This window comes from Erpetoichthys calabaricus, chromosome 7 (assembly GCF_900747795.2).
Source record: "Erpetoichthys calabaricus chromosome 7, fErpCal1.3, whole genome shotgun sequence".
Lineage (NCBI taxonomy): Eukaryota > Metazoa > Chordata > Cladistia > Polypteriformes > Polypteridae > Erpetoichthys > Erpetoichthys calabaricus.
Window position 1 is genome coordinate 156,488,925 of NC_041400.2, and position 144,179 is coordinate 156,633,103.

The 144,179-nt window shown below is 37.4% G+C and overlaps 1 protein-coding gene across 1 annotated transcript; it reads right to left on the bottom strand.

The window, feature by feature from the left end:
- Nucleotides 1–6,538: 6,538 nt before the first annotated feature.
- prkg2 (protein kinase cGMP-dependent 2) lies at nucleotides 6,539–89,070 on the bottom strand. The gene is made up of 19 exons (XM_028806012.2): nucleotides 88,872–89,070; nucleotides 74,655–75,194; nucleotides 64,290–64,456; nucleotides 59,627–59,740; nucleotides 57,176–57,281; nucleotides 56,100–56,163; nucleotides 46,197–46,274; nucleotides 37,999–38,093; nucleotides 33,550–33,618; nucleotides 32,741–32,839; nucleotides 30,436–30,586; nucleotides 29,920–30,056; nucleotides 22,201–22,290; nucleotides 14,497–14,638; nucleotides 13,819–13,982; nucleotides 13,377–13,499; nucleotides 11,891–11,953; nucleotides 7,159–7,225; nucleotides 6,539–6,925 (listed from the first exon to the last, which is right to left on the bottom strand). Exons 2-19 carry the CDS (start codon nucleotides 75,179–75,181, stop codon nucleotides 6,830–6,832), a joined length of 2,352 nt encoding a protein of 783 aa, XP_028661845.1. The 5' UTR covers nucleotides 75,182–75,194; nucleotides 88,872–89,070; the 3' UTR covers nucleotides 6,539–6,829.
- Nucleotides 89,071–144,179: the final 55,109 nt, after the last annotated feature.

Sequence of the window (144,179 nt, forward strand, 5' to 3'; positions counted from 1 at the left end):
AACAGAGTCACTTGTTGTATGCAAATGCTCATTTAGACAAGCCAGAATCATTTTGAAACAAAGTGCTTTGGACTGATGAGACAAAAATTGAGTTATTTGGTCATAACAAACAGCTCTTTGCATAGCGGAAGAAATACACCTCATTCCAAGAAAAACACCTGCCACCTACTGTCAAATTTGGTGGAGGATCCATCATGCTGTGGGGCTGCGTGGCTAGTTCAGGGACTGGGGCCCTTGTTAAAGTCGAGGGTCGGATGAATTCAACCCAATATCAACAACTTCTTCAGGAGAAATTGTTCAAGCATCAGTCACAAAGTTGAAGTTACGCAGGTGTTGGATATTCCAACAAGACAATGACCCTAAACACAGTTCAAAATCTACAGAGGCATTCATGCAGAGGGAGAAGTACAATGTTGTGGAATGGCCGTCACAGTCCCCTGACTTAAATATCATCAAAAATCTATGGAATTATTTGAAGCAGGCTGTCCATGCTCAGCAGCCATCAAATTTAACTGAACTGGAGAGATTTTGTATGGAGGAATGGTCAAAAATACCTCCATCCAGAATCCAGACACTCATCAAAGGCTATAGGAGGCGTCTAGAGGCTGTTATATTTCCAAAAGGAGGCTCAACTAAGTATTGATGTAATATCTCTGTTGGGGTGCCCAAATTTATGCACCTGTCTAATTTTGTTATGATGCATATTGCATATTTTCTGTTAATCCAATAAACTTAATGTCACTGCTGAAATACTACTGTTTCCATAAGGCATGTCATATATTAAAAGGAAGTTGCTACTTTGAAAGATCAGCCAATGATAAACAAAAATCCACAGAATTAAGAGGGGTTCCCAAACTTTTTCATATGACTGTATAGAAATAATATGTAAAATAAAATAAAACCAAATACTGCTTTGTCCACTAAACATGTTTACTCGGTAAATGTCAGTTTAATTTCTGGAGCTATAATCAGTGACAACTTCAAATTATAAACATTTCGGAACTGCTTTCAAAAACCTTATCTAACATAGATGATTAAAGCACTTTCACAACTAATATATCATAAGCATTCAGGTGATAAATTCTTCATATTATATCAAACTGCAGATTTCTCATTTATTTCTTTGCTTTAGAAATGCATTTTCTCCCATTGGGTGGCCTACAAGTTAGTGCTGTTGACTCCCTGGTCAAGAGGTTTGGGTCTGTTATCCAGGTGTCTGCTTTTAGAGGGCGTCTTCTCCTCTTGTTTAACACCCTATGGATTTCCAGGTACTTCTGTTTTTTTTGTACATCTAAATGGCTTCTATATTAGTTCAGGTTGATTGTGGATTATAAATTGCACTCCTATGGATATTTGTGCACCTAGTGATGGACTGGCACCCTGTCCCCAGTTGGTTCCTACCCTTTTCCCAGAACCCCTCGTGACCCTGAAATGGATTAAGTGTTTTTGAGAATGTGATGTTCTTATATGTGTTATTCTTCCTGTATTATTTTTCTAAATGTTTTATTTCCCTACTCTGTTATTATTTCATTTCATTTTAAGTGTTTTTTCATTGTACACACTACCAGAAATAAAGACTGGGTGATCATTTTTTGTAATATTAATTTAAACAATATCTTATTTTTTTATGTTAAAATATAATTAAAGTTAACTTTAATGTCATATGTTTACAGCAATGCAATTCTGCAACCCAGACAAAACTGTCATCCAAATTTCGGTTTGTAAAATAAAAACTATAAGTGGCATTAACTCGGCTAACTTGTTCTGATAAAATGTAATGAGCATCTACAGTACTTTGATGTATAATATTTGCTAACGTAATTTATTACGTGAGGTTTTTTTTTTCTTAAACGAGCAGGCTAAATATATATTACAGAACTCTACTGCTGAAAAATGGTTTACAGAATTATATTTGAAATGTTCTCGTATACTTCCCCACGGTTATGTCAAATGGAAAGGATTTGTTTTTTCTTAACCCATTACTTCAGAGTGTGCCCACCAGATGGCAGAGACACACCACATTTACTAGCGAATGTTTTAGCACATTTCTCAAATAATTTTCCCAGCGAAAATTAACATAGACAAAACAAATTTAAATGAATCGAGAGAAATAACCCTCCTAAAGTAATATCTACTTCAATTTGCGAATTCATTACTATACTATAAAGGCTAAAGGTAAAATATTTGTTACCTACGATAAATCTTAGATATGAAAAAGTGAATTTTACAGATGCTGGAGATGGTTGCCTTGCTGGACGAGATTTGTCGATGGGATCACCACCATCGTGCCAGCACTGCTCCTGTATTGGGCGCAGCAATCCGCGATGGTGTTGCAGAGGATTTGCTGTGTCACTGGGCTGCCCTAATGGTCATAGGGAGGACCAAATAAGATTCAGTCTAATGTAGCAGTGTACCCGGCCAGAAGCAAAAGTCATCTCAGGGACTGCACACTTTCTTCAAAATAAGAAATGATCGAGAGTCGCTTCACACTTTAATTAGTCGCTGCGGTATTAATACGGTAAATATTTAGAAGACAATAATATGTTAGGCTCTGAAGTTGTTTAAATAAACGTTTTAAATGTTTCTTGCTTTGTTTTGAATTGATTAGTTTTTATCTTTCACCCATTTTATGTAGCGTGGTTAACCACGTGACTTATGCTCGACGTCGCTATGGTTTCCACGGACGCTTTCGAGCTGGGGCACGCACGTGCGTCTCGTTTATTTAGTTAATTGTTGGTTATGTTAAGAACTGCCTTTAGGAAATATATGACGTAAAACTACTATATAAGTAGTTTAGAACAAGGTTTGTGGTTTCTGATTTTTATTTATAGTTTAGCATATTTATGACCCTAATCAGCTTAAGATTAGTGCTTTTGTTAATGACTGCAAACGACGAAAAGTTGATTTTTTTGATCAAGGTATTCGCCGGACAGAGAAACAAGGTTCAAATGGACGTCACAACTTTTTTTTTATTATTACAATATCAGTCGTATGCAGCGTTCACGTGTAATCGAAGGTTGAGGAACTTTAACTTGTGTCATTTCACCTTCTCACTTCAGTGGGTTCACATGAATTTCCTTTTTAACATTGATATCCACATATAAAAGACGCATTCGCTTCACCAGGTACATCTCAGGGCCGCTACCTCGGAGATGTTCGTCACCGAGGTAAAGTTAGCTTTACGTTTGACATGAAGCCTCAAAGTCCGAATGTCATGTGAACTTTACGTCGGTGATGTCGGCTTCTCATTTTAAAAGCATGTCCGGTGCATCAGTTTTACCTCTTTAAATGGAAGGCGATGAGAATACCTGCAGTCAAGGCAGGAAAGGAGAGCTCTTATTATGTGTTTTAATTTTATTAGCAAGCACATCAGCCTAATGTTAACAAACTAATGTTAAACGTACAGAGAAAGAGTATAAGAAAAGTGAATGCTCAAGTCAAGTGTATTCGTGCAGTGCACCGTTACTGGTGAATTATATTTGATGTTTCAAGTTTTTTGGGCACAGCAATTAGCTGATGAGATTTTGATCACTTTTTTGCAAATACAAGGCATTCTGCATCTCATCTCATTTTCTAAAACCGCTTTTCCTGGTCAGGGTCATGGTGGCACCAGCACCACTATCACTTTTTTGCAAATACAAGGCATTCAGCACCTCATCCCATTTTCTAAAACCACTTTTCCTGGTCAGGGGCATGGTGGCACCAGCACCACTACAGCCCAGACTTTGCTGTCGGCATTAATCACGTTAACTTTAGTAAGATATCGCTATTGATGCTATTCCAAGTATTTGGCTGTATTTATTGTAAGTTTCCTCTAAAGGAATTTGAAAGTGTGCTGCAGTTCAACGCAACTCCTACCTTCCCCATGATATGCAAGATAAACAAAGGAAGATGCCCCTCTTTCTACTGTAGCTGCTCATATCGCTTGGATACACTCAGACCTTTGACCAGCCTGTCCTCCTTTCACCTTCTACAAGTACTGTAGCCATGCCAGTGGTTAGTTAAGCCTCCCAAGGGTATAGAGACTACATATACTGTACCTTCATTTCTGAAAGTGCATTACTATCACACTGATCTAATACATGAGCTTTCAGTAAAAGATTAAAGATTGAATTTATGAGGAGGTCTTCTTTAACACTGTGATATTTTATTGCTTAGGTATATACCACATTTTTATTTATTTATTGCATATAGAGCATGTAGAAGATGTGTCTTAGTTACTTTGTATTAGTCCATTGAAATTGTGATGTATTTGATTTAGGCTTAGTTAGCCATCCTGAATGATTAACCAGCAGTGCGTAATAAACTAGCACACCTCAATATACAGCACGGATATTGAAATCCATTTGAATTGTCGAGAAAACTTAAAAGAAAATAACAATAATAATACAAAGCTAGTGGTAGGGATTGGAATGAATGAAAGAACAAATAAATAAAAATTGCTTGAAATCAGAACACCACTGGCCATCTGCAAAACCGAGAACTTTCATTGTACTGTACTGTCTGTTGTCATTGAATTTGGATTATTTTCCACATGGAAGAAGTAGAATATTAGTTCAAGCAACATGTATTTTATTTATTTATTGACCCACCCCAAACTTTGCATTATTATGTTTACTATGTATTTGATCTCTCTGTTATGTATACTGAAGAGGTTTCATATTATTTATTTATATTATTTTTTTTAGATATTGGAGAAAACCGCACATATTAGACATACTGTATGTTATTTATTTATTGTGGCTCATGCTGTCACTGCTCTCTGCAACTATTGAGGGGGAAAAAACGTTTTGCAAATAATAGACCACATAAATTAGAAAATAGGTTTAGCCAATGCTGACACTTTTAAGAAAGTTATAACAAAACAAATTTTGTGAAAACCGATTGAGAAATGATAAAGTTGCAATTGACTTGAATAAAAGAATTCCACGGGTATCTTTAATTGCTCTAATATGGTGGGTGTATAAAAGTACTGTCACAAATAGGAACAGTGGTCAGTGCTGCAACTTTGTGTGTTGTTTTGTTACTTAGTCTTGAAAAAAAAACATTCTTGGAAGTAAAGAGCAGACTAAATGTATTAAATATGTTTGCTTAAATTTGCTCAAAGCAATGTAGTGACAAAAACTGCATTTCTGGTTTGACCGGGTTTTTTTTATTTTACATACAAAATTAAATCATAGCTTATGGTAAAAATAAAAAAAGGAGTAACCAATTTTAGTTGTTGGCATTGCAGCACAGTTAAGACATTATTTTTGGCTAAGTTCATTTTGCTGTATGTATAGTAGTTCTCTGTGATTGCATTTTTTGAAAAGACCATATTTTTAAAACATTGATTCATCTAGGACAGCATTGTGATCAACTGGGTTGTGGACAATTTTCAGAAACTGAAATAATAAAGGCTTGATCTTCACTAGAAGACATGTTAGTGCACCTGTTTATGAACATTTGAGAGAAATGCTGCACATTCAGACAAAACATTTTACAAAAGGGCAGAGTGTAGCATGACTAATAGGCCCTCTGTATTACTCATCACGAATCAAGAGATTGCCATCTTCCTCAAAGTTTGGTTAAGGAATATGATCTGTTCAACTGCTTAACCTTGAGGCCATGGTAGAGCTCAAAGCAAATTCTGCAAATATGACATGAATGGTCACGTTTTATATGGATGTTTAATGGAGTAACCGCTCCTTGCCTGCTGTGAAGCACTCAACTGAGTGTTGCAGCCATTGTTAAGAGATCTATTGCCTCTCACTCTTTACAACATTTCCCTTTTTAATATGCATAATTCAAACCTAATGAAAAGCAAATGGAGCCAGCATTACTCAAATCATTAAAAGTAATGCATTTTGCTTGACAGACAATAATGAAAGAGTTTGGCAATGAAGGCACAAAAGCAATATTCTCCATTTTCATCATGCAGCAAAGCCTGGTGAATTTTCTCTCTTAGGCCGCCTTATAACTAAGGTCTCATTACCCTGGGGTCTTTTTTAAATTATTGTGCAGGTTCTTTAATTTGTAGCCAGAATACCAGAAACTCGCATTGCTAAAATGTTCTTACAAAATAAGTTTTACACTTGTTATGGCTGCCTCACAATATAAATGGAATAAGCTCATGAGTATACTTCTACTGTAATTGATTTTCAACAGTCATTCTTCTGATTTTTATTAAAAAATACAAAAAGAAAGAATTTGCTATATGCTAAAGGAGTCTGAGAAGTCTTGCTTTGAAGGTTTCAAGTTGCATTATGTTACATCTCTATAAAAAATGTTTATTTTGGCTTTAATGTTGGGACCCTATTATTGTTTTCATAGTATTACGTAAATAAAATGTGGTCTGATTGATTGAATAAATACATGCGTGATTTCCAGATAAAGGTACTAATATAAAAAAATAGCCCTATTTATCTGTCCACCAATCCACCCATCGATTGCCTCAGCCTGCTTCATTTAGTTTAGCGAATCTCTGGATGGGGTGCCCATAAGACATATTGTAGGTATTCATTCAATGTTCATCTTAAAATACACTCACTCTTCACTGTATAAATAAAATAATTTTAATATACTACAGTATATTCAGACCTGCTTCAAGAAGAATGCACAATTGTAAAGCAATTTAGTAAAAAAACAAAACATTTGGCCTTAAATACTTGAAAACGTTAACTTCTGATCTAAAGTTCACAAAGGTACATGCTGCATATTTTCAGATGGACTACATTAATGCTCATGACTTAGCGTCCGCCACAGTATCAGTGTTAAACACTACTCAAAATATTTGGTGTCCTTTACACAGACTCCGCCATCACGTTGTCTTGATTGTTGAAATGTTCTCTCAGAAATCATTATCCCAGCCCGAAAGCTCATCTGGTGGTATATCCTCATCTGGTGGATAGTTATCAAAGTAGCTGTGATCAGTTGGTCCTTGAAGCTGCAAAAGAAAGATTCGGTGTGACTGAATTACTTTGCTGGACATTTCTTGGCTGTAAATGTTAGATCACATGATTACTTCTACTCTTGATTTGTATCTTACTTAATCAAATACAAATTGTTTGCTCAGTTCCCATCTACTGTGCTGTAGATCTATAAAAATTATTTTGTTGGGGCATGGTTAAGTTAATTCAATAATTTATATATCCAGTTAGTGGAGGCAAAAAATCTTACCTCTCTCTTGAGTGGTGACAGGAGATTCCTGGCTTTTAGGCCCTCCCAGTTAAAACCATTAAACCACCTGCAGAGAGTAAGTTACAATCAAAGCAATAATATAAAAGCAGTTTATTCTGATTGGTAATGTATGAAATTATCTTGCATGAAACAAATTACTTATTATAAACTGAGACGTGAGAATCTTAATAAAAATACAAAATCCAATACAGAAATCACTTGGTGTTTATAATATAAACTAATTGAGTCATGGTATGTTAATTGTTTTCATTTTATCATGTGTTACTATTATATTTTTGTACTAAAAGTTAATTTATAAGGAGGTCTCATGGTGCAATATTTAGTGCATATGTCTCACATCTTCAAGAATCCAGTCTTGATTCCTGTTTCAGTCATTGTTATTTGTTTGTTTTCTTCACGTGCATTTTGTCTAAAAAGTATTGTATTGGGTTTGCTGGTAATTCTAAACTGGCCAGATTTCGGTGAATGTTGCTATATTCATGTCATTATGCTCTGTAATGGCTTAATTTAGGACAGGTTTCTGCATTGAAGCCATTATGCATGGTATAGTCTCCAGGTTTATGAACTGAATTAAATGGATGCCTATATTTTGTGTGTTGAATAAGTAGTTTGCACTTAAATTAAACCCACTACAGGCACCTAGGTTGAGATTAAATTAAAGCAACAAGTGCTTTCTGTCAGCATTTGACTCTAATACAAAGGTGTGGTATAAAAGAACCAATAATCACTTATTAAGACAAATACAATAAATTGTGACTTCTACTCAAAAATATTTAAAACTGGTATTAATACAGTTCTATTGGATACAATTTATAGTTACCTAATAGTAATGGTCCTGTTATTGTAAAGAGCTGGGGAAACCTTGCTACATAGAAATATTTGAGAATATGGTGGCGCAGTGGTAGCACTGCTGCTTCGTAGTTAGGGGACCTGGGTTCGCTTCCTGGGTCCTCCCTGCGTGGAGTTTGCATGTTCTCCCCTTGTTTGCGTGGGTTTCCTCCCACAGTCCAAACACATTGCATTGGCGATACTAAATTTCCCCTAGTGTGTATGTCTGTGTGTGTGTGTGCCCTGCAGTGGGCTGGCACCCTGCCTGGGATTTGTTTCTTGCATTGCACCGTGTTGGCTGGGATTGTCTCCAGCAGACCCCCGTGACCCTGTAGTTAGGATATAGTGGGTTGGATAATGGATGGATGGATATAATTCTTTTATCAACTGTAGTTAATAAAAGCCACAGGGGTTGCACAAACCAGTGTGTTTCTTCGTGCCGGTACCAAGCCCGGATAAATGGGTAGGGTTACGTCAGGAAGGGCATCGGTGTAAAATTTTGCCAGATCATTATGCTGACAACAATGAATATTTCCATACCGGATCAGTCAAGGCACAATTCAAATGTTAAACACTATAATGTGTACTTGTATATAATAATAATAATACATTTTATTTATTTGTAGGTGCCTTTCTAAACACTCAAGGACACCGAACAATAGACAAAACACAGATTTTAAACAATGAGTAAAATACAAAAGTTAAAATCAGACAGAGCAATTGTAATCAAAGAGAAAAAGCAGTCTTAAACAAATGAGTTTTAAATTTTAGATTTGAAAAGTGAAAATGATTCAATATTTCTAAGCTCAGGTGGTAGTGAGTTCCAAAGCTGGGCAGCAGAGCAACTGAATGCTCTGCTCCACATAGTGGTAAGACGGACGAAGGGGACAGTCAAGTGGATGGAGGAAGAGGATCTAAGGGAACGGAAGGTAATGGCAACATGGAGGAGGTCAGACAGATATGGAGGGGCAAGGTTGTGGACAGCCTTAAAAGTTAGTAGGAGAATTTTGAATTGAATTCAGAACTGAACTGGAAGCCAATGAAGCTGCTGCAAAACGAGAGTGATATGGTGAATAAAGGGAGTTCTAATAATGATGCAGGCAGCTGAGTTCTGGACCAGTTGAAGCTTATAAAGAGATTTGCGAGAAAAACCAAAGAAAAGGGAATTGCAATAATCCAGACGAGAAGTGACAAGGCTATGAACAAGGATAGCAGTGATGTGGGGAGTGAGGGAGGGGCGAATACGATTAATGTTATGCAAGTGGAAATATGCAGACTGGAAGATGTTATTGATGTGGGACTGAAAGGATAAAGTGCTGTCAAGGATGACACCCAGACTCTTAACCTATGGGGAAGGGGAGACAGAGGAATTATCAATAACAAATTAAAAATGATCAGTTTTGGATAATGTTGATTTTGTACCAATGAGGAGAACCTCAGTTTTGTCACTATTTAATTTAAGAAAATTTGAAGAAAACCAGGATTTGATTTCTGCTATGCAATCAGTGAGGAGGGTGGAAAGGAAGCAGTAGGTTTGCTAGTGAGATAGAGCTGGGTGTCATCAGCATAACCGTGGAAGCTAATGTTATATTTATGAAAGATATTGCCAAGGGGAAGGAGGTAAATAATGAAAAGGAGGGGCCCCAGGAGAGAGCCCTGGGGCATACCTGAAGTAACAGCAGTGGGTTGGGACGTGAAAGTTTTAAGCTGAACAAATAGTGTGGCCTGAGAGGTAGGATCTGAACCAATCTAGTGGAGTGTGGGTAATGCCAACCGAAGATAATCTATTGAGTGTGACAAATACAGTAGTGTCAAAGGCTGCACTTAGATCAAGGAGGATGAGAATAGTAATTAAACAAGATAAACTTAAAATATATACTAGAAAACACTCGGACCTCCAGTCCTCAAATTAAGGTTGTCCACACGCTTCTTACAAAACACAACACCCCAGGTCACTCTGGTGAGGATGCTGCCACCATTTTTGTGTGCCCTAATGGTGTATATGACTTGTGTTTGCAATGAAAACAATTGATCAGCGTGTGCAATGTGCTTCATTGTCGGCAGATGTCACTGTAGTTCATTTCCTGTCAGTCACCGTATGTGGCTGTGCCACTCTTGCTGTGAGAAGTTCAAAGCACAATTACATGGCTGAGGTAGATCATACCCCCAATTTGTGTGTTGTGTTACATGTACTGTACCATCATGAGTTTTTTACAGTTTTCTCTCTTTTAAAGTATTTTAATTTATTCTGCAATATGAAGAGCATTTTGAACTTTAAAAACTGTTGCTCCATTTTAGGGCCTAGTCAGGCTAAAGCCTACTGTTAGTAGATTGGAATAACCAGGACTGGGTGAGCCTCTTCAGGGCTGGCTAGTGAAGGTCTTGATCTGCTTTGAGACTATTTTTGGAAACCTCATCTCCCTTATTCATCATGCTTTTGTCTCTTTCTCACATCACACCATTACTGCTGAAAATATTACTTTATGAAAGAACAAAATTGTAGATGTCTGTCAAGTGAAAAAAGTGTGAGCTCCAGGATCACTTTTTTGAAAGTCTGAATGAACTGCACAAAATATTTGTGGCAAACAAAGGGCAGGAGCATGTCCCAGCAACAGTGTGCACCAGACTGGAAACAGTTTTGAATATAATCTTTGTCCATCACCAACATGAGCTTATACTCTGCAAACAGCACTACACAAATATAAATTGAACTGAACAGAATTTTTATATGCAAATGCCACATGTCCACATTGCTGTATCTGAAATGAAGTTTATGTATGAAAATCAAATAAAGCCCTGGCATTATGGGATATTATCATCCATTATGACTGTACTCTAGCAAGACCAGTGAGGCAGGTCTTTAAGTAAGTCTGTCTGTCTGTCTATGTCTAATTACACATACACACACAAAGACACATCCCCAAAGTCTTACTCTATAGCATTTGGTTTTATTGATCCTAAAACATTAATTATAGCAAATCGTTTTTTAACCAATAATTCCATTCTTGTGCTTCTCTAAATATTTTTTTTAATTCATTATAAGCAACCATTTATTGTGGCTAATCCACATGGCATTACAAACGTGGAAACTCCACTAATGTTTCAAGCAATATGATTGTGAAACAATGAAGTGTAATTCTCCTAAATCAGAATGCACTGGTGCTGATTTGTTCGTTAATCAGGTCTGCTTCCTAAACAAGAATTTGTGGAAGGAATATGTTTGCCTTATGTACAATTCCCTATGGAATGTTCTGTGTCTTTCAGACCACAATAAATTAATTTAATGTTCTTACACTGCTTGTGTGGAGAGTGGTGGCAGAGTTCAAGTTCATTACAAACCCATTTGCTGGGATGAATCATAAAGTTAAACCAATTCCCTGGATACTGTATTGCCATAGAAGGAAGCACAACATGAAGGATAATGAAACCATGGACACACTGATTGCAAAGCAAGACTGCAGCAGTGTTTAGGAAGCAGAGAACAAGTATGCAGTGCTTTGTAATTAACTAAAAACGGAAACTGCACAGTTTAAATTAGCTAGTTAAATTTATCCATTCATCCAACCATTCATCCTTTTTCTGACGTACATAATCCATGTCAGATATGTGGAGGATGGCGCCTACCCCAGCAAAATAAAGTTTAAGGCAGTAACCAAGCCTAGACTCATATCTGATGCCATCAAATCAATAATATTTTATTTTTTAGTATACTAATATCTTATGACTTACTATCCTTATGTTTTCCCCATTTCAATGATAATACAGTACATAAGTGAGTTTTATATAAAAGTGAATAGGACTGAAATATTCTTAAAAATAGATTTGAAAAGTATTGCTAAAATATAAAGCAGTTCTCTTTTTACATACTAAAAGTATAACTCACCGGTGCTTTTTAATATCATTTATACCATTCTTTAGATTTCCTAAGCGCTCTGTAGAATTCTGCCTGTAACACATAAGAAACACCAAATATCTAAGAATAAAAACGTATTTAAGTAATACAGTGACCAGTATAGAAGAAAAAAAGTGTAATAAATATGAAATTACACATAAGTAAGGGAGTTTAAAACATTGTTACAATACATATTTCTGTATTTGAGGCATGTAAATCTAAACAATATGTAACATAAGTCTATCTATCTGATTAATTTTTGCCAGTTTAAAACATGGCATAATCTATAGAAGATTATTAAGAAAGATTATGCACACAATGACAGACCGCTAGCTAGATGTTGTATGTTCCGACACAGGATATTAGCTTTGACTAATCCCCAACCTCAGCTTCAGTTTCTTTGCTTTTTGACCAGTTTACTGCTTGTCCCCCCTAACTTTTTTTGAACATGTTTAAAAATGTGTAATGTACAGAGTAATAGGTATGATATTTGACTTTGTGTAATAAAAAAGTAGGATAATTTTATGCAAAATAGACATTTCCTTCTATTGTCTAACCTGTTTCTCCAGTTAAGAGTCAAATGAATGGATTGCATAAGTTTTTGTTTTTCTCCAAAAAGGGCTATTTGGAAATCACTTTATAACTAGATCACATAAATATGTTATCTGTTTTGTCCAGTTTATTGAAAACCACATACTTGGTAGACATTTAGGAAGAGAATCATTTCCTTCTTCATACGACTGCTGCTATTGCAAATGTTGTTTGCCTATTTCACTAAATAGTTCCTGTCATATAAATCCATCCAATCAGTTCTGTAAGGACTCTTTAAGGCTCTTGCCACTTTTGTTAACATTTGTTAACATTCACTATTAGCTTCAGCCCACTACATGAGAATACTAATGCCCACCCCATAAACATATCCAAGCTTGGTAATCCCTAAAGCAAATGTGATCTCCTTGCAACTGATGTACCATCCAATCAGAACCTTTAGAAGTTGGCTGAAACTTGCTTCTTGGTTAGTAGTTCAGTAAGTGATCTCTGGAATGATTACTTGAAGAAAAAAATATCATTTTAGAAAGTGAAGGAAGAAATTGCTAGTTTGAGTGATTTCAAATAATCAAAGACATGCAAGTTAGGATAACTGGTGGGTAAGTAAGAGAGACCAAGCGAGAGAGAGAGAGAGAGAGAGAGAGTGTGTGTGTGTGTGTGTGTGTGTGTGTGTGTGTGTGTGTGTGCACACTGTAATAGCCTGGCACCCTTGTCCAGGACTGTTTCCTGACTTGCACACAGCACTCCTAAGGAAGGTTCTTGCCCCTTGGGACCCTGAATTGAATTAAGCAGGACCGAAAACTTGTGCTATATTTTTAAATGCTAAAGTAAATGTATTACTTCAGGTACAGAAATTCCAGTAAAGAAGACATATTCTATAATACGTATGTATTACTACTGGGAATTTTAGTGGCTGTATTTTTCTTACTTGCACAGCCGACGAATCAAGTCCTCTGGTCGTCGTGTTATTCTCTTTGGAAAATCCATTTTCTCTATGCCTTTCAGAATTAGATTGTAGATCATCATTTGATCAACTCCTGAAAAGGGTGGGCTGAAAAATATAAGTACTGTAATGCAATTGGCAAAATGAACATGAAGGACCAGAAGCAAATTTCTAACTAAGTGCTGTTCCCTTCTTCAATGGCATAATTGCATAAACTGACAAAATCTATTCTTTTGGTATTCAAATGACCTTTACAAAGGGGATACAAATTGCATTTTTACCCGTAATTAAAATAACATCTCTAAATGTATCAACAGCATTTACGTTATGAAATACTTTTGCTTCATTAAATCAAAGAAAGATAAATTTAATGTAATGTTGCTTGACTTACATTCAGACTTCTAAAAATAAAGAAAGCCAAACTTACTTGCCAGTCAAAAGCTCAAACACCAGAATTCCAAGGGACCAGAAGTCCACACTAAAATCATGGCCTTTGTTAAGAATGATCTCCGGGGCCACATATTCAGGTGTTCCACAGAAGGTCCATGTCTTCTGTCCCCAGTCTATTTTTTTGGCAAAACCAAAATCTACCTGGAGACATTTAATTTGAAGAGCTATTGCGATATTACTTAAGGAAAGCACATAAATTGGACTTTGTCTGACATTAAATTCTATTCAAGGTAGCATTTTAACTGAAGATAAATATAAAATTAAGATATAAGGCAGCACTTCAGCCAGCCACTTCAGACCACTGATCAATGTAGCACTGAGAAGTAATGAGTTTGACTCAATTTTTAGTTAACTCAGGCCAATATCTTTTGATAGTCAATGAAAATGAAATGCTGAGTGACTTTAATGGCAAAGTGAAATCATAAAATCACAAAACATGCAAAACTGTTTTTGAAAACTGTTAAGAAGTTGTCATTTTCTATCTAGTTTAGTCCTGGTTACAGGGGTGCAAGGTGAACAAGTGCAATATTAAATATTGCTTAATAATAATTAGACAAAAGATAATTTTTAAAATTTATTTATGCCATTTTACTAAGAAGTAGTATCTAATCTCACAAGCATGTGCATACACACTTGTAGAAACAAAATAAAGTACCAGTTTAATATATCCAACAGAGTCCAGCATAAGGTTTTCTGGTTTCAGATCTCGGTAGACAACTCCAGTCTGGTGTAAATAGTCAAACGCTTCGGTGACACAAGTGACACAAAACTTTGCTGTCTGCTCATCAAAGCTGCCTCTACAAAATACAAACAGTGTCTCCAATGTAAAGCAATTTCAAAATACCTTAAAATGGTGAGCTGTTAGAATATTCAGAAAGCAAGTCAACTATGTTTCAACTTTTTGGAAAATGATCAGATTCCAGGGGTAAGTTCAGCTGGAAATTAGTACAATGTTGTACATTGTAAGAGTTGAGTCTACTTAGAAAAAAAAAACTTAAAACAATAAGAACCCTGTGAACAAAGAACCCGGAAAGTTGTCATTAACACAAGACGCATCCTGCTGTATGTGCAACACTATGAAAAACATATGGGTAATTAAAAGTAACATTTTTTGCTAATGTCTCACTTTTTGCTTAAAATGTGCAATAAAATTGACTGATAGTTAAAATACTTTCCACCATGAATGCATTGAAAATGCACCTATATGCTGAAAAGTTTCAAATATTGTTATATCTATGTATGTGTGTGTGTAGAAGCCTATAGGGGCCCATGGTCACCACCGGGGGGTGCCCCAATGCCTGTGGAGCCCTGGCCCTCAGCACTTCCGCCACACCCGGAAGTGCTTGGGGGAAGAAGACCAGGGACACCCGGAGCACTTCCGGGTGCGCAGCTGGTACTTCCGCCACACTTGGGAGTACTGGTGGAAGCTAATTGGGAGGCACCTGGAGCACGTCCGGGTGTGTATAAAAGGGGCCGCCTCCCTCCATTCGATGGCTGGAGTTGGGTGGAAGTGGACGGAGCTCAGAGGAGAGGAGAGGAGAGGAGTGGAGGCGGTCAGAAGACAGAGAAAGGCATTGTGAAGAGGCCTGGACTTTGGGGGAGTATTGGGTTGTGTGTGTGCACTGTAAATAGTAAATTATGATTAAACGTGTGTTGGTTGGTGAACCATCGGTGTCTGCCTGTCTGTTTCCGGGTCATGTTCCACAATATATATGTGTGTGTGTGTGTGTGTGTGTATATATACCGCACGTCCCTGAGATAGATATATATAGATCTATATATCTATCTTGGGGATGTGCGGTCAGGGGAGGCAGTCATCATGAAAAGTAAAAAACAACACTAATAATGATAATATAAAATACATTTGTCCACTGGTCTGTGCTATAAATTTGTTTTCTGTGTGATTCCAATAATTTTGATCATTTTTATAGTTAAAATTGCTAAATAATCATAATCTGCACATTTCTTGTTCAAATACATGGGAAAAACGCGAGGTGCGACAGTGACTAGCAGAGCCTCACCTCAGACTGCACTTTCCTTCACTCACTGGGCTGATGCCTGCAATTGGCACGTGCCTGTTGCTGTCTTTCTGTATGTCGCCAATATAATATTTGCATACACGTTTATTATACACCCTGACTTTCCACAGTCTGGCTAATATCTTTAATGAATGTGTTTGACATATTTAGTTTTGCTGATTGGACATGAAACAACAGTGAAAAGACACAAGGTGAAGCAGACAGTACTGTACCGTACTGAAGGAGGCAGATATGAGCCAACAGGTGCTCGTTGCTGCTGTTCTTCTTTGCGATAATCTCTATTGAGGCAGAGAGACTTTTAAAACTAAAGAAAATAGAGGACTTCTACAAGAAAGTGACGGAGATTTTCGTGGGAAGGATGGGTGCATGGACTTCATTTACAAATAAAGGTAAGACCATAAACGGTTTTCAGTTTTATAAAAAATCAGGTTAGACTAAGAAAAAAACAATACAATATTTAAAAACATAAATTTGACCTTAAATAAAATATTCTTTGGTTTTTCTTATCATCCTTTTGTTGAACAGTCTGTATTAAAATTGATTCAAAGCATCAGAATTAAAAGCTTTTAAAACAACTAAATATTTCAATTGAAGTCAAAATTGAAATCTTATTTTATTTTATTTTTTTGTACACCACTCTGTACTTTCATTTGTATTGTATGAGTATGTGTTATGGTGTATAAAATCTGTACATTTTGGTTTCCATTATATTTTGTTCGAGACAAGATAACAGATGAAATAAGACAGATCAAAGCAGGTTTTGTCACACCTCACTTTCAAACAGCTGTTTCCTACATTGAAAGGAAGACATTCTGGGGCTCAATTATTTTACAACCCGGGAAAGGATGCTCTGCTGACACCCCAGGCTATTGATTACTTTATGGATGGACATCTGGGATTTATGGCCTGGGAAAGGGAAACAGGCAATATCAAAGAACTTTATTATCTGGGAAAGAGTTTGAGCAAAATTCATCAATCACATTGACAGCCAGCCAATCAGGTTCATGTGTTGTGTAACCAAGGCATGATATTTCATAATAAATATGCCTTGGTTTGGAGAAGAAGGAAGAAGAAGGAGCAGGAGGGAGGAGGAGAAGAAGAAGAGGAACAGACGAAGACGACATTGGTCGTCAGAAAGGCATCATGAACATCCATTGCTAAATCAAACGCCTCCCTGGGACATTCATCCTTGTCATTTCAACTTTTTCGTAAGCTTTTCCTAAAGACTATATATATTCAGACTTTCCTATCAGTACTTATTTTCTATTCTTTGTTCCAGTGATATTATTATTATTCTCTTATTATTCTTGTAATAAATACCATGCTGCTTTTAACTTTCTATGCTTTGTTTTAATGTCTAGAGTGATTGAATTAATAAGTTAGATTTCTTTGAGCACCTGGGGTAGCCAGATTTTTGCCATTATTTCTGTGCTGCGAGGTTTATAAGGCTGAGAGTGAGGCGCCACTCAATAGTTAGGGACAGTATGAGAAGAAGGTATTCTTGGCTGATAAATGGCCTATAGTCAAGGATACTGAGTCTTTGTATGTTTTAATATTTTCTTGGAGACCAAAAGTAACATTTAGGTCTGAGGTCTATTTAAAACATCATATGTTGTCCGTGCCGATAATAAGTAAGTCTCTTGAAGTGCTGAGTGACAGGCTGATGTGTGGTATAAAGTGCAAAGGGTTAATCAGCGTGTGTGTGTCATTCATAGGGCACTGTTGTGGTTAGGGTCTGTGTGTGTGTTTATCTATGTGTGTGTGTGTTCATTTTAAAGTGCAACAGTAGACCAACCCGATAACGAACCTGATGAGAACATTTACCCTTGAGAAAACAGGTAAAGGGTAAGTAGAGGGAAATACTACGATAATACAAAGTATGAATTGTGAAATTGCAACAGCAAATTTAGAACGCATGGAGGGTGCAGAACAAATGTGCTCTCTCTGATCTCTCTCGCCACTACAAAAGTTTTGTTCTTTCTTAGCCAAATATGTACCTTGCCTATATGTGTGTGTGTGTGTAAAGAATGCTGATGAGATATGAAACATAACCAATAGTCAGTGTGCATGCTGCCAAATGAATAGTGAATAAGCTACACTTTTTGGGTTCATATATTTTTATATCTGAAGAGTGCCTCACCAGCCATGAACCTCACCTCAGGTCACCGAGATATATGTGTGTGTGTGTGTATTATATATATATATATATATATATATATATACCGTCTTTTTCCGAAAATAAGACACTGTCTTACTTTCTTTTTTGGTCCAAAATACGCACTAGGGCTTATTTTCGGGGGAGGACAAAAATAAAAGTATATTTATATATTTTTATTTAATATTTATTTATTTTACACAGAATACAGAAATTAAAATTGATTCAATTACAGTCATGTCATCTTCTTCTGGAACATCGTCATAAATCAAGATTTACACCCCTGGAGTCTTCCACAATTCCCTTTTTGTACTCGACGGAATAGCTCTTTCGTTTTGTACTCATTTTAACTGCGGTTAAAAATTATTCACTTTATAAAAAATAAAATTACGTATGAGGAAATAATCAGACTTACAAGACTGAAATGAACAAACATTGTATCTGCACTGTCGCTCAATGTAGACTGCTGCCTTAACGAACAATTATTTATAGTGTGCGCCAACGATGCGTTCCGTCGCATTCCGCATATGCATGCCCCCCTCCACCCCCTCCCCACCTCATTCGACCATACTCTGCAATACGCGCAACGCAGTACAACACAGCAGAGCAGAGCGGACACAATATTTACGGTATGTATTCATGCTGCCTTATGTTGTATTTTTAAGATAAATTCCAAGAATTAATTTGAAACGAACTGTAGAGGTAAACAATGAATTTCTCGGAATATTTTATTTCAAACATTTCTCTGAAATACGAGTATTAGGGAAGCTAAACATACTTAATAAATCAACAGCATTTTTTAACGAATTCTTTTTTTCACATTATTTTAACTAGGGCTTATTTTCGGGGGAGGGCTTATATTACAAAAAGTTCCGAAAATCTCGATAGGGCTTATTTTCGGGGATGTCTTAATTTCGGAAAAAGACGGTATATATATAGGGGCAACCGCCCTGGTGGCTTTGGGGACCACGGGAACAGAGCTTAGAAGCTCAACCCTATAGGGGCCCGTGGTCACCACCAGGGGGTGCCCCGATGCCTGGAGAGCCCTGGTCCTCAGCACTTCCTCCACACCTGGAAGTTTTGAGGGGAAGATGACCAGGGACACCCGGAGTGCTTCTGGGTGCACAGTCGGTACTTCCGCCACACTGGAGAGTGCTGGCGGAAGATTATCGGGAGGCACCTGGAGCACTTCCGGGTGATTATAAAAGGGGTCGCCTCCCTCCATTCGATGGCTGGAGTCGGGAGAGGAGAAGGACAGAGCTTGGTGGAGAGGAGTGGAGGCAGTCAAGAAGACAGTGTGAGAAAAGCCTGGACTTTTGGGGGAGTTTTGGTGTTGTGTGCATCTTGTAAATAGTAATATGTTGTAAATAAACGTGTGTGGGTTTGAACCAACGATGTCTGCCTGTCTGTGTCCGGGCCGAGCTCCACAATATATATAATATAATAGAACACCTCAGTTTTTCTTCAAATTTAATCAGATGAAATGCAATAAATGATCTAAAATGGTGAAAAGGTAAGCAGTAAACTGCCAGAGGTTTAAATTTAAAGTTTAGATTAGCAAAAACTGACAAAAAATAAATTTCAGAATATTACAAATGGACAGTCCTTACGGAATAACTAATAGGTTACAACCTACAGATGTTTTGCAGCAGTTAAAGTAAATTAAGCCTTGCAGTATGAAGCAAATATTTTGAACAAGGTGTCCCAACATCTGTTGATTACTTAAAATCCCTCCGTCTGTCTTAAAGCAGAGTTGGCACAGACTGTGTTACTACACCCTCTGAAGTACTGTTTGGACAATATTCCAGTGATAATAGTAAGAAAACGGCAATTAACAAATTAAATGAGACACAGCACAATTACTCTTAGAAGTGTAGGTCTTTCATTTAGAGAAACTGCAAAAAAGTGTTGTTGAGTATGGTGTTCTACACAATCCAAAGGCAATTGGAAACTGGAAGAAACTCTGAAAGGAGGAGATCTGGAAAACCCAAAGTCACAACCCAATCAGAAGACAAGTTTCGAAGAGTCACCATCTTGCATGATAGGCACCTCATGGCACAACAGCTTCAAGAACAACTTAACAGTGGTCAAAAAAGCAAGTCCCAGTTTCTATTGTGAAGAGGAGACTGTGCTGTAGGTTTGAGTGACAATAAAAAGCCATTTCTTAAAGGATGCCTGGGCCATGAAATACTGGCTGTGGGCTACTGCAGACTGGAAGAAAGTCTTATGGGCCACTGTATCATAATGTGAAATCTTCGGTTCATCACACGGGGTGTTTGTTTGTTGTCCAGTTGGTAAAAGGATGATTCCTCAGTGTGAAAGATGTCACAAAATGACAGACATGGAGGAGGAAATGTGATGGTCTGCAGTTCTTTTGGTGGAGCCAGAGTTGTTGACTTGCACAGAATAACTAGCATTCTGAATCAAAAGGCTTATCACAGCATTTTGCAGCACCACACCATACCTTCTAATCTAGTCTAGTAGGGCAGGGTTTCATCCTGCAGTAAGACAATGACCCAAAACCTAACCTGGAGGTATGTCAGAATCATGTTAAAAGAAAACAGGAAAGTACACTTCAAAACATGAACAGGCCAGTACAGTCTCCAGACTTAAACCCAATTGAATTAGTTTGGGATGGCCTGGACAGAAAGATGAAAAGAAGCATCCTACAAGTGCACATGTTTGTGTGAACCTCTGCAACAGTGTTGGGAAGATCTTTCTGCTCAATATTTGATTTCCTTTATAGAACGAATGCCACGTATGTTTGAATGTTATATCAGCAAAAGGTGGCTACTTTGATGAATCAAATAATTTGAATAACATTTTGTACACTTAATGATTCCTTGACTTATTTTTTTTTTATTTGCCATTGTTTATTTGTTCTATGCCTTGATTTCATGAAACATTAAGACATTAAACACTGAGGTGTTCTAAAATCATTGACCAGTAGTGCGTGTGTGTATATACATGTAGACCGATTCTGAAGCCAAAGGTTGCTTTTTATGCTTTTTCTTTCCTTTGAGAGGCACTTTGAGATATTTTGGGACATGTAAAGTATTTTCAAGCCAAAACCACTTTTAGGGCTGTGCAGAGTTTGGGGTGAAGCTGTCTGGGCTGAGGTTTATTCTTTTTAGGCTAAGAAAGGACCAGCCTGGGTTTTTGGATCCTATTCGAGGTCTTTCATCCTTTTCACCATGTCTAGGACTCCATATAATCATAACTCCAAAATGAATAGTAATGAGGACACTCTGAAGTGCACAAGAATTATTGTAAGCACTGAGAAAATGGGAGATGATATACAATAACCGAGACATGGTCTAGGATTGGCAATGGTCAAAACCATGAGACCAAGCTAAAGCCTGTAACATGGAACCAAAGGACAAGTTGTTACTCATGAGTCAAAGTTGAAATGAAGTCAAAAGAAAACTATACTTCTGCTAGAACTTACTTGTGGGGAAAAACTACCAATAAGAGAAGCTGTAAAGTTTTATTTGCCAAAGTGATAAAAATGGCATATTATGATTGCTGCCATATCTCTAGTGTCACTTCTGTGACATTATTGGCACATAAATCAAGGTCACATGACACTAGACACCATTGTGCAGATAAAGAAAAATAAGGCTAACATTTTTCACCTTTGTAACCTTCATTCAAAACTTAAAACAAATCTCAGAATTTCAATCATCACACGTCAAAGCAAAATTATGTTCAGTACATACAGTTTAGGATAGAAACATTCACTTTTTGATGATTATTCTTATTACAATTATTAAACAAATGTTTCCTATATGCCTTTTTTTATTTAATTAGGAAAAGGCTACAAATGTGAGACCATCATTAGCATCTTTACAAATTTGTTAATGACACGTAAAAAATCTTTGGGCTGCAAAAACTGTCACAAAGTATTGAAATTATGCATCATTGTTACCATGTTTACACATACTTACAACTTTTATTGTGGTCACACAGGAAGATCCGTAAACATCAATCAATTAAATTGAATTTCTACATAGTCTTAATCATTACTGATTATTTTTATATATCTTTCTTAACTGATTATCCAATTCAGGGTCCAGTCCATTGCATATCCCTGCAACCAATTTGGAATCAACCCCGGATGGGGAAACATCATCACAAAGAAAAAAAAAATAATGTAGGTGCTCACCTGTCCCTCAGTAAGCTCCAGATTTCCCCACCAAGACAAGCTTCAAGTAACATGTATACATATTTACTGTCTTTAAAAGTACGGTATAACCTGAAAATGAAAGGAGAATTAGTGATTCTCTTTTCTTTTAAAGCATTCTGTTTGACTTGAACATCAAATATCTCCAAATGTCTATTCTTGTGTTTGGCTTTTGAAAAATCTGATCAATACATACGTTTACCTTGAAAAGGACACAGAAAACAACTTCACCACAAGCAAGGAAGTTAGAGGAGATTCCAGTTGAGCAAGGCCAGATTAAGACCCCCACAGGCCCCTGGGTGACTTAGCTCCTTAACAGAAAGTTGATCATACTTTTAATAATGCAGTGAGCGGACGTCGGTTTGTTTAATGCAGCGTGATTTTAATTGCTTTTTGGCGTAAGACTTCATCTCTTCTTCACCCCAGGATGGTGGGGATTGGTGAAATGGCCCCTTGCTGTCAAGTACCCTGGGCACACATCTAAAATTCCCTGATAGTAGATCTGCTCCAGCAGCTTAAGAAGTTATTAATGTCAGAGTTTCACGCAGGATGTTTACAGCTAAATATTTAATGTTATTTAAACATTGAAGACTTGCTTCATTTATCGATTTTTAAAAGAAAATCATTACCAGTAGACAGGACAAGAAATCCATTTGTTTTAGACACCTGGAAGTAGCTTTCTTCATTGACTAAATGTATCTTCATTCTTCTCTGCTGTTTTCATTGGAAACCAGCAGTTTCTTTAGGAATTGAAATAAACTTCATCAGCCAACTGCAGATACTCATAATCTTAATAATTATTGATTATTTCTATTTACCTTTGCCAATAATACCTATACTAAAATAAATGGCATAGTAGCTTCCCTAATATGTCTCTCTGTGTTCAAAAAAGCAAAATACAAAGCTGACAGCATGTTAACTTACATGCAGAAAACAGAACAGCATATGTCTGCAGGAAAATAAAATCAAAAGTAAAGAAAGAGGATACATATATGTTAGCAGTTAAAAGCCATACAGTATGTGAACAGAAAAAAAGAAACTCCTACACTATATCAGAATCACTGAACTATCTCAAGACGTGGTGTCTGTCTGGCTCAAGAAACACTCACACACAGGAAGAATTTAGCACTGCCCAGCAACCTAGCCCACATCTCTGGGATGCAGAAAGAGGAAAGGAGTAGTCCGAGAAAACTCCACAAAGAACTGGAGACAATGTGCAAACTGCACCAGAGAGTGTCCAGGCCTGAATCTGAAAGTAGGACTCTAGATCTGTGAGGCAATAGTATTCGCCCCTGCACCAACCCGCTGCCTACAATATGTGATTTAATGTCAGAATACACAAAATTGCTTCTGCCAAGATTCTAAACTGTTTGGTAGGCTGATAAGAAATACATTTAAGTGCCTAAAGTTGAAATAGAAGAGACGGAGATCATTTGCCAAAGATATACTTAGGAAGTCTGCAATTGCTCAGGTCTTTCTTCAATCAAGTGCTTAGTATGTCAGATTTCAATTAGTTCAGTGTACAGTATGTAAATAAATAGTTCAAATGTATAAAGTTTAGAAGATTTTCAGTGGCATATGACAAATGAAGTGTATTATTGTTGGAGGAAAAAACAGGACTTTTCTGAAAAGAGCAGAAGTTTTCTTGTAAAGTTTAAAAAGAGTACATTTGCCAAGACACTTTATTCCTTTTCTATGCAAAAACAGTTTGCTATGTTAATTAGCTACTGATAAATGTACTTTGTCTGTTAATGCATTTGTGTTTGCTTAACAGTCACCTGAATATTTTCATCATTAGTGTAAAATGTTCTTCAGTATTGTAAGTCTAAGGGATTGCTTGGCTATGCATGTTTTTGTTGGTAGGAAATAAGAACCATTTTAATCACATGTATAATACAGAACTGTTACCATAATGCATGTACTGTATGGTGTCATAAGTTGTTTGAGTTATAAAAGTCTGCCAAACTGTTCTTAAGGTATACAAGCATGCTGCACTTTATGGTGTCAGAAGCATGAGCTAAAGAGGATCATTATGGCAACATTTTTTTGTTTTATGAACTTTGGATAATGGCAAAGAACTTTATAAAAGCAGCAAAAGAGCTGATCAAAGAAAGAAAAAAGGAGGAGTGGGGAAGTCAAACCAGTAATGTGATTAGTTACTGCCAATACTTCAAGCAATGCAAGAAAAGAGGCACCTGGAAAGACTAAACATTTAGAAGTTCCAGGTTGTATGGTGTGCATTGCCTCACTTTTATTTTGCTTTCGTTTAGGACACTATCCATCTGAATAATGCTTAAAGATCAAGATTTATTAAAGCCTCCTTTTCTGCTTGCAAGACTGCTTTATTTTACCATTGTTGGCTGGATACCAAGTTTCTTCCTCAGCTATATCAGTCGGAGTGATTGAGTGAGTGCACCCCCACTAGGAGGGTTAGGGTGACAGTCTTGAAGGAACTACTGAGAGTGAGGTACTGGACTATAGTCCTGGGTACAAGTGGATTGCAACTGAAAACTGTATATCCTTAAAGGTTAGTAGCTGCTTAGTAGCTGCAAGAACCGGCAAACTAAAGTAGCAACAGATGTTAGACATTAATCTGTGGGTTCACACTTAAAAGAATCTGTGCATCTTAAAAATGTTTTAAGAAGAGGTGTCTGAAAAGATCTTTCCACGATAATACAATTAGTGGTTACATTTTTCAATAAAAATAAAGTAATCACAAATGTGCAGTTTGGTGATACAGGGGTGTCTTCAGTGTGGTGATGGCATATTCTCCTCTCTCATACTGCATTTTCTTCCAACAGTCCAAAATAATGGAAAAAGCAAATTAAGAAAATGGATATGATCGTGGAATACACAGTCATTCTTCTCCTCCTCCTCCTTCTTGCTTGCTTACTTAATTTCTTTTGTTTTGTCTTTTCAATTAATTTTCAGTTCAAAACATCCTCTCTAAATCTTTCAAGCACTATCAACAGATGAATCACAAATGTTTTTCTATTCAACATCGCAATAAAAAAAAGCAAAAATGTGAAACGCCCATAAATAATTAAATGTAGCTTTAAAGGAGGCATTTGATTCACTAAAAGGCCGTGGCCTTTAAAGCTAATATGCTTGCCAATAATGCCTGTAACTGATTAACCTTTGCTGAGTTAGGTAACTTTTATAATTAATGTTTATATCATTAATCTTATCACTGACCTGTTTCATTAAATCATGCAATCATTACAGGTTTGACAGATGGTTAAACAATTGTGTATTTACAATTGGGACAGAGCAGTACTGGACAAACATTAACCAGAATCTATTAAAGAAATGAAGGTTGTCTTTATGAAATTAGTATAGTAAACAGCATAAGACACATGCACACAAAACACTGACCTTACACTGTACATTTTCAATACTTTGCCACTCATCTTAAACACTTGCTTTATGACTGAGATTTTGCTTACAAGAAAGCATCAATTTTTGTTACTAACCCCTTTATCATGGTGGTGCCAGGAATTTAAACATCAATTTCAACCACAGAGCCTTCAGCCAATTATGCAATTTCCTCAGGGACAGAAATACTTGTACTCAGCCATAATCTTGGGAGGTATGCAGTGAAAATGGATTGAGGCTAAAAAGGATGTCCAAGAAAGTAGCCAATGAATAAGACAAGGACAGATGTTTCTATTTAAACAATGGATATGTAACAAACTTGTGCTCTCCATATCAGTAGTTTTATGGAGTTGAAACTATTGAGTAGATATCTTTGATCATCATTCCCATGTCTGCGGTTGTTTTTCTCAGAGTAGCCCAATTTTCGTTCAGATACCAAACAAAAGCACATTAGGCTAAGTAGTACAGATGATACTGTATGTCCAGCAATCGCTAAGTGTGGTTGTGTATATCTTGCAATGCTTTGGCACTCCATCTGGTGGTTGGTTCCTGTCTTACCCCTGAAGCTGCCAATTGGTTTAAGAAAGATTATGCCAGTGCATGGATGGAAAAACAGATGGCTACCACTGGTTTCCACAACAGAATAAAATTGGTTCCAATTGAAAGTTTTAGGAAAGGAAGCAAGCAGGGCTTAGAGCAGGGGTCTCCAACTCCAGTCCTGTGGCCTCATGTGTAAACAGTGCGTACGCACAAAAATGTTGCATACTCCAGTTTCCATGATCAAATCGTGATGCATAAAACCTAAACTTGGTGTAAAGCCATGCACATTTTCACGCCAGCTAAATGCTTGGCATATGCAAGTTCTCCGCTTGGTTTTGCAAACTGGTGGCACCCAGCGTCAAAACAGTGCTTTTGTTCCAGTTTGGTTTTCCTTTCTTTTTTAGATCCACATCCCTGACGTGGCTTTACCAAATACACTGAAATTAACCACATATTGTTTATTAGTTTAAGGCATCTGATTATAATTAACCTAAAACAATATAATGGTCCACGGAATAGCCAAACTATTCCAAATACCATAGCTGCTTTGGCATTGTTACTCTCTCTGTACCACTCAGAGTATTTATCCCTCTGTATCTGAGTGTGGAATCACAGCTGTACAGCAACTTATCGGAAAGAGAATTATCGGTATACAGCATCAAGCACACGCTGCCTCATCCATGCGCACTGTCTATTGAACTGTTCTCATACGAAAAACGCTTCAGAGCCTTTCCTGTAGGGACAACGTGGTTCAGAAATAGTTTTATCCCAAGAACTATAAACACACTCAATCAGTCCATCAGGTGCTCCTTGTAGAACTGTTTGTACTTATAAGTACAATTACCTCACTGTGAACTTGCGATACAGTTATAATATTGCACAACCTGAGCCACTTTATAAAGTGCGTATTTACATATGATGACGATATCATTTTTAAGATGAAATGCAGCAAAATATGTTTATTACATTATGCAGACAAAATATTAAAATCATTTAAATAGTCTATATTGTTAATAATTAACGGTGTCGCAGCGCTAGCTAGTTCAGGGATTGTTCCTGCCTTGTGCTGTATTCTTGTTGGGACTGGCACAACACTTGAAGGATAGATTGATAGAATAATTAAACATGTACTATGAAGATATTTCAGTGTTCCTTAAAAGTTTTGAAGAATCGGCGTTCTAAGCTTACAGATGACTTAACATCTATTACAGAGCTGATTGTGTGGTGATTAGTTACTTGGAGAAAGAAAAGGAAGGACAGGAATTGGAGATTAGTACATTTGAAAAAGACTGTGCTGCTGCAATAAATTATTTCATCGAAGGTTACGCACGGCACAGCAAGCATCTTGCGGGAGGTGCCAGCTCGTCACTATCACTGCGCCACCATGTTCCCATGTTTAATAACATGCTTTAACTCCTGTCATCATGAAAATGATATCAAATATACATCTCAGTATTTTAATTATTCAGAGAGCTGTAATATCACGAATGTAATGGATTCTGTGTCCTGTTGGAGGAAGAGAAAGCCTGTTTAAGAAGCACGTAGTGATTCTCACACACACAGAGCACATAGAAGAACACATACAAAACAAAGCATTTAAAGTGCTACTTTAGTTACGATGAGATTTGAGAAACTAGTAAATTAAACAATTTAAAGATGAAGTTTATGATGTTCTACTAATAACAAAATAAACTACGTGATTAAAGTGGAAATTTCGAGATTAAAGTTGACATTTCTAGTTATTTTCTCACTGTGTCCCCATTTTTTTTTTCTTTTCTCTGTACCCTAATATGACACTCAAACAGTGGGCTACGACTCGCCTTTTCACGGTGACTTTGATATCTGACAACTTCTTTTTTTATTTCGGCCACTGTGCGACTTTGTGAACTTGAGCTTTCGAGTTTCTCTGACACTCTGTCACTTGATTACTTCCTTTTGTTGTTTATACCACTGTTTAAACCAACAAATAGTATGTTTTTCCTTACCTCCACTTGGTATTTGCTGAAATTCTTCTATTTTCCCCCGCACCATTGCCTTTTCACAAAACGCTGAGCTTAAGGGCTATTTATATTGATTTGCATATTCAAAGAGGTGTAATTCTGGGAGGAGTTGGGGTGGGGCAGCAGGCGTGTGCACGTGCATTACTTTTCATGCTGACTGGGATTTCTGGAGCGGAAGAACGTGGAAGTTGGCGTTTGCACAGATTTTTGCATCTGGATTTTTTTGTTTGTATGCACATTTCCAGTTTTGTCCATACGCCATGTTTTAGTGTGAATTCTATGCATGTTGTTATGCATGAGGCCCCTGGAGAGTTACTGTGGCTGCAAGTTTTCATTCTCTTTCTTAATTAGTGACCAGTTTTTGCTGCTAATTAACTATATCCCTTTATTTTAATTGGCTTTTCATGAGACTCTGTCTGCTGAATTGATTCCTTTTTCCTTAAATGGCACCTAAACATAAATTTGATGTTAAGTGAGCCAGCAAATGACCAACTAAGTTGGGGCCTCCAACCAACTTCACTTAATTCAGTTTCTTAATCTGAAGCCAATTCTCTTCTCGTTGCTAATTAAACCCGTTATTTAATTCCATGGCACTCATTCTGCCATGGCAGACATTTCCAAAACTGTTGATTTTCTTTTTTAAGAGCACTGTCAAAATGTTTTGTGGACCTGAGCAGACAACATTACTGAGGCCTTCACCTTTCTTTATTTTTGGTTATTGTGTGATGGACGCAGGTTGTGTTTATGTGTTGGTTCATTTTGTGTCTTAATTTGGTTTGGTTGCTAATTAAGGGGCCTGAGTCTTAAGTTGTGCATAATTAAAATTAAGGCAGAGAGTTAATTAGCACCAAAATCTGGTCACTAATTAAGAAAAGGCTTAGAATGAAAACCTGCAGCCACAGTAACTCTCCAGGACTGGAGATGGAGACCCCTGGCTTAGAGGCTAGCAAAAGTGCTTGATTTTCTTAGGTAGTTTGTCTTTGTAGGAAGGCAATATCTCCTCTACATGTTATACTGTTTCTCATAATAAAACATTTCAGTATTTTTGAAGCCTAATACAGAGAAGATTCATGAAAAGTAAAATTTTTACAGTAGTTTGAAAAAAAAACATTTGATTAAAGAGGTATTGTTTGGTAATAGTTGTATAATCCTTGTTCATGTGGTGTTGGTTCTCCCTGTGTTAATGTGGGTTTTATCTAAAATTCTAAAGATGTATTTGCTAAGAAACATAAAAATTAAAAATTTTGGCGGTGTCATTTTTTTTCTGTAAAGTACCTTGTGATGTTGCATGCTGTAACATTATACATTATATAATAAAGATTAATTGAGGGGTAGTGGTTACAATGCCTTTGAATCTCGGTCTGTTCACTGGTGGCATGACATTTGTCTGTTGGGCTTTGTCTCTAGACTTTCTTGCTGGTTTTTCCTCAACATCTTAAAGACGTTTGGGATAGGCTGGTTGGTTGGTAAGTCTAAATTGGGTTGAAATACCTGTGTATGTGTGTGAGAAAGATAGAGTATGAAAGGTTTATTTCATTTTATCCTGTGTTTCTTGAATGGGCTCCATGGTAGTAAACGCTGTACAAGACACTTTTATACAAAATTCAGACTGACTGATATATTTTTTTAAATGGGTGATAAGTCTCCTTGGCCTGGGTGTTCCAATTTTGTTTTTCTTTTTTATGCATTGCAAATCCCTGCTTTCTTCAGAAAAAAACACCTTTATTTGAACACTGTGTTCACCTGAACCTGAAGAATATAAAAATGAATTTAAAGATATACTTACTTGACAACAAAAGGGGAGCATGCCTCCTCAAGGATCTTCCTTTCTGAGTGAATGTGCTCTTCTTGTCTGTTATCAACAATGTGTTTCTTCTTTATACATTTCATGGCAAATGTAACATCTTCATTCTTTACTTTAACCTGAAGTAAATAAACAGTCACCTTAGTGTTTCCTCTCTAACCATCAGGTTTGTAAACTTGGACAATAATGTTTTTATTGTTCAGCAGCTTGTTATGATGATTAACTAGCAATTAATGGTTAAGGGTTGAGAGCACAATCTCCCAGAAAACATTAAGTATATCCTTGCTTTAAAATCAATAACCTGGCATTATAGTAAGATTTTAAATTAAATGAATGCAGACTGTATCAAAACAAAGAAATGGATGACTTTAATGTCAAAAGTAGGCTCTGAAACCACAAACCACTGTTAATGCAGTAGTTTGTTGGGTACACTAATTTCCATTCCTTTCTGGCAAATTGAGATAACTGTTATTTTTCCGATAATACCAGGCTGCATACCAGCTCTACTCTTCCAAATCCTCCAACCCCAAGAGTGGCAATAATCTCCAGATTCTGGAAAGGAGAAGTTGAGGAAAACCCTGACACTTTATCTTTCAGCTGAATCATCTCCAAGGAAACCGCTGGAGACCATCGATCAAATGATGATGCTCTAAGATAAAAAGCCATAAGAAATACAAAATATTATAAAATATACAAAGCCCACACATTGCCCTTCCCTGGTTCCCCACATGATTACAGATTGACCTAAAACCTTCTGCACTTTCAAATTGCATTTGAAGTCTAAGTGTGTATAGTGTGTATAAGGTCAACAGGGAGTCAGCCAGGACAAGCTGCTTACCACCAGGTCTGATATAAGGGTATGTAGCCACACAAACTGTGATTTGTATAAATTTGACTGTCAAGTAATCACTAATCTAAAACACTCAGACTCCATTGACTTCCGCCTGTATCTTAGAATTATGGGCTTTATGGTGTTAAAGCAGTGGAACAATCAAAAACATGACAACTCTATAGCTGCCTGCCTTTACAATTAAGAGAAATGTTGTGTTTCAGATATATGATGGTGACATCCACTCTGAATGTACACCTAATTAACAAAATGCAGCAAATCTGGTGCTGTTTTCACCTGTACTCTGAGGTGGCTCTGGAATATCATTTCCAAGAGTTTCATGGTGTGAGATGAAACAGCCATGAGCAATAACAGAAAAACACAGCAAGGAAGAAAGTATAAGATAGGATATGAAACATCAAGAGACTACAGTTCACATTTACTGCTCCAGTTAGTCACACGTGCAAAATGAAATCATGTTCATCTGGTTCTTTATAACGGATATTGAAGGTGCCATCAAAGAAAAGAATTGCTTTATAATGGCACTTGATATTATATAATATAACTTTACAGAAAAGATCTGCACTGATTCAACTGAAATCATGAAAATTATAATGAAGGCAGTGAATAAATAGTATACAGGGAAAGGCAAAAGACTGTTTACAGTTGTTTTATATGGCAAAAGACATGCAAGTTTATTATAACTTTATTAACTCAAAAAATGTCACAATGGAACAGTGCACTTAGGTCTTATAAGTACTCAAATCGCCATTCTCGCATACCTACTTTTGCCCACCTCTGTGTTTTATTAAAATTGAATACTGAATTTAATTTTTCTTTTTATTATGAATTAATTTTGAAAATTCAGATCTTAAATAAAAAGGTGTTCCTTATGGCCCTGAATTAGGTCAAGTGGGTTTGAGCATACTATGTGCTGTGCTTAAATACAGAAATGAAATTGAAATAATATATCTAAAAATGGCAGGCATTATCATTCAAATAAAAAAACAAGAATATTAAATGCAGAAATATAATTAAAATGTACTGCAGAATGATGAACCTGATGCAGGTCTACAATAACAATTTTCAGTGGAATATGCAAATTGGCATTAACTTCTTAATATTCTGAATAAATAATATAACAAAAGGCCTACTATATTATATATGTCCGGTCACTATTCAAGGGGTGGATTTAAGGGGGATCCACTGCTACAAATACTTGGGGGTCCATATTAATGACAGGTTGGTCTGGTCTCAGAACACAGAGGAGCTGTATAAGAAAGAGCAGAGCAGGCTGTGTTTCTTTAATGTGGGAAGTGACATTATTCACATCTTCTCGAACTCCTATGATGGCCTGTGCTATTTTCTACACTTGACCTGTGCCGGTAACATCACTTCAAGAAAGGCCCACCGAATTAACAGGCTAATTAAAAGGGTAAGCTATAAGATGCACTCTGGACCCCTTGAAGGTAGTAGCGAAGAAGAGAATTAAAACAAAAACTGAGTGTCTTTATGAACAATGCTGCACATCCTCTGACATACTAACACTGAGGACTTTCAGCCAACAAATCATTCAGCAGAAGTGTGTCAAGTAACGCTACGGGGGCTCCTTTATACCAACAACAATACATCTGCGTAATGCCTCACTGGGACAGCCAAGTGAGAACATTTCTTTCTTTCTGTATAGTCAATAGTATAGTTCAGACCAAAATGCATGTATTTATTTATTTACTTATTTAAAGAGATTCTGTAAAAAGCCAAATTTCCCCCTGGGGACAAATAAGGATCTATCTATCTATTAACAAGAATGAAGGAAAGGACTTGGACATTCAAATCTCATTTTTATTACTTTAGAAACTGAAGACTCAAAGCATGGTAAAATAGCACACTGTAAAAATAACAAGTCCCAAAAAGCTGTAGAGTTACATCAAAATATAATCAATACTTTGGTCAAAAGATAGAATATCACTTTACTTTGCAAGCCTCTGTTCATCCTCCCTGGAGAGTGTTGCCACATATCCTTGAAGATATTTCTGAAGTTCATCAAAAGTCCCAACTGTCTGATTAAATGTCCTAGGATTAAAAAATCAGTCAGCGCACAATTGTGGACAATTAAATAACTGCAGTACAAAAGCAAAGGAATTGTTCCTAGCATGTCAGTTAAAATCTGCGCTCTAATAATAAGACATAGTCAGGTTCCTAAGATCATAAAATGTTCACTCACATAAAACCTGATATACTGATCATGTACAAATTTTGATTTGGCTCATGTAATGTGTGAACCATTTTTTATCAAGACCAATTGGAATTTTCAGAGTATGAAAAACATTTCAGATAAAATTCCATTCATTACTTCAATTCTGATATAGATGAAGCCGGTTCTTGAATCAACAGATACCAAGTACATACTGTACAGTTGTTAGTCTGATTTAATCTGAGCATCAATTGTCAAAGTATTAATACTGGTGATCTATAATGTCCTTTTTCACAAACTTCACCCAGTAAATGTAAAATGATCAGTTTCTGATTAAACATTTTTATTTTACAGATGAAAGGGGAAAGCTTGACTGACTGGAACACCTGCATGCCTATTTATATATGTATTTCCAATTAATGTACACATTCATTTTTAAAATCTTATTTTAAAAAGTAAAAAATGGAAATTCAAATTTGACATACAAAATGTTAAGCAAACCTTTCTCTTTCATGTTTACTGTGATGAAAGGAAGCTTCTGAATAGAGGCCGCCTTCTATTGTTTGCTTTCGGCTCAAGTGCTACTTACTCTCTGTCTATAACAAGGCATTCCACATCATTTTCATCAGCAATTATACTAGCTGACCTGACATCGTCACTGTAAAACAGAAGATGGAAAATATTGTGCATCACACATCAAATAGATCAAACATGCATAAAGAAGCTGAGAGGAATGGCAGAGTCACAATATCAAAAGTAACTAAATTCATATATGGGGCAAAAAAAAGGAAGCATCTGAAGCAAAATGGGTGCACTTTTTGTTAGTAGGTTATTGGAACAAGACACACTTTAAATTTGTCATAATGTCTTTTCTTAAATAATGCACTTCTTTTGATGCAATTAATTTTTTGTTATTACATTAATTCATATAGACACTGCCTTCTTTCACAATAATAGGAGACTTAGAAATTATGGTCAATTAGACATTTGAAGCTCCCTCCCCACAGAAAGAGAGCTTTTACATTTTATTTATGAGCAGAAACACCATGCATTTTACCTACAACACTGCAGCAAAACATTGCATTTTTTATTTTAATACATTTTGAATGTGCAGTTTTCAAACACAGGAGAAAATATTAACTATTAACAATTACACAATAATAAATTTAAGGCTTTAAAGTTGAATCTCGGAATAGAAAGGAAACAATGTGCAGACAAACTACATGTATAATTATTTACTTAAGTATGTCAGAAATGCTACTCTATAAACTGACAATTTGTCACCATGACAGCTCTAAAAAAAAGTCATATTTTTAATTCTTTATGTTTTGAATGTACTGAAATTTCAATGTGCACCATCAGATGAGAGCCTTTTATCAGCTCAGATTGCACACCAGCTTGAAATCTTAAAGATGAACAGTAAAAGAGACTGCTTTGTCTCATTAAAGAGATCCACTATAAAAGATATGCTTAACAAAATTACATTTTTAAAATATTTTTTGAGGAAAAAGGCAAATTTTTAAAATACAAGCAACAAATATAAACATTGCTTGACATATTAAAACAGACACTGGTGTTATACGCGTATATGCCTGTATGTCAAATATGCTAAACTGTTACATAATAAGGAACAAATAAGAATTTGTAGAAATAAGCTGTACTATGTTTATAGCTAACTGTATTCTTTAAACTGGATAGGACGCCACAGCTAAAAGTAGCAGTAGTACTAGTAGTGCTATTGTCATTGTACAGAGTACGGAGAAATTTGTAATTGCATGTCCAGCCAACGTACAGCATGTCACCACTATCTGGTGTCTTAACCAACAAAACTTTGTTTTCCTTGTAAAGTGGGGACTCGTGCAGAATGCTACTGTAGCAAACATAACAATGTAAAGGTTGTTTCCACACTGAAAAGGACCTGACGAAGGCTCTGTGTCTTTTACCGTTTTTTCTTAACAGCATGGAAATTTATCTTTTAATGTTTTTTCCTTTCCTGATGCACGCTGACACAGCCCAGCACTAACTCTTTTACAAAGTAATCCATTAAAGGGATCGGTTATCAAATATAAAAGGTTATAAAAAAATTGTTATGCACAATTCAAGTGCAGGAAGTGCTGTTTTTGGGCTCATCTTCAGGTTTTTTTGACTGTTAAAATTCATTCTTTCAGGCCCTGCATATTCGACATGAGTATGTACAGTCATCTAAACTGAAAGTGGCCCTTAAGCATAAAAATGAATAAAATAAGTACATTGAGCTGATGCATCCTAAAAGCTGAAAGTGTAACATGGGTTAAATGTGCTTCTATCTGAAGCCATCCAGAATTTTATGAAATGTTCTTTTCTGACTCCTTGTATTTCCAATCAATTCATGGCACAGAAGGAAAAGGAAGATCAGTTTTGTGGCCTCTATCGTTTTTACACTCGATTTACAGACCCCACATTGCCAATTGAAGGAAGATGTACAATTAATAAAGTCCATCTCAAAATCACACATCACCTTTCTGCTCTACACAGCTTTCTTAAAACAAACAGTTGATGTCACCTGGGGTCCCTAGTGTACTCCTATCTGAACAACCATGAATTCTGTAAATTCATAACATTGAATTCAAAAGCAAAACCGTCTGCCTCCTTTTATGATCTAGTCGACACCTTTTATCATTATTAATTCCCTCTCTTGATTTCCCTAATTAGTTGTAAGACAACAATACACATGCAAAATGACTGGTTCAGTTATCTTTTTTTGTGATATGTAAACTTTTATTCAATATCTCGATATGGCTACTTGCATACTGTCTTTACCTGCTTTACATCATCTACCACTAATATAGTGATGATACCCAGTTTTTTAAGATCACTCCTGAATAAACTTCAGCCATGTTCACTCCTTGCCTTGATGCCATCCGTTAATGGGCGGTTTTAAATAACTAAATCTTAACATATAAAAAGGAAAGCTCACCTGCTTACTCCACAATCATCTTCTCATTCAATCTTATAGCTTGCCAAATCATCTCATGATTCTTTGCTACGATGTTTTGCTTGTCAGTATTGTGCAATCAAGCCTTTTCACAGCTACCTGTGAAACACTAATATGGTCTAACCCTACATTGAGTATTAACAAACAGATTACAAAAAGTTTGAAATGCTGCTGCTAGAGTCCTATTGCTAACTACAAACAATGAACACTGATCAATAGTGTCCTTTTATTTTTTTAAGTATCAAACCCTTTTCAAATTTGTCAGTCATCTGATGCCAGCCTTCTTACTTCTGAAAGGTCCCGCTACTCTTGATGAATACTCATTTAGCTTGTCTGCCCCTAGTCTTTGAAGCTCTTTCTCCACTTTTTGTTTTCGTGTCTATCAGATCGAGAACATAACAAGAACATAGCATGTTTGACAAATGTCAAGAGGCCCTTTAGTTTTTCAAGCTGGTCAGCCTACCTCTGAATATCTCATCAATTAAGGTTAAAGGTTCTGCTTCACTTACTGTATATGACTCTATATAGTCAGTTCCAGATTCATAAGTACTCCTTGTGTAAAGAAATGTTTGTTAGCTTGAAATCATTCTAGTCATAAATGTGATTCTCCTTAATGTCCAACTGTGTCCTTGAGTATGTGTTTCACAAGTTATTAAAAGAAGAGCTCAATTAAATCCCTATGTACCCTTCTTTGCTGAAGACTAAAGAAGTCAAATGCCCTTACTCTGTCAGAGTCGGACCTACCCTTTAATCATGGAATGCCTGTGGTTGTTCAGCCCTGCACATTTTTAATGTTTGTGTTTTTTTATACTGCCTCACTACCACATTGCACAGTTTGAGCATACTGTCTCTTGATTTATATCCAACAGCATTTATGGTATTGCACTTTGCTTTTCTTTTTAATTGCTTACGCACTTTGTCTAGACAATGAGGAATACTGCATCAACATAAACCCTTACATCTATTTTTAAGTTGCTTTTTATAGATCATTGCCACCCATCCTGTATTTATAATGAATGTGCCTTTTTGTCTAGGTGTAGCACTTCACATTTTTCAAAATCATCTACATTTTTAAAATATTTGAGGATCGCTTAAATCATTTTGAGTTGCTTTTTCTGACCACTCAGTATCTGTTATCTTTCAATTTTAGAGTCATATATTTTTCTTTTTTTTAATACCAGCATTAATGTCATTAGTTCAAAACTAGAAAAAGTGACGGACCAAGTACAGATCTCAAGGCAGCTCCACTGGTCACATCACACAATCTATACTCTTTGTCTCTGGTGAATTATCCAACTTAAACTCCATATTCACTAATTTTATTTCTGAGAATTCTCACTGTTTAATTATTTATCAAATCTTGCAATATGTTTGTAAGAGCCAATCATAGAAAGTTAAACCTTTGAGATAAACTCATATTAGTGTTTGCTTAATTTGAATAGAATATAAATTTCTTTCATAGACATAGACAATGTATAGTCTTTTCCCCCTATAAGAAGAACTTTCTTGCTATAACTGAGGTACAGTGTGTTAAGTAAGTCAGTTGTTGTTTTGAACAGGTCCCAGTACACACTTAAAAGGCCCATTTTCAACTTAGAAATGGGATAGGCATACAGTTTTCTGACCGTTTTGAAACGGTTCAGAAATGTTTGGAAATAATTTAACTGAATAAGCAAACTTAAAGAAATGTAACAAGATTTAAGCTTTGAACAGAACTTTTCTTAACAAGAACTTTTCTTTTTTTTTTGCTATTTTAATTTTTTCTTTTTTGTGTGAACTGTTTTACTTTGAATTTTAACTAACACTTTTAAAAATGAAGATATTTTGTCTGTGGAATCATTTCAGCGCGTCAGGCTTTTGTTGAATCCCATGCTAGAGTTGCTGAACTTTGATGAATTTGAAAAAAAAAACGCAGCTACACTGTTTTCTGGTTGCTTCCTCTTGTTTTTCTCCTTTGATAGGTGCTTTTATCATTTTACACTGCAAAATGCTCTTTATGTAATAAGATTCATCAAATAACTGGCCAAGAGCTGAATAAAGCTGAATAATGCACGGCCAGCTTACCTTATGAGGGCTTTTTCACCAAAGTAATCTCCTTTTTGTAAAGTCTTTATCAATTTCGGATCATTGAAGCTTCCAGCACGCTGGGTCACCTTCACCTACACAGAAGTACAGAAATTTGTACTGAACAACAGTTTTTTTTTAATTTGTACTAAATAAAAGAAAAGCAAAACATAAGCAAGTCAGAGACTAAACTCTTTGTTATTGATACTCATGATCTGGAACTTGAATAATGGCATATATTCAATGACAGAAAAAACAATTTTAACTCAGAAGCAGCATGAAAGCCAGTACATACAACATGTAAGAAAGAAATCATTCCAAAAGGAGAGAAAAGGAACTACAGTATTTCTTGCAATTGTGCTATACTTTGTAGTTATTAGTATCAAGTAAAATAGTTATAACTGGTAACACCAGCATTTATGTATGAAGTGACAGAGTAATCTTAGGGGCCCTGTGACACATTTAACTAAGTATTGTACAACAGTACCTCCAGTCATGCAGTAGTTCACCGATGGTGTGGAGTGATCAATAGCTGGCTTGACATAATTTTCTACATATACTGTATCACCATATATCATCAGGCATTGCTCTGTTGGAAAAATGGTAGTAAGGAGACAAACTGTGAAAGTCTTTGTGATAAGTGCAAGGATCTTCTGGACTGCCTCTAACAAGCAGCAACAGGAGACTGGTTATTGAAGTGGATTCTTCATGACACTAGCTATTGTGAAAGAGAAATGAACTGCTTGCAAGCTACTTAGGGTTAATAGCTGACAAAGCCGTTTTGTTATAACAGCAGGTTATTCATATAGGCGTCTGTCATAAGACAGGGTGCAGTAAGTAGACCTAGGATAATTTCCAGTTTCTTTAGGAATGCGTCTATTTGACACAGGAAAGGTGACCATTCCTTCTTTAGGGTCTATCTGAATAATAAAAAAATAAGAACAGATGGCCCATTAGCATAATAATATAAAATGTTTAAGTAAACGATATTATGCTTTTTTTAAAAAAAATAAGGGGAAGGGGGAGGAAGAAGAAAATATAAAAAGTCAATCCAAAAATTTAACTTTGCTCTGCTGCCTTGCAACATAGTATCCATGTACTCATCTGTGATGAATAAAAAATCTAATTGATTGAACTATTCCTGTCTTCCTCATGGGATTTCTTCCATACTATACTGTCAATGTGATGCTGGGGAATGTCTGGATTGCATCATTATCTGTGTTTTTCTTTCATGAGAATCCAATGGCCATCTGTTCCAAGGGAAAACAGGACCCAATGCTGAAGACAGCCCCATAGTAGTCCACTGAATTTTAGGTTACTAGGCTAAAACATCACTTTAGATATAATTGGTGGTGCAGGGCTGAATCTAATCTCTGTGGGTATTACGTGGTGAATCTTGACATTGTATCACAGTTTCTGAATCTTGATAGATCCTGAAAAGTAGCAGATTTATGTGCTATGAAAGTCTTTAGCATAGTGTCTGGGCCTTCTAATATGCTGTTCCTCTTGGCCTCACAGATTCTTCCTAATGTGTGAGCGAGCTTTCTTATAATCATTATCTCCCTCATATGCAATGTATTCCACTGCAATATACTGAGCTAAACAATTTCTTCTGATGAATTCTGCCAATTGTCCAAGTAACTGACAAATAGGTTGTTGACATGTCCTGGGTGTGTAGCATCAGCAGTACAAGCTTTCAAAGGATACCATGAACTGACCCCGTCCAATTATTCTCTTTTCATGGCATGCATAATGTATAAACTTCTAGTACCATATGTGAGGTTATTGAAAATGCAAATTAAATCATCTGCGTACCTCATCCTGCTGATTTCTAATGCACCACTGCTTCTGGGTTGAGCAGTTTTTGTCACACTAGTCAGACTTTTTTTGGTTGGCACTTCAGCTTCATTGATCCAGCATCCTGGATTTGAATTCTGAATATCTATTTTTGTCTGGATGTTTGCTCAATGTCTTTGTTGGGTTTCCTGTCATGTCCCTAAAAATATGCATGTTATGTGAACTGAAAAATCCAAATTGTCCCCTTAGCCTGAGTGTGTGCACAAGTGCACCACATGATATGCTGAAACCCCATCAAAGGCTTGGTTTCTGTCTTCTGCCTGATGCTACCAGCCCTCATGGCATTGAAATAAATTTAGTGGGTATTAGAATGTTACACTTCATTTTACAGGGCCAGGAGTATCAGAAACAGTGCAGGACCCGAGTCAAAAATGGGATTTCAGTGTCTTGTAATTACTTGAACAGGGCCAAATTAGAATTAACAATTTAACCTAAACAATATATCTCAGGAATGTGAAATAGTCTGTCGAATAAGATTTATGCCCATGAGAGACAGCAACACTAACCTTTGTGCCACCATTCCATCATATAAAGGCATATTTAAGACAGTAGTAAAATACTATATGAGCCTTTTTGACAACAAAATGAGAAAGGACTTTACATTGTTATGGAAACAGATTACATTACATTACATTGATGCTGCAACATGTCTCAGTTTTACAAAGATTTGCCATATAGGCTCCCAGCTACAGGAATCTGTATTTGAATCCTAGTCCAGATACTATTTCTGCAAACATTGTACATTGTTCAGTGTTTGTGTGGGTTCTCTGGTTCATTCCACATTCCAAAGACAAACAGATTAGGTTTACTGGCAATTCCAAATTGGCACGTTGGGAGTGACAGTATATGTGTGGTGCACAAACAAGCATGGCCAAGAAGAGTATGGCCAATTTAAAACAAACAAAAAAAACAGACCACCCAGGATTGTCACCTGGCTTCCACTTGTGAAATGCCAGGATAAGCTACAGACTCCAACAATCACAAACTGGATTAAGTAGGTTTTAAAACAGGCGTCTGGACACTTATAAGCACCTTTACAATACATTTACAAATATATCAAAACAATTAAAGGAACACTTTCTAATCCAAGTATAACATCAAGTCAATGAAACTTCTGGGCTATTGATCTGGTCAGTTAAGTAGCAGAGGGGGTTGTTAATTAGTTTCAGCTACTTTGGTGTTAATGAAATTAACAAAAGGGGCACTAGAGGGGCAACAATGAGATGACCCCCAAAACATGAATGGTTTAAAAGGTGGAGGCCACTGACATTTCTCCCTCCTCATCTTTTCGGACTGTTTTTACACTAGTTTTCCATTTGGCTATGGTCAGTGTCACTCCTGGTAGCATGAGGCGATACCTGGACCCTACAGAGGCTGCACAGGTAGTCCAACTTCTTCAGGATGGCACATCAATACGTGCCATTGCCAGAAGGTTTTCTGTGTCTCCCAGCACAGTCTCAAGGGCATGGAGAGTAGATTCCAGGAGACAGGCAGTTACTCTAGGAGAGCTGGACAGGGCTGTAGAAGGTCCTTAACCCATAAGCACAACTGGTATCTGCTTTTTTGGGCAAGGAGGAACAGGATGAGCACTGCCAAAGCCCTACAAAATGACCTTCAGCAGGCCACTGGTGTGAATGTCTCTGACTAAACAATCAGAAACAGACTTCATGAGGGTGGCCTGAGGGCCCGACGTCCTCTAGTGGGCCCTGTGCTCACTGCCTGGCACCGTGGAACTCAATTGGCATTTGCCATAGAATATTAGAATTGGCAGGTCCATCACTGGTGCCCTATGCTTTTCACAGATGAGAGCAGGTTCACCCTGAACACATGTAACAGACGTGAAAGGGTCTGGAGAAGCCGTGGTGAACGTTGTGCTGCCTGTTATATTGTTCAGCATGACTGGTTTGGTGGTGGGTCAGTGATGGTCTGGGGAGGCATATCCATGGTTGGACGCACAGACCTCTACAGGCTAGACAACGGCATCTTGACTGCAATTAGGTATCAGGATGAAATCCTTGGACCCACTGTCAGACTCTATGCTGGTGTAATGGGTCCTCCTGGTGCACAAAAATGCCTGGCCTCATGTGGCGAGAGTATGCAGGCAGTTCCTGGAGAATAAAGGAATTGATACCATTGACTGTCCCCCACGCTCACCTGACCTAAATCCAATAGAACGCCTCTGGGTCATTATTTTTCGGTCCATCTGTTGCTCCCAGGTTGTACCTCAGACTGTCCAGGAGCTCAATGATGCCCTGGTCCAGATCTGGGAGGGGATCCCCCAGGACACCATCCGTCATCTCATTATGAGCATGCCCCAACGTTGTCAGGCATTCATAGAAGCACGTGGGGGCCATACAAACTGATTCTGAGTTGCTGCAATGAAATTTCGGCAAAATGGACAAACCTCCTGCATCATTTTTTTCACTTTGATTTTCAGGGTGTCTTTGAATTCAGCCCTCTGTAGGTTCATATTTTTCATTTCCATCAAACAATGTGTCATCCTTTCGTTCCTCACACATTACCCAGTCCATATCAGTATAGACATCCAGCATGACTTTTTTCCCCATTGAGATCTGCTGTGTTTTCAAAGTGTTCCTTTAATTTTTTGAGCAGTTTATATAATGTATATAGCATCTTGCACAAAATACACTGAATCTGTCAGTAATTAATCATACAAAATCATTAAGATGACCATTTCAATTGGTGTTAAGTTTTAATTTGAGATGTTTAATGTGTTTTTAAAAGCCCATAGTAATGAAAGCATTCCGTAGGCACAAGGGTTTTGAAGTGGTAGAAGAGCTTTGAAAATGTTGAAAGGAGTCTATTGAAGTACAAAAGAAGAAATGTGTTCTTCAGTATAATACTTTGTATCACATGTGTACGCCTTCAACTTCATCTAGTCTTTGGCACATGTTAAATGACCCCATACATTTTGTGTTAAGCTGACCTACTCTTTCCTGTGTACAGTACAGAATAACAACAACAACATTTATTTATATAGCACATTTTCATACAAACAATGTAGCTCAAAGTGCTTACATGACGAAGAAAGAGAAAAAAGACAAAATAAATAATTTAAATTAGGGAACACTAATTAACATATCCAATTATATTGTGTTCAATGTAAAATGACACACCAGCATAAAAGAACTTTGTGAGCAGCTGACTCCAGCTGCACATTTGGGTCCAAAAGGTTTTAAAATGGACTTCTACTGATTCTCAGTTTTTATACAATTAAGCCCAGTTTTGTAATATTTTACATTTACATTTAAATTTACTTGTTTGGCTGATACCTTTTATCCAAGGTGACTTACAACATTTATGATCAAATTGGTTACATTTATTTTGGTTTTCCAATTGGACCAAAGGCAGGTCAAGTAACTTGCAGATGGTCACATAGTGTCAGTAGCGGGATTTGAACCTACAACCTCAGGGTTTGAAGTCCAAAGCCTTAACCACTTTACTTGGAAGATATTTTTTTCTTACTGTTTTTGCTGTGAAGCTTTAAATGCCAGAATAAGCCTATGTGTTGTGAGAAACAGCATGTGCTGCACATCAAAATGGTCATCCAAAATGATGTTATATAGAGTATGTTATTATAAGTCATGGACAATTGATAAGTACAAAAAAATGCTTTTGTAGTGATGAGGATGTTATGACCTACTTTTGATCTATTTGGTAAACGAAGCTTGTTCTCCTTAATTTGGTGCAGATGACTTAATTGGGGGGCGGCACGATGGCGCAGTGGTAACACTGCTGCCTCGCTGTAAGGAGACCTGGGCTCACTTCCTGGGTCCTCCCTGCAAGGAGTTTGCATGTTCTCCCCGTGTCTGCGTGGGTTTCCTCCCACAGTCCAGAGACATGCAGGTTAGGTGCATTGGGGATCCTTAATTGTCTCTAGTGTGTGCTTGGTGTGTGGGTGTGTGTGTGTCCTGTGGTGGGCTGGCGCCCTGCCCGGGGTTTGTTCCTGGCTGGGATTGGCTCCAGCAGACCCCCGTGACCCTATGTTAGGATATAGTAGGTTGGACAATGACTGACTGACTGACTTATTTGGGTCCTGCCCTTATTACTCACATATTGAATTGCCCACTGTTATTAAATCATCATTATATATATATAAATATATAAAAAGAAGCGTGTTTGTGTTTTAGGGAGTGAGTGAGTCAGTGTGTGTGTGCGTGTGTGTGCGTGTGTGTGTGTGTGTGTGTGAGAGAGAGAAGGATTTGGGTTTAACAGAGTAAGGTATGGAGAGTTAGGGTTGGATTGTTCAGCCTTTTGTTTTTTATTTCTTTTTGCTTTTTAAAAGAAATATAACTGTTCTAAGGTAACCATTTAGGTGATAAATGTGGATAGAGTATCTAGCTACATAAACTTTGTTTAGCTAGATTTATACACGTCTGCCGATTCAAATTAGTAACCATACTGGAGTTCGGAATAGATTTGTGTCTTTGGAGTTAGTGGTGAAACCTCTCTTCCTCCCACCAGTGAAGCCCTTGCCACAGACTCCCCTCAAGCTCATCTACTGGGCTTTTAAGCCTTGGCTAAGACATACTTCCAATAATGCCCCAGGAATAACTTATGGGGTAAAGAGTAGCCTCTGAGAACTTGGGGCAATTCACCTATTGCTCCCATGTAGAAGCCTCAGAATTTCTTGTAATCCTGGATCAAAGCACTGTCTCTCTTCCTGTTTTGAAGGATAAGGCAAACATCAGGTCACCTCTTCACTATTACAGGGAGCAGGAAGCCACCAGTAGCATGATGGATTTTTTTCTGTTACTATCCAGTATACTGGGGGACTCTTGATTCATTATTATTATTACTTGGCCAATGCCGTTATCCAAGGAAACTTGCAACATTTGAGATATAATTAGTTACATTTCTTTTGTTTTTCCTATTGTAGCATGGGGAGGTGAAGTCAAGTCAGAGCGAACTTTATTGTCCTCTCAACCATATACAAGTATACAGATAGACGAAATTACAAAGCTCAGGGTCTGCAGTGTAACAACATGAAGTGCAAATAAAAAATTTAAATCAGAATTAAAATTAAAAATGTAAAATTAAGATTTAAAATTAAAAAACAAACAAGACAAGACATTGTGCAAAGACAAGACAAAGAAGACTTGCTCATGGGCATACACAAACTTCAGGGTTTGAAGTCTAAAGCATTAGCCACTATGACAAAATCCCTGCCATTATCCAGCATCTACCACAGTCCTTCTAGTTCATAATCATTTCCAGTGTCTGCCTCTGGAGCTCCTTTCATAAATAAAGATCATAGCATCTTCTTGTGGTCTGATTACACTAATCCTGCCACTCAAGAAGTCCTTGCCAGTGCAGTTTCACCAAAGTGTTTCAACCTGTCCTGTACCACCTTGAACATGCCTGTGTAACACATTTCTATTCACTCATACAGGACCACTTTAGAGTCACAAATTAATGTAACAGAAATCCCTTTGGGATATGGTAGGTAAACTGGAATACATGGTGAAACACCTTACTGTATACGGACATGGAATGTATGTGCAGACTCCAGACTGACTGTGACCAAACCAGGATTCTGACCTAGGGCTCTGGAGTTGTGAAGCTGCAGCTCTAACCGCTGCTCTACCATGCCACCCAGAACTGAAATGGACATACAGTACATTTTCAAAACCTGTTTGTGGTACAGTAATAACAAGCTTGCTTCAAATTATCTCACCCTTGTCTCTAAATGCACAGTTGTTTTATGTATAAAATCTTTATGTATGGATTTTCAATGATCAACTAAAGAGCTTTTTTGCTAATAGGAAAGAGTGATAAATCACACTTTTTCTTTATATAAAACCTTATTCAATTACACCATTAGGGTACAATTAAGCATTATTATAATACATTAAAGAGAAAGACAGATTGCACGATTACTGTCAAAACCAACCGAATTAGTTACATTTCCATCAATCCACTGCATACTTACTTGACTACCTAATACTTTTTATGCCTCTTTTCCAGTTCTTAGACTAATCCCACTCAACTAAAAGACAAAGGGAATTATTTTTCTGTGGCTGTTTAAACCAAAAGGACTGCATCCTCAGGTGTCTAAGTGTTTCCTGCTTTCTAAGTGATTTCTGTAACCCATTTATACCAAGCAATTTTAGAGTCCCTGAAGGCAGGAAATGCAGGAAAGGGTTAAAGTGTCTTTGTACTTTGGGTGTCAGATTGCAGAAGGAGCAGAGACTGAGACTGACCCCAGAGACAAGAGCTGTAATGGTCTTCCCCTGCTTGACAGGTGAGAACTGGGGATCCTCTGTAGATCAGGTGCACACTTATTGAAGGAAACTGGCAGAGTAAAATCAAAGTATTACCTTTCCTTTGGCGATAATGTAGAAAGTACTTCCTTCCTCTCCCTCCCTGATAATGTAATCCCCCGTGTCATAATATTCCTAAAAGCAATAAAAAAAGGCTGAAATGAGACAAACATTGATTATTCCCAGCCCCAAGCCTTTCTACTACTTGCATCACTGGAAGGCTAAACAACACTGCAGCAGCAATTAAAAATATCCACCGAGGGAGGACCGTCACACAGAGCACAAAGGAAATTACTGGGGCAGAAAAGAAAAGAGAAATGTGTGACAACCAGCACTTGCAAGACACATCTGTTAGCAGCTCTGGCACATTTCAACCCCATCATCTAAAATTGGAAATCCTACTAAATATTACAGAGTTTGTTTAGTAAGAAAATGAAAAACAATTCCGTCACAATCAGCATTAGTTAATGTTATTTGATTTAAAATATTCTTACTCAGAAAGGTTTTAATGAGAATCAGTGTCTGTACCTTTTTGCACTTACACCTTTTAAAAAAATGAACAGGAGTTAAATGTGTACATGTACAGTATGTAATCCAAGTATGGCCTGGTGCAGCTACTGCCATCTTTGATTATAAACGTAGCTTGTTTAGCTTTGTATTGGACTCGAGGTTGCATGGTTTTCTTCTTCTCCATTTTTGTGAAAAGCTAATTATTATTTTTTTTTAACTTTGAAGGCATTGCCCCCATTATTATTATTTCTGAACCAGGGCAGGAAAAAGCCTGCCATCTGAATAGGGCTTAGACTGCCTGGGGTGAGGTCAATTCCAGGGGTGCACAGACCTCAAATGAGGGCACATGTGGCTTTTTGTGTTGGTTTTTGGAGGCCTGTTCAATTTTTAGTGCTTCACTGGGGCCAGGAAAAGACAGCAGTTAAGAGCACAGAAGGAAGAAACACGCCATTTTAGGGGTAAAGCGTTTGTCCACTGAAACATGAACACTGATGGTATAAGCAACCTCCCCTCACTTTCTGCTATCCACCACCACACACCTCAGTAACAGTTAGACCAAGGTTATCACTAAAGATTGTGTGTGGCTTCTATTGATACTTTTTATGTGAAAGTCTCCAACCTCCTTCTCTAATCCTACCGAGGCTACTCAAAGGATGCGTTTCACTTCCCTACTAGAACGGCTGCTGCCATTTTAGCTTCCATCCCTAGCCAGACTGTGAAGAGCTATCTACCAACTGTTACAATACTTTCTTACAGAACCCAATAATGGTCACTAAATGAATGATTGATAACAGCGTAACATTTTTTACATTTATTTTCTGGGAAACCATAACTGTATGCAGTGTTGTAGCGTTGGTGTGCATGACCCAGCAAAGAAGCGTTGTTGGCCTCAATAGCTTGTTCTCCCACAGATACAGTAGATATCTGATAGCAATTAATAACAAATATAATAAAAAATAAAACAGGTAAACATTTTGATTTGTATTGTTGTTTTATAATTACCTGCTTATTCTTTTCTTACTAATAATACAAGTGTGGAAGCGGAATCACCAGATTTTTATTGCTGTTCTTTTTTCACACTTAATTGTCTAGCTGTTGTCAATTATATATTCCTCTAAGAAGTACTAATGGAACAAATGAACAGATTTTCCTTTAGCCTTTTTTAAAGCATCAGAAAAGACTCAAAGCCTGAGATTTTTAACTCAATAAATAAAAGCTAACTTTATAAGTTAAAAAAAATACAGGGCTGTCTCTCTCCTGTCCTTTCTTTCCAAACCACTTGAACGTGCTATTTATAACCAGAGCTCTTCTTTGTAAAGAATGAATCGCTCAGTATCAACTAGTCCAGCTTCAAAAGGAACCACTCGACTGAGATGGTTCTACTGACTGTGGTTGACCAACTACGCCGTGTTCGAGCTAGCAACATGTTGTTGACTCTGATCCTGCTAGATCTCTATTTTGCCTTTGACATGGACAACCACATCCTTCTTGCCACCCTCTCTGACTTTGGCATTACTGGGAATGCGCTCAGATGGTTTGAGTCATACATCTCGGACAGATCTTGCAGTGCGTGATGGTAAGGGAAGCTGTCAAAGGCACACCAGTCATGCACAGGTGTAGTACCCCAAGGAGCGGTGCTGGGTCCTCTACTTTTCTCACTTTACACTACATGGCTGGGCTCCATCACCCAATCCCATGGGTTCTCTTATCAGTGCTATACCAATGATACACATCTATACTTGTTGTTCCCTCTGGAGGACAATTTGATATCAGCTAGAGTCTCTGCATTTCTTACTGGTATCTCAACCTTGATGAAGGACCACCATCTACATCTCCACCTGGTTAAAACTGAGCTTCTTGTGATCCTGGACAGTTTGTTCAACTCCCCATCTCTGTACAGCTTGGCTCACTGTCGCTAACACCTGCCAAGTCAGTACGCAACATTGGGGTGGTGATTGATTAGCAGCTATCTCTTTTTGACCACATTTCTGTTTCTCATTCATGAAGGTTTGCGCTGTACAATATCTTCAAGATCAGACCTTATCTGACAGAGTACGCAGCACAGTTTCTGGTCCAGGCTCTGATCTTGTTGTATTTGGACTACTGCAACTCACTTTCTGGCAGGAGTACCCGCATGTGCTATCAAGCCACTGCAGATGATCTAGAATGCAGTTGCCTGTCTTGTATTTAACCAGCTGAGACGGGCACATGTCACTCCTCTCTTCAGGTCGCTACATTGGCTCCCTGTAGCAGCACACATTAAGTCCAAATCCCTGATGCTGGCCTACAGAGTAGTTAACGGGTCAGCACCTGAGTATATGGAGACACTGGTGAAGTGCTATACTCCTTCTCACCCACTCAGGTCTGCCAGGAGACAGCATAAGATGATGCCACCTTCTTGTGGCATCAAGTCTCAATACAGACATTTTCCTGTGTGGTTCCAAATTGGTGGAAGAGGCTACACACCTCCTTCCATATTTCTGACTCCCTCAATGTATTTAAGAAGCAATTGAAGACCTGTTTATTTTTGAATATCTGTCTAGTTGAAAAGAGGAGAAACAAATAAAAACAAACATTGGTCTGTTTAATTTATAGTCATGGTTAATTTGTTTAAGTTTAATTGTTTTATTGAATGTAATCTATAGTTGTAAATGTGTGAGTTATTACATCTTTTTACTTGTGGCATTCAACATTTGTTACCTGTCCTATTACACCTGCTGAACAAACAGGCCCTAACCTAATGTTACTCGATTATGTTTACCTCTTTTCTATGTCGCTTCAGATAAAAGCAACTGCTAATCAAATGAGCGTAAATGTAAATCTCTGTTTTGTTCATAATGGTTATTATTTTTTTTTAATTTTAAATATTTACCATATTACAAATTTTAGAGTGTTCTGTATGTTATTAGGAATTATTGTAATTCAGTGTTAAAAAAAATTCACTGAGTGTGTGTGTGTCTGTGTGTATGTATGTATGTATGTATGTGTGTATATATATATAATATACATATATACGTGTGTACGCCTGATGAGCCCAAATGAGGGCAAAACACGTGTCGCGTACTCTTTGCTTTATTTGACAGTAAAACTATGCAACATTCCATGATCTGCTTCTCGCAAATGGCAGACCAACCACAAGCGTTACCTGGTTGGTAACCACCCACACAATTAAGGTCGTCGAGACTCAGACTATGAATGCAATGAATATATATATATATACAGTATATATATATATATATATATATATATATATATATATATAGTGACAGTTTAAGGCCTCCGTGACCCCTTGAACCCTCAGACCAGACGTCAGACACCAGATAAAAGTCCAAATAATAATATTTATTATAATAATAAGTGCACAAAGCACCCTCCTCTCCACAATACTCAATAAATCAAAACAATAACCAATAAACAATCCTCCACTCCCAGACGCGTTGCCACCCTTCCTCCCAGCTCAGCTTAGTCTCTGGGCTTTCCCAAAGTCCTTTTATACCCCCTGACCCGGAGGTGTTCCTGTCCAACAATCCACAAGTCCTTTTGACTTCTGGGTCAGGGTAAAAGTCCTTTTCCTCAACCCGGAAGCACGTCGTTTCTTCTTGTCATGTGATCAGATAGATAGATAGATAGATAGATAGATAGATAGATAGATAGATAGATAGATAGATAGATAGATAGATACTTTATTAATCCCAATGGGAAATTCACATTCATCATGACACACTTCCGGGTTACAGGGTACGTAAGAGTTCTTGAGCCTCCCTGCAGTGTCCTCTGGTTGGCCCCACGGTGTCCAGCAGGGTTGGGAATAAAAACTCCATTGTCCATAATTCCCTGCTGGTCTTCGGGGCACTTCCATGCTACAGGGAGGGCTCCATCTAGTGGCCTGGGGGTAATTGGCCGGGGTAAATGGCTGGCCATCCCTCACAATATATATATATATATATATATATATATATATATATATATATATATATATATATATATTTATATATATATATTTATATATATATTTATATATATATATTTATTCATATATTCATACTTTGAACTTCTTTCCTACGGAATAATTATTCAGTTTTCCTAGGTGTGTTCATAAGCATTATAAACATTCAACTATTAATTTCTTTGATCTTCCAGAGTTACATTTGAAACTATAACATGAAAATATTTACTGTATATTTTAATTGTAGCTTTAAAAAAAAAACAATAGTAAAACATGACATGACATGTTGGTACAGCTGGTATTTATTTCTCAGCCACACTGCCTTCTTTGAGTGGTTTGCATGTTCTTCTAAAGTTAATGTGGACACCCTGTGCCTAAAGATTCTGGTTTACTTTGACAGTGTAAGACATGGACCTGATGTAGCTCACAATCATCAGATTGGTTGATGATTTTAAATTAGTTGGTATGTGTAAGTGTACCCTGCAATGACCTTCTCATGTCCAGGGATGGGTGCTGTCAGATTAGCTCAAGGTCCATATGGTCTGTTATTAAGGCAGTAATAACAAGCTTATTACATGCATGGAGAGATAGTAGGATGGATAGATTAAACATAGCCAAGTTATTATTATATATTTTTTTTGCCCAGACTGCATTTTGTAATTAGAGTGAATAGATTACTTTCAATATGCAATAACCGAGCCTTGGATAAACCACTTTGGCTACTGCCAAATAGCGGAAAATGATGGCACAGAAGTGAAATGGTTTGCACAGCCACTTCAGAACTTTAGAAGATTGGCATAAAACCCTGTGTTTGGGCATTTCTCATATACAGTTTGAACTTTTTTCTATTGCTTTAAAGGATTCCTTCCCAGTTTCTTTGGTTTTTCTACCACAGCTCAAATTAATGTACTGTATGGTAATTGGCCTGGTATGTATGTGTTCCATGATGGGCTGATTCCCTCTCCTACCCTGCCTTGGACCTAATGTAGCTGTGATATTCTCTGTTTATATATTATGAACAGGTGCCACAGATCATGGAAAAGAAAAAGAAAATTAGGAGTAATGAAATAACTTCCCTGTCATGGTGAACTAATGGAATATCTGAAAACAATTCATACAATTCATGTTGGTATGTGTTTTCCAGTTACAGTAAGGCCTCTATTCCAGCACTGTACAAGCTGGCGAAACAACACATTAATTGTTCACTGGGACTGTTATATAAGATATAATAAACAAAGCATCACATTATTACAATCATGAATAACATTTTAAACTGGATGAATTTACATTGTTAAGCTTTATTGTTCACATAAGTAGTAAACAATCCCTTCCCAATACATTTTATTAATATAGATTAATATCAGATAAAATATTTAAGTGTAACATCTGTGCCTGTATTATATTACAGAGTCAACATTCCCTTGAGATCACATGCTATTGTCTTTATCAGCAATGAGTGAATTAACTTTTTTTTTTTCCAAACCCCCTTGAGACATACTGCATAATGGAATGTCCTTGAAGTGTGAAGACTAAGATTTCATAAACGGATGTATTTTAGAAAAACAATTTAAGAAGTACTGTTTCCTGTTTATTTTATTGTTTATTAAAACCTTACAAAAGGTTTTCAAACTGAAATCATACTTGGTTTTATAAGATTGCCATCATAAAAGTAAGCAAATGAGAACAGAGCGAAGCAAAATTAGGAGACCTTTGTGTGGCACAGCGCATATTCTTACATACTTTGGGCTAAGGTAGCAATATCTGCCTGCAAGCCAAAAGGTCTGAATTTTCATGGTACACTAAAATGCATTCGGAATGCAAGGCCCCTAAATGTATGAGAAAACGACTGATGTCTTATTAGCATGTAAAATAATGTCCTGATATTTTGTGGTTTATTACATTATATTATTATTGGACACTGCCTCAGTTTTTTCCAGCTTTCACAGAAGTCTAAAATAAGCACAAAATTAAATTTTTCTGTGAAGTTATAGAAATACAGTTGGAAGCTGCTGAAACGTAAAAATCCCACAAATATTTGAAAACATAATTTTACATTAAGAATTGTAAGTAAATAGAGCCATTGAATTAGAACTATTGTTAAAAGCAACACCTTGGGACCATCAAAGCATGAATCAATAAGACTTTCAGACATAAAGTATGAATAGGATTTTGACAAGGTACAGTATATTTGGCCAGATTGCTAGTTTTTGTCAAAACAATTTAAGCACTCATGTGAAATGTTCTCTGGCTCTCATAGTCTGGTGCCCTTGCATGATCTCCAGATACTGCAGATTCTTTCTATTTCCAGGTTCAGCTTATTCTTATGTAGTGTATTTCAATTTATGTCAAGAAATAAATACAGTACATAAAATATGCAAATATTTTATGTATATATCCAAATAATTTAGGCTTTTATTTTATTTTTATTTAGGCCAAAATATTAATAACAAAAATTGAATAGCATAAATATACTAATTTAAAATCAGATGGTAACAGAGAAATGAAGCACAGATCTCTATTAAAAGCAGTGTTTTAATCTAATTTTCTAATTAGTCTCTCAGCCACCTCTCTGGCCACTCCAGTGAAGAAGTATGGCACAGGCATAAATGTAAAAATTAAAATTAACTTCATAACATAGAATTCCAAGAAAAATTAATTAATATAGATTAAACTTTAGAAAAGTAAAGATGAGCATAAACTCCTGAAGCTTCTTTATTTCTCATGTGCTGTTAGTCATGAGTGTGCTCTGTGATGAGCTGCCAGTCAAAATATGTGATTCTTCATTATAAATAATGAGATTTAATACTATATACAAAAATGTTTCATCATGTTCTATGAGTCATACTTATCAACCATTTAATAATAGATTACTGTAAATCAGAAACAAGGGAAATGTTTTATAATTACTGTCCTGCAGTAAATTGCTTTTCTGTTGAAATTTCCTCTATCCTTTTAAGTTATATTGAGTTTAATCATCCTTCTGTTTAACACACACACACACACACACACACACACACACACACACATATATATATATATATATATATATATATATATATATATATATAATATATATATATATATATATATATATATATATATATATATATATATATATACGCTAAACGTCCTCCACAGCTCTGCCCACATAGGACAAACTTTAAAAATCAATAAATAGACAAGTATCAGTAGCTAAGCAGAGGCAAGTTACACTCCAAAACACAGAGAGAGACAGAATTGAACAGAGGCTGGTGCATGAGTGAGTAGGGCCCTGCCTGACTTCTCACTCCTGACGTCGCACTTCCCCCTCCCCTCTCAGATTTGTGCAAATATTTTGCTCCTGCATGCAAACTATGATTCTTAGTGTAATGAGAGAATTTGCAAAATCAACCAGAATGTTAAAGCAAATTATAGAAAAAAACCTGGTTTGCTAGCTAAGCGGAGGTAATGTATGCCCTGAAGATGGTGTGTGAGCAAGGAGAGCCCCGCCTCCTCTCTGATTTGCGCAAATAAATTGGTTCCGCAAGCAAACTATGATACTTGGCGTGATAAGAGAAGTTGCAAAGTCAACTGGAATGTTCAAGCAAATTATAGAAAAAAAAACCTGATCTAAATCTGTTAAGTAGTTCTTTTTTTAAAAGCAGACAGACAGACAGATGTTGGATTTTATTAATATAGAGATACTAGCCGTTCCCTGCAGCTCTGCCCGCACAGGACAAACTTTAAAAATTAATAAACAAAAAGGCACTTCTAGCTAAGCGGAGGCAAGGTGCACTCCAAAACGCAGAGGTAGACCGACTCCCCACTCCTGATGTCATGCTTCCCCCTCCTTTCGGCCCGCAGCCTCTGTTTTGGATTAGCCCAAATATATCGCTCCTGTAAGCGAACTGTGATTCTTAAAACAACTTGAATGCTCAAGTAAATTATAGAAAAAAACCCAATCTAAATACATTAAGTAGTTCTCTCATGAAAAGCGGACAGACATACAGATGTTGGATTTTATACACAGTATCTGGCAAACAATACAAAGAGTACAAGCTACTTGTTTCGTGTTTATTGGGGCTCAGCAGGTGTACACACTTTTGCATCCCCTTATGGATGAATGTATGTATGTATATATTTTTTGTTAGACAATTATAAACTATCTCTTATTCCCTTTTAATAAATGTTTGACTATGCTGCTGTAAGGTTGCTGTGACATGGTAATCTCCTCAACAGTTAGCACTTTTACATTAGCATAATATTCTCTACGACCTAATCCATTTGGAAATCTCTGACAGAATTTATGATGCTTCAGCTAAGACCCTAACTTTTTGGTGTTTGTTCTAGAGGGGAGACTGATACACACACTTACTCAAATTGTGCATCAGTGATTCCATTTTCTTTACTTGTTTTCTTAATTTTATTCCAGTTTCTGGCACAAAGGATGGGCTCTTTGGAATAGACGCGGTGTTATGGGAGTGGGTGAGTACCTTTTTTGGCTGGCTGTCATTAATTTACAATAATGTATTCAAATAGGGTTGGTTTCTGTTCTTTTCTGATTTAACTGTATATTTATTGCATCCTTAAATATTAAACATTTTTCAAAACAGCACGAAATCGGCAATGAGTAATTTGCATTGTTAATACCATAATTTTATCAAGTAAGAAATTAAGGCTCAGTAGTCAAACTAAGGGTGACATGACAATGCAGTGGGTAGCCCTGCTTTCTTATGGATCCAATGTGCCGTATTTGAATCCCATGTGGAATTTTCACATTCTCCTGCACCCACATTCAGCCTACGTTAACTGGTGATTTGAGTGCGAATGTGGCCCATGCAATGTACTGGTGCCCTTTTTTGGGGTTGTTTCCTGCCTTTCTCCCGGTGCTGCCAGACAGACCCCCTGAATTAGATAGAGTGGGTTTAAGAATGTTGTTATATGTCAGTTTAGCAAAGGGGATTAGTTGCTGTAAAAAGTGAAAAAAAGCCTGGGGTGACAGCTCTATCAGTTTCAGAATACAATTGCTTATAAACAGGAAAAGCTTTGTAGCTATCCACTGACCGACTCAGAAAAGCCTCCATTAATTCAGAATCAAACTCATTCGACTTTTCCAAATTTAAACTAGGATCAAGATCAGGCCATTATCTTTCTTAATGGCTATGATAAGAATTCTAATATTATTACTGCAGGACAATCCCTCAGATAGCTGTTTTATTTATATGATCTGTACCAAAACAGAAACTGGCTCACATATCAAACATATTAACAAAAATAAAATTTCATTTCTTTTATAAATCCTACTGATATACTTAAATTTTTTTAACTGTTTTACTGAAGAACTGTATAATTGCAAAAATACCCACCTTAAATGAATTTCTCTGTAGAGTTTGTAGATGACATAGTACATACTAATTATAAAAACATTTTTAAATTAAGTGTCAGAGTTGGAATATACAAGCAGTATATATTTTAATTGAACAGACAGTACAGTAATCAGACTTTGAAGAAAAACAGATACTTACAACTTCAAGGCAATCCACAATCTTACTTAATTTGTCTTCTGGCAAATGAGTTATGAGGTTGACACTAACAAAAAAACAGTCATTTTAATTGAATGTATGGCATGTTTTAATTTTTGGATTAAAAATGACAGTTTTACAGTTTAATACAACAATTAACATTTTTCCATTAAAAACAGTCAATAAGCAATACCTTTCAAAAAGCACATACGATTCAGATTAATGGGTGTATATGTGCACATACATTACAGTGGTTTCACCTGATCAAGAGGTATGAATGAAATCCAGACGGTGGATGGAAGGAAAGGTAAACCCCTCAAGTTTAAGACAAATAAAAAATGTTTGATTCTGTGAAATAGACGTCTATAGTAACTAGTTTCCATGTCTGAGTACTGCAATAGGGTGCAATCTGAGTTGGTATGACTCACATCAGTGATGAGAGGTTCACAGTATCTCCAGTAACTTGAAGATGTTACCATCCATGTCATTAGAGCCTTTCATACTTTTCACCCTAAAACTTTGGGCTTAAGTTATAATACCCATTTGGTGTCATGGTGATGGCGTTGGATCAGGGATTCTTTGGGAAAAGTTACTAGAACCTTGGGATCAATGAGATGTGGTGTTCATCATATCTCAAGTCTTTCTCTGTCACATTTTCACTTTATAAATTTGATACTCTTTCAGAAAATGAATACACATGTTTCAGTGTGCATATCGAATTTATAAAACTGATAGACAGCCAGAATTATAACATTTAAAATTGCAACATCTAATCTGTAATGACTATTCTGCAAGCCTGCAGTCTCTTCAAGACAATTCAGGCAAAAAAGGAAAGATAAGCAAGTAAAGGTTTATCAAGTTTTAAAATCAGCAAAGCCTTTTCAAATCATCACAAAAGTACCTTGAAAATAATGACTGAGAAACTCTAACAAATGCATTAATCATTCATTAATTCAATAAATATTCCCTGCATGTCTTTGAGATGTGTGGTGAAAGTGAATAATCCATTTATCCATAATGGTCCCCTCTCACCCCAAATTGTGGTTTACACACTTTATATACACTTTTTTTTTTCTTACCTTCGAAGGAAATTCCTGTATTGTTCATGCCTGGCCTGTGCTGTTTTTCTCATAATGTTCTGAAATACCTCCCGGTCCAAAGCCCATGTCTTGACATCACTGACAGCTGCAAGCAGACAATGAAAATAAAAAATGAATAAAGAGTCTGAGACATTGTGTGCTTGACCCTGACCAGGACAGACGTTTTAACCTATTGTTCCGTATAACTAAAGCCATAAGATGCAGATTTACCCTTAAAAATAGCACATGCCTCGAATTATCATTTGTTCCCCTAAGGCTTTCTTAAAAGTGTAAAAGGATTCAACAGAACCCGTGTTTATATTCAACCCTCCACATAATGTTATGTAATATAAGAAAAGAATCAATATAATGTGCATACACATGTATTTCATTTATTTATAATAAGGCTTAGCTTATAAAAACCTACTACCTAAGCAAAGTTGAAAAGAATCCTGAGAAAGTATTTATTACAGCATTAAATAATTAACATTTAAAGCTTATATTTTAAGAATAGAACTTTATTAACACTTTCTAGAGTACTGGAAACTTTCTCTTCTGTCATTCTTAATTTATATGTTTGTGTGTTACACCCATCAAAACTTTAACAGTTTAGTGATCAGCAATGATTCTTTAATACATACACTGTAGACGTTAATAAACATTCCTACTGGAAGGCTGTGTGCATCACAATAATTTTGAGACAGTAACTTAGGATTCTTAAAAAATATGTAATAAAATTTTGCTTCTTTTTTATGCAGAACTTTGCTCACATATATAAAATTAAAAAGTCATAAATGTCATTATATATAAAAAGCTGATTGGCCATATAATAAGATTAATTTGTAACATATCAATAAATAATACAAATTATAAAGCTATTATTTTCAATAGATAATTTGCTTACATAAAATGTTTAGCTTATATGGGAATAAGTACAAAAAAAGTAAGGTGAACTGTTTTACCGATTCACTTACTGTACATGTTGTTAAAATAATGCCTTGAATGACCAAAGCAATCAAATACATTTTTTCTTATATATTATGTAAGCACTACAAAAATGCATTGCTTCACAAGCAATGTTTTCCAGGAACACACTTAGCAAAATCACCTATCAATCCCATCTACTTTGAGTAGCAAACCAAAAGTTTTTATCACTTGCTTTATAGTAACTGATGATAAAATAGCTCTGGTACCTCTGATTTTGAACCTTGTGTGCTCCAGGATCTCCACGCACACACTGGAACCCCAAAATTTCCTTTTTTTTAAATTTCTATTGTGTTTAAATAAACAAGATTTATTCCACAGATTGTATTTAAACTTTATAAAAGTAGCCAAGTTAAGACTACGCCTATCAGTTTTTTGATTGGCTGAGGTGATTAAAAAAGGGTGCAAACACTAGAAGGCACACAGATCAAAAAAATTGGACATGAGCATCAGTAGGCTTTGTGCCCTAGGAAGCAAGTTATCCGAACTATTCTATAACATTTCATTAATTATCTACCGCTCTGATGCTGATCTTTCTGATCAATAGGTCATTATGATAGCAATTGACAAGAAGAATTCAAAATTAATTGCAGAATTGTGGTATTTGAGGGTTCCTCTAGAGTGCTTCTTTCTCTTGCATGATTTGGCTCAAAAACCTTTCAGCATATCGTCATATCATAACAGGCTTGAGTTTCGAGTTTGGTATTTTTCTGTTCAGCCGTTTTAGCTTTAGGCCACCCTCAACAAACTTTGACACACAGAAACACACACAGACAGATACACACCCATCATTGAGATATTGATATTTTTGGTATCAGGAGACCCTAAAACCTTGTGATCTGTCAAAAACTAGAGATTGAAATTTTTGACAAATCTAAAGCTTTTGCTCCTCCCCCATAGACAATACGTTATGGTGGGGGAGGGCACAAAGCAAAAAATCATCAGATCAGTGTAGTGAGGCTAGGTCTGGTGCAGCAGGTGTGGATGCTAATGTGGAGGATGAAAGGCAATGGGAATGAAGACTCATGAGATGAGTTTGATAAGAATGGAAACTTCAGTTCTTGTGTGGACAGTGGAAAATCCATCCATCCATTATCCAGCCCGCTATATCCTAACTACAGGGTCACGGGGGTCCGCTGGAGCCAATCCCTGCCAACACAGGGCACAAGGCAGGAAACAAAGACTGGGCAGGGTGCCCAGTGGAACATTGTAAGTTTGAAATATACTCAAGTGAAAAACTAATTTATGCATGTGAGTGTACTTTAAAAAGCACTGATCTTATGTATTTATTAGGCTAATTATTTAATTCAACTTGCCGTTGTTGTCACACATCCATTCCACTCCCGGACAGTAACTGTGAGCTCCGGCACCTCATCATTTGCAAACTAAGCACTGATAAAGATCAGATCACTTTGGAAAATGAAATGTACAGTATAAGAATATGAAAGTACAAAAGTTCTGTGTTACCTCTGACAGATGCTGTCCTCTTACAGTTATACAAAACTGCTAGCTCTCCAAATGCTGTCCACACAGTTATGGATGTTATTAACTTATTGTGTTGAAAGACATCCAGATTTCCTTCTGTAGTTAAAAGAGTAAAAGTAAACAGATTTGTGTTCTAAGTCAATGTTACAAGATAATGAGTGAAAAATTCAATTACAACATACCATTTAAAATTTTAAATTACAACATATCAGTTTAAGTCACATTTGGTAAAGGCACTGGCCAGTTACACAACAATAATGACATTCCTCATAAATCCATCCATGGTCTGAATATAAACCTATATAAACATTAAGGCAGGATCCAACTGTAAATAATGTGCTGTTTCATTCCAGGGTAAACTCACCTGTCATAAATTATCTGAACACGTATGCCTTTAGGATATGTTAGGAAAACTGGAGAGATGCATACAGAAGTGTGGTCAACTTCAAACAAACAGAGCCTGGGCCAGGATTTGAACCAGCCTGTTTATTGTTAAGGACTGTATCACCTTCTGACATATTAGTGGCAATTTTTAATTTTCATTTACAAATTTATTTGAATAACTAGGGGGTTTACCTCCTGCTTGCTTTGATCGCCAACCCCCCTATGTGCCAGCCACATTGCGTGTCTGCCGCTTGTGTTGTGAATAGGGAGGCTGAACGCACCCCAAGGAGACATGGTCACTCCTCCGAAACCCCCTCTTAAATGGAGATACAATGGAAAACAAATACAGTTGTTTTTTTTTTTTTTTTTTTACCTCCTCTTTGCTCAGTCAGCTGCTGGCTTACTCCTGCTGCGATGCCATGTGATCTGCATCTCGCACAACATTTGAACATTTAAAAGCCTGTACAGCAGCTCTCTTTGTCACCTACTCTTTGTCTTTTATTTCCGGCCACAGGCGTGGTTAAATCTGTTGGCACAAAGTCTTGTCTCGCGGGACGTGAGTTCTTGATATTTTAGTTTATAATTTAAAAATGGAATAGGAATCTGAAAATCTAACAAAATCACATTAAAGTTTGATAAATTCTTAAAAGAATGATATCAAACATATATGTAGGTTTTAAAATAAGACTGACAAAAAGTGATATAAAAATGTGACATAAAATCGTTGCACTTTTAGGCTTAGAATTTTATATATATATATATATATATATATATATATATATATATATATATATATATATAGAGTAAATTCAGAGGACAAATTTTAAGTAATAGATTTTTAGATATGAGTTACATAGGTAAAGCAATAGGTTTAAGAACTCTTTTATTCCTGGAGCTATAAGCCTTCCAAATTCTGTTACTAGTAAAGATGCTGCTAAATGTTAAATTCTGCATTACTATTTTGTGTACTGTTCAAAGCAACTATTCTTCTTTGTATTGATCTTCATTATGTGTTTATGCATTAACATTGGTTGTCAAATGTTTTGTCTTTATTTATCTATTGAATTTCTGTAAAAATGTCAAGTTTTTGTACTTTCTTGCTGCAAACAAATTTCCCTCAGGCACACAAAGTCTACCCAATCTAACCTAACAGTACATCATATGCAGTTTATTTGCCATAAGATAACAGACCATGCAGCTTTAGATAAATTTCATTACATGCAATGATAGGGTCACATTTTAGGAGAGGATCACAAAACCAAAAGGCCTGCATTTTATCTCAAAATAATGCAATTTATTTAAGCACCAATTATTTCTAAATGCACAGCTTCAAAATGTTGTTCTGAGATTGCAAGAATGCAGTGTTACACTGCTATCTTCTGAGCTACAGCAAAGTCTTTACAAATTTACTAGTGATAACACAAACATCTTAATGATGTTTATCAATGCAACATATAACATTTTGAAACTCCTTTAATCCATGTATTGTAATATGGAGCTGAAGCTTGATCTGTGAGGGAGAGCACTATTCACTGCACCCGCTATTTAAGACATGTAAAATTAGGGGTTTCCTTTTAATGGAGTCTGTGTCTTTACCAATGAAACAGATAATCTCCTAATAAAAAAGTCTAACAATACACAAAAAGTGAAGCTAAAACATAGCCATATGAACAATATTCCAATAAAGTGTTCTTAATATATGGAAGTGGCCTAATTCAACCCTAAGAGAATCGGCTTTCACTAATGATCAACCTCATGGCCATCATGTAAAAAAACGTTCACTGAAGTTAATTTATTCATGAAAAATCTAAGAAAACCACAAATATGTTTTGCATGTAACAGTCAGAAAGTGCATGCAGTCTTCATGCTGCTCTACAGCAGTTGTAGAATTGCTCCAGTGATAACTTGGTGGCATCCTGGTTTGAGTCCTGCCTTGATGCTCTTTCTTATCTTAATGTTATTTGTATTTTGTACACAAAATATATGCCAGAGAATAATTATTAATACTACATGATAACAAAAGTCAAATACAGTTTTTTTATTATAACACAATCTTTTATATTAGAAAATAAATGATTCATATCATTCAGTCTTTACTTCTACTCATTTCTTATGTATTGATTTGTGCATTTTTTTTTTGTACTATTTTATGCCTGGACCATAATGGCATGTTCAGATTTTCTTTGAATTTTCCATTGCTTTCTTCAGTATTCTGTCATTTAAACTGATTACAATACCGATGTCCCTGAACGATCTCTTTTCTGCCTTATTCTTTATTAGTTCACATATCTGATTTGCTCTTGCACAATTCATTATCTGGGAGTTTAAAACTATCACTCCAGGTCATGAGTATGTCTTTAGAGTTGTAATCATTTCTCTGTTCCTCCTTGTAATATGAGTTATCCATACTGCACAAACATTAAATATCTGAATGCAACCCTTAATTCCTACTAGTATTTTATAAATAGAAAATAAATTAAGTGGTGCTGCAGCAACAAGCAATTAGGTTTGTGTGCTGCCCTTGCTTTGATCACATAACCATAATCCTTGGGATGCTTTTGATAACAGCAAATCTTTTAATTGCTATTATCATAAACCTCTAAAGCATGAGGCTGCATCTCCGTATGGCTTTTCATTTTATCTTCTCTCATATCCTTATTATACTAGTATATAAACTTTTATTAATAAACAGTGCATTTGCAGTGTGTTAGCTATTTGAGGTAATGTAGCAAATTATCTAAATCTCTCTTGATTTTTTTGAGGAGCAATGTATAAAAAACAGCATTTTGTATTCATATTAAATAACCAAGTACCATATAAGACAGTTTGGGGGGAAAAAACTTTAACATATGTATCAAGTTAATGATGAACTTAAAAAAATATATCTAATTTTGGGGAAGGCTATGTTGTTGTGTCATGACACTTAATATTCCCCTTTTTGGATTCCATATAAATTAACATGTCTGTGAAATTTTCTAACATATCTGAGGTGGCTTATTGTTCTAAAGAAATTATTGTCTATCCATCCTTCAATGCATCTTTTGATTTGTTTTCTACCTAGTTATTCACTTCTTGGAAGCAATGGGTGCATAGCAGTAACTACAACCATCCACGGAATGGCCACCAGCCTACCATAGGGTACAATCACGCACACAAATGCATTTGCTCATATGGAGTCAATTCAGAATGTCCTCCAGTGGTGTTGACACTCAGACGGTGGGCTGCATCTCGCCTTTTCAAGTCAACTTTGATATCTGACCACTTCTTTCTTTTATTTCAGGCAGTGTGCGACTTTCTGAACTTGAACTTTTGAGTAACTCAGCCATGCTGTGCCACTCCATCAGTTTCCTTTTGTTGCTTAAACCACTGCATGTGCGTTAGGATCCATGTTGATTGGGATTTATAAAGGGAAAGTGTGTAGAACTTGGCTTACGCACAATTTTATGCATCTGAATTTTTTTGTGCATTCGCAGATTTCTAGTTTTGTCGGTATGTTATTGTGAGTTCCATGTAAGGCGTTACATGTATGTAAGGATCATAGTGTTGTGATGCTTTACAGTTTCCAACTTGGTTGCTTGTTTGTTTTTGAACTCAAAAAAATAATAATAAAATAAAAATAATGATAACCAATGAATACACAAAGCTTGTCTATACGCATTTCCATAAAATTCAATAATAGTTATTTAAATAAAGTAGCAAAAAAGGAAAGTCTAAGGGGTCCTAATTCTGAACATTCATTGCAGAAATAGATTTAAAAGTTAAAAGATAGCATCGTGCAGTTAATTTGAGTCATGGTGTGGCATAATCGAATAATAACTTTAGAGTACTTTACAGTCTTACTATCAAAATTTTTATAAATTACTCATTAACATTACATTAATAGTAATAATAATAATACTAGGAAAAAGAATGCAGATAAAAAAATTTTCAAACAGACCCATAGCTCTGAAAGCTTCTATTTCAAGACATTTGTGGCCTAGCAAATACACAAATTAAATATTTGCACTCCTGCCGCTTAAACAAACAAGTGTGATGAAGTTCTACTTTTGGAATTTCAAATAAGGAAGTAGCAAATATAGAAGTTTAAACACAGACAAAAACTGGCATTGTGCAAAATATTTATTTAATTTGGAAATTGAAGTTTGTTTGGTATTTGATGCATCAATTAAAACAAATTTAAAGTCTATCCCTCATGTTTTCTTGTAACAGCAAACTGTGAAATATTTTACATATTTATGGAATTGCAGATGGATAGTAATACCTGCTAGTACAAAAAGATGATTCCCCGGCTCCCCTTGTTTAATAACATGATCTCCCTTGTGGTAGCTCCTCTCATACATACACTCCACCATATCTCTTATTTGCTGTGGATCCAGTCTTTTGAGGAACTGATTCTTGTTAAGTGCCTCCAGAACGAGCTTCTTCACACTGTTATACAAATTACAAATTACAGAAGAAGAGCTACTTTTGTTAAATAGGAAAAACAAATGTGTTAATTTCCATTTCCATTAAAAAAGAGAGAACAATTTAAAAGAAACAAGTGTGCAGTGCATAGTTTTATGACTATGTGACAGTTGATTTTTCAGGTTAATTGAAGGCTTGAAGATCATCTTTCCAGATTCCATCCACCTATCCATTTTCTTACCTGCTTATCCAGTCTGAAGATTTCAGGGAACCAAAGCCTATCCTAGCAGCTTTGGTCACAAAGAAGGAACTTTGAAGAGCTGAATCTTTTTCAGTTTAAGCAAACAGTCTTTCCTCACAGTTGGAACTGGCATCGGCTCTGGACACTCTTTTGTGCTGCTATGTCTATTTTGCAATCTGACAAGCCAGTCTATGCATGGGCCTCTTTAGTGCATTGCACAACCTCCCTCAACTTTTATACCCACACATCAGGCTATATAAACCTATTATTGTATTAGCTTTATTAATCATTTCTGTAAACTGTCTGGAAAATAAGTGAAGAATCCACAATGATTCCTCTGTCCTTTTTTTACTTCCTATATATAATACTTAAAATACTTGATAAATTGGACTGGACTGCCAATATTGATGCTCTGTGTAAGAAAGGACAGAGCCGACTATCCATCCATTATCCAACCCGCTGAATCCGAACACAGGGTCACGGGGGTCTGCTGGAGCCAATCCCAGCCAACACAGGGCACAAGGCAGGAACCAATCCCGGGCAGGGTGCCAACCCACCGCAGGACACACACAAACACACCCACACAACAAGCACACACTAGGGACAATTTAAAATCGCCAATCCACCTAACCTGCATGTCTTTGGACTGTGGGAGGTAACCGGAGCGGCCGGAGGAAACCCACGCAGACACGGGGAGAACATGCAAACTCCACACAGGGAGGACCCGGGAAGCAAACCCAGATCTCCCAACTACGAGGCAGCAGTGCTACCCACTGTGCCACCGTGCCGCCCCAGAGCCGACTATACTTCCTTTAAAGGCTGGCGTCCTTCAACATCTACAATAAGATGCTACAGATGTTCTATCAGATGGTTGTGGCGAGCGCCCTCTTCTACGCGGTGGTGTGCTGGGGAGGCAGCATAAAGAAGAGAGACGCCTTACACCTGGACAGACTGCTGAGGAAGGCAGTTAAACGTTAACATTATACAAAGTTATTGTCTGTCTGTATACCTGCATTGTTATGGCTCTTTAATTTAATATTTTCTTTATCAGTATGCTGCTGCTGGAGTATGTGAATTTCCCCTTGGGATTAATAAAGTATCTATCTATCTATCTATCTATCTATCTATCTATCTATCTATCTATCTATCTATCTATCTATCTATCTATCTATCTATCTATCTATCTATCTATCTATCTACTTTACTTACAATTAATTTCATCTGCCACGAATTTGCCCAAGTCTGAATCTGGTCCAAATCTACTTGTAATGATTTGGCTGATTCTCTACCATTCCACCTAGTCTGGTATAATCTGCACCTTAACCAGCTTGTTGTTTGTATTCTTATCAAGATCACTTACATATTTGAAACAGCAGCAGTCTGAGTCATTTGAGGGATGCCACTTTAAATATCACCTAATTCTGAAAAAGCTCCTCACACCATAACCCTTTGCTTCCTGTGCTTATACCAATTTTGCCCCCATCTTCATGCCACACCTTGAACTCCCATTTCTTTTAGTTTGATCAAAAGTCTGTTGTGTCGACAATTATTAAATACTTCCTAAGAATCAAGATAAATAATATCAAATGATATGCTTTCGCATAATAATGACCATAATCTTCTCCTCTAATCCCAAATTGATATGTGCTGTACATCTAAGAGGTGTCTAACTTTCTATTTTGCCATCTGGCCAACATGGTCTTCTTATAATGTAAGGCCATGTAGGCTGCAACAAGCTTGTTCACTGAACACTGCTGATACTGGATTAGTGCTGGGAGGTATACCGTTTCATACTGAAAACCGTTTATTATTTTTGTTATGATATGGATTTTTCTTATACCGCAATACCGGTTTAAATAGCCTAAACAAAGTTTGGAACGTGGCACAGCGGGAAACTGTTTAAGGGGGGGACCTTTTTCACTGCTACACCGCTAAACACGCATGCAACAGAGTACATGTGTTAGTGGAGGTATTGCACGGTGAAAATGGACAGAGAACATTCCAAAACTGAAGCTGTAGCAGATGATAAAGTTGAACATGATGACACAGAAGAACTTTTGCCGTGTCTGTAGTCTGGAGATACTTTGGCTTTAAAAGGTCAGACGTGGACCAAACAACCATTTACTGCAAATGCTGTTGAGCTAAAGTTGTCACCAGAGGCGGCATGACGAGCAATTAGCTGCACCACCTTAGCCGCAAACATGCTTTGGAGTACCATGAATGTATGGAACTAAGATTGTCACCCTCCATGTCCTCAGGTAAAACTAAAACAGCTAGAGGACACTTGAGTGAGATGTCACTTGTAGACGCGTTTACTAGAGGTACTAGATATGACAAAAAAAAGCAAGCGGTGGATTGAGATAACCAACGTCATTACAATCCATATAGCTAACGTGTCAGTGGACAGAGATTGATAACATTAACAGAAAGTGTAGTTGGTTTACAAAAAATATTTACTGTTTATTCCTTTTCTAAGACATGTTCAGTGCAATACAACTTTTGACAAGCACCTCTGAATATTTTACTAAGTCTAAATGCCTCTTTGGATGGTTGAAAATATGCTGTCAAAATTATAGTTTAAGTTGTTTGCAAAATTTGTTCAATAAAAAAGGTTCTATATTTTGACTGCAACTGTCATGCAATGTGATTCCTTCTCTTCATTAGTGCCACCCCCTTGAAAACTATCACTTTATGAGGCCATGCAAACCTGTATTAATACTTGTGTGAACATTAAAATGTTTTTTGTACAATGTACAATTCTCATGACAGTGGAATAGGTTATTCTTAGCCAGTCTACTGCAGTAATTGAAGTGGAAAATGTGGTTAACATCCACTCATGCATGGGAAAAAAAATACTGTTGAATACCGTGAAACCGGTATAATTTTGAAAAATATCATGATATAGAATTTTGTCATACCGCCCAGCACTATAGTGGATCGTTTTTTGCTACTGTAAAATGTAGATTGTGGCACAGTGCTACAGTGAATATACAGTAGCTGCTACCTCAAAGTTCTAAAAGCCAGAATTTAATTTAAAGACCAAGTAATATTCTTTGTGTGTTTTCTAAGTACTACTGTTGTCTGTATGGATTATTTTCAAGTATTCTCATTTTCTTCTTAATTCCAGATGTATTCTCTGTGTCACTCTGCCTTCCATATATACATTTGGCCATGCTGAATTGGTTTGAAGGACGCAAAAACATCTGAGCATTCAAGGCTGGGTTGTAGTTCCTAGCACCCAGTCCAAAGTGGGCTCTAGCCTTACATTGTGCTGCTGGTGATGGATCCAACACCATAATTAATAATAAATAACAAATATTGTATATAAAAAAGTACTCCGGTTAGTTACATAGTACTTCTGTTTGATCTGATTAACTGGGGCCACTATAACCGAGGCCCATTATTACAGGGGATTGTAACACAGGAAGTCCACAATAAAGGTGAGGAGAAGAATATGATTCAAAAATGCAGACCTTCACCATTTGATTATTTATTTTTTAGATTTCCATTCAATGCTGTATGTTTTCATAGTTTAGAAGATAAGCACCTTTTGTACTGTACACCCTTTAGATCAGTTGTCTGCCTTGTGCTCCTTATAGGTCATTGTTTCATGCTGCATTGATTGTAAACATAAAACAGCCAAGAGTGTGTAATATTGGATTTAGCCTCAGCTCCTGTTTTTGGCGCTTGTCTTTGAAGTCAGTAGGCCTAGCCAACAAGCAAACTTCAGAACTACCCATTAAAGAAAAGCAATCAATTTGAATGCAAAAATAAATTAATCAAAAATATAGCAAAGAAACAAAAAGGAATATTTCACAACATAAATAAGCCACAAGTATAACTAGCCATCAGCAGAAGGTCAACTACAGAAAACAAGTTCAGTTACAGTATATATCAATTTACCGGCATAAGTAACAAAAAGACATCAGTATAGAAAGTCATCATTTACTAATTCACTTTACATCTACTGTTGTGTAATTCTACCATTTGCATACTAGTAAAATATCTCTGTCACATTTACAATAAAATGAAAGTATAATTAAAGCAGTGTTATGTTGGAGCTGTTTAAAAAAAATGAATAAAACAAGAAGATGCCAATGCATCAGTACATGTGGCAAGATGAAGGGTAGGCGCAGATGTTTAGATGTCTTATGGGAACTTATGGGTAACTTAGTTATATAAAATATATAAAACACTAATATATATATATATATATATATATATATATATATATATATATATATACACACACATACTAGGGGGGTCTGCCCCCTGCTCACTTCGTACGCCAACCCCCAGGTTTGGTCCTGTGGAAATACAATTTAAAGTGTTTTTTTTTCATGGGAATTGTTACATATGCATTATGTTCACTTTTGATAATATATATAATAGTATAGTTCTGGATATTGCCATTGCATCATGATATAACTGTTGCAATGCTCTTGTATTACCTTGATATGATGATGGTAATATTATTGCTGTACCTATTTTGATAACTATTGATATTTGAATTTTGAATGTGATCAGTGAGACCTTGCATATGTTTCGTTCTAAGTTTAGCTTGATTTGATTTAATAAAGAAGAGATGATTAGCTACGACTTTTACTTATGCATTAACAATGTAATGTTGCGATAGACGTTGAGATGATAGAAGTGGGTTAAATACATGGGAACGTATTGCTAATTTTGACCTGAAATATTGTGTGGGTGTTTATTCATTTTGCTGAATGTGTTTGTTTCATATTGTACAACCATCCTGTTTCGCCATCTGGGAAAAGCAAAGGTAAAGGGTCGGCATGTGGTAATGCCTGTAGTGTTTGTTGATTTCACTTTCACCAAACAACAAATCTTTTAATTCTTGCAGAAATGCCTCTTTATTGGGAAGCAGCAGTACTTTTCCGTGATGGCAACATGGAGTAGACGATCTACACGTCTCCAACTTAAACTTTAAAGCCTTACAATATCTACATACTTCCAACATATCACCTATGTCCATATATTCAATCGCTTTTTGCTGTTCCGTTATTTCACCTAGTAATAATTTCCATTTTTTGCACGAATGCGATCTGTACTGTCTTGTTCTTGACACTTTCAAATTTTAGTAGTCATATTGTTGAACTTGCTCTGTGTGTGTGTCACACCAAGGTTTTTTGTGAGCCTTTCGAATTCCACTGCTGTCATAATCTGTAACCTGCTCTGCATGTGTATGGCGCCAGCGTTTTTGAACGTTTTTATAAAGTTCTACTGTGTCTTTTACTCTTTGTCTTTAATTTCTGACCTCGTTTGGACCTGCAAGGTTTTCAGTTCCACTTGTTCCAGGCTGATTATTACTTTCATTGCCTTGGTCACTGTCTCACGAGAACATGATTCCAATGGATGTCAGTATGACGTGACGTGACCGTGTCGCGGGAAGTGAATGTGTCTCTGCCTCTCTGAAGTGTCTCTCTCTGTCCCTCTTCAGAAAATCACGTCTCGTCACAAGATTTTTTTTTTATAATAGAGAGATTAATGCCCTGAAGAGGAAGTTTCATTCAACAAAACACGTGAACATTTTGGTGATGAATAATCTTCTTAGGAATACTGCCATATCTTAGACTATCGATTACAGATGAATGCAAATCAAGTTCCCATCAGTTTTGCATTTGTTTTGAGACTTTTGCTATACAAATGCTATAATATATATGTATTTTTTGTAATTTGTTTACTTATCTTATTATCTATATGTATTACAGGATCCCTTAATTTCATTATGCATGTAATTATTTATTTGTTTATATTTATGTTTACTGTATATATGAATTCTCTACACCCTTGTTTCAATACTCCTCATTTTGCTTTTGTTTTCCCTGGTATTTGTAAACAGATCATGTTGACTCTGAGACCTGAAACAATTTCTCAGATGGACCAATCTGATGTGTCGGTCTGGCTCTTGTGTGGCCACTCGAGAGAGATCAGATATTGAATTGTTACCTGTAATGTCTGTCTACTGAACCCTTGTCTGCAGTTAGGACATTGTGGAGCTGCTTAATCTATAGTGTCAAGCAACGCTGGCATATTAATTGCTCCCAGGCTAGTCTAGAGAGATAATATCTCCAGTGGGTCCTGAGTTTGCTGCTGGGATTTATCCCAATGGGCCACCCACACCTCATATACAACCTGAATGAGGTGCCTAGGGAGCACCATCATTGTAAAACTACCTCAACTCCTCTTCGCAATTCAAGAAGTAGCAGTTCTACCTCGGTTTGGCCACATGTGCACAGAGTCCCTAACTAGGAATTCTGTGGTTCACTTATTCATACAGACCAGGATCACAAAAAATATGTAGACCCTGACTTAGATGAGTGAGTATTTGCTAGCTGTTTAAGGGAATGTACAGCTGTAAAACTGCCTTGTATTGCCAGCCTTTTATAGCTACTGAAAGCTAAAGGCAATAGGGAGATAGTTCTAGACTGGAGTCCCTGATATTAATGCCACTCCCCAGCCTGACAATGATTTGGAACGTACTCAGAAGTTTATCGGGGATACGGTTTAAAGGGGTTTCAGGCAACATAGTCAAATGGGTCAGGTGAAGGACAATAGGGTGATGGGATTGTGGCAGAAAGAATAGCCCAGGTTTGTGAGAAAAAGAGAGCCATATGAGACAAGAAGGAAGTGGTTTGGGGTGGTTGGGTGGGAAAAGTGGATGAGCAACCCCTCCAGATATACAGGCACACACTTTAATTCGAATTTCTATTTCAATTCAGTATTTATGTAGAATTCACATGCTTTGTCTTAAACAGAATGAAAGCGTATTGTGCAAATAAAACTGATATGGGTTATTTGGTTTAATTATTATTATTTATCATGACATTCGCCTGCCCAATTTTTATCACTCTGTATTTGTTGACCACAACTTGTGATCTAATTGACTTTAGTGATCCATGCTGGTAAATGCAAGTGAATGTTTTTTAGCATGCGATTTGAATACCAAAAGGCAGACTTCACTGTAATATATTTTTTTCATTTGATATTCTTTATTTATTTCCTGAGGGGAAATTGTCTTTTTGTATGACCTTTGGGGGTCAGATGCAAAATATTTGGAATTAAGTTTTAAATACAAATTATGTTCTTCTGTGTGGTATGCTTTAAGTATGAAGCTGAGAATAAGCTGTAATATTTTTGTTGGTGTTATTTGCTTTCATATTAATGATTTGCACCTTATTTTGTATAAACAGACTATATACACTGCAGAGGTCTGGAGCAACACATAGGGTTAGTTGCTGTCTTGCACCAGATGCAGCCACTGACAGCTCCCCAAGACTCTGCATTAGATTAAGGAGGTTGAAGCATGTTGTGTTATATTGTGTTGAATTACACACATTTTCTCAAGGTGGATACCTCATAGTTTCTCCATGTTTTCTGTCTGTTTCTTCTCTGATGGGTGTGGAGTAAGAAAATCATGACCTATTCATTTAATTCTGAGAGAAAATAAATGAAGCTTGCTTTTAAAATAATTTAATCATTTTAAGCTTTAACATTTGAGAGTTCGGGCGGCACGGTGGCGCAGTGGTAGCGCTGCTGCCTCGCAATTAGGAGACCTGGGTTCGCTTCCCGGGTCCTCCCTGCGTGGAGTTTGCATGTTCTCCCCGTGTCTGCATGGGTTTCCTCCGGGCGCTCCGGTTTCCTCCCACAGTCCAAAGACATGCAGGTTAGGTGGACTGGCGATTTTAAATTGGCCCTAGTGTGTGCTTGGTGTGTGGGTGTGTTTGTGTGTGTCCTGCGGTGGGTTGGCACCCTGCCAAGGATTGGTTCCTGCCTTGTGCCCTGTGTTGGCTGGGATTGGCTCCAGCAGACCCCCGTGACCCTGTGTTCGGATTCAGAGGGTTGGAAAATGGATGGATTTGAGAGTTCTTATGCTATTAAAGCGCAACTGTTGAAAATTGTACTGACATGAATGCCCACACTGAACACTACACTGTTGATTGTTACAGCAGCTGTGCCCGACTCTTTGTGTAAACGTGGGTGACTGAGGGATGTGGTGCGACTCCCACAGATCCACACACCAAAACTTCCTGTCTTAATGATTTTAATAAAATGACATTAGGGATCATTAGCTGGTCGTCCATTCGTTAGGGATAAGTCAAACCCAGTTCATGAGATGGATTAGACATAACATGATTTTTTGTTCTTTTTCTTTTTACTTATGTAAGTTGTCAGCCTGTTTCATTTCATACTAATGATATTTTTAAGAAACCACTGTTAAGAATGGTGTATTTTCCCAGAACAATAACTATGCAGAATAATGAGACAAAGCTTCTTCCACAAGCCTCATTTTCTCACTAGCAAACTCCTACTGGGATTTAGTCTCCACTGATGAAGATTAATGGCATGGCCAGACCACTTTTAATAAACAAACACATAGTGTATTAAATGAAGGATCATATTTCTGTTAGCAACAGGACTGACTGGAGCATTCAAACAACACTGATTGATCTGTTCTCACTTTCTCACTTAATAACACTGATACAGAACTGTAAATAAAAAACTCACTCAATTTTCACTTTGTCCTTATCAATGAAATATGATTATCTCTTATAATTACAAGTGGCATCTGAGTATCAATGACACTCTGATTATCGGCCTTTTCTGATTGAATTGTGTAGATTTCAGGGATTTCCTGTATTGTGCTCACTCAAGGTGCCATGCCTTCTCTTTTCTTTGCAAGTAAATGTAAAATTAAACTCCAGGCATATGCAAGTACTTTGTAATCCTGGACAAAACTGTAATATTCACTCTTTGTAAATATTAAATTGTATGTATATACAGTATGTTTATTGAATACATCTACACTTATGTTCTTTTTCTACACAATCTTTAAGTTAACCTGTTACATAATATTCTCTGTCTTGCTTAATCTAATTTAGGTTCACATTAGGTTGAAGCCTATCCTGGCAGTACTGGGTGCAAGACAGGAAACAGTCCTGGATGGGACATCAGCCCGCTGCATTAGTAATTGACCAACAAAGAATGGTAAAAGTGGTTATGCTTATTATGGAAATTGTAAGGTGTGATCACAACTTATGTACACTATTCTCACTTGCATACCATTTTTACTTTCTTGTATATGAAGTATAGGGAAAGTATTGCAATCGTTGAAAGATTCAATGTCAAGATTTTGATGAATCTCGACGTTTTAGACCTCCGACTTTCTCATATATGAAGTATAGGGAAAGTATTGAAATTATGCAAAAATTCCATTTCGAGATTTTGATGAATCTCGATGTTTTAGACCTCCCTGAATCTGAAAATACCATTTTAAAATTTTTTTTACATTTTTTATTAATATTTTATTTTATTAAAATCAAAAGACATTCCATACATGCAAGTCAAGTTTAACAAAACTGGTTTGAAACAAATCGACCCCCACCCAGAAAATAGCATTTTTGGAATTATGTCTGTCTGCGTGACTGTCTGTCTCTGTGTGTGTATGTAAACATGATAACTTGAGTACGCTTTCACTTAGGTCAGCCAAATTTTGCATACAAGTAGTAGGTACAAAACGTAGATTTCTGTCAGCATTTGGGCTATTTCCATTAACCGGAAGTGGTTCTTTACTTTTTATTCGTGCAGCTGCAGAGTCCGATTTATTCAACTTTACTTTTATAATAATTGTTCAATATAAAATTAATTTGATTTGATTTGTTGTTTATGGTTCTTTAATGTACATAATATAAAAATATAATCATTATCTTGTGGTTTACTCCTCAAATATCCATCCCCATATCTGAGTATACGAGAAAGTCTAGAGGAGACCACTCCCGATATTTTTCTAAATCAGGTTTGTTTCCAAAGTTTATACTGTATAGTTTAAAGGCTTGTTTGCATCTTTAATATAATCATCAGCTTGAGCATACATTATATTTTAAATGCATCAATGACTAAAATAAACCATGTAAACATTTTTAGATGAATTTCCATCTTTTTCAATAGCAAAAAACATACTTGGAATCTTTGTGAACTCTCACTTTTTCAAAGGAAAATTCAGGCAGCTTGCTCGTATCGTACGTTCTTGAAGTGGGTTCAGCTGAGACGCCCTCTTTGGCTCCCTTCCTTCTATTAAAGGTGTCCTTAATCAAGCTGCTGACTTGCTGGTTGATCCTGGCTGCAGCTTTGATGGGTGATGGATGAAGATTACCCCCACTTTGTGTAATGATGACATCTTGAAGTTTATTAAGTTGAATACACTTGTTTTGAAGTTCTTCAGTAAGCTCAGAGATTGTTTTTGTCTGCTTGGCAAGCTGATCCTGCAGTCCTTTGATTTTGAAATCTTTATCCCAGAGTTCGTCGTCTTTCCTTTTAGTTTCTTTTTCAAGATCTAAAACTTTTATCCTCAAAATATCTGCAGTATTTTTTATATTTAAACTTGGCCCTGAATCTTTAAAAAGTCTGTTTCCGTTTGTGTTGATTGAGCGATTAACTGTCCCATCTGGCTGCTTTGACTGTTTTGGTTTAACTGATCCATTCCCCATTGTGCTTGGTGATCTGTGGAAACAAATGTAACTTATAAATACATAAACATTCACAGTGTAGGCTACAAATGAACTCCATATTGGATATTTAGTATTACACATACTGTATTTTGCTTGTTTAATTAATTTCTGAAATGTTTATATATAGACTTACAGTAAAAATGGCTACCATGAGATTGTATAAATATCAAATGTCTCCATCTTGCCATCTCATTACTAATTGAATTGATTACATTCTTCTAACCTTACATTCAGATCCACACCACATAGATAATGGGGTGCTCAGTGATGTCCCCTCCAGATGTGATGATGCCCTTTTACCACCCATTAAAGCTTAAATGCAGATTGGAAGGCCTTTTCACTCAGTGCCTTCACTTGTCATAAATACTGTATGAGTTAAGAGAGCACACACCCTCTAACAGATTTTTTGCTAATATGTATACTTTTTCTTCTAAGAAAATACATAATATTGTTTGGCTTTTTTTATTCAATCAAGTCACATCCACAACAGTGCTGAACAGACGAAACATTGCATATATAAGGTAGCTTTGTTTATAGCCATAGAATTGTGCTTATAGTTACTTTTTCCTCACTGTACCATTTCCAGCCCAGAGTTCCTGGTTTTATCACAGATTCAAGTAGAGCAAGTGGAATTTAAGCTCATTTATGGGTGGCTTGCGGGAACAAAGGATGGTGCTTGATTGATTAGCTTATTACATTTATTTTTTAATTATATTTTCAAATTCTCTGCTGTAATACTGGCATTAGAAAAATCACAGAAATGAAAATCTTTCATCCTGTTAGCAATCATAACAGCTCCACACAACTACAAAATTACCCTACATATATATTCCCAATCATACAGGCCACCTGGTTACTGCACTGTAAGTAAGGTATTACACTCATAAAACCAAAAATGGCAACAAAATATAAAATGTAATATCAAAACCAGTGAGCAATGTTAATGACAGCAGTTTTTAAAAAAATGTTTTTCTTAGACTAAATGGAAAATAGGTGAAACAGTGAGATGACCAAAAGGCTGATTTAGATCCATTATGGTGACATTATCAAAGAAAGTCAATTTGATGAATTATCAAAATTATTGAACAATAACAGTGATTTCACACTTATGCAAAATAATGTTGAACATTCTGCAGGGCAGACTGAGAGGAGCACTTGAAGAGAATTTAAGCCAGGAACTTTCAGGCTTCAGTTGAAGTAGGAGTTACATTCAACAGATTTTGATGCTTTGATTGTTTAATACAGAAACACTAATAAATCGGAAAGCCTCTACTACTGCTTCATTAACTTTTAAGAAAGTGTTTAACTCCATATGACATGAAGGATCGCACAGCTCAAATATGGGAACATCACAGGATGAAGCCTCTGACATGACAGTGTCAGTAGTCAAGACTAAGAAAGATCTGAGTGAATGAGTAAGGGACACAATAGGCAGGAGAGCCAATGTCCCATTATTATTTGTGGCAATCCTGGGAAAGATCATGGAAAACTGGAAGTGCTGGAATAGGGAGGGGTGGTGGTACAGTGAATCGCATATTAAAGACCTGTAGATAACATAGTTTTGCTGGCAGTTTTGCTCTCTGTCAGTCTCATCCAGAAGTGAATGCTGGCATGACTGGCTGCCGTTGCTTGCCACTATTTTTATTTTTCGCTGTATTTTTATTCTTGTTTATTGCTATTGTGTTATTGTTCCTTGATAACAAACCATAGCTCACATTTTAAATAAAAATAATTTTGATTTTGAAACAAATAATATGATTTTGTTCTGGATCATCTGTGGATTTACTTGGTCGCTGGATTTCTTGCTTCTTCATCTGGCTGTCGACGGGTTGTCATCATCAACTATGCTCTTCAACATCTTGTCTCTCTAGATTATTATTGCTTGGATTATTCTTTCTCCCTTACTCCATTTTGTTACTCACTTATTTCAGTACATGGCAGCTAAACTTTTCTAGCTACACTTCCACTCTGCTGAGCCTCCCCCAGAATTGTACCAGCATGTGGACATCATTCATTATGTCTGTTAGAGATACATTCATCATGGGTCCCGTCGGAACTTCAGTTTCAATGACACACACCCAATATGATCTTTTTGGGTCTTCCAACCAGTGATGCTCAAGGAAATCTGACCAGACTGCCAATTGCAGCGTGCAGACTAAGCTTGGTAGGACAGCTAATGATAAATCCGCTGTTAATAGCATTGCTGTTGGACTTTTTAATATCCGAATAAGAGTCCATTAGTTTGTGATCTTTGCAACATTCATAAATATGATTATGTGTCTTGTTGAAACCTGGCAGAAACCTAATGACTTTTTATATTTGAATCAGGCTGTGCCCCATGGGTTTGCCTACACCTGTCAGCTTCGAGCCTCTGGTAGAGGGGGTGGTCTTGCGGTAGTTTACAACAACAACTGGAAAGTGTCTTCAGTGGCTCCACCTGTATACACTTTTGTTTGAGTCCATTGTTCTACATATCAATGGGCCCATTCCTATGTTACTAGCCACTGATTACAAACCACCCAAACCTAATAAGGACTTTTTAAACAAACTTTCAAGTTTTTTAACTTCTCTTTGTGCTCTGTCACCTAATGTTATGTTGGTGAGTGATTTGAATATCCATGTGGATAATGTTAATAACTCTCTTGTGATGGATTTTATGTCTTGTCTTGACAGTTTAGGCTTACAACAGTATATTGATTTTTCTACACACTGTAAAGGTCACATTCTTGATCTTATTTGTTGCACTGGTGTAACTCCTCTTAATTGTACTACATCAGGTCTGCCCATATCTGATCATAACACTCTCCAAAACTAAGCAATATCACTCTATTTCATTTTGAAACATTAAGAATATCCACGTACCTACTCCTTGCAATGGAACTGATAACCACCAATGTAAAGACAATTTTTCCACAACTGATGAACTGGTTTCCTATTACAATGATAGATTACATAGCCTACTACACAACTGTGTTCCTTTAAAATCTCGGTCTGTTTCTTTTACCTGCTTTGCTCCTTGGTACACCCCTGAGCTACATCAGCTTAAAGCTAAAGGCCATAGACTGCAATGTGTGTCAGCTAAGTCAGGGTTTGCTAAACATAAAAAAAAAATCATCATTTACTTTTTTATAAAGATGTTGTTTCTGCTGCTAAATCTGCCTACTATGCAGAACAGTTTAGGTTAGATGAAGGGAATTCTAGAGCTTTTTTTTTCTACTGTTAATAGAGTTCTACAGTCATCTAATGCCGCTGCACCTCACCATTACTAAACTGCACAATGTGATATTTTTATGAAATTATTTAATTCACAAATTAGCAGCATTCACCAGCAACTGACATCATTGGCATGTACACTACACAATACTCTTAACCTTGCCTCTGGTAGGCCCTGCTCAAATTCCCATTCCCTTTTGTCTCTGAACTATCTGATCTCATTAAAAAATCTAAATCTTCCACTTCTCAGTTAGATCTAATTCCCACTCATTTGATAAAAGCGTGTCTGCCTTCTGTTATCTCATTAATAAGTGATATTGTACATCCATTGCATTTTTCTGGTTCTATTCCTTCAGCTCATAAGATAGCTACTATAACTCCTACTTTAAAGAAACCAGGTGCTGACCCTGATAATCTGAATTTTTGACCAATTTGAAATCTAAAATGCTTGAAAAAACAATTTCAGCATAGGTACAAGAGTATCTTACTGATAATGATCTATTTGAGCAGTTTCAGTGTGGTTTTCGTTCTTTCCATAGTACCGAGACAGCTTTGGTTAAAATTACTAATGATTTACACCTGGCATCTTCATATCTTTCAGATCTGCTACATTTTTATACACCTGCTCGTACTCTTAGATCTTCTTATTTAAATCTCTTGGCTGCACCCTTTTGTAAGGTGACCTTGAGTGAATTGAAAGGCTTCTTTACATAAAATGAATTATTATTATTATTATTATTATTATTATTATTAATATTAGAAGAGTATTATTTTCAAATGCAGCTGAGAAAGGTGCATTAGAATGGCCAAGACATTGGACTTTACCTCAACAAAGACAAGACCAAAGTGATGGTGATGGGTAAGAATTGCAATGCACATCTTTACCTGGAAGGAGAGGAATTGAAATGTGCCGATCACTTTGTACACCTACAGTAAGAAGCTTCACATTCTTATCTTGATTTTCAGAAGCTTTTTGATAAGGTTCCATAGAGAAGGTTAGTGATCAAACTAAATGATATGTTTATGTAGGTACAAATTTAACTCAATCACATGAAGCAAATGGTTATGATAAAGAGAATCACAATTAGGTGATGTTAGAAAGGGTGTCTCTGAGTGATCAGTGTGGGGAATGCTGCTTTTTTAATATATGTGATTTAGGCAAGAATATAAAGTATATGCTGGTTAAGTTTGCATGATGATACCAAACCAGGTGGAAGGACAGGTAATGCACAATCAAATAAATTATTACAAGGAACCTGGATAGCAGGCTGGGCAAATTTGTGGAAGACAAAATATAATGTGAGTAAATGTACGAGGGACATTTAGAAAGTTTCTGTACTTTTTTTAACTGTTTATTAAGAATTTTAAAAACAGATAACATCACTTTTCTACAGTTGCCTTCCTTTGTGATGCAATTTCACCAGCGTCATACCAACTTTTTAATGCCCAATTACTTCTCCTCCTGCCTTTACTGTTTCCAATAAAAATACAAAAATGGGGAAACTTTTTGAACATCCCACGTAAGATGTTACAAATAGGAATTATAAAAATGTTAGATTTTAATAGTAAATGGAAGATTTCAAACTTGAAGGTTTGCCTATGGGAAGAATCTAGGAGTCATATTGGACTTGTCACTGTCAGATATCAGGTTATATAGCACTATGTGTGGAGTACAAGTCAAGGGAGTTTATGCTTAAGCTTTATAAGGCACCAGTGAGGCCTCACCTGGAGAACTTTGCACAGTTTTGGTGTCCATATTCCATAAATGACATAGCAGCACTAAAGAAAGCCCAGAGGAGAGCAGCTAGTCTAATTCTGGGACTGAGAGGTATGAGCTATGAGGAGGGATTGGAGGAGAGATTTATCTCTGCCAGATTTTGCTTAGATTTCCCATTTGTACAGGCGACCACCACAAGCTATATTTTGTTCCAAATGTTTTCCCTTGTGGAACTTTATTTAGTGACTATACCTGTGCTTTATTAGGGAAGTTCCCATAGGAAGCATTTTTGGAACTTGGCACAGATATGTGACGTTGCTCCCCATGGTGTGTTTAGTCTGTGAAACTTTGGTTTGAGGCCAGTTTTTTTCTGCGTATAGGGAAAAATCAAAACATTCACACTATTTCCATAGTGAGACTTGGTAACATTCAACAAATTCAAAACCCTAGTGCTGCTGTCCAGGGCTACTGAACCATGGGAGCTACTGGACTTTGGGAACTTACCAGGTAACCTCACACGACACTGTATATACTGTACATTTGGATATCCACATCTCATTTATATGACAATTGAACCTGCGTGGTGAAACAGCTGTCTAACCTTGAACAGAACAGCTGAGTACTCCTCCTGTTTTTGAAAATGACTGATGCCCTATTGATACTTTATCTAGTCCCTGAGGACTGATACCCTTCTTAAAGACTCACTTTAATTATTGCTATATACATAAAATGTATTATTATTATTATTATTTAGTACCTGAAGTACTTTCTCATTGCTTGTAATTTGCTTGCTATTCACTAAATTATAGTGTGATGTTTCACTTTAGTTTTTCTCCCTTAAGCTTTTAATACAACTAGTTAACTGGCCCTAATGGATAAGTGATACTCCACATTCGGTAGCTTTTGAATAGTGGCATAGCTACAGCTATGCCGTCAGCATTTGTGGTTTATGAGATGCTTTGGATAAAAGCATCTGCTAAATAAATAAATAGGTGTCATTACACAGTGGCGGGCTGGTTTTAGAAAATTTATAATATAAGAAGGATTTGGGAAATCCTGGTAGTGTGAAAGCTGTGCACAAAACAAACAGAGGGCAGAAATCATTAAATTTTGGGTAATATAGTGCAATTTCAAGAACACATCTCATGATGCACTTGAACACACGATAAGTGATATGATCTGGAGTCATTGGGTGTTTCCGGTCTTTCAAGATCAGACACCCTGGCCCAGGCAATCCAGCCATGGTTGATCAAGCAGCAATTTGAGTTCAAGTAGCATATGCTTCACATCCCCACGGACTTGCTCTTCTCATCCAGAGCCATCTTGAGGCTTTCTTTGTCACCCCAGTGAAACTAAAGATGGCTCTCTACCTCCTCGGTGCTGTTTAATTCAGTGAATGTTTTGTGAAGTGACTGTCAAGCAAAAAAACCCTGAAGCCCACCACCACAGGAATGTTATTCATGAGCTTCTGGTCAAATGCAGATGTGAGAATTCCAGTAGGTGGTTTGTTTCTTGTTCTATGCCACTCTCCATCTCTGACAAATGTCATGGTTTGATTTGCCTGTAGATGATTCCTAAAAAAATCCTTCAGCAATATTTTCCCAAACATTGACATGTTTTTTAGGCACCATCTGAAGTTGTACTCCAAGATTGCTTTCTTGGAATACAACAAGCAGCAACAGTCTCAACTCTATTCAGCTATAAAGGTTGAATGGGATGAACAAGACATAATGCCCAACTTGAATAAGGAATTTGATTTGGTGTGGCTTTGCTTGCCAGGGATCAGCCCATATCACTTTCATCTCCATGGCCTGTTTCTACCTTGCCCAAGAGTCCTGCTGCTTCATGCTCCATTTATAGGGTTAGCCTGCTTAAAAAATACTGGTTAGCTTATCTATTATACTGAATATTTTACATCAAGCTTTCTTTTCAAAAAATGCAAAGCATTACCATCTTTTGTTGAGAAAAAAAAATTATGCAAATATATTTACATATTTAATATGGCTATTTTTCAAATATAAAAGCTCACCTAAATGAAGACAATCCCTATACAATAATTTTAAAAGACAGCTATTGTGCCCACAGGTATGCTTAGGGGTTTGATGGATTAAAGCAGCAGCTGTGTACTACAGTATATATAAGGAGTGGAAAAAAATAAACCAAACTTTGTACATTAGACAGCAAAAATGAAGCCTTAGACACATTTGAACAGTTTTAGGATATCAGTACCCAATGTAAATGGAGTGTAGGCAGCAGCCAGTTTTGAGACCAATTGGGGTTTATAATGTCCTAGCAAAATAAGAATTATAGAACCCTGGAAACTGGGAGATTTATCCTGATGCCAGAGCCAGGGCTATAATGCCACTAAGGTCATTAAAATAAGTAATAAGTGCCCCGGGAATGGTTAATTCTGTGAGCTGAGGTTGTTGAAAGTTAGCGAGGAGCGACTGGTAATGCAGAGAAAGGCCTACAATCTGCTAAAGGGTAGTAAAGTGTTCTCTGCAGTGGACAAGGACCCCTGATGTATATTGGGGGCAACAGGCTACAGTAGGGTTGTTCACTCCTTTAAATGATGGCTGGACTTTTGGGGTGGAGGAGCACCGGGGACATTTGCTTGTTTTTATTTTCAAATTAGAATAAATACAAGGCAACAAACTCAAAAGAAAATAAAAAGTGATAGGAAAGGAGTAAAAGAGGGTTATAAATTTAGAACTATAACAAAAAATATGAATATTTCTCAATGTCTTATGAATGTACATTGCACCTTGCTGATCTTTTTTAATGCAGAATAAAAAAGAAAAAAGGACCAGCTATTTAACTAATAAATCATTTACAGGGGGAAAATGATTGACTTGTTGGAATAAAAACTTGCAACCACTGCTCTAGAACTTACACTAGCCTGAAGTATAAAGCCTATTCTGACTATGCATGTTCAAGAAATATTTCCCAAACATCAGTTTGTATATTGCAATGGAATACAATCATTGAGAATTTTTTTTACTTCCAAAATTGTTCTCTTTTGTTGGTGATCTGCAGTGAGTGCATCAGAGGGGCACTTGATGAGTCCTAGATAATGCATATGTGAGCAGATAATAAACCTGAGGTGCTCTTTTAAAAGTGTGACACTTCAACAAGCTCCAAGAAGCACATAGGGATGAAGGCGTTTCATGGAGACACACAACACAAGAGCTTTAAAGAGCACATCATTACTTCAACTTCCACTGCCTCGGCTTTACGAGTGCTCGGGCCACATGTGCATTCGTATTTGAAAATGCTTTCATTAATATGTTAATTTTGTAACATGTTTAAAATGGCAGTAAATATAATGCTGTGCATTGTAGCAAATCTCCAACTTAAAAACTATTTGAAATCACTTTCACTATAGTAAGTATAGAGAATCTTCACCTGGGCAATGCTTTACAAGATATCGTTTATCTGCAATTAACTCACAAGCGATTGCATTTTCTGAAGTTGTTATAAAGCAATATTTTGGAAGATAACCATCCATCTATTTTCTAATCTGGTTCTCCATTTGGGGAGCTATGGGGAAGCAAGTGCCTGTTCTGGGAGAAAAGCAGGAATCAAACCATAAGGAGCACCAGTCTACCTCTAGGGACCCTCATGGGTAAAGCTATTCTTACTCATACTGGGATAGTTTAAAGCTGCAATTAACCTGCCATATACATCTTCAAATATGGTAATAAAACTGGAAAACTTAGAGGAAAAGCCACACCAACCTAGAGAGAAACATGCAAACTCCATCATGGTACTGCCCAAGTAAGAACTTAAACTTGGAACTTTTAGCCACTGCTCCGCTCTGTCACCCCTTCCTAGAAGACAACATTATGTTTAAAGAATTAACAAAACAACCAGTCAACATTAAATTGAGATCTACAACTAATGCTGCTGGGATAACATCCAGCTCGGAACAACAGGTTTGAAACATGAAGGAAGGAAAGAAGGAATCTAAACGTGTGCATGTACAAGGTATAAAAAGCTTTAAAATGCTAGATTTTGAAACAACACGTGTTAATATACTGTAGTTCAGCATTTGAATGTTTTATTGCTAGTGGAATTTATTATTGTCTTGAAAACTCATGATACTTGATAATGGAAAATGAACATATTTGACATGAATAATTTGCTCTCTCTTTATTACTGAAAAGGCTTAGTACTATAAAACAGCTCTGTCAACTAATTTTTTTAACAACATTTTATACCCTACAGACAAATTTCAGAATTTTATGTTTTGTTACTTTTTCTCCATGCATGTAGGACTTCTGCATTCATCCATTTATTGACTCAAGAGTAAAGTCTCTTGGAAACTGCTTCCATATTTTTGTCTACATGGTGTGGCGGACGGCCGGGACGCCCCTTCGTTATATGTTCAGGGGGAGCAGCCATGGACTGTGCAATACCTCCCACTGGACACTAGATGGCCGCCCCCCTGGGTTGGAGCGGTGCCTTGGTTTCCCGCAGGGCTCCATGGGAATTGGAGTTGGGTGCAGCCCTGTTGGGTCCCGCAGGCGCCGCCAGGGGGTGCTGCAGCTGGAACTCCTGAGCCCGTATGGGCTGTATATTCGCCACACCCAGAAGTGCAGCCAGAACTCGGCAGTCAACCACATAGACATAGAATTACTAGATGCCGCATGACCAGCAGCATCGTATGTCAACGTCACCGCCATATTGCGAGTGGCACTGCTGTGGAATGAAGTAATGGATAAAGATGTCCCACACATGTGCTGCTTGGGATTGTACAAACCGTTATATGCTCCAAACCAGATCCCGGGGGATTACATTTCATTGGTAAAGCTGAACAATTGTTTTGGTTATATTTGGCCATTAGAAAATCCCATTTTATAATCTTAACTTTAGCTACGCCAGGCTAAGCTAGCAAAGCTATGCATTTATGTGCTCAAGTGAGCCTCCAAACAACGTTTTGGCTAAACGTATTTAGTCACTAAGTATGTAGATTGTTGTTAGCTGTTAACATTTCTCAAACTTTGAAGGTTTCCCACAGAAATCCACCTCAGGAAGCAGTGTGAGGTAGCCCTTAGACGGGATTTTGAGAAAGCTGTCCTGTGATGTGTGCCGTGCTAGTCTGGTAACAGATGCTGTATCGGCATCATATGATCAAAGCTACCACTTGCTCACATTAAAAAACAAAGGAGGTTTGATGATTCCTTCTGAGGGTACAGTCAAGGAGGTCAAAGTAGCTGAGCGTGTTATCCGACAGTCGACATTAAGGCAAGCTGTCAGTGGATCTTTGATCAATCAGTTTGTTCAGGCTGAGATTGGTTCAGATGATGTGTTATTTTCTCAAGGAGCACATTGAAGAAACACAGTTTGAAATTGACAACCGTCATTTTATGCTCATGTCTTTGGTTGTGTCTGTCTTCCACAAACTAAGGCTGCACCATACCAGACTGAATAGTCTCAAATTACAGAGTGGCAACACACGGAAAAAGCTATGTAAGACAGTTCTGTTTCATGGATTTTAGATCCTATCCTGTATATATTTAAGTAACCACATTGTGTGTGTGTGCGCGTGTGTGTGAGAGAGAGAGATTGAGAGAGGAATGAGTGAAATGTTTTCAGAAATTATTAAGCCAATCTGTATATAATAAAATTGTTTATTTTTGTCATTGAGTGTACCATTTCACTGTTAAAAGAAAGACAAACAAATATAACTGGTAGTAACAGTGCAAAATTCACAATTGGTATGCCAGTTTCAAAAGATAAGTTTTGAGGGCAGTTTTAAAATGTGTTATTGAATCGAGCTGACGTATATGAGAGGGAAGAGAATTCCCGAGTTGAGGAGCACTATGAGAGACGCTCGAGCTCCCGTAGAACTGAGTTTGATGTGCGGTACAGAAAGTAGAGCTGCAGATGAGGATCTGCATGACCAAGAGGGAGTGAAAGTCTGTTGGAGATCAGTGAGGTTGTGGAGAGCTTTAAATGTTAAGAGCAGCATTTTGTATTGTATTGGGTAGTTAACAGGGAGCCAGTGAAGCTGAGAGAGAATCTGTGTAATATGTTCAGTGGATTTAGAACAGCAGGTTATTATACTGGCAGCAGAATTATGAATAAGTTGTAAGCAATGGATAAGTTTTTGTGGGATGCCAGATAGAATAGCATTACAGTAATCTATACGTGAGGTGACTCGGGCATTAACCAATACTTCAGTACTGTGTTGCATAAGAACAGGACAGTCTAGAAATGTATCGAAGATGGAAGAAGGCAGTCCAAGAAATGTTACTTATATGGGAGGAATTATTTAATAATAATAATTGCCATTATTAGTGTATAAATGGATATAAATAATTGCATTTAAATGATTCGCCAAAATCTGTTGTATGTAAACGATACTGATTTAAACGTTATTGGTTTTTCATCAGAAAACCTGGTTTCTACGTCTACCTGTATTAGTTTAAATGGCACTTTTGCCACTCGCAGTATGGTGGACGCGCTGACGTATCGTGTCGACTGGGCAACACAGTGAATGCGGCGTCTATCTATGTATGTCTATGGTCAACTACCTGGAGCACTTCCGGGTGGACTATAAAAGGGGCCAGCAGCCACCACTCGAGAGGGAGAGACGGGAGGAGGAGGAGGAGGAGGGCGAATAAGCTTGACGGAGGAGTGTCATTGTGTTGTGCCTGTGGGGGTCACATGGAAGACGTGCGCCACAGGTGAAGAAAAATAAAAGTTTCTTTGTTTTATACCTGCCTCCGGTGTGAGTCTGTGTCGGGTCAGGCATGAATATAGTGCCTTTTTACAATGGCTAATGGATGTCATTCCTTTTCAGGCTATCGAGGTCTGGATGGCTTTTAATATGTCCTCTTGTCGACTAATGTCACTCAAAGTATCCAAAGAGACATTTTTTTTTGTCTTTTATGTTCAAGATGTTGCTTGATTATAAGTATTTTTCAATGCTGAGCATAGTGGTAGACGCTTCCAGTTTTTATATTTTTATTGACAGAAGTCACCACAGGCAGTTAAAATAAGAGCAATGAATCAAATACAGTATATAATCATTGGGCATTTCAAAAGCAAATAGCAATACTATAAAATAGACAGACAAGCAGGCAGACATTGCTAGCTTATACTCTTTAAAGATGTTAATTTTATTAACAAATGTAACAAATTTTACTGATAAAGTCAAAGCAAATCTGTAAATCAGACACACAATTCACGGTGGTTTTGCATTACAACCTGTACTTAATATGGCCAACAAGCTCCTGGTATTGTAATTGAATAGTTTACAGTATGAGATCGGGGTTCGCATCCCTGCATACAGTTTACATGTTCTCCCAATGTGGAGCTCAAGTTTCATCCCACAGTCCAAAGACTTACAGTTTAGGTGAACGGGTGATGCTGAATTGCTGCCCCCCTGTGTGTATGTGTGTGTGTGTGTGTGTGTTTTCACCCAGCGATCGAGTGGTGTCCGGTCCAGGGAGCTTGACGGGTTAGGCTCCGGAATCCCCGCGAACCTGCTTAGGATACCGGGTTTGGAAAATGAATGGATGGAAAGGGACAATTAGTTTAGAAAACGACGTTCGTCAAGGTTATAGGAAAGTAATAATTGCATATTAAAAAACACTGAAAATGCACGAAAAGTGTACTTTAACCTTTATTTGTGGTAACAATACGAGTCTTACTTTTATCTTAGAGTCTTTGTAGTCGTGCATGACGCTATATATAGTACCCTATTTTATCAGGGAGTTTATGTGTCGATTATACGTTGATTTAATTTTTAATTTCATAAGTATCAGAACTGTAAGGAGAAAAATGTGTAAAGTCAAGCAATTTAAATAGCATCGACAAAAATGGAAAAACACACCAACCCGCTGAATCCGAACACAGGGTCACCTGGAGCCAATCCCAGCCAACACAAGGCATAAGGCAGGAACCAATCCTGGGCAGGGTGCCAACCCACCGCAGGACACACACAAACACACCCATACACCAAGCACACACTAGGGCCAATTTAGAATCGGCAATCCACCTAACCTGCATGTCTTTGGTCTATGGGAGGAAACCCACGCAGACACGGGGAGAACATGCAAAGTCCACGCAGGGAGGACCCGGGAAGCGAACCCAAGTCTCCCAACTGCGAGGCAGCAGCGCTACCCACTGCGCCACCGTGCCGCCCCGCGCCACTATAAAAGGTAAAATTTTGCTCTTAAGGATAGGAACACCATATTACCACTGTTTAAATTTCACAATGTCACGCATATGTCTTTCTTTCTTGCGCAGGGGCACTCGCCGGTCAATGGCAGTAAATGAAATCGTGTTAACTGGTATGTTGTACACAAATTATAGTCCTGTTCAGATAATAAAAATCCGCTTTTCTCTTTGTTTGAAAGGTTTAGAAACTGAAGATGCAATAGAATTGCCTGTATGAAACTTATTTTGTAACAAGGAAATTCGATATTGCAAACAACTTATAAAGCTAATAATATCAACGGAAGGAACATGTAATGTTTGTAGGGTTAGAAAATTGCTGTATGAATTTAAGCAATTAAACCGTTCAATTTTAGTAATGAGATATAAGGAAACGTAAAGAGCAGAGTAAACGATAAGAACAAAACTTCCCCATTAAATCACAATGTCTGTTATACTAAGCCCTTTCTTTTTTTTCTTTAACTGTCACTCTCCCTTCTATCTACTCACGGTATACTTGCATTTCTCGTTCTGTCTGGACGGGAAGACCCGTTATAAACTTGACACGCTTACCTTTCTGTCTAAGCGGAGACTCGCAGGTGCGCACAGAATTATCCAGACACTCTACTCCATTCGTGCCTTTTATTTTCTTGTTTCAAAGCCAGCCATGTATGTAACCCGTCCTGCTAAATCCTTGTATTGGCTTTGACAAAGCGGGCGGTGAACCTCCAGCGTTGCATTCAAGGCCGATTTAAGCGAAGGTTTGTTCAGCGGCGCCGCACGGCAGCGACTCTGCGCTCTGGGAGGTGAGCTGCCACATAAGACAGGATGCTGCGCTTTATCGATCTGCATGGAAATGCGTCCCTCGTGGATGGTAAGATGATCCACCCGTCCATCCATCCATTTATAGAACCTAATCAGATCATCTGACGAGATTGTAGACATGTTTTCTGTTTAACTAAGAGCTTGATATTTTAAAAAATCTCTTTCATTTAACTGTATTTGTTTCTGGTCAGACTTTCAACGAAGAACATAATTCAAATTTGGACTAGATGTACGAAGGACAGTTACCATTACCGTTATCCAGATGTCACGTTAAAATCACCCCTAAAACGGCTATAAGGTTATTATCGTATTGTACGTCATCTTGTCCAATAAAGGTAATTTTATCGACTGGATGGAAACAAATTCATGAGATATGAGATGCACTACAATTTCGGTTATGATCTGAGCACGTCTTACGGGCATAACATTACTTTTTTGGGAACTAGGTAGAGAATACTCCTCATTTTCTGGATGATATGTAAATTGTGAGGCCAAAACGTTGATTACATGGACAAGAGATATTGTGGTGACCATAGTGATGCAAATAAAGCACACACACAGCAAGTAATAGTTCAGCCAGCCCAACAACTGGCTTATTTATTGAACAAGAATAAATAATAAAGACGTATACCAACAGTCTAATGTCCCTACCTACATTGTCCTGCCATTATGGGCCATGGGAAATGTCTCATAAAACAACAAACAGGCGCTGGGGACATTAATAGACAGTACTGGACTAGCCGGTAACATATGGCCGATCTCTCTCTTTCTCTCCCAACCCCACCCGCTCTCCATTATTCCACCAAGAAGAATAAAAAGTGCCAACTTCACCATCAGGCTTTTGTTTTTCATTTCGTCTCAAAATCTCCACCCTTCTTCATTCTTAAGGAAACTTTGAAAATGAAGCTCTCCCCGGTACTGCCGAACTAGAAGTTGCCATGCAGTCATCTAGCCTTGCCCATCTGAAGTGAGATCTTTCAGCTGCCACAATATACAATAAATAAAAATGGAAAAATAGTAATTAGTATTACAAATCTATGAAGGTAATGCTGCTTGTGTGGATAACATATAGATTGTGCCCTTTCAGCCAAAAGGATATTTGTGAGACCAGGTACTGGTTTTAGATGAGAAGACTTAGCAAGCAGTTGGCATTCCAGTTCATCCCAAAGGTGTTCAATAGCATTGAGGTAAGGGCATTGTGCAGACCACTCGTATTCCTCTACACTAGATTAATCGGCCCATGACTGGCTTTGTACGCAAGGGCACGGTCAGACTGGAGCAGTATGCCAAACTGTTGCCACAAAGCTGGAGGTGCACAATTTCCTAAAAGACTGCCTGCTGTGGCATTGACAATACTCTTCACTGGAGCCAAGAAGCCTATAAATCCCAAAAAACCGCTCCAGACCAATATTCCTCCTACGTCAAGATTTAGAGTAGCCCAGAAGGTAGCGTTGTCCTGGCATGTGCCAAGCCCAGATTCATCCATCAGACTGGTACACTGTCACATCAGATAGTGAAGTGTGATTCATCACTCCAGAGAACACATTTCCATTGCCCCAGAGTCCAATGGTAGTGTGCTTTACACCACTCCAACCAACACGTGGCATTGTACATAATGATCTGAAGCTAGTGTGCAGCTGCTAGGCCATGGAAACCCACTTCACAAAGTTTCCAATGCTTGTGCTGATGGTGCTTCCAGAAGCAGTTTGGAACTCTGGTGTGAGGAATGCAGCAGAGGATGGATTTTTGCACACTATGTGCTTGAATGCTTGGGGGTGATGCTTTGTGATTTGATGTGGATTAGCTGATGTAGCTCCGAGATGTTTCCACTTCACAATAATAGCACTTACAGTTGACTAGAGCAGTAATGTCATGTACTGACTTGTGGCAGAGGTAACATTTTATGACAGTGCAACATTTAAAGTCACAAAGAACTTCAGTATGACCCATTGTACTGCCAGTGTTTGTCATTGCATTGCATGCTTTTCACCATAAGATGTATCAAAAATGTTCAACAGCTAGCTACATTTTTTTTTTGTGAAAATGCATACATCCATCAATTCATCCATCTATTTTGTTACATTAAATCAGTCCATTTATCAGAGTAAGGAACAATAGGTTGTACATGTCACCCCACTCTGTCTAAATTCTGCATTCACTCCTAAGAAGATATAACATGACACACTAGGAGACAAAAACCCGAATGTTATCAAAGGCCTTGAGAGAGAGACAGAGTAGGTGGCCAGAGTCCTCTGTAGATGATTTCTGTCACAGACAGCCATGTATATTACAGCCATGCAATTGTAAAGGGGGCCTTCCTACCTCCACAGTGACCCTGAGCCCTCTCTCCTCCTAGTGTCCTGATTCAATCAATGGCACATTTGGGTAATCATGGGAACAGTCTGAACTGTGTCAGCTTCATAGCTTCAAAACCAAAGAGAGGTTGATGCTGTAAATTAACACACATAAAGGAAACTTTTTGGGGTACCCCTTTTCTTTTAATTTTGATTTGATAAACTATTCTTAAGCCACCCTTAAATGAAGTGTCTCTTTAATCCCAATATATAGTTTGACTTTTTATGCTCTCCCTCACAACCTGTAACCAAGTGAAGATGGCTGTATTCAGGAATGTATAGGAACTTTCAGACTGTTATTATATACTTATACGAGGGTCCCTGATTTACTCTTTGCAGTGTACAGACGTTCAACCCTAATCCAGTGTCATTAACTTCCCACAGTCTGACCTAATAACCCACCCAATATGTACTCATATGTTTTGCAATCTCACTAAAAACAAAACTTCTATTTGAACTTCTGCAAGTGGTTGGTGATTTAAAGAACTCCTCCAGTGATCCAGCTTGAGAATACTGTCATCTGCTAATGCTACCAAATGGAAAACCCACTATGTGTAGTTAATAGATTGGTGTCTAGCTGACTACTAATTAACATTCATATTTCATCTGTAACAGCGGGCTGCATGATAACGTGCAGTGAATACACTTGACTTATAGTTTTCCTCCTTTTTCTCTGTACATTTAGCATTCGTTTGCTCAGAGGTTGATGCGCTTGCTGCTTCCTGAGCAGCTCTTCTTTTCTCCACCCTAGTGGCCCTCTTCTTCCATCGGCATCTTTTCGCATTAAAACTGATTAAGTCAGTGTTTGTGTTGCAATTACTTTGTACGTTTTTCTTAATTTTTCACTTCAGCTGGCACTTAAGTCTTCAATCTGCTTCAAGAATGATTTAAGATATGAAGAGGTAGGGTAAGTGATGGAGAAGGTGGTAGGGATGAGAACAGTGGCTGCTGCTGAGAGTTGATTCTACAATAAAATAAAAATAAAAAGAGGAATAACCTTGGAGGTCAATCATCACCCCGAAAGTGGATAGTAGACGTCAGGTAGTATTTGTGTACCAAATTTCAGGTCAATAGTTCAAACGGTTTGCAAGCTACAGGTGATTTAAAATCCTGGACAGACAAATGGACAGCCACGGTAGCGTATCATATAAGAAGATAGCTGATATTTTGTTTCCAAAATTGTTTAAAATTCACAAGTGTAGAAAATATCTGTTTATTTATTTCTAAAATTAGAGCACAGGCAAAATAGGGTACTTGGTCAGGGTTACACAAAAATTCAACAGGTGAGGATTGTATTGACAACCTTTTGGTTTATAGTTAGTGCTTCAGCCACCGGGTCACTCTTCCTTTGTCTGGAAAACTCATTCCTAAATTGGTTGTTGCCATTCCTGATGCTGTTAGAATAGGTTCCACACCCTGGGTTCTTAAGAAAACTGTATGAATAAGAGGGGCAGCATTGCATGAGCTAGCAGCAACAGACCTAGAATAACATTCTGACCATCTTCAAAACTGGAAAAACACTAAAGATAGACAAGTGCAAAATTCAAAAGGCAAGTAAAAAGAACACTAGTATGTACAAGATGTGAGACACTGAGTTAAATTAAGGTCACATGTCAACAACAGCATCTCTTTCTCTGTGCAATATGAACTAGTGTTTTAATAAAGTGGTTATGTTAGGATACCTAAGACATGAGGAAATGGACTTTATTAACTGTATCATTGAATTTCTTTGCAATTTTTAAACAATTCTGACTTCAATATTAGATAAAATGCATAAAAGTTGCCAGAATCTTGCCTGAAGAAGGGGCCTGAGTTGCCTTGAAAGCTTGCATATTGTAATCTTTTTAGTTAGCCAATAAAAGATGTCATTTTGCTTGGCTTTTCTCTACATTCATAATGGCTAACATGGTACAACACCCCAGTACTACAAATATTGAAGTTAAAACTGAGCTAAAATAGGATTGTGGTGGCTGAAATAGCTTTTCATAAATTCCACTGGAAATTACACAAAAGTTGCATTAATTTATATACAGTTAGATGTTTGCTGTCAGATGTTGAGACCATAGTAATTTTCATTTCACATTTCTTAAACATGCAAAATTTTTAAAGAAGTACCCAGTACTGAATTAACTCTTTGTAGAAATTTTCAGCTTAACCAAATCTGATTTGACGTACCTGGTATGACTTCAAGCACCTTGAGAAATGATTTGGTTTTGCAGAGTTTTGTGCAAGTTGCTGCCCACATGCCCGACTTTGCTAGCGTTTCTCTAACTTGAACTGAGGATCTTCAGATTTCAAAAATTTCTACAGTATGTTCTATTTGAGATATCTCAATGAAAACTGAGCTTTTCTGACATATTACCATAAAGAATATGTGTACCAGGTCTGAACAAAATCGGTCAAGTTGATTTCATGTGGATAGACAAACAGACAGAAGACAATATTAGACCCTTTTTGCATATCATGCGAACAGACCTAGAACTGAAATAATGCAAATTACTCAAAAGAACTTACATGAATATAATATCAAGGACATGGAATACAGAACTTTCTATTGTCTGGTATTTATGCACGGTGTTTAAAGCACGGGTGGGCAAAGTCAGTCCTGGAGAGCCGTAGTGGCTGCAGGTTTTTGTTTCAACCCAGTTGCTTAATTAAAAAACAATCCTTGTCAATTATTTAATTTCATGGCTTGTTAGTGCTTTAACTCTGCCCTGTCAGGTCATTCCCATATTCTAGATTTTTTTTTCCTTTCTAAGGATATCATCCAAATGATCTGAAGTCTAAAACAGACGAGTTATTCTCAGTGCTTCACTTTTTTCTCTTCACTTTCCTTCCAAGTATTTAATTAAACCCAATAGTGCATGATAAATCTTCACAGGTGTAAATGGTAACAAGCTAAATGGAGAAATGCTGGTTTCTTTTGTTATTTGCATCTTATTGCTAATAAGGAGCAATTAAAAACCAAGACTTCAGCTGTTTAAGACTAAAATAAGCAATAAGGGTCCAAAATCTTAACAAGCAAGACAACTAAAGTGAAGCAGAAGTGTTACTTGAGCAATAAGTGCTTCTTATTAAGCAAATGGGTTGGAACAAAAACCTGCAGCCACTGCGGCCCTCCAGGGCTGAATCTGCCCACCCCTGGTTTAACGTCTGCCAAAATCAATGACACGCTTGATATTTTTATAAGCATATTGTATTTATGCCAAGATATACTGCATTTTTGTACCTCATGCTTTGCAGTTGCCCACCTGTACACTCTTGTTCATTGCACGCAGCTGATTAGACTAATCACGAGTATCACTTACTCACCCCATGCTTTCTCTGGGGTGCAGTGTTTGCTATTTGGGTAGTTTTCCCACCCAGCTTAATATTTTCTATGAGGAACCAATAAATAAAGGTGAGTTGTACTTTTATCGAATAGTTTTGGAAATTCCAAAGAATATTTTGGGCTACTTTTAAGAGATAGGATATGGCCATCTAAAATAAAGTAACATCTTCTTGGTGTAAAATGTGCTAATCTGTTAAGCAGAATGCATCTCTTCATTTGAAGGGAATCCTGTTCTGCACAGCATGTAGTTAATTACCAGTGTGCACACTCATGTCTTTCTTATGTGTTTCCATCAAGATAGGATCCCCACTGCTTTAAACAGAGTAAAATCTCCATAAAAATGGCTAATTGCAGTAAAAACAGAATTTACCTAATCTTGTGGTTTTGGAAAAGACTCTGACATGCCTATGGGCTATTAACAATTCTATAATCTGGCATCTCCAAAGAGAGCAGGTTTGCCTGCGATTGTACAACTTTAACCACACCACTGCTGTGCTCATTTATTTTACTCTAAGCATCTTTGCTGGCTTCTATCTTCAAACACTTTTTAACATTTATTTTGATTTATGCAGTTATGAGGCACAGGAATTTCTTGCTGATACTGAACACAAAGGCCTGATACCAAACTGTTTTAAGACAGTTTGGAAAAATACAATAAGTAAATTTTGATTTTGTAAGGTGTGATTTATTTTCTTTTTTGTTTTCACATTCTTGTTGTACTGTATTTTAATAATATTTTAACACATTTGTTTGTTGATCATTCTTTAAGTGTACATTACCAATCATTACTATTTCGATTTATGTACTAGAAAAATTGGTTTTCGGTATCCACCATAAACATCTACTCAAAAACATTTCCAAAAACATCCTGTACTTTGACCTGATGATGTTATAGCTTAATTAAATACTTCTATGTGAAATATAGTGTAAAATTAAGAATGAAATTAATCACAATAAGTAACACAAATTATGGTTGGTGTGGTAGTATTATAAAGATGAGAGGTAGGCAAATGCATAGTCAAGTAAATACCTTAAGTCATGTCAAGCATTACACTGCCCTCAATAATATACACAGCAAGTTTCAGGCCTCAATGTGTTTTATTCCTAAGCTGTTTCTTGCAAATTTACTCCTCTTGTTTAACTTGAAAGGCTAAATTGGAAATTTATAAAGGGAATAAATCAAAAGTAAATGTTAACTGAGTGTGTGTACACAAAGGAATATTGCAGATCCTATCCTTTAACCACTGAGCCACACTGGTTGCCAAATGTACACTGTATTAGTTATGTCAATGTTTCTTTAACAAAAAAATGACAGTTTCTTAAAAGGAAAACAGCCAAAGCTTAAACCATATAATTTCCTTATAGTACACATTCCAATTATGTTGTCTTCCTTCCGTTTTAATTATCTCGCTTCACTGCACCTCCCCTACCAATCTGCCTTTGCAGCTGCCTCTTAGAAAAATAATGGAGGGTGACACATTGTTGGCCTGATCTCCAAGTGGATACTGATAAGACAGTTCAGGTAAACCACCAATCAGATTATCCAGATATTAAAAATACTGCATAAGCAGAAGACCTACTTTTGCAACTAAGGTTGATTAGTTATACCTGGTAATTGCTGTCTGTGGCTGCCAAGTTGTACTTTGGGTTTATGTTTCCTTCTTGGGAATGGCTCTTCTTATTTCAGTCTAATGATAAATATTCTGTTTTATATTGTAGGTTTATTAATACAACAACAACAACAACAACATTTATTTATATAGCACATTTTCATACAAAAAGTAGCTCAAAGTGCTTTACATAATGAAGAAAAGAAAAATAACAGACAAAATAAGAAATTAAAATAAGACAACATTAGTTAACATAGAAAGGAGTAAGGTCCGATGGCCAGGGTGGACAGAAAAAACAAAAAAAAAAAACTCCAGACGGCTGGAGAAAAAAAAAAATCTGCAGGGGTTCCAGGCCACGAGACCGCCCAGTCCCCTCTGGGCATTCTACCTAACATACTGTAAGTGAAATAGTCCTCTTTGTAGTTAGGGTTCTCACAGAATCACTTGATGGTGATGGTCATACAGACTTCTGGCTTTTAATCCATCCATCATTGTTGGAACATCATGGTACTTTGAGTAGATGGTGGTGGTTGTGCCACCACCAAAAGGACACCGGAAAAGAAAACAGAAGAGAGAGTAGGGGTTAGTACAGATTTTAGAGCCACCATGAATAGTTATTATAATGAATTGGATATACAGAGTATCAGGATTTAATTTACAGTGAAGTTATGAGAAGGCCATGTTAAAGTAATGTGTTTTCAGTAGTTTTTTAAAGTGCTCCACTGTATTAGCCTGGCGAATTCCTATTGGCCGGCCATTCCAGATCTTAGGTGCATAACAGCAGAAGGCCGCCTCACCACTTCTTTTAAGTTTTGCTCTTGGAATTGTAAGGAGACACTCTGTCAGCATTGTTGGACTCCAGCATGGACAAGCAAATACTAATGCAGGCAGTGTTCTGTTGTGGCTAAAATGACACCATAGCTGCCACTTCAGTTTCTGTTTGTGAGTCACCGCGTGACCCTGATCAAGTTGCATAGTCTGCTTCTCCTCCATGTGTATATTTTATTTGTAGACTTCCTGGATTTACAATAAATAATCTTTATTTAGAATAGTAATCTTTACAATAAACAGATCATCTAGCTGTAATGAGGAATTCATCTCAAGAGGCTTTCTCAACTTTAATCATCTGTTTACAATGCCAAATCCATGCAATTACTGCTGGACTGGAGTATTCAGGTGTGTTTAGACATAAGGTGTTGAAGGATTTTGTATGAACTGATGTTTTTCACCAACATACTGTACCTTTCATATTGTAGGAAACCGTATAGACTCTCCGTAATCTCTGATGGTATGAGATGTAGATAGATAGATAGATAGATAGATAGATAGATAGATAGATAGATAGATAGATAGATAGATAGATAGATAGATAGATAGATAGATAGATAGATAGATAGATAGATAGATAGATAGATAGATAGATAGATACTTTATTAATCCCCAAGGGGAAATTCACATACTCCAGCAGCAGCAGCATACTGATAAAAACAATATTAATTAAAGAGTGATAAAAACACAGTGCAAGTTAAAAAGTGCAAGGTGGAGAGTGCGAGGCAGGTATAATGTTAATATAATTGTATAATGTTACTGTTTACCCCCCCGGGTGGAACTGAAGAGTCGCATAGTGTGGGGGAGGAACGATCTCCTCAGTCTGTCGCTGAAGCTGCTCCTCTGTCTGGAGATGATACTGTTTAGTGGTTGCAGTGGATTCTCCATGATTGATAGGAGCCTGCTCAGAGCTCATCGCTCCGCCACAGATGTCAAACTTAAAAAGGTAATTAAGTTTAAAGGGAAAGACTTTGCTGCCACTGAAAACGGTGGAAGACACTTCAAATTTTAGGAAGCAGAGTCTGCTGTGTCAAGTCTTGCAGTCATGTAACTGCACCTCCTGATCACCCCATTTTTTCATTACCTGCTAGAGGGTTGTTGGATAATTAGACCCAAATCTATGACTTCACTGGTGACTTCTTAGTTGCAGATGTGTATGATATTTGCAATGACCACAGGTTGTCTGATAAGAACAATCTGAAAGTGAAGATGTCCATCATTGTTATTTATTGAACATAAATATCCAAGCCACACATATATCCAGATATTTCATTACATTTACATTTGTTTACACAGATATACGATAAGTATTATTATGATTATAGATTTGACATTTGTTGTGATGAGACAGTTTCCTGTGACAAAGCAAAAAGAAATAGTCATTTAACAGTCATAACAATGGTAAATGCAGATAACAGCTAAGAGCATTAACATAGTAATATAATGATAATTTATGTAGATAGCAAACTGCAATGAACACTTATGGCTAATAGCACAAAATATGATAGTGTTTAGTACTTTAAAGTACAACGTTAGGAACATACCACTGACACTTAAACAGATATGAAAATGCATTGACACAGTTTGCTCAAGTATTACTGGGAAAGGCATTATTCAATGAAGCATAATAGCTGAGAAGCATAAATATTACTCTTTCCAAAATAACAATAGCCATTTAAACTACAATTACCTGAAATGATAAGTTCTGAAATAAATATGAACAGTAATATAAAACTGCTTAGCAATTTAGTCAGACAAATACTGCATATAGACGTGGTTACTAATTATATTATTATTTGCATCAAAATTGAACTGTCATGTGACCATATACATTATTTTTAAAACAACAACAGCACTGTATCTTAATGATGCAATACCCACTTTTCCGCAACACACAATGATAATGTCCAATGTCTTTCCAGTCCATGAAGAATGTGATATGAAGCATAGTGAAGATGGGAAGTTGTTGGAAAAAATAATAAATCCTAAGGAACATTTGAAGTCTCATGTTTTCTCCATACCCAAATGATGAATATTTACTGGGGGCAGATCTCAATTCCAGGGGGAGTGTGAAGCTGCTTTGGCCAATCTTTTGAATATCACACAAAAATGGAAGACCAAATTGGATGTCAATTGCCTGCACATTGAAGAGCAGCCTGCAGAGAACAGGCAGGGCTATGAATATCTGCAGACAAACTGCTGATGTTTTCTAAAGTGCCTAAAACACCTTTTAAATGGCAATCACCTAAACTCATTAACCTTGTATGTTAGCCAACCCCTGTTGTCAATCATTACTCTCATACGGGCCAAGCCTTTGTTACTCTTGAATATCTTCTGCTCTGTAAGTTGCATTAAAGACTCACCACTTTTATAATTTGCATATATTCTTCACCATAACTACCATATGTCATGTTACTTGCAAATATGCAGAGTGGGAAGTTAATAGTAACGAAGAAGCAAACTTGCATTCAGAAGAAGTTGTATACCCTTGACCAAAGCTTTTTTCAATATATGGAATAGCTGTTTTGCACTGCACTTCATTTACTCAAGCCCAGCCTGGTCAATCAAAATTTCTCTGATTTGATTTTATTTTTTAGCTTCCAGGAAGATTTTTGTATTTTACTGAGACATACCTGCTATGATCCTGTCTGTTCATAAATCTCCACAAAGGATGCAAACCTCAAAATTAAAAACCAGTCCTGTATGTCACACAAGTCTGGATCAAAAGAACAGGCCTCTTCCACTCCGAAACAACCAAACTAAAACTCTACTAACAGGTCTATAGCCTACACAGGCCTAAAAATGAGATCAGAGTTTTATATGATAAATAGGGGGAAAGAAATGAGTAAACTGCTGGAGCAAAGAAAACAAAACAAAACACGGTTTCTTTAAATTCAAATATCTATATATATAATTCACTAAGGCACGCAAGACACCATGGATCACGCAAGACAGAGCCAGAGCCACGCCCGCCAACTCACAGAGCCACACCCACCAACTCTAAGAATTCACTAAATCCATGGCAAGCAAGATGCACGCAAGACAGAGACACCACCACCAACTCACAGAGCCCCGCCCACCAACAATTCACTAAGCAGCCGACCATGGCACACGCACGACAGAGCCTCGCCCGCCAACAATTCGAGTGAGAGCGTAATCATTTGCCAAGAATGTTTTCATTAATCAAGAATGAAAGTCGGAGGTTTAAAGACGATCACATACCGTTGTAGTTCCAACCATAAACGATGCCGACTGGAGATCCAGCGGCGTTATTCCCATGACCCGCCGGGCAGCCAACTGGGAAACAAAAGTCTTTGGGTTCCAGGGGGAGTATGGTTGCAAAGCTGAAACTTAAAGGAATTGACGGAAAGGCACCACCAGGTATGGAGCCTTTCGCTTAATTTGACTCAACACGGGAAACCTCACCCAGCCCGGACACGAAGAGGATTGACAGATTGATAGCTCTTTCTCGATTCTGTGGGTGGTGGTGCATGGCCATTACTAGTTGGTGGAGCGATTTGTCTGGTTAATTCCGATAACGAATGAGACGCCCTCCTGCTAAATAGTTACGCGACCCCCGAGCGGTCGGCGTCCAACTTCTTAGAGGGACAAGTAGCTTTCAGCCACGTGAGATTGAGCAATCACAGGTCTGTGATGCCCTTGGATGTCCGGTGCTGCACACACGCTACACTGAATTATCAACATGTGTCTACCTGGCGCCGAGAGGCGTGGGTAAGCCGTTGAACCCCATTCGTGATGGAGACTGGGGCTTGCAATTGTTCCCCACGAATGAGGAACTCCCAGTAAGTGCGGGTCATACGCTCGCACTGATTACATCCCTGCCCTTTGTACACACCCCCCCTCGCTACTACCATGGTCGGGTGACTTGGTGGATTATATATAGAAAAGCAGCCGGAACTGCAAAGAACAATGAAAAGTCAACGTGGCTCAAAGGTGCATGTGGACTGTAGCAGAGACGAAAGCGACTGAGGCAGTGTTTGGAAAATGAAAGTCAACGTGACTCACAGGTGCATGTGGACTGTACACAGGCGAAAGCGACTGAGGAGTTGGGGGCGGGCACATGAGCAGGCAGTGCATACTGAACGATGACTAAGAGATGACTAAGAAATCAACAGACTAGAATGGTGGGGGGGCCAGGACGGAGGGAGTGGAATGGGCGTCCTTCCCCTCTCCCCCCATTCCGCCCTCCGCCGTTCAGCCCCGTCCCTTGCTCTGGGAGGTGGAGGCACGATGGCGGTCCTCCAGTTTTCAGTCACGGACAATTGTATGTTGTCCTCTCCAGAGTTCCATCTTTTCATTCACCTACAGTCGTATCCTCAAACCCACCCCATTTGGACAACTGTGTCTTTCAGGAAGTGTTCACCCATCAATGCATAATTATGCAGTGTATGCTACACCACGGGTTGGCTAGTTTATTATAAGGATTAAAAAAAAAAAAACATTTATATAGCATATTTTCATACAAGTGATGTAGCCCAAACTGCTTTAGAAGATGAAGAAAGAAAAGTAAAAAAAAAAAAAAGATTAGGCAATACAAAATAACAAGAAAAAAAGTAAGGTCCGATGGCCAGGATGGCAGAAACAACAACAAAAAAAAAAGAAAAACAAAATCTGCAGGAGTACCAAGGCCATGAGACTGCCTAGCCCCTACTGGGCATTCTAACTAACATAAATGATCTAAATCTGTCCCTATGGTTTTCAGCCTTCATGTGAAAGAATTTGATGCTGATGGTCATGTGGACATCTGGCCTTCAATACATCAATGTGGGGACAGCACGGTGCCTTGATCAGGTGGTGGTTCCAAAAACCAGAAAAAGAACAGCAGACAAATTAGGGATTAGTATAGATTGCAGAGCCATGATAAAGATGATAATTCAATGCATATATAGTATATCAGAGTTATACTAAAATGAAGCTATGAGAAAGCAAAGCTAAAATAATGGATTTTTAGCCGTTTTTTTTTTTAAAGTGCTCCACCGTATTAGCCTGGCAAATTTCTATCGGTAAGGTAGTCCAGATTTTAGGTGCATAACAACAGAAGGCTGCCTCACCACTTCTTTTAAGTTTAGCTCTTGGAATTATAAGCAGACACTCATTTGAAGATCCAAGGTTCAGACTTGGAGTGTAAAGTGACAGGAATTCTGAAATATAGGATATATATGAAATACATATCAAAACGAAAACAAAGTCAGTCACAGAAAAGGAAATAAAATAGATAAATCCAAATATTAATAACCAGAATCAGCAGAGACATGACCAGGGATATGAAACTTGGAAATCCAAGATCTGAACAAAAGCACAACCCAAAAGACAGCAACGATGCTCAGTGCTGAGGCAGCCATAGTAAAGGCTGATTCTTCTTAAATACTATTAAGAGAAGTCCCCCAGCTACAGCATTAGGTGACTGCCACTCCCAAGGCATAACATAAAGGGCAGAAAATATGGAAAACAAGTACATAAAGAAATAACGTAATACAGAACTGAAAAATAATTAATAAAATGATATTCAATAAATAAAACACAGAAAGAATGGAAACAAATATAAAGAATAATATTTAAAACACAACAAAGGTATTAAATATAAAGAAACACACCTGAGCTAAGGATTAGGCTGTGCCTGAACCATAACATTGTCCTCCGCTTTCAATACCATACCATACCTTTCCGTTATATTGCTTTACCAAACATTATGGGACTGTTCAGTCTTCCTGCCTCTCTGCTGTCCTTCTGAAAGTCTGCAGTTGTACTGATTCAGTCAACTAACATCAGCTTTGCCTTTGTTAATATGCTATTGATTTTCATTCAGCTTTGGGACTACAATAGACCACTCTTTCTGTTGGTGTCTACCACACATTTTGTTCTCTTTTGCTTGTTAATTTTGTTATTTATAGTCATTTTAATATATTTATTAAGATATTTTTTCATTACCTTGGATAGAGTGTCTTCTAAACAAAGGGTAATAATAATGTTTCAAAAGGTAAAAACACATCTCACCACTCTAATTATAATCTTTCACATCCATACTCTTTTTAAGACATATTCTGGGTTTTAACAACACTCTTTCAATGAACATTTAGAGTCTGCATATTTAATTTACTGTCTATTTTGGTTTTACTTTATTATTATTGTGTTATATTCAGCTGATTTATATAACAAAGATTGTGTGTGTGTCTGTGGAAAATTGAAATTGACTTTAATTTCTTAGAAGTTACAACTTTTCAGAAAATGATGCATTTTTTGATTTTGTGTAAGAGCTTCTGGATAACTGCATCCTTGAAAAGATACTGTAGCTGCATTTTTCCAAAGTTACCAAAGTTCAGCAGCTCTAACTTAAAAAATGGGATTCAACAAAAGCCTGACATGCAGAAATGATTCCACAGACAAAATATCTTTGTTTTTGTAAGTTTAGTTAAGTTTCAAAGTAAAACAGTTCACACAAAAAAGAAAATTTAAATAGCAAAAAAGGGAAAAAATTCATGTTAAGAAAAATTCAGTTCTAAGCTTAATCTTGTTACGTCTTTAATCGTTACTATTTGCTTATCATTTCTGAACCATTTCAAAACGGTTAAAAAACTATGCTTATCCCATCTCTGATTAGAAAATGGGTCTTTTAAGTCCCTATGTACTGGGACCTGTTTAAACACAACTGAATCTATTATCACACTGTTTCTCAGTTATAGCAAGAAAGTTATATCTTTTACTAATTTATAGGGGGAAAAGACCATACCATTGTCTATGACTATGGAAGAAATTATATTCTATTCAAATTAATCAAACATTAGTATGAGTTTAACTCAAAACTTTAACTTTCTAAGATTGGCTCTTACAGATAAAAAAATTTGGAACTAGTGGTTTTGGAGATACTGTTATCTGCTTGGAATGCTGAGACCTATGTACAATAATGCATCAAAAAAAAATTAATAATAATCTGCTTTTCTAACAAGAAAACAAATACATACATAACAAAGAACAAAGAACAAAGTCAGTGAAATTCCAAATGGTAAATAAGAAACTATAACATACCATGTTAACAGTATTAATGCTGAACATTTCATCTGCTCAGTGAGGAAACGCCACTGCAGGACAAGTCACACCCTGTGTGAGTCACTTATGGAGAAGATCCCAAACCTTAGAGCATCGTCAAACATGATCCAAAAGGTTACCAGGAACATTGACCCATACAAAACAGATGGAAAGATAGAGGAAAAATAACAGGACCCCAAGGATTGGCTCATTTTACCTGAACCTCTGTAATTCTATGAAAACTTCCTGTGAGAGTCATAGTTAGCGGAGCACCTCTCATGTTAGTGTCTCATTTTCTCTCGCTTCAAAATAAACAGCAAGACCAGCCTTTCCTGAAACCTTTGACTGTCTCCGAGTCTGTTACTACCACATTGTAGGAAGAAGAATAAAGTTTTAAGGAATCGTATGTCCAAATTACTGTAATACATAAGTATACAATGTAAATGGAAAATTCAACTTCTTTGTGACAGGGTACTTCTTGTTGGAAAAAAAAAGAAAAACCCTTTCAGAGGCATATAACTAAGATTAAAGGCTTCTTGGAAAATGAGTAACCACTGGATTAAATTTATATTAGCATAACTGGGTTCAATACAGCCAATCTGAGCAACGGGGGAACCAGGATACTAAAACCGAAGAAGGAAAAACAAAATTTGAATTCCATCAATCCATCCATTTTCCAACCCACTGAACACACAGGGTCATGGGGGTCTGCTGGAGCCAACCCCAGCCAACACAGGGCACAAGGCAGGAACCAATCCCAGGCAGGATGCCAACCCACCGCAGGTCACACACAAACACACACAAACACACCAAGCACACACTTGGGCCAATTTAGAATCGCCAATCCACCTAACCTGCATGTCTTTGGACTGTGGGAGGAAACCAGAGCGCCCGGAGGAAACCCACGCAGACACGGGGAGAACATGCAAACTCCACGCAGGGAGGACCCAGGAAGTGAACCCAGGTCCCCAGGTCTCCCAACTGCGAGGCAGCAGCGCTACCCACTGTGCCACCATGCCGAATGGACACAACAATTTAAATGCACTTTGTTTAGCTACACTCGGGTTTTTTAGAAACCATTCTATCAATACATAATCAAAGAGACAATGGCTGGAAGGACTTACTGGGAGTTAGTTCATCTCATGGCACACTTACTGTAGCACACTCACTCACATGTGAAATTCATTGTCAACAACCACCTATCACCAACATATCTGTAGACTGTGGAAGGGAAACCGTGGGCACATTGGGATGTCCAAACTATAAAGTGAAGGTACACAGACCTTCACAGGAGCACAGTCATATGCTTCACCATACACCACCATCAAGTCAAGTCAAGTTGGGGAGCATGCACTGGTACAGTGCTTTGCCGCACCCACTACACGTCGAAACAGCTCGGGATCCTGGTTGGCAACCCCCCAGGCAGACTCGCGGTCCAGTCCTACCCTCTGGAAATGACCCTCGATCTGCCGCAGCCAGGTATTACGTGGGTGACCCCTTGACCTGGTCCAGCCACTTGGGTCCCCAACAATGAGGATCTTATGAGCCGGATCACCCTCGGGGAAACGCGCCACATGGCTGTAGTGCCGTAACTGATGCTTCCTCACAATGCAGGTAATGTGCTTCATTCGGGACTCCATGAGCAACCGTTCATTCGACACAAAGTCAAGCCAACGGTACCCAAGGATTTTCCGGAGAGACACAGTACCAAAGGAGTCCAGTCTTCGTCTCAGGTCACTGGATAGTGTCCATGTCTCACAACCATATAGTAAGACAGGAAGCACTAGGACTCTAAAGACTTGGACCTTCGTCCCTTTGCATAGATATTGGGAGTGCCACACACCCCTTTCCAGCGACCTCATGAGTCCTGGGCATGACGTTAAACTGCATCTGGCCATGCAAGCGGTCCTCCAACTTGCAGGGAAATCATGGGGGTTGGTGGCAGGATTAGCACTCCGGCCACCGTAAAAAAAACTTCACAAAGCTCAGAGACTACAGAAAGGACTCTTTTTTGCTCTCCGCAGGAGTAGCTCTGCTGCAGCCACCCATAGGAAGGCTGCTCGCATCATGAAGAGGATGTGGGAAAGCTCTCAGGAGTCCCATCCCTGGAAGAGTCAAAACCGTTGGAGAGCCAATAGGGTCAGGTCTGTTGGGGATTGGAACTGATGTGGTGCTGAGACGTCACCTACTGCACGGCAGCATTCGGGTCCCAATTTGAGGTGCATACGGGTGGGCGCATGGAACGTCTTGTCTCTCCAGCAAGATAATCATCTTCATACACCACCATACCACCTCTTTATTTTAAGTACAGCATTATTGTTGAAATAATTGTCATACATACTGTAGAGGTTAGTCCACATCACTATACAATGAATATTACAGATTTTCTTGCATTGTTTTTAATATTTTGTTAATGAATACTATCTCATATTAAGCATTTTTTCAAAAGACATTTTGATCCATTGCATTAAGAAGACATTTTTCTTACCTGTAAACGAAGTATGTGAAAACCAAGAGCGGCATTCCATAGTCCGAATATTAATGCACAAAAACATGTATCGCTAATGAAAACTGGCTGACATGACATGAACGTGAGTTATGACTATGACATCCTGCATATCGAGACTCAGAGTATACTTGCAATTTGGGTACATTTTCTAGAAGAGGCCCTACTAATTTCCACATGACACCACATCACATTTTGCACTGTCATGGTATTGTCATGAATTATGAATTGCACTTTTTAAATAGATTATATCGTTATATTTTGATAAAGTCTGTGTGTTATCTTGCAAAAATTTAGTTGAATACTATAATGAGAAAATCCGGTGTATGTTAACATTATTTTTATTAAATTCTCGCACAAGTTCATACAGTCCACACATACCGGTAACAGCGTTTGACGTAACCAGCCTCGCGTGGGATTGGTCAGCCCTAGGGCCCCGCACATCCCTAAGGCCGCCTCTGGTGAAAACTATGTTAAACTGACTAAGCTAAACATTTTAATTGCATTGAAATATAGATCTAAATGATCTAAATGATATCATTTAATATTTCAATTTATTTTTAAAACACTTCAGACATCTCTTTAAATGACAATCAATAAACGTACAATAGAGGGAACCTGGTTTTTTTTAATTAATATATTTTTCATTTTCTTAGCATCTGAGGTCTACATTGTCTCATTGGAGGCACTTTGTGATGAGGTTTGTGTTCTGCCTACTCACCATACACAATAGAAGGTCAGTTCTTCAATTAATAAAGACAAATACAAGTGGGTGGATGGGTGTTTTCTTTTAACATTGGATCCAGCCAGTACATGCTTCACCCCAAGGCATCTCAGATGGCATTAGCAATAATCTGTACCAAAACTAATGTTTCTGTTTATCAATTCTACTAACCCAGAGGGCAAATGCTGTGTCTTTTTTCATCAATTACTGAGCAAGAAATGTGTTTAAAAACTCAGAAGACGCATCCAGCCTCTTCACCCCAAGCACTTTGTTCATCCATTTTCTGCCTTCAAAAAAACTTCCATCTTCCATAAAATCTCCCTACATTTTCTATCCACCTGGAATCCTGCAGACAGCACATATCTACTCATCTTGTGTCTGGTGAATCCACCAAATTAACCCTGTCTTCTATTGTTACAAGTCACCTTTTTTTTCAAACACATTTTCATTTAGTTATCTGTCTTGCACCTTAAGAAATCTCCTCATTGTCCATTAGCCATAGGACCATCATAAAGCAGGTGATTGTTCGACTTGCCTAGAGGCTATGTTCCTCACCAATTTATTTAGTATGCTTTCTTGGAGGTTATCAGAGTTTTTCCAGTGAGAGGGCTCTCCTGATGCAAGTCTGTGAGCTTTGTGACACAGAAAGGAATGGTAATCCTATTCTAATACAAGGTCCCTCGGGGTGACTTCATTTCTCTTTACTAGATAATAAACAAATGAACTTTCAACATGCAAACCAAGGAGGGGAAAAAATCTCACACTCTTCCATTCCATTTGAACTAGTATGGTGCTGAGGTGTCACCCAAAAGAACTCATACAGGAAAGGTTCAAGTGATGCTTTGAAAGCCTTGTATATCAAGCAGTTTCATCACATATTCATATCAATTAACCTGACTACATTTCAAACAATACACATTGTTGTATGAAGTGCTAAAATAATAGTCATCAGCAATCAAAGGGAAAATGATAATGCTAAAGTTATTGGGATCATGTGGTCATTGTCATTTTCATTTCCTTCTCTATTACATTGCTACTGATCCTAAGAAGCATAAATACAGCAACACTGATATTAGTTTTTAAACTAAAACTTGACCAGAGTGTGAGTGGGGGCTGGCTAGCAAAGAATTGCCAAAAACAAGATGACTGCTAGGAAAACACAGAACAGGGTTACCTCCTACAAGAAGACACCAAGAAAGAAAGAGACACACTGGCATCAGAAAAGACAGTAAACACAATAAACATGGGAAGTGATACCCCTTGTAGGTGTGACATGACTTGGAAAGACACTAATTGGAGGGACCAATAAGTGTGTGTTTGTGCGTGTGTGAGAGAGTGTGTGGTTTAGAAGGCACAGGGCAACATTTTAGATTAGATTTTAGATGATAGAACTTTATTTGCCCTCATGGTGAAATTTGGCTTTTTACAGAAGCTCTTTAAATAAATAAATATTTAAAATGGTAGATAAGTAAATAGATAAATATATCTACATGCACAGTTTGGTCTTAATACACACCAGAATTTCATAAAGTAAGAAAATTCATAAAAAAAAAAGGTCTGACTTGGCTGTCACAGTCACAGTGAGGCATTAGCCGGGCATATTGCTGTTTGTATAAAGGAGCCCCAGTGGCATCTATTGACACACTTTTACTGAATAATTTGTTGATTAGAGATGAGAACGTTCCCAGAAGCATATTGACCTCCGCTGTTCATCTAACAGAGCAGGTGACTAGAAAGCTACCTTACATTTTAAGGGTAACAGAACATGGTGGAAGAGTGTTGAGGCCTCCAAAAACAACACCAAAAGCAGGCCAGGTGTGGTCTGCCCAGAAGAGGGTCACCCTAGATACAGACAATTCCAGACTACTACCTGAAAACTTTGGCTTTGCAGGCTCTAGAAATTGTGAACTGGCTTTAAAAGGTTCAAAATATACTTAAATGTTCCAAAATATCAAAAATGCATCACCAGAAGGAGAAACCATGAAAACTTCACCAAGACAAATATTAATTCTAATGCACATAAATCCAGGTTGACACATAACAGAAGGCCTGCATCAATCCAGAAAAATACTTTGAGTTTAAGGCTACTTTACTGCCTGTAGTTTTTCTTTAATAAAGAGTCAGGAGAAGAATGGGTTAACAAGAGGAAGACAGGCCCCAGTATAGAGAGCTAGAAAGCTGGTCATTGAGAAGGTGTGCGGTCTGGTGTGGTACTGTGACTTGCAAGTGGGTAAGGAATTCCTTTGAATAGACAAGAGTTCAATGGTCATTTAAACAGGCCTAGACTAGAAGATTATGCATTCTTTTCCTTCCTTTTTTTGTGTTTTCTGTTGTCTCTATATCATTCTTCAGAGTAATTTTGTTAACATAAACACCATTTTTATTAAACTTTTGTCTCCTTTGTGTTTTTGTGGGCAAGATTGGCTGCTATAAGAGCTCCCACCAACTATACTAGAAATTATTGATTACATTTCCAGTGTTAACCCTACTGAAATAAGTTCAGCTAAAACACTTTAATTCTAGGAGCATTCTATACAGAAATGTGTCAATGAGACTTTCAAAGATAGTTAACATAGACAGACAGCTTTAACAGAAAGAGGTATAGTTGGTACCTGTTCAAATGGCCAAATGGCCCAGGGACTGATGAGTTCCTTCGTTAGCATGTATATTTTTATTTATGTTGTAGTTGGTATAATTATAATGCTGAAGTCAAAAAAGGAGGATATTCCATTATCCCATTATCAAACAGTGATGTAAAGAATGGTAATGTAATCATAAAAAAATAATCACTTTATAACAAAGGCCTTTCACTTCTTCAAAAAATAAATAAATGGGGAAGGCTGGGTGAAGGTGACTGTCTAACAATGGTGAAACCAGGATTTCATAAAAGCGTGACCTTAAATTTGTCATGAGCTGACCTAATGCTGTGTTTGTTTTGTTGTTAAATTTACATTAATTTAAAAAAAATTAGGAGTCCAGCTATGCCAACATAAATGGAGTTTTCTTTTTTTCCTAATTTGAATGATTTTTGTTAACACTAATTTAAATCCCCTTACAAATAATGAAAATAAACTGACTGTCTCATTTTTGATTATATGTATGAGATACCATCCCAATGCAAGGCACAGATGCCTAAAGAATATGTTAGAATTTTGACCAGTGACACTATATAACAGCAAACAAACAAATTACGTTTTTTAGCATGTTGTCCCAAGTGAAACTGTGCAGAGCTTTCTTTCCTTCTTTTTTTTTTTGATTTGTCAAGGAGTTACTATTATTCTAAAACAAATCTACTGGGCTTCTGCCAACGTTTCTGTTTAACTCTGGGTCTTTCATTACGTATGAGCTCTTTGCATTGGTAAGGGAGGGGATTTTAGTATTATTAAAGGTTAATAAAAATTAACGATTTCTCTGATTTACTGGAATTAAGGTAGTTTTGATTCTTCATCATTTATTCATAGCAATGTGTATTTGATTGTTGTATTACACCTTTACTTTGTGAAGCATACAGCAGGCCCGGTCTTAGGTATTATGGGGCCCTAGGCGAAAGGGGGGGGTCAGGGGCCCCCTGAGGGGGGCGGAGCCCCCCTGGAAGCTCTGTGAAATGCGTGAAAATTAGACCAAGGAGTCGATCCAGGGCCCCCCGGACGCCGGGGCCCTAGGCGGTCGCCTACTTTGCCTATGCCTAAGGCCGGGCCTGCATACAGTATATTTGGAAACAAAATACATTATGAAAAATTACAGGAGAACATCAAATTGAAGGATGAACTTGGGTGATGTGTCAATGACTCAGAAAACTGCAGTAAATCAACAGGATGGTCTAAACATCTAAACAGGTGGATGTTTATATTCTGGAATGGCCAGGTGAGAGTACAAATCTCAACCCAGTGTTTGGTATTGACACAAATCAATGCAGAAATCCAGACTATTCCAAATATTCTAACTTTAGAGCTTCAATAAACTACTAAATAAGAAAAAAACATCTATACAATTCATTCATTTTCTGTACTTCCTTATTTAAATGTTGATTTGTGAAAGGAAGTGAAACAAATATTTTTAATTTTTTTTTTAATAGTTCCTACTTTTAGTCAGTGTTACTTTGATAGCCACCAGATCCTTAGGACCCTAAACTGAATAAATGGGTTAAAAATCTGACAGAGAGATACATTTATAAGATGATTTAAATTTAAGCTGTTTACAAATTTACACAAATGGTTCTTATGTGTACACTTCATAGATTTGATTTGAAAAGATCATGTGACCAAAGAATTGGATTAAATAGGTTTAATTGTATTTTTGAAAAAAATGCTAACGACTTTAAACAAAACATTGAACTATCATGTTCATCATTAACACTCGATAAATGTAAGGCTGAAAATATAATCAACAAACGCATTTTGCTAATTAGAAAGGGAATTTCATCATTGAAGTTTAAATAAAGCTTATCCAACAGCGCCCTCTCCCTGAAATTTAATGTCACTGACTTTTCTTCTAGTAATACCTAATTTGTGGAACATTCATCCATCCATCCATTTCCCAACCCGCTGAATCCAAACACAGGGTCACGGGGGTCTGCTGGAGCCAATCCCAGCCCACACAGGGCACAAGGCAGGAACCAATCCTGGGCAGGGTGCCAACCCACAGCAGATTTGTGGAACATTTTCTCCTCTATTTCATTTTAATAGAATTAACTTTAATATTTGTTATTCTTTTAAAGTAAGTGCAGAATTTTAGAGATTTTTTCAGCTTTGAACTGGATTTAAATGGTTGAAAAATGCGTATAGATGAAGATATATGGAATCAATTTAAACAACACAAATTTAAAAACATACTGATTACCACATGTTACGAGACATTTTAAAATGACATCTCATTAGAATATTTTGAAATGTGGAGGCAGAAATTCAAATAGAAGAAGCAAGTGCAAACTCTGTCAACACTAATGCTAACCATTCAGGCAAGAAGAACATTCAGTTCTGCTCCTGAGAATACAATTTCTTAATTATTGGACAGTACAAAATGACAGTTATCCATCCATCCATTTTCCAACCCGCTATATTCCTAACTACAGGGTCACGGGGGTCTGCTGGAGCCAATCCCAGCCAACACAGGGCACAAGGCAGGAACCAATCCCGGGCAGGGTGCCAACCCACCGCAGGACACACACAAACACACCCACACACCAAGCACACACTAGGGCCAATTTAGAGTCGCCAATCCACCTAACCTGCATGTCTTTGGACTGTGGGAGGAAACCGGAGCGCCCGGAGGAAATAAAATGACAGTTATGTAGTTTTTAATTAGTAAAGTGAGATGATAAAGCATGGTGAGTAGATGTTATGTTAATCTTGTTGTCTAACTTGACTCAACTCTATGACTGATATGTTAGGAGGAAGTAAGTAAACTACAGCAAAGGCCTTGGATGCGGGGTGTTCAAGGAGAATTTGAATTCCAAAAGTAAAAGATGACAAAACTGAGCAACTGTACGACCATTAGCTGGTAGATGGTGGTGGACTTATAGTGAAGCTCATGGAGAAACACCCTAGCGGGTGGTGCCAGTTCACTGGAAAAAATATTTGTTATGGTGTAATAATCAGGGTGCTTGAGTGATATTTCCAACATCTCTGTTCTTTTGTTTTTGAATCTGTTCTTTCCATTACAGGTGGGTCACCAGAACAATAAAGCACACCAAATCATGCAGGGGTTATTTAGAGACAGCGGTTAATGTAGCCTACAGATAACTGGGACATACTTTTCAAAATAATCTGGAAAACATGAGGGGTCCACAGAGCAACGAGACAGCAGTATTAACCAGACTATGCCTCAGTTTTAATTTTACTTTCTTAATGAAATCAAATCAAGGCAGGACACTTGAGCAGATTTTTTACTTTAGGTGAGGCTCTGCTCGACAGGACTGCTCTCATTTTAATAAGATTATTAGATGACTGATCTTTGAACACAAACCATAAATTCTATACACTTAACTGATGTTTCTTTTTATTTTATGCATTCGACATTTACACTATGACAAATCAAAAAACAGAGACAATCAGTAGTTAATGATTAAACCTATGGAGCAAACAACAATGCTGTTTTGTGTATCTGATTGATCTAAACTAGTATCTAATCATCTGGCTGATATGATTGGCCTCCATTTTTTCTGCTTAGTGTGTATAGTAACTAAATTACCATTGGTTATTATTAACTATTGAACCAATAGGTAGTGTGCATTTACTCTGCTGTATCCAGAAGGGAACAATAGGCTGCATGAATGGACCAAGTTACTGTGAGGAATTGCTCTGTTGAAAGTTGTTCCTCTTAAGCCACGTCACATTTTGCTACTTCTAGTTGAAGAGTTTGTCAGACCTACCAACTGACCATTGCTCATCATGTCAATTTACACAACTAAATGACTGGGCAAGTCAAATTTAACGACTGCATGGTGACTTTACAGCACAGTTGCGCTTGCCCCTTTATCTGACAGTGAAAAGATTGTTTCCTGATAGAGCCATTCCCATTTGCAGGGTTAACAAGTACAGCGAGTTCAGCCACAATCTCTGGCCTTTTTTCTTTTTAACATTCTGTTGTAGTACAGATGATCCTCTTTTCTGTTTGTGAGTTCCAAAACACCCACTTTCTTTATTCGTCATTGCAGCTTTATATGAATTGTACCTCAGAATGAGCATTCATTGGCTGCCAGCTCTCATGCACACGGAGCCCCTACTATGACTAAAGACAAAATCAAACCTATTTGATTTTATTTTGTTGGAGCCAGTTCTGGACTAGTTGGACTGGGGTGCTCAGTATGTCAGATTATGTGACTGACATCCATGAGAGATTGCAGCCATCTGACTCTGATGCACTAAGCTTATATAAATGAGGAAAAAAGCTGGGAAAGTTGTTAATTGTCACATGACCTTTCCAGTACTGCCTTAAAGCCACAACAGCAACAAAATAACAACAACATCACAAAGCCAATCACAATTCAAAGTGCTATGACAAAGAATTTGATCCCTTCATGTTGTCCATTATTTCTGTATATTTGTTACAGTAAATGGCTTCAGATCTTTAGACAAAATGTAATAATAAATAAAGGGAACCAGAGTAAACATATAATGGCATTTCTAAATCACTACTTAATATAGTTAAGTAATAAAGTTATCCAACACCTATATTGCCAATGTGAAAAGGCAATTGCTTAGTAGTTATTCACTCAAACAGCTGACTAAGGTTAATTGATAAAAAGGCTCAGCTAAGTGAACATTGCTAGATCTTCCTGCAGCCAGTGGTGTAGCTAGGGGGGGCAAGGGGGGACATCTGTCCCCGGGCGCAGAGTCCAGGGGGCACCAGATTTCCTTTCCCCATTGCATTTTGGCAAACAGGAGGGGGCGCAAAATCTTCAGTTGTCCCCGGGCGCTGAAAACCCTAGCTACGCCTCTGCCTGCAGCGTCCCCTGCTGAAATTTAACCTCATCATATATACTGACTCTTACCATGAAATGAAGTAGTCACTGCAATTTTTCTAGAAAAATATCATGTCTCCATCAAAGGAAATTTCTAGAGATGAGGAAAAAGCTGTGAAACTTACCAAACAAGAATGGGTTACAAAGTCATTTTAAGGCTCTCAGACTCCACTGCATTACATTCAATGCCATTATCTTCAAATGTTACTTCATTAGTTTAATTCTTCTCATATTTTTCTTTTTTTCTTTTCTGTTAACCCTAGATAAGCACTACTTACTGTATTATTTGTTTAATCCATTACATTATTTATTAATACATTATCTTAATTTGTGCTTTATACTGCAGTATATTTCTCTTTATGACTTAGGGGCAGCTTTGACCTATATACGTACTGTGCAGTACTCATTATATGGACAGACAGATTAATAACTGCCCATTTATAAAAGATAAGATTTCAAAATCCATGAAGAAAATGCAAAAACAATATCAATCTTATATTACTAGGACAGTACAAGCAATTCCTTAACTTCAAATTTATCAGAATTCTCCAATTCAATACCTGGCACTTCACAGAAGCCTTTGAATTTATCTGCAACCTGTCTATTTTCTAAAATAGTTTTCTTGTAAGGTACAATCCAGGTCTTTAATGATCTCTTAGGCACAGACATCAGCAGTGTGTCTGTTTGCGGAGAGAGTGTCGACCTTGTTGAGAGGTTTACTTACCTCGGCAGTGACATTCATGTCTCTGGTGAGTCTTTCTATGAAGTCAATAAATGGATTGAGAGAGTGTGGGGGGTCATAAGGTTGCTGGAAAGGGGTGTGTGGTGCTCCCAATATTTTTGCAAAAGGATGAAAGTCCAAGTCTCTAGAGTCCTGGTGCTTCCTGTCATGCTATATGGTTGCGAGACATGGACACTATCCAGTGACCTGAGATGAAGACTGAACTCCTTCAGTACTGTGTCTCTTCGGAGAATCCTTGGGTACTGCTGGTTTGACTTTGTGTAGAATGAGAGGTTGCTCACGGAGTCCCAAATGAGGTGTATTACCTGCATTGTGAAGGAGCGTCAGTTATGGCACTATGGCCATATGGTGCAATTCCCCGCAGGTGATTCAGCCTGCGGGATTGTCATTGTTGAGGACCCGAGCGGCTGGACCAGGCCAAGGGGAAACTCGCGTAACACCTGACTGCAGCAAATAGATGGTCATTTCTGGAGGGTGAGACTGGACTGTGTATCTGCCTTGGGGGGTTGCCAACCATGATTCTGAGCTCTTTCATCATGTGGTGGGTGCAGCAACAAGCTATACTAGTGCATGCTCCCCAACCTGACCTGTACAACTGAGTTTGAGCTCATGAGGTGAAAGGCTGAAAGAAACTACACTGAACAGTCTAATGTTTATATAAAAAGATTATATATAGATATATATAGATATAGACATCATATATTATCCATCTGTCTATTCACTGAAACTGCCTTTTCTGGCTGCTTGTGCCTATCATGGCAATACCAAGGATAAGGCAAGTGTCACACATGGATGAGGTACTGGGCCAACACAAGTCTCACTCATTGAAGTGCACACTTCCTAATATGGAGTGGACTTGGAGACACAATCAGCCTAACAGACATGTTTGGGCTCTGAGAGGAGACCAGGGTGCCCAGTGGGAAGAAAAAACACATAAAGTGTTCATAATGGCTGGTCCAAGATGTGAACCCAGGACATTGGAACTGCCAATATATTTCACACATTTATCCGCTAAGCAAAAAATACAAGAGAAAAATACATTTAAAAGCAGAACATTTCTAAAATAGTGTTTCATGTTTGAGGATATTCTGTCATTTAAAAAAAAGCAATTAACTACCTTAATTTCATTTAATTTTTGAACAACGTTAAAATAATTTGTAATTGGAAGATGAAAATTAAATGTTTTAAAATAAGTCTCATACACTCTTTGTGCCTACCAATGACCACTTGGTGGAGCCAGCAAGCTTTTAAAAAAATAAAAATGGCTGCTGATGTGTTTCACCCTTTAAATGGACTGATTCGACTATATTGTTTGTGCCTACAATGCCACTTAGCATATGCCATATTTTATTGTAATGTTGTTGATCACTCTCCCAACAAGCTCTTTCAAACATATTCACTTTTGTGTATTATATACAGTACTTAGATAGATAGATAGATAGATAGATAGATAGATAGATAGATAGATAGATAGATAGATAGATAGATAGATAGATAGATAGATACTTTATTAATCCCAAGGGGAAATTCACAAATTAAATGTATATAATGTGAAATATATTCATAATGTTGATTGCAGACACACAATACAGTATTTCTGGTACTGTGTGTTTTAGCATCATGAGGAAAAAACTCTCCGTGACCTCCACATCAACCTTAGGTCCACTATTTTTGTTCAAACAAGAAACTAAGGCTATGTGCAGACAAACTACATTTTCATTTGAAAATATCTCCATTCATACTGCCGTTTTCACATCATTTACAAAAGTATTAAGTCCAGACTAACATTAGCAAAACCACATGTCACAAATATGTGCACTTACATGGGTATGCATGCATTGGGCTGAAAAATCCTTCAAATTATGAATAAATGAATACATATAGGGATGTGTATGTTAAAAACATTGTGTTTCATGTTTCTGTCCTGTATCCTGGTTAGCTTGTCTTCATCTCCCATCCACTTCATCAAGCACCTTGTTATTAATTTTGCTGTAGACAGTGCCCCTCCTTTTTGAATTGTTCAAGTTTAAGTAATAAAAATTGTTAAGAGCTGTCAAATAAGCTATTTACAATTTGATTGTTATTGGGGCTATGGATTTTTCACTACAACAGCAACATCCCCGATCACGAGATGTATTACAAAACTTTAGTGACAAGTAAATTATTTGCCTTTTGTGCTTGCATACAGCATTCAAACTATACAAAATGAAATTTAGATGCATACAGATAGGCATGGCCAGATTAAGGTTCCTGAAATAGGCCCAGATGAAAACAGACGAGAATTTTCCGGAAGCTGAACAGTTTTCCTTTGCTATATTAACCTCAAAATAATTCTTAGAATGAAATTTGGAGTCCGACTTTCGGACGCCTAGACACAGTGTTACTTAATATACAGTTACTATTGTTCTTTGCGCTGTGATGTAACTATAACGTCGTTGTGTTTATTGTTAACTGAAGATTTCAAGTTAATGCTATCAATTTTACGTTAAACAGTTTACTTAGTAATTTAGCTGCATTTTTTGCAATATCTTGGGGATTCTTGCCACTTTATTATTGTTCGGTAAGTGCCACGTAGTAAATTTTTCACCTTGAAAGTTAGTTGTACAGTAAAAATCGATGGCTATTTAAATGGTTATCTGTAAAGGTAAAACTAAAATTTTTGTTGTGAATGTTTAGAATTTTTAAAATCCTCGACAGGATTCTGGTCTATTATGAAATTTAAATCGTGGACAAATTTTTACCCTCAAGAGCCAGAACTGAGTCACTTTGACACAATGTCTCTGCAAATTCATTTTTTCTTACTTTGTTTCATAAGAGAATTGCGAAATTTTGTGTTTTACATTGATAGGTTTTCACGTGACGCCACTTTGTGATATCTTTCTTCTTGTTAATCTCGAGTTGTTACAATACTACATCGTTATTATTATTCATGTTCAATAAAGGCTGGCTGGTTGCATCGCAAGCAATTAAGGCTCCTTGGTTGGTCTGAGTGCGCATGTATGGTGAGTGTCGAATACACCTGCACCAATGGCGAGAAAAAATAGCACCAGGAAAAGCAACTCTTCTCTGCTAAGTTGAAATATGGGTTTCTTCCATGAAGGCTGACAAATTAGGGAATGAGACATTATAATGAGCAGGATCCAGTCAAGAAAGAACCACATAATCAGCACAAACTAATCAGAGTGCAGTTCGAGTCTGTGTTGTCAAAAACACACTGAAACACCAAGCCAAAGTTTACAGAAGTATACGGCTCTAGATGGTGTTTTTAGAAGTCTCCACTTTTGGGGGGTTGAAAACATCAAGGTAGTATGGATGAAAGCTGAGACTAATACATACGTGTTTTTTTTTTTAACAGGATTTAAGAGACTATCAAAATTAAACTTTGTTTGATTTCCTAGTAATAGCTGGGAATACAGCAGTTGTGGTTGATAGACCTTGACCTTAGGGTTCAGTGTGTATCTCTTTGAAGGTTGTCCTTGGCTTTTTGTTTACCATTCCCACTATACTTCTGCCCATTCGATTATCCTCTTGGGGACACATCTAGGGAGGTTGGCTACACTTGCATGCACCTTAATCCTCTTAACGGTATTTGCAACTTTTGTCACAGGAGCATCAAGCTGCTTAGAGATGGTCTTATTGTCTTTGCCATGCTTGGCTATAATTTTTCTTCTGCTCTCCTCAGACAACTCTCTCCTTTGCTTTTTCTGGTCCATGGTTCTGTGTGGGACACACGATGATACCAACCAGCAGAGTGACAACTTTTCTTTATTTAAATGGGACGAATGACTGATTGCACAATTGGAGACATGTGTGATACTACATAAAGAAAACAGCAAGCTTAAATATCTTCCTAATCCAATTATTTATGATCTTTTCTAGGAGTACCAACAAATGTGTTCAGGCCATTTTAGAATCCATTATCCAACCTGCTATATCCTAACACAGGGTCACAGGGGTCTGCTGGAGCCAATGCCAGCCAACACAGGGCGCAAGGCAGGAACAAATCCCAGGCAGGGTGCCAGCCCACCACAGGGCACACACACACACACCAAGCACACACTAGGGACAATTAAGGATCGCCAATGCACCTAACCTGCATTTCTTTGGACTGTGGGAGGAAACCGGAGCACCCGGAGCAAACACATGCAGACACAGGGAGAACATGCAAACTCCACACAAGGAGGACCTGGGAAGCGAACGCAGGTTTCCTTACAGCAAGGCTGCAGCACTACCACTGTGCCACCATCCATTTTAGAATATCTTTGTAAAATAAGAATTAATTTCACTCTCTTGACATTTACTTTGCTTTACTCAATGGCATGCAGGTATAGATGGGACAATCGCTTTTCATGTAATCACTTTTCAGGAGGCATGCATTTCTGAGGGCCCACATCAATTTTCACAAGAAAAATAACAACATGACGATATACAGACATCTCAGAACTGATTGTGTGCTATTTATTTATCTTACTAATAATTTACAATCATGGTAGGAATAACCTGCCCCCTAACCTCCACTTTGAGAAGATGTACACAGCTTTAAATAAGTGCCTTGTGTTGGCATGTGAAAATATTCCCACTGCATAAGCTATTAACAATTTTCTGTAATATAGAAATAGGACATTTGTACCCCCAGCGTAGTAGGCAGTAATTTCCCGGGGTGATTTGGTTGGTTTAGTTGTATAAACATTTAAAATGTCACATCCACTGAGTGTTATGATTTGCATTTTTCTTTAATTTTTTTGTGCTTTTCCTGAGGTGTTTTATGAAAAAAATATGTGTTTAATTCGGGGTTTATTAACTCAATGATTCTGAATTTCACACTACTTTGCATCAAGAAAATGTTCTTAAAAAGCTGAATTACTATATAACCTACTGTATTTCCTTTGTGTTGTGCCATTTTGTTTATCTTGGGCACTGACATTTTGTGGAGCTCTTGTCACTACATTGCTAGGTAAATGATCCAGAAGTGAGTGGCTGTGACATCATGGTGTCTTACACCATGCAAGTGATGATGAACTCTTCCTATTCATCCAAGATTGTGGTGAAAAAAAATAAAAAAAAATGAGTTTGTGTGTATTAGGTTAGAGTTTTCTTGGTTAACAATTCTAATGCAATAACTTTTGACTATGATTTAGGGTTCAATGTTTGGCATAGACAATTGTGTTACTGACTTCCTGGTTACAAATCTTAGTGTGCTGCCTTTCTTATTCAAAGCAGTACACTGAGGGGAATAGGAACTTTTTGAAATATAAAGTTAAAGGAAGTTTTTGAAACAATGAAACATCAGTCAAATCATTTCTCGAGCCTGATTATTCCATCTAAGGATCACAGAATAGCTGGAGACTGTCATTGTAGCTGTGGGTGACCACTCACTTACCCTCCCACTATTACTCATTAAAGCCATTTTAGAGGAGTCATATGATGGTAATTCCAAATTGGCCCTGTGATGTGCTGATGTGTACATGGGTGGGCCCTGTAATGGATTGGTTTCCTTTTCTTGTGCCCAGTGCTGTTGGTATAAATCCCAGCCCTCTTCTACTCTAAACTGGATTATGTTATTTTAAATAACCTAGAAATCAATGTGTTTGGGATGTGGAAAGTAAATCAGAGTGTCCATAGAATATTTGGGCTCATGTGGACACAGAGAGAAGATGCAGTCTCCACATGAGCAAAGACTGAGTCTAGATTTGAAACAGTGTTACATACTGTAAAATAGTGAGATGCCAGACACAAAGGTCCAGCAAGCTCCATAATTTATTTCTGAGGTGAGATACCCCATTTGCTGTCTCTTCTCTAGATAAAGTGGACCCTAAAAGTTTTTTATACAGTGTTACTGCAGTGAGGTCTTTTATGGTTAAATTAAAAAGAACAGTCATGACAGAATGCGAGTCAATTCACAAAGGTCTAACAAATCTGTGACATAACACATAAAGTACCCAAATTCAAAGTTCTAAGTCAAAACCAAAAATCAAAAACAGGTTTGAAAAGATATTGCAAGAGAAACCAGCTGTTGGCTTCCTTTTTAAACAAAACTGAGACAATTAAGCATGCAGCTCCACCTTACTTAAGATGGCAGCCATGGTAGCACACACACACACTCACTCAGGTAGCCATATTTAATGATGATGTATGACTTCATAGTAACCCAAATCCAAAATGGTGGCACACTGATGGCATAGTAAAGCTGATTTCACATTACGTGACTTCTGGTCTTTGGGTATGTCTGTCTTCCCACCTGCAGCTGCTGATCTTGTAACTGGACCAAATCGGTTTAAATGAATAAAATTAGCTGGACATGTCACATTAAGTGACTGAATGCCTAACTTCCAGCAGAGGTGTGCTTGCCCTTTTTATGACAGCATATAATGTGCTGCCAAATGGAGTAGGCGATTTATGAAGACAAAGGCTGCACTCCTTCGGTAAATGAGTTTGGCTGCAATTTTTTTTTTTTTGTTCTGTATTTGTCTTATACGATTTCTCGTATTAGAAATTTGTTAGTTTTTGCATACCCCTTGGGGTCAGAGCGCAGGGTCAGCCATTGTACAGCGCCCCTGGAGCAATTGCAGGTTAAGGGTCTTGCTCAAGGGCCCAGCAGAGTAGGATCTCTTTTGGCAGTGACGGGGATTCGAACGGCAACCTTCAGGATACCAGCGCAGATCCTTAGCCTCAGAGCCACCACTCCACCCACCCCACTGACTTTTTTTCTTTTTCCCATTGTTGTATTACATAAAACAGAAGACATTAGATAGACAAACTTCTGTTCTATCTGTGAGGTCCAAAACACCCACATTCCTTATTCCTCGTTACTGCATTACTCGTGTTGTATTTCCACATGAGCATTCATTGGTTGTCAGCTCTCAGGCGCACAGATTTCACCCCTATAACTAAAGACAAAATCAAACCTGTTTGTTGTTTGAGTGAGCCATAGACAGTTGGAATGAGTTGTTGGGCTTGTTGTATTATGTGACTGAATTCACAAGAGAACTCCTCTGAATGCCTCCAACTTGATAACATATAAATGAAGGCTACGACTAAAAATCGCTAGAAAAGTTGTCTAATGTGACATGGCCTTAACAAACAGAATATGAAAAGATTTTTTTTTACTAACTCCAGAAATGGAGAAACTGCAAATGTGTTTTGAGAAGTAGGACACACTCTCACATACAACAACAACAACAACATTTATTTATATAGCACATTTTCATACAAATAATGTAGCTCAAAGTGCTTTACAAAGAAAAAAAAGACAAAGTAAGAATTAAAATAAGACAACACTAATTAACATACAATAAGAGTAAGGTCCGATGACCAGGGAGGACAGAAAAAACAAAAAAACTCCAGACGGCTGGAGAAAAAAAAATAAAATCTGCAGGGGTTCCAGACCATAAGACCGCCCAGACCCCTCTGGGCATTTTACCTAACATAAACGATCAGTCCTGTTTCTATTTAGGGTTCTCATGAAAGGACTTGATGATGATGGTCATGTAGACTCCTGGCTTTTAATCCATCAATGTAGGAACATCATGGTGCTTTGATTAGGTGGTGGTGGCACAGGTCGCCACCACAGAAAACCGGGGGGAAAAAAACAGAAGAGAGAGTAGGAGTTAGTACGGATTTTGGAGCCACCATGAATAGTTATGATAATTAATTGAATATACAGAGCATCAGGATTAAACTAAAATGAAGTTATGAGAAGGCCATGTTAAAGTAATGTGTTTTTAGCAGTTTTTTAAAATGCTCCACTGTATTAGCCTGGTGAATTCCTATTGGCAGGCTATTCCAGATTTTAGGTGCATAACAGCAGAAGGCCGCCTCACCACTTCTTTTAAGTTTTGCTCTTGGAATTCTAAGCAGACACTCATTTGAAGATCTAAGGTTACAATTTGGAATATAAGGTGTCAGACATTCCGATATATAAGATGGAGCGAGATTATTTAAGGCTTTGTAAACCATAAGCAGAATTTTAAGGTCAATTCTGAATGACACAGGTAACCAGTGTAGTGACATCAAAACTGGAGAAATGTGCTCGGATTTTCTTTTCCTAGTTAGGATTCTAGCAGCTGAATTCTGCACTAGTTGCAAACGATTTATATCTTTTTTGGGTAGTCCTGAGAGGAATGCATTACAGTAATCTAGTTGACTGAAAACAAACGCGTGAACTAATTTCTCAGCATCTTTCAATGATATAAGAGGTCCAACTTTTGCTATGTTTCTTAAGTGAAAAAATGTTGTCCTAGTGATCTGATTAATATGCGATTTAAAATTCAGGTCACTGTCAACAGTTGCCACTAAATTCTTTACCTCCGTCTTGAGTTTTAATCCTAATGCATCAAGTTTATTTCTAATAACCTCATTATATCCATTATTGCCAATTACTAAAATTTCTGTTTTCTCTTTATTTAGCTTGAGAAAATTACCATTCATCCATTTAGAAACACAAGTAAGACATTGTGTTAGTGAAACAACAGAGTCGGGGTCATCAGGTGCTATTGATAAATACAGCTACGTGTCATCAGCATAGCTGTGCTAACTCACGTTATGCCCCAAGATAATCTGACCTAACGGAAGCATGTAGATTGAGAAGAGCAGCGGACCCAGGATAGAGCCTTGTGGAACACCATATAGGATATCCTGTGTCTTTGAGTTGTAATTACCACAACTAACAAAGAATTTTCTACCTGCCAGGTAGGATTCAAACCAATTTAAGACACTGCCAGAGAGGCCCACTCATTCACTAAGGCGATTTCTAAGAATATTGTGATCAATTTTGTCAAAAGCGGCACTCAGATCTAAGTCAAATATAGTGACTTGTGCCTTTTAATATTTATCCCATATAGAAATTTTAAAGGTGTGCATTTTCTTCTTATTCTTCTTCTTTCAGCTGCTCCTGTTAAGTGTCACCACAGCGAATCATCTGTTTCCATATTTTCCTTTCCTCTGCAACTTCCTCTGTCACACTCACCATCTGCACGTTCTCTCTCTCCACATCTGTAAATCTACTCTTAGGCCTTCCACTTTTCCTCTTTCCTGGCATCTCCATCCCTAGCATCCTTCTCCCAATATACCCAGCATCTATCTTCTGCACATGTCCAAAGCAATGCAATCTAGCCTCTCTAGCTTTGTTTCAAAAATGGTCAAAACTGAGCTCAACTAATGTACTCATTCCTAATCTTGTCTGTCCTCATCACACCCAATACAAATCTTAACATCTTAACATCTCTCCTGTCTTTTTGTCAGTGCCACCGTCTCCAATCCATATAATATAGCTGGTCTCAATACCATCTTGTAGATCTTCCCTTTAACTCTTGCTGGTACCTGTCTATCACAATTCACTACTGACACTCTTCTCCACCCACTTCACCTTGACTGCACTCTCTTTTTCACCTCTTCCACCATCCCCATTACTCTGTACTGTTTATCCCAAGTATTTAAAATCATCCACTTTTGCCAGGTTTTTTCCCTGCACCTCACCATTCCCTTGACCCATCTCTCATTCATAGACATGTATTCTGTGCTGGTCCTACTGACTTTCATTCCTCTCCTCTGTAGAGCATATCTCCACCTCTCCAGGGTCTCCTCAACCTGCTCCCTACGCTCATTACAGATCACAATGTCATCCACAAACATCATTGTCCACGGGGACTCCTGTCTAATATCATCTGTCAACCTTTCCATCATCATTGCAAATAAGAAAGGGCTCAGAGCCAGTCCCTGATATATTCTCGCCTCCACCTTGAACGCATTCATTACTCTTACTGTAGACCTCACCACTGTCTCACTTCCCTCGTAATAATAATAATACATTTTATTTATATAGCACCTTTCCATGCTCAAGGCACTCGTATATATATCCTGCACCACTCTTACATACAGTACTTCATTGTGACACTTCTAACTCCCTCATGCAATATCACAACTCCTCCCTAGGCACCCTGTCATATGTTTTCTTTTAGGTCCACAAAGACACAGCACATCTCCTTTTGACCTTCTCTATATTTCTCCATCAACACCCTCAGAGCAAACATTGCATCTGTACTGCTCTTTCCCAGTATGAAACCATACTACTGCTCACTACTCATCACCTCCCTTCTTAACCTAACTTCCACTCCTCTTTCCCATAACAATTTTACCCCTCTGTAGTTACTATAGTTCTGCACATCACCCTAATTCTTAAAAATCAGTACACATACACTTCTTCTCATCCTACAGACCATCATCCTATGCTTACTAATTACGCTTTCCCCTGCCACCAGTTTGCAGTCTCCAGTCTCCATCAGACTGACCCTCCGGTATAGGATATAATCCACCTCTCTACATCTTCCTCCACTCTTGTATGTCACCCCTTTGTTCCTCTATCTTCTTAAAATACATTTTTACCACAGTCATGACCATCCTTTTCACAAAATACACTACCTTCTGACTTTTTGCATTTCTCTCCTTGACACCATACCTACCCATCACCTCCTCATCCCCTCTGTTCCATTCACTAACATGTCCATTGAAATCAGCTCCAATCACCATTCATTCTCCCTTGGGTACACTCTCCACCACTTCATCCAACTCATTCTAGAAATATTCTCCTCCATTGCACACTCAACCTGTGGGGTATATGCACTAATAACATTCATCATCACACCTTCAGTTTCCAGCTTCAAACACTCCGACACTTTTTTCACCTCCAAAACACTCTTGACAAAAAGTTCCTTCTGGATAACTCCTACCCTATTTCTCATCCTATCCACACCATGGTAGAACAATTTGAATCTGCCTCTGATACATATGGCCCTTCCATCTAGTCTCTTGCACGCACAATATATCAGCCTTCCTTCTCTCCATCATATTGGCTAACTCTCTCCCTTTATCAAGTCATACTGCCAACTTTCAAAGTTTTTACCCTCAATTCCACTCTCCTAGCCTTCCTCCTCTCCTCCTGCCTCCAGACACATCTTCCCCCTCTTTTTCTCCTTTGGTCAAGAGTAGACCAATTTCCCTCAGCACCCTATTGGCTAACAGTACTGGTGGCAGCCATGGTTTACTCGGGTCTCAACCAATCCAGTACGGAAATCTGTATTTTTGTCCCCATATTGAGCTGGCAAAGTTTTACATGCCCTTCCTGACTTAACCCTCCCCATTTATCCGGGCTTTGGGACCATAACAAAGAAACACACTGGTTTGTGCATCCCCTGTGGCTTGGTTGGTATAAGGTACATTTTCATTTCTTAAAAAGTAAGGTTTAATGTTATATCCTCTGATAGATTTGCCTGCTTTAGTTCATTTCCATTTGGTAATCTGTGTCTATTCTTCAAAGCTTTACTAGGACTCTATCAAGTTAAGATGATGAAAAACAAAAGAAAATAGCTTTGAGAGTACAATTTTGACTTGAGGGCATAAGAGAAACTAGAACAAGAAAAAAAAAAGAAAGAAGGAGGAATGCTGTTCATGTACTATGGACCAGAGAGGAAATCTCATCCAGTGGGAAAAAAAGAATTAAAAATCCCCGTCTTCAGTTGCTTTTTGTGTGGTTCGTGTAACACATCAGCAACAAAATCAAATTTTTCTGAAAACACCAAATAAGAAATTAATGTGAACACAAAGAAGAGAAATGATGAGACATTACAGGAGGGAACTCACAAAAGTTCTATAGCATATAAATATAGTAAAAGAAAGGAGAGGCCCAAAACCAATACATGAGAGAGCAAACTGCATGTGAGCATTAACAGAACAGGCTCTGTGAAAGTGTGTCCAGCTAGCAAAAATGGTCTCACTTTTCAGAATGTTGCATAGAATCACACAGGCAATAATCAAATTTACATGGCACATAATTATGCAAATCATTGTATTTTTGTAGTGTATTTTAGTGATCCTGTTATTCCAAAGTGTGCACAATAAAGTAATACTCCAAGATCACTCCAAAGAGAAAAACAGATTGGACACAGAATTCTGAATATGTTTTTGTAAAGAGAAGGTAATTCAGTCCACCACCCTCTCGTCAGAGGCTTGTTCAGACTTAACAAGAGATAAAGTGATTTTTAGTGTAAAGAGTTCAGACGAAAAAAGTAGGATCAAAGAGAAGCCAAAATCATAACCAAAAAGTCAAACCGCATGATCATGAAGTTTAAAATGTTAAGCAGAAATCAAAGACACTATTGCCACAAAAAACATTTTGAAAAGCAACTAAATAAACAATTTAATTATCCAATACTCGGATAGTTTGAAACAAGAAGTGCTATTTTTTAAATGTTCATGCTGATGCTGTCATGTGTTACATACTCCCAAGGGTTTGTGGGTACTTTTGCATAGCAAAAGCCAATGTGACTTTGGCAAAACAGCAGCACTGATAAGGAAAACAAGATGTTGTCGCAAGAAAACTTTAAACGTTTGTAGATTTTCCCAGATTTTCCATGCTAGAAAGAAGCTAGATACAGGATTATATTGCTTGGGTAAGAAAACCCCAGAACAGATAAATAGATTGTTAAAATCCATTCTGGATTACAAACTCAGTTCATAACAAGACTGAGCAGTGGTCTGGAAGATGGAAAGAGAACCAGACAAACTGCTCCAGTCTAACACTATAATTAAAAATCTTCCTTGTGTGAAAGAAAAATGAACTGCTTGCAAGCTACTAAGGGTTAAAAGCTGACAAAGCTATTTTGCTATAATGGCAGGTTATTCATACAGGCATCTGTCATAAGACAGGGAGCAGTAAGCTGACATAAGAATATTTCTAGTTTCTTTAGGAGCACGTCTATTTGACAAAGGAAAGATGAACTTTCCTTCTTTAGGGCCCATCTGACACGTACACAAAACAGAAACGGTAGGCCAATTTGTGCAATATAAGATGAAATGCTTAGGTAAACAATATTATGCTTTTTGAGAAGGAAGGGGAAGGGGAAGGGAGGAAAAAAATATGAGCTGACTGAAAAGGGGAATCTGCGCTCTTCCGCCTTGCAACGCATGAATCCATATATTCACTGGTGCCTGAATAAAGACTGACTGATTGAACTATTCCTGTCTTCCTCGGGGATTTCTTCCACACCTGTCTGGAATTCAGTTCAGTTTTTTATGTATAAATTTGTATTGTAATATTCAATTTGTAACCTCTAGCTTTCACATTTTTGACTTTGTTTGTTTAAAAAGGTCCTGTTTTTGGACTTGTCATTTAAACCAGTCTTTTTTAATAGTTTCTCTTTCTTGAAAGAAATTCAGACAGATTTAGGACATTTAGGGTATTTTCCAACTGTAAAAGCCTGTTCTGCAATATTGGGGCCAGGAAAGACTAAAGTCTGCCAGTAGAGTTTTGTTAAATATTTGAATTGTATTTTTCTGAAGGCTGTCTCATGTGTGTTGAGTGCACTGCAGCTTGTTCCAGTTGCCAGGGTAAGGTTTCCTCTCATTAGGGGGCATGGCGTCTAGGTACGTCACCTACTGGCAGTTGCAGTGGTGAGTTTAAATTGCTGTGTCTTTATCTGAGCTGCAGATAAAACAAAGCCTTTTCTAAACCAATTGTGGATATTTCTTGTTTTCTGAGTTGATCTGTTGGGTTTCCTGACTTTCATTTTGTCCTTCTGACCTTGATTTGCTTTTTTGCTTTGTTGTTTAAGCACTTACTGATCTCCTGGTTTTGACCCTTTACTGTCTCACATCTCTGTCCTGGTTTGACCTTTAAAAATCATATCGGCTTCCCAACACAAGTTGTTTTTTTCTGACTAAACAAGTATCATTTAGAGTGCACTGAATAAAAACACAGGTCACATGTGAGGCTACAATTGCAAATTAGTATGGAAAAGGATAAGGGCAAAATTACCAATAACACAAAACATGTAAATATAGAACAGACAAGGATGTAGGGAAAATTTCAAGATTTGCTAAAAAGACAAACACTTCAAAACAATGATGCAATCCTACCAACTTTAAGGTTAGGACATAGCTGGTGTTGGTTAGCGTTTCTGACTTATTCTTTCATCACTTTTTTCTCTTTCAATAAATTGACCCAACTGTTTTTTGAACCCATTTTACCTGAATTTGTTCATTTCTTGGTTACAACATTCTGTTAAATCTCTTCAAGATTATAACAGCAGAAAAGACATGTACTACACAGCCCATGGCCAAGTGATGTAGGAACATCAAGATCACCAGAAAAAAAAATCTGTTGTTCTGTAGCATTGGAGGGCCATATCTGACCCCAGATTTGATTTTGCAGGTGGACTCGAAAATAACAATGGGCTTGGTCTGAAAATGTATTTGGGTATATGAAGATAAGCAGGACAATGCCTCACTGGCAAGGTAGAAAAACAAGAGACTGGACATGAAATGGAAAAGTGTTTTGTGTGTTATTGTGAGATGAGAAAGTGGAGAAGCCAATCCTGTAGACAGTTATACAGATGTAGGTAGGCTGGTCCCTCATAGATTCTTCTGTGGTTTGTCATCATTCTCTTCATTATTTTGCAGTCACTTCATAATTGCTTCTCTTTTGTGTAAGTGCTGCTTAATAAGAGTACCATTTGGTACTTTTCTCATCATTTGGTACATTTCTCATCATTATCCTGGAATTTGAGGTACACTAATAATGGTTGTATAATGTTAGTCAGTCAATATCTGCATTTGCTATCTTCTTCTTTCGGCTGCTCCCGTTAGGGGTTGCCACAGCGAATCATCTTCTTCCATATCTTTCTGTCCTCTGCATCTTGTTCTGTTACACCCATCACCTGCATGTCCTCTCCCACCACATCCATAAACCTTCACTTAGGCCTTCCTCTTTTCCTCTTCCCTGGCAGCTCTATCCTTAGCATCCTTCTCCCAATATACCCAGCATCTCTCCTCTGCACATGTCCAAACCAACGCAATCAAAAGCCCCCTAAAATGCTATCTCAGACTTGTAGGCACATGTATAAATTTCAAGTTTGAGGTGGGCATGCACTTCCCACTCTCAGTCTCCAGGTCGATGTGTTCTTTATACTCAACAGTCCCTCTTACTCTGGCCTTCCATACCTTTGTAGGTTTAGGCAATGTGCTAATTAACTCTGCGCAGGACAATGTATTGAACAGAAAAGGAAACAAGAAAAGGAAGGGACCATATTCAAAACTATTTTTAAAAACTAATAAAGTGAATTCTTTACATATATTGTAATTCATAATACAAAATTAATAAAAAAAAAATCTAAATTACAGACAATAAAATGAACCCCAAAACTGACATACTGTATACACCATCAGTTTTCAAGTCCCACCAAGAATAAATGTATTGCCAGCTCTAAAACATAAAAAGTGAAAGGGACAAACTGTAATAAAAACAAGCTCTTAAAATGATTATCAAGCGTTCACCATTGTACTAAAGTCTAGATAAACTAATAAAAAGCCTAACTGTAAAAATGCTTGGAACAGCAGATGGCAGGCTGCCCTCCTGCTGCCATAATCCAGGCCGCAGCCTGACATCATGTAAGGTTTTGTCAGAGAAAGAACCCCAGGATGCCATGATGTCCCTTAAAAAGCACGCTGAGTAGTGACACTAAGCCCCTGGGATTTCAAACAATCATCATCAATTTCCAAGAAAAGAATAGTAAATCTCCACTTCCACCACCCTCGTCAGTAGAGTCACCTCCTTGTCTTGCTGTCAGCCTCCTGCCTGGTGTGTGGATGCTGATCAGCTTTTTTCTCCTCTTACAATGGCAGCTCACGATGCTGTGCCTAAATCTGTACACTGACACTGCTGTGAATGTTCAGCGCAAGGCAGCATTAAAACAAGAGGTATCTAAAACTGCCTGGTAGTAATGTGGGGTAAAAAAGAAAATGTCTTCCTATGTCACAAAAGGAAAACAAACTAAAATGTTAACCGTGTCAGTGGGTCTAATCATTTAAGATCACAAAGTTTTATCCCAATGCATTTTCTTTTTATTTGCTTTGAATAATGTTTAAAGAAGTTATATTCTTCTAATAGATAGTACAGTAGTGGCTCAGTGATTAGAGTTGCTGACACAAAGAGTTTGATTTGTGTAGAGTTTGCATATCTGTATTCAGCCATGTGAAAAAATATGTACACCCCATGTATTTTTTTACTATATGTGGACTAATATATATATCGATCAAAATTTGATCTTCATTTAAACAGTACCTTTATGTAAAGGTGATGTAATTGGAAAAAAGAAAATATGACTTTGCAATAATTTATTTATGAACAGATGTGCCATTTGGACAAAGCTGGCATTGCTGTCTTTGACAGGAGGTGTTTCCTATAACTGTCTATCAGGCTCAGACATCCATTGGAGAAATTTTTCCCTTCACTCCGTGCAAACGTCTGTGCGATGCTTGAGGGGTGTCTTGTGTGTAGCCTGTTTCAAATCCCTCCACAGCATCTTGATGGGATTCAGATACGGGCTTTTGATTGGCCATTCCTTGGTAGACCTCCTGGTATATTTAGGGTCATTGTCAACTTGCAAAGTCCACTTTTGGTTGAGCTTCAGTATTCCAACAGTAGGTCTCACATTATCTTAAGCAACTTTGATACTGTACAATGAAGAATTCATAATCAGTTATATGATGGTGAGCTGCCCGGGCCCTGATGCAGCAAAGCTGCCCCAAACCATAACATTTCCTCCACCATGTGTTACAACAGTTATCAGGCCTTTCTGATCAAATACTGTCTTTGGTTTTTACAGCAGACATGTCTTCTGGTACTGTGGCCAGATAACTCTGTCTTTGTCTCATATGTCCAGAGTACTTTTTTCCAAAATTCCTTGTCTTTGCCGAGGTGTTAATGTGCAAACTTAAGTCTTGCATTGATGTTATTTATAATAATAATAATAATAATAATTAATTACAGTTATATAGCACTTTTTTTTGCTACTCAAAGCATTTTACACAGTGAGTGGGAAGCCACTTCAAATCCCACTAATGTGCAGCATCCAACTGGATGATACAATGGCAGCCATTATTGAACCAGTACACTCTCACCACACATTAGCTTTTAGGTGTTGAAGGGGCGAAAGATAGTTAGCCATCTAGAGACAGAGGATGATTAAGGGGCCAGAATAAGCAGGCCATGGTGGACAATTTAGCCAGGACACTGGGATACACCATATCTTTTACAAATGATGCCCAGGGATCTTATATGACCACACAGAGTCAAGACCACAATTTTACGTCTCATCAGAAGGATGGCACCATTTTTACTGCACACTGGGGCATTGAGATCCACATTCAGACCAGAGGGTAAAACCCCCTGCCCCTCGCCAACACCTCTTCCAGCAGCAACCCAAGCTTTTTCCTGGTTGGTCACCCATTCAAGTACCAACCAGGCCCAAACATGTTTATCTTTGGGTGGATGACCTGGTCTGAAGTGCATGTGGTATTGCTGCTGTATTTATGGAAAGTAAATGTTTCCTCTTGACACACCTCCTGTGTAGGTCTTTCTAATGGTAGACTCATGTACTTTGACACCATCAGTGGCAAGAGTTACCTGTAGGTCCTGTGATGAAATTCTGGGGTTCATAGACACTTCTTTCAACATCATGCTTTCTGTTTTTGGACTAAGCTTGATGGAGCGGCCTGGTTTGGACACTTTTGTCTGTTTGAAATGTTCTTCACTTATAGAAGATTATTCCAGATAATAGAATGGTTAATTTCTAATGTTCAGAGATCTTTTAAAGTCTCTTCTCAGACTATAGGTATCTGTAACCTCTTTTCTGAAGACCTTGGAGAGTTCTTTCAATGTAGGAATGATGATAATGCATACTTCAGCAAAAGAGAGCAAACTAAAGTAAACATCTGAGGTTTAAATAGATAGATAGATAGATAGATAGATAGATAGATAGATAGATAGATAATACAGGTTCTGTCTAATGATGTTCTAATCATTTGCATCTTGTTTGGTGCACCTGATTCTAATGATAGGTATTTAAAGTAGTGTTAAATGTAGGGGTGTAGTTACTTTTTCATATACAACATTTGTATATTGTATATTGTTTATTTAAATTATACAAAGGGCTATAAAATGTAAATGTGGCATGATGTTTTTTATAATATAACACACTTACCTATAGATACTGTTTAAATGAAGGTCAAATCTTAATATGTTCACATACTGTATATCAGAATTTCAGGAAGCTTCATTTTATCCATTAGCAATGATATTCTCTTGTAGCTTTTAACTCTGTTTACCCTCTACTTGCCCAAAATCAGACAATTATTACGTTTCTGAAGCAGATGCTTTTCATTGCCTGTTGCAGTAGCTTAATATTGCCAGCCTCTGGAAATCAGCTGATTAAGTACAGGTGGCTACTAAACAACACAACTAAACAAATGTCCTAAAATTAATTAGAGCTAATAAAATATTGGTCAGCAGAATGGAGAGGTGTTAATGCTGCCACCCCAGAACTCCAGAGTCCTGAGCTCTGCTTATGGTCTGTGTTGAGCATGCATATTCTTCCAAGGTCCATGGGGGGCTCCAAGTCCCCCTCACTTTTCAAAGATGCTCAGGAGATTTGTTTTCGGATCCTGTTTATTCCACTGCACATGGAAGGTTGGAGACTGTCCCTGCATCATCAGTCATTGGACAAGTGTGATGCCAGAAAATCAAAGGACACATTGTGTTACACAAGGCCAACTTAGATTCACTGCTCAAGCTAGCCTGTGTATCTTTTTGACCTGAGAGTAAATCAGAGTAATGGAAGAAAGCTGAGATAGATAAGGAGAGAGTAGGGATATGGGTAAAGAATTGATAGCTGGCTAGAAGAAATGGAAGAAAGGAGTAGAAGAATTTTATCCTCATTTCACACTGATTTTCAATGACAACAACTTGATGGGAAGTATTTAAAACTCCATTAATCAATATGTTTTATTACATGGCATGATGTGTATAGTACAAGTCAAAGAGGGTCATGCTTAAGCTTTCTAACACAATGGTGAGGTCTCACATGGAGTACTGTGCGTAACTTTGGTCACCAGGCTACAAAAAAGACAGAGCAGCTCTAGCAAAAGTCCAGAGGAGAGTGACAAGACTGATTCCAGGACTGACAGGTACAAGGTATACGTAGAGATTGAAGCAGCTAAACCTTTCCAGTTTAAGCAAATGAAGATTAAGAGGTAACATAATTGAAGTTTTAAAGAATTATGAAAGGTAGAGTGGATCCAGGTCGTTACTTTAAAATGAGTTTATCAAGACCACAGGGACACAGTTGGAAACTTGTTGAGGGTAAATTTTAATAAGTTTTTCTTCACACAGAGAACCATAGACACATGGAATAAATTATCAAGTAGAGTGGTAGAGAGTAGGACTTCATGGACCTCAAAGCTTAGCCTAAAATGTTTTTTGGGAGAGATAATTGGATAGGATTCTTGAGAGTTGTTGGGCAAAATGGCCTGTTCTCGTCAAACATTTCTAAGGTTCTAGTGTAATCTCTCCTTGAGGTGTACTTGTTACTTTAGAGGAACAAACTGAGGCGAGATGACTATGAGGGCAAGAAGGGAGAAGAGTAAAAAGACTCGCTGGAATTCAGATTTATGTACATGGTTGTTGTAGCTGTGGCCTTATTTAAAAATGAAAATGGAGCTAGAGGTCTGATTTGACATATTAAAGTTTTAGAATATATAAAAGATGCATTCAAGGAGAAAAAGCAACTATTATTTATAGGAGAGTGGCATTATTTTTATGTATCTAATAAAACAAATGACAAAAATTGCAGATCATATTATTAATAAACATTAATTTTGCTCAAAATTGTTAGATTAGGCATGTCAGTTTGTTGAAATGGTTCACCACCTCAAGTGTGTTAGTTAAATTTAGTTGGCTCATCTACACCGATTTCTCTGGCATCTCTGAATTTATAAAGTGTGGGAGTTTGTGACCAACTCTTATAATGGAATGTCATCATGCATGGGGTTGTCATCTGCTTTGTATCTACAGTACCTGGGTAGCCTCTGTGTCTTCCATCATCTTGTACTGAAAAGCAATTCTTTATGAAATGGATGAATGGTTTGAGTAAGGAATGCAATATTACAGTGGAAAGCAATAGTTTTATTTAACAAAGTTGGTTACTTTAGTAGCCAGAGATAACTGAGGGTCTCTCCACATACAGTATGTCAGGCTGAATCTTTATGAATCCAGAAGATGATGCAACAGCGTAAGTCATAAGAAGAAAAAAAAAGAATAAATAATTGCACTAAATCCCAGTGTGACTCCTGGAAGCCTGATGAATTTGTCCTTTCCCCAGTAGCTGATAGGAGCACCATGGGCCACAGATAAAATCTCGGTCGATCTGGCAGAGAGTCAAACCAATACAAATCAAAGGAAAAATATTCTCAAGTACAATGTTAATAGTAGATTAGTAGTGGAGAGAGGGCTCAGTACAATTTGCTTAGTTAAATAAAAATAAATGTTAAACAAGTAGTATCAGCACATCAGCAGAATAGGCTGCAATATTGATGTGAACAAATCAATTGTTTCTTGATTTTGATGTAAGCTGTTGTGCCTACACTTAGAGCCTGTCAGCTAAAGAGCTGAGTGTGAATATTTTAACTAAACACCTTCATGTTTGACAGAGGAAAGCTGTCAAACGACCAAGGTCATTCTGGTTCCAGAGTTTAATAGGAAACAACTTTCATTTAACTGAACTGAATGAGGATTGCAAGGAGCATTTTTTCATGTGTATATGAACATGTTTTTTTGGTAAAAGCATGCATTTTAAAACATACACAGCAACAGAGAAAAACAGACAGTATATTGCATTATTATGCCCAGCAGCATTTTAACTCATGAAAGCAAATAAACATAATTCTCTTTAATAGATGTTTCTCATTAATGGTTATCTGGATCCAATGTGTCTTCAGCTTTTTGTGTGACCAAACTCTGCATTTTGCAAATTACATGTCAAAGTAATTTGCTTGGCCACCTCAGTCTATACAACATAACCCTACATACACAAGGCATGGATTATCTTTGGAAGGGATACCTTAAGACTGATTTACTGGAATTGGTCATTCTACTATTATTCATCAATCTGCACAATTATAAGAAATCTTGTTATATCTACTCTCTATATATAAAATCCTAAGCCAAAAAGTGCAATGATTTTATGCGATGTTTTTATGTCACATTTTTTGTCACGCTTTAAATCGGGCTTATTTTAAAACCTACATATATATGTTTGGTATCATTCTTTTCAGAATTTATCAAACTTTAATGTGATGTTGTTAGGTTTTCAGATTCTTATTCTGTTTTTAAATTATAAATTAAAATATCACGAAAGTCATGGCTTTTAATATCAAGAAAGTCATATTTTTTTATGATTGAGTAAACTTTCTTTCACAAGAACAAACTATTAAAAAAATGATCTATTCATAACATCAATGTTTGCATTTAGGTGATTTTGTTAGCTGAAGGTCGAGTTACGATGACCCATTGCATACCACTTTAGTTTTCACGTGATTTTTCCTGTTATTTAAATTAGTCATTTTTTTAAAAAAGTTTTTTTATCTATAAGAATGTCAGTTAAAACAAATGGATTGTTTATTTAGTAACTTATAAATACTCATCGACTATAGTGGACCTCAGTTTAACGGGAATACTCCAATCGGTAAGAGAGTAAATATTTCATTCTCATTTCATGATTTTTACTCCGTTAAATAATAATTTATTTTTCTTTTACATATTTAGTGATTTTACAATTTTGTGATTTTGCGTCCAATAAATAATCATTTTTCTTTTGTACATTTACAGATTTTACTAATATTCTGGCTACAACTGGGGGTTGGGCGCCAAAGGCGCCGGGGGGCTTCCCCCCCAGTAATATTATACGGTAAAATGTATATGTTATGCCAATTCTTGTGAGTGTACCAAATGACTCCAGCCAAAGCTGCCTTTATCAGAACATTGTAATTTAAGTTGTTTGCAATGTTATTTTCCTATCAAGTTCCACTTTTTATTGTTTACAATTACAAATAATTTCAATAACTCCAAACATGTTACTTTGGTTCCATGTGAATCCTTAAATATCATGTCCTGTCATTCTTGGTATGCAGTTTCTACACACTCTTCATGTCTGCATGGAAATTTCTAAATGTGATAAACTGGCACTCCATTTAGAATGAGTTGATTCCATAGGCCTTTACATAATGGATTAAGTTAGTACAGTTAAGAAATTGCTGGAGAGAGGTTAAATGGGAGTTGATGCTGCTGCTGCTGCTTATTTAGTCAGCAGCTGGGTTCAAATTCCATGCTTTTTTTGTTGTTCTCCCTGTATGTGTGTACCCTGTTTTTTTTTTTTTTCTCCCACACCCAAAGCGACATGCAAGTCACCGAGTTTGGTGATTCTAAATTATGAGTGTACTTGTATATATGACTGGCATTCCTTCCATTGTTGGTTAGGGTTAGGGTTAGGATGTCTTACATCCTAAACGGATATGGTGGATGTGAGAATGTTATCCACCCATCCATCCATCCAGTTTCCAACCCGCTGAATCCGAACACAGGGTCACGGGGGTCTGCTGGAGCCAATCCCAGTCAACACAGGGCACAAGGCAGGAACCAGTCCTGGGCAGGGTGCCAACCCACCGCAGGACACACACAAACACACCCACACACCAAGCACACACTAGGGCCAATTTAGAATCACCAATCCACCTAACCTGCATGTCTTTGGACTGTGGGAGGAAACCGGAGCGCCCGGAGGAAACCCACGCAGACACGGGGAGAACATGCAAACTCCACGCAGGGAGGACCCAGGAAGCGAACCCAGGTCCCCAGGTCTTCCAACTGCGAGACAGCAGCGCTACCCACTGCGCCACCGTGCCTCCCGTGAGAATGTTATGTTATATTAAATTATTAAGGGAAATTTTTCAAAACTGTAGTATATTGTTTATTATTTTTAACCACAAAAAGTGTAAGTCTATTAAACTGGAGAATGGGTATATTCTGTGAAATTTCAGATAAATGAAATAAGCATTAGGTTAGGCAGATAGATAGTACTTTACTTAGCACAAGATAAATTTTAGCTTTTTACAGACACTCAAGAAATATTATAAAAACAAACAACAATAACTCCCCTAAAACATGCATAGGAATTAAAAAACAAAAACTCCATGGTGAGGCATTATCAAGGCAAATTGCTGTAAGTATGAAGGAGGCACGGTAGCATTTCTTGACACCCTTCTCTTAAATAATTTTTTGGTTATAATTTGTTTGTGTGATTTTTGCATGTTGCTATGTTCACCTAAACAGCTTCACAGAATATTTTATGTACATGCACTTTCAGTACCTTTTTGTGTACTTTTTCCCCAAGTTGTTAATAAAATGATGTATTATTTGTTACTATTATTACGCCTTGTAAACACCATATTGGAGTTTGGTGGAAGAGTATTCATGAAACCAGAGAACAAACATAGCAAGAGAATTCTGGATGATGCGCAATCCAACTGTAAATAAAGCTTTGATGAGAGTTGAGTAACAGAGATTCAGAAAATGCTAGTATTCAAAGATTCCATCTGTCATGATAAATGGTGTATATGGTGTATGTACCTGGTGTAACTGATGTAGTCAGCTATTCTGAATGGTTCTTGCAACCAGTTTTGTAACCAGTAGATAGTGTTCACAAATAATTCAGTATCAGACAGAAAACCCATATAGACAAGCTAACAGAGAAACACACTGAGTTCACTGCTCTTGCCTTGAAGTAGGTCTCTGGCAGCAACATTCTCAACCCAAAACTCAGTGTGAGTAATGTTTTTACTAATGTTGATGGGCAAAAAGCATTTTAAAAGTATCTTTTGCAGCAAATTTGCTTGATTTATCAGTGACCTTCTTCACTGAATTTTTCTGTGAAAATTCACTGTGCAGCTGGCTTAGTCAACGTTTTTTCCCAGCTCCCCATGATGCTTTACGAGTCCAGCATGACATCACAGAGCCGTAGCAGCCAATGTTGGATGGGGGTAGCCCCCTTAGCAGTGCTTGAAGTTGAACAAAACAATTGCCAGCACTCCCTGTTGTGTCAGATTATTATTCTTCCTTGGGATGCATTATATACAATACATACATTAGCTTCACAAGTCTTTGAGAGGGTGGAGGGGTTTCCCCCATGGAGTTTCGAACTTAAAAGGGAAGTACCAGAGCAAATCAAGCACTTCTGCCAAGTATATAACACAAGTTCCTTGCATCACAGACTCGGTGGGTTTGCTGGTACACATACGTACATTAACTGGCAGTATTCAAAGCTCAAACAGTAAATGGGGGGTGTGGAGGTTAGCACTGCTGCCTCACAGCTCAGGTAACATTTTAGGCCACAACAATCAGTCCATCACATTTGGCAGCTGCTTCCCTGGACTTCAGGGGCACTTAAACAACCATTACACTGTTATTATTTACACTAAAACTGCTGATTTTCTCCTTCCCCATTAAATTCAATACATTTCACTGAATTCAGTGAAGTTTCCAAACATTTCCAAGATTTGGGTTAACTCGTCACTAGTTTTTACCTTGTGCCGGATGCTAGCAAGAAGGCACTGCATTACAATAAGTATTTTCAGAAAATGAATGTGGATCATAGCATATTTATCTGTGCCCTGGATCTGAACTTAGAGGTCTGATCTTCTTCATTTTCAACACCTATATACAGCTTGGTATCAGGATATTAGTTTTGGTCAGCACTTGCACATTTTATGTTCATTCTATTTTCCCTTTTTCAGTCTTTTTTGGAAAATGATTAACCTGTTTACATTTATTTAATCTTTTACCATAAGCTGGTCAGTTCCCACTTCATGCAGTTTGCAGTCTCTTTGAACTGTTGTTAAGCTCTTTTGATCTCGCTTGTTTGGGGTTCGCTGTATCTCTTGTATTTCTATCTTTTCTGTTTGTACTGGTGTCCTTTGCTTCAGTTTTTCTTTGTTTGTTTCTTTAGCTCAGCAGATCATTAATTTTTTAAATCCTTATCTGAAATTAGGCCTAACCTGGTCATCTTCAGATCTATTATCCAATTCTTTCACCACGTTTAACATCCAGCTTCATATTCACAGAACTTTAATTTATCGGAGGTATCTGATCAATGTGTACTCGAACCTCAATTATCCCAACATTCTGCATTAACTATAGCAGGAAATATTGAATTGTTCATTCTAATTATTCTCATTAAAGCATTATGGTCTGTTTTGTTTAACTGAATGAACCTTTACTTATAAACATGGCAGGCCTAACACGTAGTCTGAATTAAAAATAAATGCATAAAAATACAGGAAAAGGCTAATCAAGTGGTAAATTGTTTTTAGGCAATCAAAACTCATATTTTTAAATACTGTAGCTGTTTTATATGAATTAAATGATCAATGGGTGACATAGTAGTGCAGCGATTAATATTTCTGCCTTACAATTCCAGGGTCCTCACCCAGTTGTTGACTGTGTGGAGTTTGCACCTTCTCATTGTATCTGGGTGAGGTTTACTGTGGGTAGGCTATTTCTTTTTTTTTTTTGGTTGATGGGCAGTTCCCAGCTGGCTCTACTGGTATCTGCATAAGTGGGCCAGGGATGAAAATGGCCCTCTGTCTTCAGTTTGTCTTGCACCCCTAGGTAGACTTGCACCCCTAGGTAGACAGGCATTGCCCCCCAAAATGCTACAAGCTCTAATCTGGCATAGGTGGGTTAGAGAATTTTAGTATATACAATGACAAAGTGAAAATGAAGTTGTATATAAGTGTTCTTTGGAATGAAAAGAAAAAACATGTATTCCCTGTGGTTAGTTGGGAGTTTCAAAAATGGCTACCAAATCCACAAAAATGCCCAAATTCATGTTCCTTAACAGAGAAATCTAAAACTATGAAAAAAGATGCAGTTTAAAATGTCATGGAGCTGGAATATGTATAAAATATTACTAATATGTTAAAACCAGTCACACAAAACTAAATACTGTGCTTAAAATATATGTTTGATTATATTTGTCTTCTTTATAAACATATGAAATTTTCAATGAAAAATAGGTTTTGTATTTAATATTTAACTTCAACAGTGATGGCTCAGCAACTCCAGGCTTTAAATCCTGCTTCAGTCATTTTAAAGTGACATTTAAAAACTCTTCTTGTGTCCATTCTTTCTTTTTTTTTTTTTTCAATGTGGTGTGGGTCTCTTTCTACATTCCATATTGGATTAAATGCCGGTATTAAATTGAATTAATATAAGTGTGAGTGTGTGTGAGTGTGGTCTCTAATCTAGATTCTCATTTGCACTCAGTGCTGTTTGGATAGGCTTCAGCCAATGATGACCCTAAAATGAGTTGAACTATTTTAGAAATTTCCTCCTTGTGACCTTGTACTGGGGCTAGAAAGTTTGAAAAATGTATGATTTATATAATCATTATGAGTGCAGGATTCTTTTTATACCAAAATCATCTGTCCTTGGGATGAAAAAATGATTTGCTACCTTGTGGAGTTCAGTCTAACGTGCCACCATAATGATGTATTGGTTACACCTGGCAATCTATTATTTATATCAGCGCAATATTTTAAAGCCATTATTTTAAATATTTTAAAAGCCTGCTTTTGTTTGCAATGCGATGTCAGTCCATAGATAGATGATGGTGTTCTGTCTTTATAAAAGATCATCTTTTACACAGTTATTTTGATCTAGCATATATAGCAACTGTGTACTTCATTTCACTGAGAGATTTAAAATGTGAAAGAATCCAACATGTTTGTAGATTGTGTCAGGCTGAGTCACACTGGTAACTTTTTTATGTAATCTACTGCAGGATTTGGCACACAAAATGAAGCTGTCTTAAAACTCATAGGCCTGTTTTCTACCATTTTCTGAATCAGACTCCCCACCCAGAAGAAAAAGATGAGAGTACTGCTGTTGTATTCAGCTGGCAGTTTTTTGCTGCTCTTTTCCTCTTCCTTAAATTTTTAGCTTTCCTAATTCCATGTTTTTCTCATTATGTTCACTCTACTTTAGCTATTCTTACACTTTTTCCTTCATTTCTGACAGTTGCTTATGCTCAGTTATTCTTCTCCTCCAGTCAGAGGGCTTGGATGTGCTTACTACTTCACCCCATTCTGCTAGGTACTAAAAGTAAAAATACATCATCGGATGCACTCCCTCTGACTTTCTTACTGTACGTTGCTCTTCTTTGACTATCTCTTTCCATTTGGCCAATTGCCTTATGAAGCGCATTCTTGCTTGTGTATTCTCTACATTGTTTATTTCTTATGGGGACATTGCAGTGCATCTTTACTGCATTACTCTGACTTGATTTATCTCATCTCATTTAAATCACTTCAGATATGTGTTTACTGTACTGCAGAAGTAAGCACTGCTTTACACCTCTGGATCCTGCATTGAGTTCTTGATGGAGTCACTATGTGGGTTTACTTGGGATGATCTGATTCCATCTGTATCATAAAGGTTGGCACATATGAGAAAATGTTATTGGTTTTTATAACTCAGGATAAACCGTTTTAACCCATCTTAACCTCAAAAAGACCCACCTTTCAAATTTTTTCCCACTTTTAGGGCTAGATGGGATCATTTCCATATGAAAATAAAAAATGCAACTTGTCAGTGCCATTGCAAAGCCCTCACTTGGAAGTTGCTGTCCTCAGTGACCACTTCCAAATCTTTGAAATGGCACATGACTCTTCATAACAATGGGGTGATCTTTTCTGCTGCAACTGTGCAGCCAGTGATGAGGGCACATCAGCGGGGGTCCTGAGCACTTCGATGTCAGGTGGCGCAGCAAGGAGGTTGAATGCTGTACTGTCATGCAGTGTGACAACAAAGGTGTTAAAGCACTGCACTTAAGTGTGGTGATCTGTCAATTACAATGATCACGTGAACACTCTCTATAAGAGCCAATCTTAATGCTAATGGAAAATTTAAGTAAGTGTTTACAGAATTTCAATGAAATATAAGTTTCATATAGTTACTTAAGTCATGGTGAAATCTTTTACTTAAGAAGAGAACTTTCACAGCTATTAACAAAATGTTAATTAGCCATTTAGGAACATACTGTAGTGTCTCAGCTAGAAGCATGAAGTGTTAGATTTGCTATCAAATAGAACAATGGCATACAGTTTTCTTACCACCTGCTCTGAGGAATGTCCTTTAAGTGTGAGTTACGAACTTATAGAAACATAACAAAATATGTAAGAAACAGACAGAAATATCATAGAAAACAACTTTTTTTTTTTAAATGAATGTACTTGGATTGGATTTTTTACTTTCTCGTACACAAAGTATAGGGGAAGTATTGTAATCGTCCAAAGATTCAGTGTCGAGACTTTGATGAATCTTGACGTTTTAGACCTCCCTGTCTTTCTCATATACGAAGTATAGAGAAAGTATTGGTATTCAACAAAAATTACTTTTTGGGATTTTGATGAATCTCAACGTTTTAGACCTCCCCGAGTCCAAAAATTCCATTTTTGGAATTATGTATGTGTGTGTGTGTGTGTGTATATAAACACGATAACGTTTTCACTTATGTC

Excerpts from the sequence above, each read along its gene's own strand:
- prkg2 (XM_028806012.2), bottom strand. The coding sequence starts at position 75,181 with ATGGGGAATGGATCAGTTAAACCAAAACAGTCAAAGCAGCCAGATGGG. Across the intron at positions 22,291-29,919 it reads TGCTCCCCTTTTGTTGTCAA|GTTATACCGTACTTTTAAAG; the intron begins GTAAGTATATCT and ends TTTCATTTTCAG. Across the intron at positions 14,639-22,200 it reads TGGAGCTTACTGAGGGACAG|AGGCAGCTTTGATGAGCAGA; the intron begins GTGAGCACCTAC and ends TGTATTTTGTAG.